General features: G+C 37.0%; 2 protein-coding genes across 4 annotated transcripts; both read right to left on the bottom strand.

The window, feature by feature from the left end:
- Positions 1-336: 336 nt before the first annotated feature.
- LOC149802832 (uncharacterized) lies at positions 337-7,502 on the bottom strand. The gene is made up of 5 exons (XM_089951320.1): positions 7,251-7,502; positions 6,602-6,736; positions 5,116-5,526; positions 3,363-3,606; positions 337-1,367 (listed from the first exon to the last, which is right to left on the bottom strand). The coding sequence occupies exons 1-5, from the start codon at positions 7,362-7,364 to the stop codon at positions 1,003-1,005; spliced, it is 1,269 nt and encodes a 422-aa protein (XP_089807446.1). The 5' UTR covers positions 7,365-7,502; the 3' UTR covers positions 337-1,002.
- A 57,811-nt stretch (positions 7,503-65,313) lies between these two features.
- LOC149802831 (uncharacterized) lies at positions 65,314-140,637 on the bottom strand. 3 transcript variants are annotated; one of them, XM_089952282.1, is made up of 9 exons: positions 140,554-140,637; positions 139,886-140,123; positions 84,196-84,263; positions 82,098-82,286; positions 76,952-77,207; positions 76,234-76,368; positions 74,227-74,637; positions 71,563-71,806; positions 65,314-69,195 (listed from the first exon to the last, which is right to left on the bottom strand). In XM_089952282.1, coding segments are annotated over exons 3-9 (1,587 nt in total). In that variant the 5' UTR covers positions 84,198-84,263; positions 139,886-140,123; positions 140,554-140,637; the 3' UTR covers positions 65,314-68,845. The 3 variants fall into 3 exon arrangements, with proteins under 3 accessions (XP_089808408.1, XP_089808410.1, XP_089808409.1); XM_089952284.1 differs by lacking the exon at positions 76,234-76,368; XM_089952283.1 differs by lacking the exon at positions 139,886-140,123 and having other exon boundaries at positions 140,554-140,618.
- Between the last annotated feature and the right edge of the window lie 3,542 nt (positions 140,638-144,179).

The raw sequence follows: 144,179 nt of genomic DNA, 5'->3' as shown, positions 1-144,179 counted from the left end.
CTTATTTTCTGAAAATGATATTAATTTCAAGAACAAAGTCACCTTTCTTCTGAAAACCTTTTTGGGTGAGAAATCATAACGTTAAAGATAAAAGATGTGAAGTAATATCAAACAATTTACATTCTCCAGGAAGATTGGTGATTAATTTAATTATGAGCGAGAAATAATTGGATCAAATTTCTTGATGAAAAATCACCTTCTATACATCTTCGCTTATAAAGTATACACGTTTTACTTGGAAACCTTTTTCGATATTCTATCTGTTTAAGAAGATTACGAAAATATTATTAACTAGACAAAACGTTCTGAAGGACACACGGTACTAATTATACGCAAGAACTGTGAACCAGTCTAGAAATGGGTGAAGAAATAATAGAGTATTTACGGGTTTGGTCGTCCATAATTGGTTAATAATGATAATTAAAATTTTAGGAAGAATATCTTTTGAGAGCATATCCTATATGTAATGTAAACAAAATATTGACAAATTTCTACTGATGCAATTTTAGCATTTTTACAGGTTTGACTCAGGAGTACTCGGTACTGAAAGTAGCACCTGATTCATTTGGTGCAGAATCAATAACACGTGTTTCATGCACATGTATGTAAACAAAATTCCGCGGGTCATATTGTGTTCTCCACACATAGCCTTGCACCAAGGTTAGATGTGCATGAAGAAATATAGGTCTCATTATCAGCACCCAGAAATTTTAAGTTATTGAATTTTGAATATAATAGTGTTTCCATATGTTTACTATTGGAGTTGAATTAGTGCCGTGAGTCCTGAAAGAGATTCTTTCATTACGAAGAAAGATACTTTTTCCTGAAATTTCAAGAAGAAAAAAAATCACCTTTCTTCAAAAACCGTTTGTTTGATGAATATTCACAACAGTTAATGATTACTACCCATATTCCCATTTTTTTCCAATGAATTTGAATTCTGCATATAAAAAGAAAAATGAAGCGAATGACGATAACAGAATATAAATACATTATTAAAACCTATTTCTCTTCGCTTTGTCGGTCACACGTTACGATTTGTTTGCTTGTGGTCCCTTGTTCAGACCCAACACAGTGGTGGCACGTGAAGAAATTTGTGGGATCCCATTTTGTCTTTATCTCCAACAGACGCTTATAATGATTGCCCCAGAAAGCATCTTGCCAGTTGTCAAGGTCATATGCAGGTTCGTTTATGTACACGCCGTTTCCATGTTGTTGGAGCTCCCGCGAAAACCTCTTTCCGGCAGCAATATTTCTCTTGTCTTTAGTGAAGTCTGACAGTACGACTGCGCATGTCATGCAGACAAGGCCGTTCCGGAAACCAGAATGAATGGGCGCCGAGTCACTTGAGAATTGGCTTACCTTTCCTGCCAAGAAGAAAAGTAAACAGCGCCAGATTTCGATGAAAACGAATTACTATGTTGTTCAAATGTGAAATTAGTAGGAAGTGTTTCCTACGTTACCTTTTAACATCACTGTTTTACATTTTAAAGTGAAGACTGCCATCTTTATTCTTTTCGTGCTAGGATCTGTTTGATACCTACGTTTGGCAATGAAAATGAAAAAAGCACATGAAACAGACAAGAAACATGCAGTTAATTTCATATTTATACAATATTGGATTTTATGTTTTATATAGTAACATCCTAAATGTTTCTATGGAAAATTGTAAAACTGTGTTTGGTTCTGATGTATGATTTTTGTTTCCAGTGCACGTGATCAAATCTAAGAGGAATTGAAAAATGGTATCCAATATAAATTGAGAGGGAAGAACAAAGTTTAGCTGCCACGTTTTTTAAACCCCAAGTCTTCTGCATAGCGGTAAGGCAAACATACCAACCGAGTAATGTGTCCAGACGGACCATGTTAGTTAGCAAGAGGTTTGATATGCCTTGATCACCAGAACATTTCTAGCAATTCTTTGAAATAACATATCGAGGCAGTTTCTGAATATGATTTCAATGTGACGACTTACTCTTTGAACACGATTGACCACTTACAAACCAAATATCATTACAAGCGTGTCTACATGGCAATTATGTCATTGTTTCTGGTCAGTTAGTACAAAAGTGTAAGAAAGAATGGCTTATTATCTTTATTTCACAGCTCATGAAAGGATCATACCCAAGTATTAAAAGTACATACGGATCAAAATTACAAGCACGTTGCGATATTACAATAAAGAAATTTTTCATTTACCTCGAGTGGAAGATTACAAAATAAGAGAAATACTTGGTCACTATATAACAAAAGTTGAACTTTTGTTACACTACTCGATGCCATGGAATTAGGAAACGCTGAACATTGAGATTGTCACTTTGATAAAGAAAATTAGTTATCAAAGCTCTCAATTGGTATTCGGAAAAAACGCTTCAACTTTTCAGAGTTTGCTAAATATTAGATTAAGTTCTTAACGTTGTCACTTCAATGAACGGTGTATCTAACGTCTGAATTATTTTTTATATTAAAGTTCAATGTGTCTGAAGTGAAATGCTTATTTGATACCCACTTGTCCGTTTTATCTTCTGCCACAAGCAGGAGGGGAAATTATTTTGGAGTCTTCCCCTTTTGTTCTAGGGGTGTGTGGTAGCAAAGACCAGTAATGCACAAATTGCAGGGGCAATCACATCCACAGGAAGAGAATGACACGTAATATATGCAACGCATCTTTTTTAAACAACCACTCAGTAACGTTGAAAAATGAAAATGATAAGCCACGGAAGAAGGCTTACGATTTAGTTTAAACTCTTAAACAAGAAGCACTAGACAAATTGTATGTACCGCCTATTACCAAGGGAGACCGCTCCGGTAGCCTAGTGTTTAGAGCGTCCGCCTCGGATGCGAGAGGTCGTGGGTTCAATCCTCAATATCAATAACTTAAAAAATGGCACTAACAGCTGCCTTGCTTAGCGCTCAGCATTAAGAGGTTAGTGTTACGACTGGCCGGCCTGGTGTCAGGATAGTGTGACTGGGTGGGACATCATGCTACATGTCTGCAACATGATTCCCCAGGGCCTGACATCACTATAAACTGCCACAATGCAGACATCGTAGCGATATGACTGAAAAATTGTTAAAGCTACGTTAAAAGTCCAACACACACACACACACACACACTATTACCAAGTGTAACCTATAGTATTTTAAGTAAAAGCAGTTGGAGTAGCCGAAAAAATGAAAAAAAAAGAAGATCGATTTTTGCATATGCCTGCAGGATGGATATAAGTCAAGATATCAGAAATACATGACAAGTGAGATAGCAACAGCGGTTGCAAGGCTGCATCTGCAACGTATTCCTTTTCTAAGACTGATATAGGACTTCAAGATTATGACATAGCCTTTTTAATAAAGGTTTAACCTACCTCCAATGAGCGTGCCAATGCAAATCACTGACACATTCTTGTTCTTGAGTGATAAAAGTTCAGGGAGAACAAAAAAGGGCAAACTTATATCCAGTGCTGCTGGTTGAAGAAATGTCCCAACGGTATAAACTCTGGTGATTGGAATATCAAACATGTCCTTCTCATAATCATAAAAACTCGTTTTGTTTTCAATTTTCAATTCATATCCGTGCTGTGAGATACAGTCTTTAAATGGCTCCAAAACCTAAAGGATAAAGATACAAATATTCAAACAGGCTACACAAACAAATAGAAGAGTCGGGGAAAGAAGCTCAGACAGAAAGATTGTGCCAATTACACTAATTTGCAAAACAATACATTTCTACTTAGAATTAAGATTTCAAAATAACGTAATGAAAAATCGAAGTATTGCAGTTTTAAGTTGTAAAGATTGAATCATGGTATTTTATTATTCATCCAAAGAAAAACCAATTTGTAAACATTTTATCGCTTTGCAATATTTGTGGAAAACATAGATTGTACTGCAAAATGGTTAGGATGAAATAAGTATTTAACTGAAATGAGGCGAAACGTAATATATGTCAAAATCCTTCATCACAGAAAACGTACTAATGTTTTGATTCTCTGAGAAAAACATTGTACTTTTTGTCCACCGTCCATGTCAGTATTTAATAAAATCATTATATAAGTAGGACATGCACTATAATAACAGGACGTCAAATCAAATCTGTATTGCAAGATGATTCGCTGCCTTTATGAAAATTGATACCTAGAGCTATGCAATATTACATTAGAAAAAATCATTTCTGTTATCGAGTGTCAATTTATTTTATCATTAATATCATTGTCTATCAAAGATTCCTGATATTTAGCCAATTTTGTGAATGAAGTATGCAAGATACTTCTTTTTGAATTACACCAGTCACAGTTGATGACATATCTGCACTATGTCGTGGTAAGTATTTCTTTTCAAGCGAAACTTGAAGATCTTTATGCCATTAAGTTTTCTGTCCTATTTTTTATTTTTTATTTTTAGTAATTTCAGCCATATATAATAGCATTTCATTTGCCTACATTGTAAAGATCATTAAGACCAAAAGCTTTTTGGTTTTTTTTGGTTGAATATTGTTTGTAAAGTTTTGAGAAGAAATATTCTAAAGATATATTATTTGTAGTAATGCTGGTCATATTTAAAAGCACACTGGCCTTGCTTGTACAAAATTGAGAAGGCTTTTATGCCAGGATATTTCTGTAAAATCTATCATAATATTGATAGGGAAAAAAGTTGTATAAAAGGGAAAAAGTTGAATAAACATTAATCTTGTTTCAGTAGAGGCTGCTATATTTGCTAGTGAATTTGTATCATTTGAAATACTTAAACATGAATGGTCTCTGCCAAGTCTGGTTGCAATCGATCCGGAATGACTTTTTTGAATACTTTACAAATAGCAATTGTTGATCGATAATGCACAACCCACGAAGTGAACTATGAATCATGGACGCAGACTCAAATTCTAAACTCATATGACTTTACGACCATGCTAGCGAAAGAGAATAAACATTAATTACTGCCACGCAGTCCTTTGCTTTGCATACAAAATTTATTCGAGAGTATAATTCGCTGTCCATCTATTTTGCTAGAGAGCTTCTCGATAAACCAACAACAGGTTTTGTTCTCATCTTTCTCTAACAAACCATCAACTAATTGAGAAGGAACAAGAAAATCTAAGTAATTATGATCTGTATGACTTACATTCTCCGTTTCACTGTCCCAGGGTCCGAATTTAATCAGCAACAATCTATAGGTTCCAAGCGAGTGGTTCGCCTGTGTTCTTGGTGGAAAGTTGTCAAGTATAAGGTAGCCTCCATATTCGTCCGGTAAATTCTGTACAAACTTGTCAAAGGCTTTCAGAAATGTGACACCGCTCAAGAGAGGTTGTGGTAAATAGTTCATAGGGACTGTGACCACCATTTTTACAAGTTGACTCGGCTGATAATGTAATTTATAAGTAAACTTAACAACGATGCCGTAAGTACCACCACCTCCGCCTCTAAGCGCCCAAAATAGATCTGTGTCATCTGTATTTTGTACCGTTCCGTTTGTATGATATATAGTGCTGCCATCTGCCGTGCAGTCTATGATTCTTCCATCAGCAACAACAACCTTCAAATGAAAGACCAAAACCAGTGACCCTTGGAATAACATACGAAACATCTAGAGCAGTATAAAAACCGTATCGAACCTGTTGAAATGTAATAAATTAGGTAATTAATACATAACGAACTTCATTTCTTGTTCTGTTTGAGGCAAATGTATCCAATGGCGGAATGCATAGCGGGTTGCTCGTTCCACATGTGCTTGTTCTGCATCTGCTGGTTCTCTCTGTCCATGTCTGTATTTGTTTCCTCTGTTGCTCTCTCATACTCTGTTTCATTTTTCAAGTAACTTTGCTTTAACTAAAACGTATTGTTGATCGAGAAATATAGTTGCCTATATATAACCTTTTAGCTTTATTCGCAATTGTCAAGACTTCAAGAGACCAAGGCATTATAAATTGACGTGAGTAATAGTAACAGTCATACAGGTCACATGTGCTTGCATTACTGACTGTTTTATTAATGGTGTCGTTTTTTTTAAATTTGATTACAATTACCTTTAAATGGCAATTATTGACTTTTTTGGACCATTATGCGTACATTTTCCTTTGGAAGATAATTATTTATTCGCCATGACAAACACATACACCAAAACAAGATGTTAAAGTGCGTGACCAAATTTGTACTACTCCATATTGCTCCCCCATAATTTCACGCAGGTATATGCCGATGAAAAGTTACTAAAGTTTGCTAGGCCGGCTAGTAAGCAGCTACCCTATGCCGACACCAAATGGTGGCGGCGAATTCCAACTTTTCGATAGGCAGTGGACTCTGACCAGACACCCCAAAATGAATATCCAAATATCAAAAATGGGGTGGAAGGGTCGGAGAAAACTAGGTCTACCTATATTACAACGTTTCGAGCCCACTTGCTCTTTCCGGATAAAGACTGTTTAAAAAATATAATATGTAGAAATACGGTTATATTTAACTCCAGATTATCTATGTCATTCTGATCTTCCCAAATAGTTTGAATAATTGAAATTGTACTTTTCCTAAAAATGAAAAGATAAATAGAGATGATGGACAGTTTAGAGTGCTGGTCAATTATAATCAACAATCTTCATATAGGTTCGACTTACCGTCATTTCAAGGACTTGATCTGAAGCCAAACCGAAGCTTCTGGAGATGGGACTATGACCCCCTCCCAGAGTGTACCCTCCAGGACTGACTGTGTGGGAACTGCCTCCGACTACCACACGGTCGACAGACTGGACCTAAAATATGAAAAAAATATATTAGGACACCATTCTGCCTTATTTAGAGTCTCCAAAATAGTAATACCTGCCACATATTTCTTTGTAACCACGAATGAAAACGATACAAGACAATGTTTTAAGGCAAATTGTCAAACACTGTTATAAATAAGCCAACAATATCTCTAAAAATATCTAAAACGTTTGCATGAAACTCTTTCGTATGGATACATTAATTTATTTTACTTTCGAGTAATGAACGACGGCCTTTGGTGCATCATTAAGGTTAAAACTATTGGTCTAACCACTTGAAACTATCGCTATAGGACGGGTGACTAAGATTTGGATTTAGATTGTAAATACATATTTATATACTGCAACGGCATCCTACTAAGTGTATTTTTCATAACGTATAGCTGTAGAAAATCTACAAAAATAAATAGATGTATGTCTATGTTGGAATGACATAAACATTTGTGTTAGGGTGAATATAATCCAGAGCAGAATAAGCTTGTATATAGACTCATTCACTCACCTTCTCATATATCGCGAGCCAAGTATTGCCAGAGTCTACAGTTACCTCCCCTGCATCATGACGCTCTGAATTCAAATTGATGGTGATGTTTTGCATGGAGGAGAGGTCGATCATCAGGCTACCTTCGGCCGTAGAGCGCCCATTGTAGTCATGGCCTGAGGAATGGACTGTCACATGCAGATTGTATCTTTTCGCGAACAACACTGACTTTTATACGTCCTCTACTGAATTGGCCATTACTATCATACCTGGATGTCTAGAAAAAATATTTTTAAAATTTCAAAATCGATGTTCAACCATATGCTTTTAAACATATCTCCAAAATTTCGCGCAATCCTGCTAACGAGGTTTAGATGCAGAAATGTCCAACTACCATATGCAAAGTGAAACATCTAAGATAAAAAATGGAGAATAAAACGGTCAAATTTCACTGGAAATAAGGGGCATACTGGCTGAAAGTTGAAAACATAATCAAGAAATTAAAAAGAGACAAAGATATCCAGAAGCACATAATTTCCTGGCTGCTTTTGTGAATATGACTTACAAACAAAACGGTAAATTTAACTAACTTTAAAGGATTTCAAATTCCATATAACTTTAAAGGATTCAAAATTCCACATCATTTCAATGATATCTTCCACAATCTCTATCGTTGGTTTTGATTCGGACATATAAACCACCATTTTGTCAGTAGACCCTTTAAGCAGTCCAGTGACATTCAGCAATCATACTTTTAAAAAAAGAATTTTTAGTGGATTAAAATTCAAACATCATACGGAGAAATGAATTTTGGAAAAATATTAGAAAATTAATTACTTGGTGTAAAAGCTGTTTTTCATGGTGGAAACATTCTGATATTGGTTGTCGTCCGGCTTAACAGCGTATCCCGTCAAGCTTTTCGTGAACTTGTCTATTGCTTCCCAATCAGGGTAACATGTTGGACTGTCTGCTACAGTCAACTGGTAGCAGACGACAAAAACAAACAGAAATGTCAACCTGCCAATAATAATAATAATAATGATAATAATAATAATAACAGGATTTCTTCCTGTATCAAAATATTTAACACGCGCCTCAGCTTTGTTAAATTTTATTTTACCTTTTGATCTTAAGCCATCTGCCTCGCCCCATCTTGGTGCTGTATTTTATCTGTTTTAGGATGCATTTAGCATATACTAATCGCCCACATATTGTTAGAAATACATTTGTTTGGCCGGCCAGAATGTACAAGATTGGTATATTAGAAAGACAGACTCAGTCTTCATTTTGAGAAACATTTTCCCCTCATACATAAGATTAACAACAAAGCTATAGAAAAAGCGGTTGGACATGTGCATTCATATTATCATCAATTTGCTTTCAGCGAATAAAAATTTGGTGTAGATCTAATTACCCATAAATTGAGAAGCAAATGTGACTCTAAAGTTACATCAAAGTCTAAAAAAAATAAAGCAGAAAGACCGCTCCGATAAAGAAATTCGACCTTATTGTACGGGAACTGCTTTAATCGGTTTCCAAACATGTTTCGTATCCTTGTCGTTCAACTTAACATTTAAAAACTATGGAATTACAATATTTAGCTTTGTATCAGAAGTAATCCTCAGAACAAATAAAAAATATATGGCTTATTTTGGTGAAAAATGATATGGCTTATGTAGTTTGCATTAATGCATTGTATACTGTCATTTTCTGATGTACATAAAGAATATATTCATCCTTAGTAATGTATTTCGCCTACACTTTGCCAAATGTGTTTACTTTTGTTGTTTGATATATTGATGGACTTTTGGACGGAGACAAAGTCAATGTTTTAGTACATTTTGCATGAAGAGAAATAATCTGCATGTTTGACAATCGCTCGGAAGTCGCATCAAGTTGCATCTACTTGGCTCTATATCTCCTGCCATCGACTAGACAGTGTGTACTCTTACATCATGCTCAATATGGTATTGGAGCACTTGAGTATTTTCTTATTATCTAATTGAGTCTGGAATTAATTTTTTCATCGCACATTAATTTGCTTGCATATCGTGTTAGGCAGCATTTAATATTGACAATATTTTTTATCCATCTATTAAAGTTTATCTATTGAAAAGCCAAAACTGGGATACATGGAATCTAAAATGAGTAATGATTTAATATTAAATTTACGAATCTCACAAATACTGGAAATTATTCAGTAAGTTTCAAAATTAAATGTTAATTTAGTACTCATTTGAAATCCTCAGTGATCGAAAACAGTTCTGCGTGTAATGAACTGAACATTGATTTTCCTACATGCGCCATTCGGAAAGGGCGTGTGACATTATGGGACCACGTAGTGTTGCAAATAGACAAAAGACATAGTGCCATAACGGAAGAACGCGCTAAGCATGTGAGAATTATGCAACAGTTTCGCGACTTGGCTATAATTCTCTTGCCTTTCAATACTGTAGCTGTTCCGAAATGGCGCACAAGATTGGTAAATTAGAAACGAAAAAGAAATGAACACTTAAGGATCATACCATAGACATGCATAGTGAGATAGAGATTATACTTACATAGTGTGATTTGAATCTGAGCCTAATATGTTCACTTGGCTGATTTCGGTTCCGTTATATATGACAAGAAGAAAATCAAGGTATATATGTAGACTAACATCCGTTAACCTTTTCTTCGCTGCCGAGTTCATGGAAATGTCAAAGTAATAATAGGCATGTACGAAAATTAACCTCGCGGATTTAATTAAGAAACCGTAACTAATGTGTTTGTTTGATATACTCAAAGAGTAGAGCATTATAAATCTATATTTAATCTAGAGTTATTTCGAAACTTGTCATGCTGTCATGTTATAATACCTTCAAAATCACTTGATAGATTTTAGTGGTCCTTTACCTGGTGTTTTAACTAGCGAAATTGTATGCGGGTGTTGATAAAGGGTATGAACTTTGGTTTTCAACATTGTTTACAGGTTTCTCAGTTCTGTTACAGGTCAGTTCGTGGTCATATGATTTAGACGTGGATTAAAAATTATACAGATTTGTCTTGCATAAGTACTTGTTTATCTGCCATGAGCAGCAGGCGAGGCGAACAAACATTTTGCTGAAACGTGACTTTCAAAACTAAAAACCTCATGCGAAAAAAAAAAGAAGTCAGTAATTCTAAAACAAAGTCTCTAACTTACCGAGATTTTCTCTAATTGGGTTACTTTATTTTTGTCGAAACTAGTATGTGTTTTTCTTTACCCACCTGACGTCTCATTGAGGTCGCATCCCCTCTGCTGCTATAATTAGATCATTATTATATCAATAATAATACATGGCACGGAATCTTATACAGGTAGATTAGCTCGAGAAAGATTAAAAGCAGTGAATTTTTTTGTGCCATTTCGTGATTTTTTTAGACAAAAACTTCAAGAACGTCAAGAAGCACAAGTTGAATATGCAGAAGGTACAGAAAAATTATTCAAACCCATTACAAAGGTTACTGAAAGGGTTGCAGAAGCAACTGAAGGGCTTATTCCAGCAGTAAAACAAACTGCTGTGCAAACTAAAACGATATCAAGAAGAACTAGACAAACAAGAGATATTTTGGAAAATCTTCCAGACGTTCAACCACTGGTCCAACCTAAAGAAGAAGATGCTGTTGGTGTCAAACCAAAAAAAAAAAAAAAAAAAAAAAAGAAGAAAAGATTAAAGTGATAAATTTCAAGAGGACATTGTTGTTACTGTAAGAAAAACGGAAATGCCAAGATAATTAGCTCAATTTGCTGTTGCGAGTTTTAGTAATAGAGATACATTTTTAAAGCAAGAACATACTGATAAACCGGTTTCAAGAGACACTTGGGAAAAGTGGATATATCGATTATACAGGGGAAGTAAGCAAGCTAGAGGGGATGATATTGATTTTATGGTATATAAATCGGAAATAAATAAAATATTCTTACTTAAACAACAACGAAAACAATAACCTAAACCTGTATCTCCGTCTCTTCAAGATAAATTTACAAAAAAGGACTTTAAAGAAATCGCGAATGCAGATAAGGACAAAGTTGATGATATTGCTAAAAAAATATAGAAGATGGGGTAGATATGTGAGAGTAAAATATACTGATTCTTTTACCGAAGATGATTGGGAGTGAGATATGTATCTCATCTCTACGAAGCAAAGTTTTCTCAAGGCTGATGATTCTGATTTTCAAGGATTTAAAAGAGAATTGAGAACATTAAAACAAGAAATTATAACTGAAGATCAAATAGAACCTTTCCAGCAAGAACCTTCCTATCAACTTCCTCGACCGCAGCAACAAATAGAACGACAGCAAAAACAACCACAGCCTCGCCAGCAAATACCTAGTACTTATAGAAATATATTTAAAAAAAGAAGTCATGCATTATTTAATAATCGATCATAATCAATAATGGTTGCTTCTATTTTAAGAAATAGAGAAAAATATTTAAATGAAAATTTTGTTGAACGGATAGAACCTGAAAAATGCTATAGTATATGCCGCCCATAAAAATCGAGATTCGTTAGATACTACTAGTCAGGATTTTATTGACCCTAAACAAAGAGTAATGAGAAGTAGAGAGACGAGATATAAAAGACTAGCTAAAGAAGCAAATGAGACTCTTGAAGAAGATAGACAGCGACATAATGATCCTGATGAAATTTACGAACTTAAGTCAGGCGCTACTGGAAGTGGTTTTTACTCAACTACGTCAGAAGGAAGTGGTCTTATTGCTTGTCCTGACGGTATTCTTTCAGACGTAGATAGATTAGAAATTGTGATTGGAGGAAAACGTCCTGGAACTAATTCGCCAGAAATCATTAATGAAATATCTGATATTTGTCGAAGATTATTTACTCTCGGTATTATGGATCGCAACATTTATAATTCTCTCAATGACGAAATTGCTGATGATTATTACAGCAACTGAAAGTAATTAATTAATTATCATTTAATTTAAAAAATGATTATACACAATGCACAACGTGGACCTGTAATGGTCAGGGTAGTAAATGCACGATTACCAATTTACAAAGCGATTTACGGAGATGGTCTCGGTGACGTTGTTCAATGTCTATTGAAAAGGATTGCCCCAAAAGCAATACCAATTACAAAACAATTAGGGATGAAGGCTATCGAGGCTTTCGTGATAAAGGCATCGGCGCTATCGGTAATCTTGCCGGTAAAGCGTTCTCGAAAATCAAGGATAGACTAGCACTATTAATTAGACGAAAACTGCAACAAGTAAAATTCCCCAGCACTAAAGCTGTGCCTGCAAAAATCAGTAAAATAATAAATCAAGCTGCGAATGAAGAACTAGCAGAATTGGCTGTTAATGAAGTTGTTCCTGCAAGGTTAACTTATGAAATGATGCCGACAGATACATGTTCTATTTCAGGAAATGGTCTTCTTGTTAGACGAAGATAATCATAATAAGATGTTTAAATGTATATCTGATCCTGCGTTCGACATGGACGCACCAATTCTTAAAGATGAATCTATACGCGATTATCAATTTTATTCTTATGACACACGTGTACCAAATCAGCTTGGACGAATCGAGTTACAAGTTCAGGGTACAATTAGATATTTCTTACCAGCCGAAGCATTTATTGAATTAGAAGGAGAACTTGTAACAGATGTTCCTCTTAATACAGCATACGGAGCTGATGTCATATTTTTTTTTAACAATGGTATTATGGCGTTATTTTATAGCGCTACGGATATGATTGATGAAAAAAACTATTGAATCAATTCAGAAAGACGTCGACGTTGCTACAACGATATTAGGTTTAGCAAGATAGATGATTATTCAAGATCAGCTGGTCCATCAATGATGTTTGCCAAAGATAACACAGATGATCCTCAAAATATTAGGGATGTTGAGGTAAATGTAAGAGCCGCTGGAGGAGCAGCCGATGGGCCAGCAATCGTATCAATCAATGCAGATTACAATTTAGGCTTTGCTACACGTAAATCAATGTTGAAAGATTATCGCAGAAGATTTTCATGCGCGATTCCACTGTCACACATCTTTAGTCAGATTTTGTAGAAATGTTAAAAAGTTATCTTTGGAGCATACAGTTGTACTTGTGAGAAAGGGTAAAGATAAAGCTACTATCATTCCTGCTGGTAAAGTAATAAATAACTTTAACTATGGATGCAAATAACTTTAAATAACTTTCACTATGGATGCAAGTAATAGCTCCATCGCTTGCTAAAGAACAAAAATTAATTTCTTTCATGGACCAAGGTGGTAAATCACTGTTATCATGGTTAACAATGACCACAGATAGCGTTCAAAGTAATATTGCTGGGTTATTCACGTGGCATATAGCATCTCAGCAAGGTGTTTCTGTGCCAAGACATATATTTATTGCTTTACAAAATGCTGATCGATTAAATTCACAAGAACGTAGTCATATGATATTTGACAACCTTGCAGTCAGTGACGTTTCTTTACGGATAAATGGACCATCTGAAGATATAACTTTACACTTTGAAAATAACTACATAGCACGTGCATATCAACTTTTAATGACATTTATGTGACGTGATCAAAATATAGATACCGGTTTACAAATATAGCAGTTAGGTTTTAGAAATCTGCATCCGATCTGTTACTTTTCATTGGAACATCTTGATTTATCTAGACAATCTGTCGTTGATATACATTTTCAAGCTCATGTAAATAAAGCTGGTGGTGTTAATTACAGAGCAATCGCGGTTATACTCAGCGACAAAGCAATGTTACTTGAAGGTGGTGGTGGAAGAATGCGTATTATTGACGCACCCATGGAAAACATGTAATTAAATCACTCATCATATTATAAAGATGTCGTATAGTCACGTTAATGTCACTCTGACTTCCGGTCAGCTTAAAAAATTACAATCAAAACTTGCAAGTAAATGCGGAACAAAAATATCACTAAAAATAGATTACATGTCTAGCGGTGGTCCAAATAAATTATCATTAACCAAGACTCAACTCAACATTTTAATAAGGCTTTGGAATCAAAATCCTGTGTTCAACTTCATCTTTCTCCGGGTTCCATTAAAGACTCAATTAAAACAGGCTGTATATTTCCACTTATTGCGGCTATACCAGCGTTAATAGCCGCTGAAGTCCCAGCTGTAGCAAATGCAGCCGCACTCGGTGCTGTTGGAACCAACGTTGTAAAGGCATTAAAGAAAGCATCAGGAAAAGGATATAAGAAGGGAAGGGGTCTGAGATTATCAGGAATTCCTTATCGCTACAGGAAAGGTCTGAGACTTCCAGGAACACATCGCTAATTCTGCCTATGTTAAATTTTGATTTACTTGATGCTGCTAAAAATTATATATAAAAAATTTCATATGTGTTTTTATGCGTGATCAATTACCAAAAATCCAACAAAATTTGAAACAGGCATTATTAATCTTGATGATAATTCAGGGCCTGATACTCATTGGGTTGCATAAGCATTTAATCCACGTGGTTCTATTTATTTTGATTCATACGGGCTTCCTCCGCCAATAAAATTTTTCAGATACGCCAGAAACATTCCACTTTGGTATTCGTCATTACCAACACAAACACTAATTGATTCGCCAATATGTGGTCGTGAAGTAATTAATGTGCAGAATGCTATATCAAAATCTTCCGATGCACCTCATAAAGTCGTGCATCATTATACAAGTAACCGCGTCGTTTTAAACATATCTTAAAGTATAATGGTTGACATTTACGGAAGATCTTCTCTTAGTGGTACCACTAAGGGCAAAAAAAAGATGATATTGATTTTGACAAATTACGCGACTAAAGATGAACTCGATGATATTATGAACCTCTCTGGAGTTGACCGAGATGAAGTTGTTATTTTGCAGGATAAATACGGTGTTTTAAAGACGAGTAATATCAAATGGAATGACATTCTCGGTGCTTCTGAGGATAACATTTCAATATTTACCAATGACGGTAAAATTAGAGATTCAAGTATATCAATCGCAACTATTAGAAATGAAATTACAAAATGTGTTGCTAATCGTTTACGATCCACCGGTAACACAAAGGCAGGTGAACTCAGCATTAACGGAAATAAGGTAGTTGTTTTAAGATATCCAACATCTGATGAAGATGCTGCAACAAGAAATATATGGACAGAGTAGATGCTAAATTATCCACGCTACGAGCTGAATATGATTCTCACGTAAGCGCTTTTACAAAATTTCGTAGAAATTTTAAAAAAATTTATGAAATCCCAAATAATTTCTTTGGCACGCCATTGACTGTTGATGTAAAACTCTCTCTGATTTTAAAACAACAATATCAGATATTGAAACGATTAGAAAAAACTAGAAGGTGTTATAAGTGAAATTCCTGAGATCGTTAAAAAATTAATCTGATTAAAATTCCCCACAATCAGATTAACAACATGGTATATACAGTATCGTCTGACGAAGCATTATGGTCACCACTCAATAAAACCATTAAATATCGCGCTGAGGTTATCAGTATATACAGGCTCTCAGTATTCGGTGTTGTAACATTTAAAATATCTACCACGATTTCACGGCGTTATTCGTCAGGTGGATCCATGTTAGTGATGTCAGATCAAAAAGAGGAGGTAACATTTACTGTGGAACCTGAAGAAAAAAGAAACTCTGCTTGATTTATTATTAGTGTTTTGAATTAGTAGCTAATTCCCACCTAATTAAAATACAATCAGTATTCCGATCAACGTTCAACGTGATGTTGCAGCGCAACATGATTGATATAATCAAGCACGTGAATGGCAAACAAAATTGAAAAATATCGTTGACGAGAATGTAGTGAAAATAAAGAAATACTGTATCGCAGACGTGTAGTTATTTTTGATATAACTGTTCATTCAGCGTCTGCAGCGTGTTATTATCAACAATAACAATGATGGCACCAGTAGTTGTATCAATTTTTGTTTCAACTACAACAAGGATTGCCGGTACTCTCAATATCATTGCAAAAGAATATGCACGTGCACAAATGCAAAATTACTTGATTATATAATAAAATTACACACAGCGATGTTAGCATACTCCAAATTATCCTCGTTATTATCAGCGAGCCTTAGTGATGGGAAAATATCACATTTTGAGTTCAGGGAGATAATCAAAATCTACAAAGAAGCAACGACCGTGTTCGATTTAGAAAATAAAGATTTAAATAATAATGCCAACTCCAGCTTCTTCAACAAATCGTAACGAATACAACTCCGTCAAAAACTATGATGATATCAGTGAGCTCAACTTATCCAGAATTTAGTGTTAACTTTCCAACTACAGTTCCAGTGATAGAAATCTCACTAGCACAATTACGAGTTTATTACAGTTGGCCAAATATCAGATCAAAATCATTTGGTGGATTACAGGCGAATAATTCGCTTGTATTTGCAAATAAACATAAACCAGATGGAACACCTGATTGGCAGGTTATCGCTATTCTTACCGGAAGTTATGAGATCGAAAAAATCAATGATGAATTTCAAAAAAGAAGCAAAAACAGCTATAACAGTTCACAAAGCAACGTTATCAGCTGTAATTGAATATATTCTCCAGATTACGTTGTAGATATTCATCAGTCATCAATTAGATCTGTTTTCGGTTGGCCAGAATGAAAGACTGCCGGAACATCAACGAGATGATTTTTCTATTAACGAATATTTATATAAATGTACCACAATGTCGATATGGATATCGATGGCGTCATTATGCAGATGATGGTATTGAAACTTTCTGATGGTAGATTATTTCCTCAAACACCGTTTTCAATAATTTACTTTGATAGAAAAACTTCCGATCATATTATTTATGAAAAGAATTTTAGATCATTCGCTGATGAAATTAAAACCGAACATATAATTACATCCACGACATTAGTGCAAGTATTTAAAATTTATATTCTGGAGTGACCTAATAACGATCTAAAAAAACAAATTATTGAAATGATATAATAAATGTTAGTACTTATGATATAGGAAGTAAGAAAACAAAACAAATATCAGACAACTATATATTAATCACTATAAAATAACTGAAACAGATTACTAAAATTGATACTTCCCGGATTTGAAACCGACGGACTAAACAGATCTTATTAATGAAAACTTTCCCAAAATCGTTGAATGACGGAGAAAAATATCGCCACCAGCATCTCTTCTCAAATATAATAACGATCCATACGGTGGCGCCAGACATATTTCACCAGGAATCGTTAATATAACCTTGACGATTGCAATCTTGAGATCTTGAAAAATCAAACCAGGCTCAACAAGGGATATATTCTATATAATTTTAGTCCGCAAGTACCTCCTGGATATTTAATTGTACAAGAATATATTAATCCTGTTGATCTGCGATGTCATAATTCATTATTATCAAGAATACATTTTAAACTTACTAACCAGAGAGGGTACTTTAATTGATTTAAGAAATGAAAATCTGGATTTTAATTTATACGTGAAATCTTAACGATTTTTGCAGAGTGTTTTACAATTAGTTAAATCAAGAGCTATGTTATATCATGTACCAACATGTGAGAGCTTTTATACATAACAAGGGGAGGTACTTGAAAATGCCATCAAAACATTAACGACACAGTCTCCAGTCAACACGGAACAGTTTAGTGTTGGTATAATTATTGATGAATACGGCAACGAAGACTTTTATTGACGCAGGAACAATTAAATCACCTGCGGCGAGAACATATTTCTATGATCACGTGTGGCAGAGATCACATTCTGAATTATGCACATTCCTGTATTAAATATGATCAACTGAAAAAAAATAATCTATACAAATATATTATAACAGAATATTTTATTTTACTGATTCTCGGGCAGAATAAAAGTCAGAGGATAACTAACCACGCCATTGCCGTAACTTTCATTTTCGTGAGTGACGTCATATTGACTGTTTTCACTTTCACTTTCAAAATTCTCCTTACTATTTTCGCTTTCACGATCTGACGTAACGTTTTAAACAGTCTCACGCTCGTGTCAATCATTTTCTTCGTTTCGTATTCGTGAGCTAATTTTGATATAATTTTTTTCTATCACGCTTGAGAGGAATACGAACTTTTTAACTTCCATATCTTTTACAGTAGCCAAAGATATGAACATGGCCTGTTGTATAATTTTCATGAACCTATATACAGCTGGTAGTTAATATTTATTTTCAAATTTACGCGCTTGCAGTGACTCAAAATCAGAAATAATTTTCTCTGGATCACGTTGAATTTTTATGTCGTCTTATTAAAAAAAAATTTTTGCAGAATACATTTAAATTGTATTCCTCAACCAAGACGATATAGTACAATTATGTAATATAGCGCAAGCACAAGATCTAGACTACTGAATAAATGTTTTACTTACCTCTGCTTACTCTTGACTTCAGGTCCAGTCTGACTGGGGATAGCAAAAATCTGGCTTGATTTTATATTCAAACATTTTGGGAAAACCCATCATTCTAGTACATTCTATAGAATCATGTGATTAAGAAAGTTCCGGATTGTTCTAGAACGATGGGTTTTCCCAAAATGTTTGACTATAAAAGCAAGCGAGAATTTCTCCATTTCCAGTCAGACTGTAGGTGAATTCGAGTGAACAGAGGTAAGTGAAACATTTTATTAAATGTCACATAGATGGTCAATTAATTACAATGACAAAAATTAATTACGATTTACAGAGAAACATATACAACAGTTAACTCTTTTCTTCAGGTCATTGACATTAAGAAAGGGAGGTAACTGCTAAGTTACTCTGTCAAGGAGAGGAGAGTTATCCCCCTTAAATAATACTGAACTTTGAGATATGAGAATAATTATTCTATCTCGATATTCTTTTGACTGGAGAAACTACCGGCATTTTATATATATTATATGATTCTGTGAGTTTCTCCACCGATGATAGAAGTCTCAGAATGATGAAATAATTATTCTATCTTGACATTTAGTCCAACACAAAATACCCGTATACTTGCGATTGGGGAAACGGGACAATTATTATAATTCTATACAATATGTCCCGTTTCCCCAGTGACAAAACACACAAAGGATGATCTATTTTTACAATAATGAAGTCACGGAATGATAAAATAATTGTTCTATCTTAATTATTTTAATGATGATTATAATGATACAAAAATATAAAGAAATTAAACAAATAGTTTTAATTATATAATCAAGATAACTACTTAATTACTCTGTCGGAGATAGCTTAGCTTGACAGTTATCTCTCTCAACAATAATGGAAGGTTAATTTTTGTTAATATTTCTCAGAGAGAGCAGATTTGGTTATATTTTTGCGACAAAATATGCTGATTTTATTTGAAAATCGAAATATGTGGCAGAGGCATACATCGACGAGAATGTTATTTTTTCGCCAGTCTCTGTATTTACAGAAATAATCTCCTTCTTTGCAATTGTTTATTTTTCTTCATATTTACCAGTAGAACCACATACAGAATTCTGAAACTGCGTGATAGATCTAAGATTAGATAAATTATTATCGATTTTTGTCCCGTTGATATCATCGATTACATGACCGTCTTCGATCAATCCATGGAAACATTCAAATACGAACGAAGATATCTTTTATTTTTCCGATACTGAATAAGAGATAAACAGTATTAATGACCTTTCCGACCGTTTTTTTTAGTCGACAGTATATGATTACACCATCACGACATGCTTCATGATTTGTTATAACAGGATGTCTTACGAATTATTTTCTCATTTATACATCATATCATTTGTTTAAATAATATTTTGTCTAAAACGTTACTTTGGAAATCTTGTATGTTAATCTTCTACACTTTTTATAACGTGGTCATTATTGTCGTTATTATTATTTTATCATAGTGCTTTTTTCAGTTCTAGTATTTTTTCCATCACATTGCACGCACAACCGCGTTTCATCTATCACTCCAACAGCACATTTCAAACACTGTTTCGTGTCCTAGACTTTCATTACGCACGCTTTGCAAATCATGTCCGCAGTATTCGTTTACCCAAGCTTTGTTACATGGTATCGCTAAACCTATCATTAACATTAACCACTTGCATTTGTCCTTTGCTTGAATCATTATGTGCGTAGATATACATACATACACATACATATATATATACATATATATATATATATATATATATATATATATATATATATATATATATATATATATATATATATATATATATATATATATATATATATATATATATATATATATATATATATATATATATAAATTGTAAATGGATAAATTTGACAGATTATTTAAGATTAAGCATTATAAAGACAAATTTATTCTTGACAGAATATATCCTGACTGACCGATAAAAGCTCTGGTTGATCCGAAGAATAAAACTTTGGTTAGTAAAAGTCACGACGCCAAGAAAGAATTTAGCAAAGATGGTGCATCTCATGTATGGTCAACATTCAAAATCATACGCAATGACAAAGGTGTCGATGCTACGATGAACGACAAACGAGTGACAACAATTATTAGTTATCTCGACAATCTAAAATATCCTTTTAAAGTAAAATTTTTAATGAAGTAGAGCGGTACCTGGATTATCCGTGACAAATATGATCTTGTCCTTCATAATGAACAATTGCCATACTGAGTAAAAATTCCAAACCAGGAATGCTGACTGGTATTGACAAACCATATTATGAAAGAGCGTGTCCTGTAACCGCGGTTATATACGCCTTATATCCCATAAATGATAAACCCAGCGTTGATAATTTAAAACCAACGAAATTTTCAAAAAGAAATTGTGTAGTCGAAAGAGTGACGGAACAATGTACTATGTCGGCTCGTGGAAACAGGCCAACGGATAAAAGACGTAAAATAATAAACGAGTGGGGAGAAATAGTTATGGATACGGAGCGTCAGCCAAAGATGTCGCTGAGCTAGGAAAGAAACAAATTCCCAATAAAAGTAAAAACGATAACCAGAGAAATTTTATACGAATGAAAGTATTAATTAAAAGGAGCTTCGATTAAAATTATTGATCATATTGCGCATGCGTGGACTAATGCAGTAACAATCTATCCACGAAATCGAACTGCTAAATTTTAGCAAGGAAATATATTTGATTTTATTAACGAAATAAGTAAAAGTGACCCTGTATCAGCATGGATTTTTCAGAGTTCAGATAGCGGAAACTATGATCAGTTTTTACGACCTAATGGAGTTATTTATCGTACAAAATCTCAACACGAAGAAATAAAAAATCTTGTGTTAAAATATACCGATGATGCTGAACGATTACTGAGTAATTGTTTTACTGTTTCGTCAGTTGCGGGTTGTTTTGGTAGAGAGAAAAATTCGTGGAAACCAACTCGGTTTGATTTTCTCAATCATATAATATCTAGTTGTGTCGAAGACGGACACTCTGGATTATGGAATGCTAAACGCGATCATAAAGATGTTATCTTGGTTGATATGGTTGCATGTTATCACGGAAGTGTTCTTAGAATGGGAGAATGTTCTGTATATTTTGAAAGATTTGGTCATCCCACACACAAAATGACCAGAGTATCGATAATCGGACCATTACCAGTTATTAACCTGACTGGATTCGCTTGTATCGAATCAGTTAATTTTGCCGAAAATCTTCATCCAATTTCTTATGTTTGGTTTGGCAAACATTTTTAAGAAAAAATGTGGGCACCAACAGTATTATTACGATATATGCTCGATGTAAAAATAATGATATTTCTGACAGTAAGTGAAGCAATTATATCATATCGTCCGCAGAAAGAAGTTTGGTTACCACAACAAAATAAATATGACGATGAAAATCCTGATATAACCGCTTACGAAAATAAATAGCAAAAGATCACGGCAGACAAATAATTGGTAAATTCACCCAAGGAGGGTCATATGATCATAAACGACATTGTACAAGATTGATTATAGATGATGCTGAACTATATGTTATAATTGTAGATACAACAAAAAAAAATACGTTTGTAAGTCAAAGTAATGTTAACTTATCGCATGAGCTAAATTAGGTACAATTGTGGGTTGTATGAACGATGAGTCACCACAGTTTAATCATTTAAGATCTTCAATGCACGCGTACGTTTCGATAAATCTATTATCGATGATAAACAGATTTCCTGATACCGTGGTTAGAATCACCACAGATTCGTTTATATCAATAAAAAATATTCAGGATTCTTGGAAAAATTATATATCGGCAGCTATGCATCATGGGTCGAATGGAGAATAAAACAAGAAAATATACTCGATTATTCTGAATCCGCCGACGTTGAAATCAAAGATATTTATTTTAAAAATAATCTAATATCAAAATTGTCATCTGCTCCGTCAGCTCCGTCAGCGTATGATCCGTCAGCGTATGATCCCGTCGCTAGACATAAAACAATTTATCTTAATTGATCAGATGGGTCTGGTAAAACAACTCGTGTTATTAAACTATTACGGAATTTTGATATGTTCGTTTTAACCCCTACACATAGACTCGCTAGATAAATGAACGAACGAAAAGTAAAATCTTGTACTTATCACAGCTTTCTTCGTTGGAAAGGAGAAGCATGGACTCCTGATCGAATGGGCGAAATATACATTCCAAAGATTATCGTTTGGGATGAAACATGTACAGTGTCGTTATAAACATTAAAAACATTTCTTGATTAACAAAAAAAATACTGCTGTAATAATGTGCGGCGATCATGGTCGACCACCACCTTTTGTTGGATTGTCTCCACATAAATGGCTGAGGAATTGTGTTTATTATTATGCAGAAATAATTGATAATCATAGAGAATTTGGTCCAGAAATAAGAGAGTTAAAAAATTAATCAGACTACAACTGAATAAAGTTCAGTGTGATAGAATGCGTGAAGTAATTTCAGACACTCTATTGACAATTTTTGGAAGTTGTGGAGACCAAATGATTTGATAGTGGCAAGTAGTTCGGGATACACTTCAATAACAATTATTTACGTTACAGAAAGGAACATTTTCAAATGCACCTTTACCAGTATCATATGAATCGGCTGATACGCGACGATAGAATATCGACGTTGATATACCAGGATCGTCAGAAAATCTTCTATTACATGATATTATTTTAGTTCATGTCAATGTTGTTGAAGATGCGCTAAAAATGGACAAATCTCCGTGGACGTTAGGATACGCGATGACAATACACCCATCTCAGGGGTTAAAAATCTCTGATACTCGAGAATGGATCATCGATGATCGTATCAAATGGTCAAATTTAGTTTATCTCATAGTGTCTAGAGTTAGAAAAATATCTCAGTTGCGTAGGGTTATCATAGACTTTACAAAAACCACTGGCGATGTTATTGACAATGATATAGTAAGAAAAAAATTAGTTAGCTATAAACAGTATGACAAAAAAATAAAGGCGACTTTGACCATGATGCTGAATTTATAATGACGCTGAAACAACAGCAAAATAATCATTGTGCGAGCTCTAATACAGCAATGTTGAGGAGAAATATTCTTAATGATCGAAGACAATTTACCGTAGACTGAATTAATAGTAATCTTGGTCATACAGGCAAAAATATAATCCTTACCTGCCTTGAATGTAATCGTCGTCGAGGTGCTAGTTTACAAAAGTGAATGCTGTAGTAATTGCGTGTCTTCAGGAATTACTTGTAATTGCTTGCGTACAAATCCACGTTGAGGGGCAGTTGAATCTAATCTGTAGATTGCAGGTCTACCCGTGGATCTTACCACACTAGATATTGTACGTGTCGTTACACTCCAAATAGGATCAGTCGCTCTTTTTTACCGCCTTCAAGTTCACCGGGTTCATATAAATATCTAACAGTAACATTACCTAATACGGCTTGTTTTGAAAATTCATGTCGTTGTATTGGCATATGTTCTTTTTGTGATTGGATTAATAGGTTTCATAGATATTGCACGAGTGATTGCATTTTTTAATGCAACTATCACACTTGGTAATCTCGCAACCCATTCGCGCGATCTTTTGTCTTTCTGAATTATTTCCTTCATATACTGATATCCAAACAATTTCTCGGCAAGTGTTCGATTAAATCGTTAAACAATTGCCTGATCACGATGAATTGCGTTATGTCCTCGTCTAATTTTGACATTATGTTTTTTCATCAGAGATGATATAAAAACCAAGAAATTCTTTGACAAGATCAAGATGTAATAGTTCTGGACATCGCAAAGGTCCTCGTTGATAAATTCGTTCAAAAGCAGATACAACTTAAGCAGCTGTTTTAATTGATAGTGGTTCTGCTTCTTCATACTTACTTGCAACGTCAACGACAGTCAGCGCGTATTTGAATGTTAATTGACGTCCACCAATTTTGATAGTATCGTGTGGTAAAAATAAAATATCAGCCTGATGAACTTCATAAGGAATGCTGACATCCAAATGTGCATGCTGAATTCATTTAGGTGGAGGAAGATATATTTGCCATATTGCCTGTCGTGCTAACCATTTTTCAGCAGTATAGCGTGTAACATTTTCTGCATCAACGAGTTTACTAATTACTCCTCTACCTTTCCAATATCTTCCTGGGCTGTAATAAATCGATTCCATTATTTCAATAATTGGTTGATTAATTACCGGCTCTGAATAACAATTTACCTTTCATCGCAGATCTTGCCAACCAATTAGCTAATGATTCTCTGATGATTTTATTTTTTATTTAACGAATGAATCAACATCACATTTGCAATATGTCGTTGTTGTTAATCTTTATTTTTATAAGCTACATCATATGCGTGACATGCATTATCAATATCATTTATATGATACTCTCCAGGTTTTGGTTGATCTTGTTTATCAAGTCGGTTATCAAGTCGGGTACCAGGACCGTAATAATTATATCCAGAAAGATGTTTTTCTCCTGGGTATTTAGCCCATGAAGTTTCTGGTAATTTTGCTAATGAAGTAGCGATATCACCACCAATTTTACTGTGAGAAATAAATATATATTTTTTGTGCCACATTTTCTACATTTACCTGCAAGTGCGCGTCTTTTATTTTTTGTTATTATTATTGTCAACATACTAGTAGGAGCATGTGCTCTACATTGAACACAATAAAAATTCATATCATTTATTATATTTCTACAACATGAATGTCATTGATTTCTCAGCAACACGAAAGCAAGAGCCAGTAAAACATATTTAAGCATTACCGAATTCTATCAGAATGATTATAATAGGTCCACCTGTGTCTGCTAAAGCATAGTTATTACTTAATTTGATAATAAGATGGCTCAAATGGGATAAGTTATGTTTAGTTGCACCATCAGTTGATGATCAGAGATGCTACGATGTACTTAAAGATTTGAATGAAAATGCAAAATTGTTAAATGAAGATTTCGACGACATTGCTAATTTTATAACTGATATTGATGAAGCACCGTCCGTAGATGAGTTAGACGGTTTTATTAATAATCTCGTAGTATACGATGATGTGAAGCTGGACAAGCAACCAAATCCAGCTAGAATATTTTCTCGAGGTAGGCATAAAAATACTGGTGTGATTTATGGTACTCAGATATACACAGATACCTAAAGTGATCAGATTTAACTGTAATGTTCAGTTGTGTTTAATGGAACTGATACACATAGTCTGCGAAATATTCATCAGACTTGGTATAGTGGGGATATGGACATGATTCAGTTCCAAAGGTTCTTTTCAAAAGCACAATGATCTCCACACGGATTTACAACAATAAATTTACACGATCCCAGAACAAGATATCGTGTAGGTCTTGACAAACTATTTGGTTGATCTAATTATAGTAGCAGGGAAGGCGCGACCTCAATTAGACGTCAGGCGGGTAAACAAAAACAGATATAAATTTCGACAAAAATAAAGTAACACAGTTAGTGAAAATCTGGGTAAGTCAGAGGCTTTGGTTTAGCGTTATTGACCTTATTTTTTTAATATTAAATTTTCTTATGAGGTTTTTAGTTTTCAAAGTTACATTTCAGCAAAGGTCTGTTTGCCTCCCCTGCTGCTCCATGATACCGAATAAATCCTTTATTCTGCAGTATGATATTTTTCCTTCTGATATAAATAATATATCAACATACCTAATTCTTATTAGTTTAATCATCCTTTAGGGAATGATCTCACTGTCTCCAGTGGTATATACGTTTACATTAATATGTCATATTTTCTTTTTTGATCATCTATATTCTCGACTCTACAGGTATACTTAAAAGCCAATGCTAATATGGACCAACGTATTATGTAGAATTATCTTCCCTAACAAGTGTACATTTATCTATGTGTAGAATAAAACGGTTTATATCTTGGCTTACTATCCTTGCAAATGTGTTATATAGCAAAACAAAAAAGCTTCTATGCAACAGCATACAATTATCTTCTGATATTGTTTACTTTAATCCTACAATTCCCGTGCAAAACTCATTATTATCCTTTCTACTTGTATGACCATAGTTATAGCCTAATCAGATTTAAAATCTCTTCATAACCGATATTCTTTATGTAAGATTCAACATCACCAAAGAATTCATACAATTCATGATAATCCTGCATGCTCATTAAAAGTTCGTTTAATTGAGAGAAAAAACCTCAAAACATGAATTTAACAAATGGAATTTGAAAACAAACGTGAATTCCTATCACCGATCAACAAAATAAAAGTGAACTACACCCCAATATAAAGAGTCTTGAATGTATCGTTCAAATAACGATTTAGTAAAGAATGTAATTATGAATGTATCGTTCAAATAACGATTTAGAAAAGCAGGTAAATTTGAACGTATCGTTCATAAAACGATATTGAAAAGCAGCGTAAATTACGAACCTATCGATCGTTCACATAACGATATAGCAATAGGAATGAATGAAATTACGAAAATATCGATCGTTCATATAACGATAGTAATGAATGAAATGATGAACCTATCAATCGTTCACATAACGATAGGAATGAATGAAATTATGAACCTATCGATCGTTCGTATAACGATATAGCAATAGGGATGAATGAAATTATGAATCTATCGATCGTTCACATAACGATATAGCAATAGGAATGAATGAAATTATGAAATGCAATTGTGGAAATAACATGGAACACTATAACTATCGTGGCGCCCATTTGACGACCAAGATGTTAACTCCGGTTCCACGCGCTCTAGTCAATGGCCAGAGAAGCACCCACGCATGGTCCGTTCCTCTCAGTCTGCTGAAGGATCCCTCACATCACAGACCCGATGGTCGCGAAGACCTGGTCCCTCGCATCGAGAAAACCAGTCCACTCTTCCGATCCAACGGCACCAAAACACAGCTTATACGTCACACGAAACCCCACAGAGTTCTGTGACTCCACATCAAAACGATGTATAAGGCATGGCAGGCATGTATAAAGAAGCTCTACAGCTGGTGACTCCACATCAAACCATATACAAGGCATGGCAGCTCTACAGCTGGAGATTTGTTTCCGTAAAGAGGTAAGCTTTCTGACAAGACTCGGCGTAATGTGATTTGGTTATAGAGAATTTGCTCTATATGTACACTAGCTGTGACAGATATGCGCAGCTAGATACTTAGGTTTCCCGCTGTAGGCAATTTGTTCGTGCAGCATGGTCTGAGTTTCGCTCGGGATTTCGAAATAACTAAGCCGAAAAAATATACCATCCTCGGGTGACGCTGTACGCGGCAACGAAAACCCTAGTACATATTTGAAACTATACATATTGATATAACTCCTACACAATTTCGTGACAATATAACGTTTTCTTTTTCTTTCTGACGAGAGGTGTTATGTATAACTATTTCTTGTAATTGTTTATCCTGCCTGTTGATTGTAGTTATTATCTATAAAGAAGATGCTATATAGTTTTGTACACGGCTGTAGATTATAATTTTAGATACTAAGAGTGTCTGTATATTGCGTAGGATTTATAAAACCTTTTACTAGTTGGGGTCATTTCCCATTGGACCTTTCTATAATGTTGGTTCTTATAAGAATTAAGTTATTTGTTATTGGACAGGTCAGTTAGGCGGCTTCTTTTATGATGTAGGGTATTTGACAAATAAGATGGGGAAATTTGTTTTAGAGCCTTATGCTTGTTATATAACAGAACTGAACAAATTATATTTTTTCTACTGGGTTTTTTATTTCATATGTATTTGTGTCAATCTCAGCCTGCAAATGTATATAATATTGTCTTTAGATAATTTGAGAGGACTCATTTGTTAAGGTAATTGTTGTGAATAAAAAGTGATTGGACTGAAATATTTTTTATTATCTTTATTGTAAATTATTCAAAGTGTTCTGTACAATATCGTTATTTTCCTGGGGACTGTTGGCAAACCAATACATTCGAGGTTTTGAAATTCATCCGGAACGTTAAGTTCTTTTGGAAGTTAATATAAATTTTTAGGCTCATTTTGGATTCAATTCATAGTACTATACTTTCCTCTTACGTTTTCATTTTATAGCTTTGATAACTAAATTATTTTGCTACGTTTTACAAAACGTGCCGGGTTTTGATTCTTTCTGTTACTTTCTTTCATAACACATCTCAAATATCTTTATCTCAAATTGTCTTTATTTGTTTGTTCATCAAACTGTCACTCCTGAACGACACAAACTTCAACGTTGATGTAGTTTATAGGTTATTTCTTTGTCAGACGATCAATAAATGTGTAATCAATCAAGCATGATTCAAAGGTGAGTAGGTCTTGTTTACACGGTTTCTTTGTCAGATAACAAATAAAGGTGCTGTCGACGAAGCTTCTTTTAAAGGTAATTATGTCTTGTTTGCATAGTCCTTTTGTAGAACGATACAAAACTGGTGTGAGCGATTAAGTTTATTTCTGCCCAATTGCCTACAGGCTATACCGCCGACAGTTAAGCTAGTCAAACCGGGTGAGAAAAGGGCTACTTAATCATTTCGTTTATTTGATTCCAAAGGCCGACTGCACAGTAAGATATTTATTTCTTATTCTGAAGGTGAGTCAATCAAAATACTCATCTGTACCAAGAACACTAAGAATGCTTTCAGAAACTTTAAGTTTGTGGATATGACATAGTCAAAAAGTGGCATCATCATGGCTGGTAATTAGAACACTGTGTAAATATATTTTCTAAACAAAGAGAAAGAATTGTTGCAAATCATATATATAAATTATTGCTTGCAGTGTGTGTGTATGTTTGCGCGAACCTGTGAGCAAGGGCGTGGACAAGCGCGTGCGTGTGTGTGTCTTATACGTGATCAGTTTCAGCGACATCTAGCTCTATTGTTCAATACCAAAATATCCCATACTGACGATAGCACTTACAGTAGTACAAGACTGACAGGATAGCAGCCCTTCAATCCTTAATAATACAATTCACGTGTCTCTATCCGAAATGCCGAGTAGAGATGGGCTGAGGTGACATTGTCTTTGACGAAAACATCAACATTAATTGCTGTTATATCCGTCCTATTTTTTGTAAAAGTGCTGAAACGTGTTTCGTATGTATCAGAATCAAGACGCAGAAATTGCTCTGGAAGACTCATCTATCGACACCCATTTATGGTTTTATAGATGCGTTTTCCTGCCAGTAATACAGCAGGCAATTATAAATTATTTTTTTATAATCATGAGTAGTTAATATGTTCAGTCAGACACGGTAATATGGAGGTCAGATATACTATATTTACGATATTGTGACTACTTTTGCTTTTACTTAAAGGTTCAGTAATATTTTCTCATTGAAGATGTAGAAATGGATACATATCCCTCAAATGCATCATTTACCATAAGTTTATGTGCAGAGTCTATCTGCATACATTGATGTTTGTTCACAAAAGAAGCTGTCGCCAATAAATCTTATTACTGCTCAAAGGCTCAATTCCTTTCCTGTGTATTTCGGTCACACCTGAATGTCGTTTATGACTTCAGAATGAAGACCAGTTCTTGATACTTTACAAACCTTTCACAACTTATTTTGAAATCAGAGAGATAGACAGGAAGATTAATCAAATCAAATGAACAACCTAATGCCAATATTTTCGTATGAAAGCTATATGAACGAATCATATAATTCAAGGTTTCGTGACATCTTTCTAAAGCCCCTTTACACTCAAAGTTTTATGCAGAGATTTTAACTATTGGATGCCTAATTGACACATAACTTGTTGGAAAATTCGAGATATAGACTTTCACCCAGAATCAGACTGGAATGATTTGTAATGCAATCATGTAAAATGTTAATTTATCAAAGCCTTTACTATGGTTTTAGTTGTAATATGTCTACAAGGAATCGCAGACATTATGATCAGCAAATATTGGTTGTCAGATTTGGTCTTAAGTAAGGGATCGAACATTGCTCGGCTAAATCGTTCGTCAAATTGAGGAATAGGTTGCACATGAGGCTTAATCATCTTCTGATTGGGTCTTCCTTCCATTTGGACAGGCATAACAAAATTTACACTATTTATAAACATCACGTTTAAGCCTTCGTCAATACTCCGTCAATATAAATGATTCCAAATCATGTGATCAGTTTTTGACTCCTAAACTTGTTAGCTACCTGATCAATCGTCGCCAGCGGGTAACTCCGGTGGCTTACATATTATCATAAAATTGCATTTTTTTTTGTGTGGAGAAAATGGTACTTTTGTCTCTTCATTTCACTAATAACCGTCAGAAGCAAACATGAAATCTCAGGATCTTTTCCTCTCCGACAGGATGTCAATGTCTTTTTTTAACTTATGTTTAGAACAGAGAGAATGAGTAGTAAAATGAGGATCACTGTGATCAATACCTATTGACTTATCAGTACTAGGAGCAAAAGTGATCTCATGTAAAGACTGACGAATACATGTGTCAGAATAATTTCCTGACAAACATAATTCTCAAAGGCTTTTTTGCCATTGCTCTGGTAACTGCACAAGCTGGATACAAATCAAGTGCTACAAGAATTGACATTTAGATGCTTTCATATGAAACTAAGATGATTTTCAAATAAAATAACTGCTGAGATGAAGATTTAATGAGAAATGAAACTTTGTGATTCAAGGAATAACCATCCACTGTGAGACCAACATTTTCGAAATTGTTCAGGTCTTCGCTCGTCAAGATAGGTCTTTACAGGAATATGGATGTAATTCCTTACCTCTTCAACTAATATGAACTGTCTTCGTTGCTGGGCACTCTGTTTCTCTGAGGCAAAATTCGACATACATTGCATGGTCAGGTTAATTTCTACGATTCCTAAACGTTTGTTGCTACACATCAGGTACCAACTCGTAACCCTTCAATATATTATTAGTAACCACATCGCAATCAACACTCTGTTGTACTGACAGTGAAATGTAAACTTAACGAGCTTTGAAATAATAAAGCCCAATGCCCTCTTTGCCATTTCAAGTTTAAAACAGAGAAGAAAGTATTTTTCAATTAATATTTCTTGGAAAGGTATTACTAACTTAAAATTTCCGGTTGCATCAAAAAATGAACTTGTGCGTAAAGTGGGTGTGGCGTGCCATTTCGTATTCTTTTCATCTATATTGGACTCAACTTTCTTCTCTCTGCAACTTTATATGTTGGTCTTCTCTCTGTATCTGCATTTGTATTTCCGTTCTTCTTTCTCTCGTAGCCTCTCCCTGTTCTCTCTCTCTCTCTCTCTCTCTCTCTCTCTTTCTGCATTTGTAATTGCTTCTCTTTTCCCTCTTTCTGCATTTGTATCTCTTTCTGACAATCTGCATTTCCATTTGCCCATCCTTGTCTTCTTTCTCCATTTACATTTCCATACTTTCTTTTTGTAGCTGAATCATTATTAATTCCAATTCCAGCTGGGGTTTTCAAAACTGTAATTTGTTTACTTTCCTATCAAAACTATAGGCAGACTTATAAACTGCCTGTCCCACCAAACCCTGTATCAAAATGATCTTTATTTCTTGCTTTGTTAAAGATTTTTTCGCTTCATAAAGATCATTACGTCTGGTAAGCTTAATCAACTCATGCTTTTTCATAAACCTTTCTGGCTACTATTTGAAATAAAGTTCTCCATATTTGTTGACATTAGGAATATTTACTGATTTCACGATCGATTTTGTAATCGTGTGAATTAAAATCTTTACCAAGGAAAATGAAAATTACAAACAAGGTTAATTTAATTTGAAAGACAAATTTCAACATAGCCGAAATGTTTTAAAGAAATTCAGATCTCGGACGAACCCTATAATTCTCTTACGACTCCTGGTATTAAACTATGTAAAGAAAGAAACGGAAACAACATCTTTAGTCAAATCACCGGGTTATTTATTTTTCTAAGCTACAAGGTGAAAAGTTATGAAAAACTTACAGGATTGACCATTTCCAAAGTCAAGTCTGTGAGTCATATGCTGAATAAAAGTCTTATTTGCATATGACCAAATTCACAACAATACATCAAACAATTAAACATATTTTCATTTAATGTTTAGTATAAATTGATAAATTTGTGAAGAAATAAATACTACTCTGTTTATAATATATGTAAAACATATAGAACTGAACTACTAGCGAACTACACCGCAGATTATGGCACGCGACCTTAACTTTGACTGACTTTTGTCAGATTCTATTAACAATTATTTTTTTCTGGATTAGTTTAGAACTTCCGTACTAACAGACATATTATCATTCATCAAACACTAAATCTGTTTACTATGCTACAGGTTGTTGAATATAGCTATCAAACCTTACCCATGGGTGCAACCCATCCAGATACTTACGCTCCACTTCGCCACTCGAATTCGCGTTGAACGAATTGCCCATAGAGGTTAGACACAATGACACTGTAATCTTGTTCAAGAGTGCTATTAAAACTCACCCTTTCGACTACAAGAACAGACTTAAAGACTAAATAATTGTTATGTATATTTTATTTAATTATATCTGATTTAATGCATATTTATTTCATTTTAATTGTTTGCAGTTTAATTTTTTAAATATTTTTATTACATGCTATTGTAATGTAAATTCATTTACTTATGATGATACTTTATTTTAGAAAATAGCTTGACCTTGACCGTTCGTTTTGTAAACAACCAGGTGTTGATCTAGATCCTGACCTTGATTTAAAATTAGTAGCAACCACGTAAACAAGTTCTATTTTTTTTCTTAAATGATTGGTTTTCGTCAGGGCCACACCGGGTGTACGTGAACTTTAACAAGTACCCAGAACATGATCACGTAACGCCTTTTTACGGTTTAGAAGACGATTCAACCTTTGTTTTGGAGAGACAGATTCTGAGAAATGCAATATGTTTCTGTGTTTTAACTCATATTGTAAATCACTTAAATCTTTTAAACATTAAGCGCCAAGTACTAAGTCTACATTATTACTATTACTATTATTATTGTTATTATTATTATTATTATTATTATTATTATTATTATATTGTACCTCCATCTACCTAGATAATTGGCTGCCTACAACTTTCAAAGGGCCGTATTCATACCGAGCGAATCAAACACCTGAGAAAGTGTGGCTTTTTGTCTATTGTCTTGCATGGTTTCCAAGGATCTCATAACAATATCAACTGAGTTGTTGTTAAACACGCAAATGCTACAATAATTTGCATGTAATTACCTAATGGCCACATATCGTGAAGCTATAGTTTCTGTCCACCATGGTTTTCGTTATGTTTCACATTTGTATGGCTTATTAGCAAGACTTAAGCGGTCGAATATTAACAGGCCTACTGCTCTGCAATAGAAAATGTGACCCAAACACCTAATGAAAAGAAATATTCCTATCCAAAATTTCTAAACTAGTATATCTAAAATTATCCAGAGACTTCCTTGTGTTTAGAAATTAGGAAAGGTCTGTTTTACGAAGCTAGTCCCAACTGTCATAAAGTCTCGCAAACGAGGCACATGATGACGTCTACTCATTGAAACTAGCTGATTACTCAGGTCGAGAAATATCTTCGCAACATCGTCTCCACATAGTCAACAAATAATCATGAAACTCTAACAAAACTATAAACGGAGATCTAAATGCAAAAAACAACAACAACACCCCCACCCCCACATAATCTAGGTATATTACAATACGCTAAACGTTATACAAAACATTATGCATTTCTTAATTTTGTTATGGACGTTAAGAAAACCAAGATAAAAGAAGGTATATATTTTAAACTTCCTATTTATTAAGCTTTCCAGATTTATTTATAATGGTATCCTCAAAATCTATATTCTAATTTGCATTGAAGTGACTAATCCAATTATTTCATTTATTTTCACCGAACCATGTAAACACATATAGTACTGTGTGTGAGTATGTGTGTTTCATAGATGTACCAGATGCGTTTAAATTCGTAAAATTAGAAGCACACAAAAAGTACATGTCATACGGTATGTCCTTGGACAATGCATGCACATGTAAATAAGATCCATAAATCTTCCCTAAATGATGGTTTTATTTACCTCATTTCGCTCTACGTTGTAACTCTTTATAATAGGATTTTCCCTTCTCAAAATTTCCGATTTTATACACTGATGTTAAGAGAGAATGATCCGTTCTATACCATCGTTCAATATATCCTCCAAGTGTATTTGTTTTTGCTCCATAAATTTTTCTCTAGATATCAATGATCTGAAATTCACGTGTGATCTCTATCAGTTATTTCCGTTGATCTTGGGTTGTTCAATCCGTTATGATTATATGTATTATGTTCTTGATTCATAACTATATTAAAATCTCCTGCTATGATTATCAAATTATCAAATTATCACGATAGTCATTTAAGTCAGGATTCAACTGTTGATTACAATTATGATGGTCTTTATTTTGGACCATAACTATTTAATAATGTTATGTTTGTAAAATCTGCTTGCATTGTTATAATAATCTTATTTTCCATTGTCTCTTTTCGTATTTGTTATATTTTTAATTCGAAATTATTGCTAAAAGGAACTGCTATTGCTCTAGATTAACTTAAAAAAATTGCTAGAAAGCATTCATATTCCGCTGACCACGTATATATTACTTTTCTTTTTGTAGGAAATCTGAATCCTGTAGAAATAAATTGAAAGCATTATTCTTTTGAAAATGTATGACATATTTCTCTTGGATTTCTCATCTAACCCCTGACAATTCATGGATGTAATGGTAAATTTATTAGTCATTAAAGTCCCAAATTTACATCTATTAGGAAAAATACTCTGGGCAGAGATATCAGAAAGTTCCGTACATCAAATATTAATATAACCGTACATAAAATCCAAAGATGCAAATACAAATTATTAGTGCCTTGCTTTTAACATAGGAGAGAACACAAATAAAGAGGGAGAAAAGAAACAGAGAAGAGACAGAATAATAAGCACAAATGCACACAATGTTTTTACCTTCCTCTCGGTACAAGATAACCTATTAAGATGTTAGAAATTTAAACATTTCTAATATATGTACATTTACTGCAATACGTCCACAATTGCATTAAATGCTTTTGAAACAAAGAAAGCAAGTAGACGATTATTGACATCGCAAGCAAGAATACTTAAATATATTCGCAACAAAGAAAAATGCTGCCATAAACACCTTTGAAACAAAAGTAGCAAGAACAAAAATATACAGGATGCTAACAATATAAATAGTGTTTTAATAATAAAAATAAAAATAATCAAATGGTTGCAAGTAATGAAAAAGGCATTCTCAGCGAAATAAAGCAGGTAAAAGCCTTATCAGTCACATGATAAAAGCATGAAAATACAATGAGATGGCAATACAACCAAAATATAAAATAGCAACTAGAAATATTAAAGTCACTTAAGCGTTAAAGGAATGTCAAATTCACCTAGTTTTGAATGTAAACAACATCGTCAATATATATTACGATATGTTATAAGGTGAAAGGGGTTAATTCCTAACTATGTACCGTAATTGTCTATCATAGGCGTTCAAGTGATTAAGGCATTATTTATTCACGAGAAAAAGCTTTAAACGTATACGAGTGAATGTACCTACTGGCGTAAAAGTCGCAAAGAAAGAGTTTCTTGACGAAGATGTGTTTAGCAAATGCTGTAACAATGATCATGAAAGCTGACATAGACACGTTTGTCATGAAATGTCATTTTATCAGGAAGGAAGTGTCAGTGACAAAAAGTATCACTTTTGTAACTAAAATCATTTCTTTGTGGCAAAAATTCTTTCCTGTTTCACACGAATTTTCAAAGTAAAAGTGTCATTTCTCGTTAAAATGTGATGTCTTCGCAAGCAAATAACAAACATCAGGACGACTCGTGATTTATTCGTGGAGAACATGTTTCTTGACGAGAAAATAAATACTTTATATACGTTACGAATAAATGTTTTTTCACTTATTTTCTTTTTCTTCATGAAAATTACGAACAGTATTAACTAGGCGACTCGTGCAGAAAATGATATTTTATTCACGTAGAAAGTTAGTTTGTCATGAAAAGGATATATATTTTGTTAAAAATTACCATTTTGTGAAATCATTTTACTGTGAAAAATCACAACGTTAACAATATTAGCAGCTAATGATAATAAATAATAACATTTCCACTATTTTCATGCCCTTCAATTCTAAATGAAGAGTCAGCAAATACTGATAACACAACTAGAAATACCCTATATAAATCTATATTCGTTCCACCTATTGGTCGCAGGTTACAATTTGTTTGCTTGTGGTCCTTTGTTCAGACCCAACACTGTGGTGGCACGTGAAGAAATTGGTAGGATCACATTTTTGCTTTATCTTCAACAGATGCTTATAATGATTGGCCCAGAGAGCATCGTTCTAGTTGTCAAGGTCATATGCTGCTGCATTCATGTACGCGACGTTTCCATACTGCTGGATTTGCCGAGAAAATGTCTTTCCGGCAGCAAGAGTTTCACTGAAATCAAGTTGGTTACTTATTCCTTATTCCTAATTCCCGATTCAATAAGGAAAAAGTAACCAGTTATTAATTTCGAGTCAAATATTTTCACATACACTCTTTAGGGCATGCATTGGTGGAACTTTAACCTGATTGGAGAAATACGAGTGCTATTTAAAGCTGAATATAGACCGATCACGGACTATATGTAGGAATGGTTTTGGATATTGATAGGAATACGTGTTTAGTAATGTGATATAGGATTAATTAGTTGTATTAGGCATTTGGGTCGTGTCGTTTTGATGCATAGCGTGAAGTATTAGTACTCGGGTTCGAAAAGCTTACTAAAGACTCGAGTAAAAGGGAAACCACAAAAAAACATACAAGTGTGAAACTGGAGATTTCTGTTGTGTGGTCGTCATGTCCTTAGAGGAGAATTATGTGGTTTATTTACGAGTTGTAAAAGCCTTCGGATTGAATATTGTCTTGAAGTACTTGTAACTGGGAACTTGGCATACTTGTAACCGATTTCCAGAAATTGGGGTTATCTAAAGGCGAGTGGAGGGCGGGTAAAGCACATGCCACAAGATTATATTTTACTTATACCATTTGGTCGTTACGTATCGTCTTTAAAGAGATTTGACAAGGACCCTAATTGATATGTTATCTCTAAGAGATAGTGTAGTCACAAAAGAAGTCCTGAGAAATTTCGAGAAATCAGCTAGACGACGTAGATCTCGTACAACACTTGCCGTACGAAGATTATAACATAGACCCTTCGTTGACATTTTATCTATAGGGGATAGAGGTCCATCTACGAACAATGTCCTGTCGAATTTCGTCGAGAGAAAACAGCGAAATAATGGACGCCCCATGGGTACCTGGTTTATACCACCCCACCCCACCTCTGCGACTGCCCCCCACCCAAAGAAACACAACAACAACACGCTAATGTTAATAAATTGCATCGAAAGTTTGTACCAATTGAACACCTGCTAAGAGGATTTTGATTTCAACGTGTCTTGCACATTAACTGACTAGGTACACGTTCTAACAGTAGAAAAAGGTTTAACAAAAATTCGTCGAGGTGATTTCGAGAAGTCTACGGCTGGATGGAAGTCGCGTAAGACACATTCCGTAAGAACATTGTAACTTTATACAGTTTTGACATGGAACCTTCTTTGATATTTTATCTCTAGGGAATAGAGTCAACTCACGAAGGAAGTCCGGACGAATTTCGTCGATAGCAAACCTCGATATAAGGGGCGTCCGATGGTTACCGGATATGAAAAACACGCAAATATTAATAGCTTGAATCAAGAGTTTGTACTAATTGAACCTCTAATTAGTGGATTTTAATTTCAACGCTCGTTGGACAGTACCAAATTGTATTTTACGTATATACTTGGGCCATTTAGTCCTTTCTTTATACAGATTGACATACAACCTTATTTGACGTTTTATATATAGCGGGACTGAGTCCATAAACGAAATAAGTCATGACGATTTTCGTCGATAGGAAACACGGAAAATAAGGGATGCTAGATGGGTAGCGAGTATGAACAATACGCAAAAAATGTTAGTAGATTGTATCAATAGGTTGTACTAATTGACCCCTTACTTAGATAATTCTGGTTTAAACGCCTCTCATATAGTATCTAAATTGGGCACCGTTCTAACAGCAGGAAAAGTTTAAGAAACTTCGCCGAGCCGATTTCGAGAAATTCGCTGCTAGAGAAAAGTGGTCGAGTACAACATTTTCCGTTGTACAGTTGGGCCATTAGAGTTTTTATATGGACCCTTCTTTAATATTTTATCTCTAGTGGATAGAGTGCATCCACGAATAAAGTTCTGGCGTCTTGACGAATTTCGTCGTGTTTTAAGAGCGAAATAAAATGCATCCGACGGGTACCGGGTGTGAAAAACACTCAAATATTCATAGATTGTATCAATATTTTGTACTAATGGAACCTCTACATAGAATATTTTGGCTTAAAACGCCTCTTGGACATTATTTAGCTAAGGATCCGTTCTAACGGCAGCAAATTTCATTAAAAAAAAATTGGTTAAGCTAAATTCGAGAAATTCGTGTTAGATAAAGGAGACTGAGTACAATACATACCGTAAGATTATATTATATTATATTTGAGCCACAATGTAACCTTTTCATTGAGTTTTGACAAAGACATTTCTTTGATATTTTAGATCTCGGGGATAGAAACCACCCACAAAGGAAGTTCTGATGAATTTCGTCAAAAGGAAACAGCGACATAAGGGGAGAACTATTGGGACTGGGTATGAAAAGCACGCAAATGTTAATAGATCGTATCACAAGTTTGTACTGATTGTACTCCAACTTAGAGGATTTTGATTTCAACAGCTCCTGGACAGTAACTTGATATGGACCCGTTCTTACTATAGGAAAGGTGTAAAGAAACTTCTCCGTGTCAATTTCGAGAAATTCACAATTGGATAAAATGGTCGAGTACAACACACGCCGTCAGAAGATGACATCATATCTTATCAGTTGGGCCATTAAGTCCAATCCTAAGAGATCTGACATGGACCAGTCTTTGATGGTTTATCTCAAGGGGGTAGATCCATCGACGATGGAGGTCCTGACGAATTTCGCCAAGAGATAACGACCAAACAAGGGGTGTCCGATGGGTATCGGGTATAAAAACCACGCAAATGTTAATATATTGAATCACTAGTACTAATTTGTACTGATTGTTCACCAAATTAGAGGATATTTATTTCAAAATCTCTCAGACAGTATCTAATTAGGGACTCGTTCTAACAGTAATCAAGGTTTGAAGAAAATTCGTGGAGCCAATTTCGATAAACTATCGGCTAGATATAGGATGTCGAGAAGAACATATGCTGTAAGATTATATCTTACGTTTACATTTGAGCCATTTCGTCACCTTTTCATTGAGTTTTGACATGGACCCTTCTTTGATATTTTACTTCTAGGGGATAGCGACCACCAACGACGGAAATCCTTATGTATTTCGTTGAGAGGAAACAGCGCGATAAGGGGAACCCTATATGTCCCATGTATGAAATAAACGTAAATGTTAATAGAGTGTGTCACTAGTTTGTACTAAGAGTACTTCAACTTAGATGATTGGTTGGTATTTAAACGGTGACCCGCTCCAGCAGTAGAAAAAGTTTAAAGAAAATTCGTAAAGCCGGTTTTGAGAAATGTTCGGCTAGATAGGGGAAGTCGAGTACAACGCTTGCCATCAAAAGATGAGATCATACATATATTGCTGAGTCATTACGTCCCTCCTTAAGAGCTTTGACATGGACAGGGGATAGAGTCCATCCACGAAAGGAGTCCTGACGAATTCGTAAAGAGATAGGAACGAAAAAAGGGATGAACGGTGAGTACTGGGTTCGAAAAACAACCAAATGTTAATAGATTGTATTACTAGTTTGTAATGATCGTACTTAGAGGATTTTCATTTCAACATCTCTTGGACAGTATCAAGTTGGAAAATTTTGAAGAAAATTCGTCGAGCCGATTTCGAGAAAGTAGCGGCTAGATAAAAGAAGTCGAGTGGAACACATGCCTTAAGATTATATCTTACGTTTACTATTGGACCATTACATCAACTCTTTGTACTGAAAATTCGTCGAGCGCATTTATAGAAATTCGCGGCTAGATGAAGGAGATCGGGAACAACATATACAGTAATAAGATTATATCTTATGAACCCATTTGGGCCATTACTCCCCTCTATAGAGTTCTGACATGGACCCTTCTATAATATTCTATCTCAAAGGAACAGAGTACATCTACGAAGGAAGTCTTGACGAATTTCGTCGAGAGGTGTCAGCGGTATAAAGGGGAGTAAGCTATACGAACTGGGTATGAACAAACGTAAACGTTAAATGACTGTATCAGTAGTCTAATAATTGTAATCCAATTTGGAGGACTTTGATTTCAACGTCTCGTAGAGAGTATCTAAATATGTATCCGTCCTAGCAATACGAAAACTTTCATAAAGAATCCTCGAGCCGATTTTGAGATATAAGCGGATAGGTGAAGAAGGTCTGGTTCAATACATGACGTAAGACTATGATACATTACGTTTACATTTTGGCCACCCAACATATACATACATACATATATATATATATATATATATATATATATATATATATATATATATATATATATATATATATATATATATATATATATATATATATATATATATATATATATATATATATATATATAAGTGCCAACTTTAGCTGCGATAGTGGTGTGTTTTGAAGCGTTGTTGTGTTAAGACGACTCCTTGCAAGTAAAGCAGGATAACCAGCCACCGGGGCAAGCATATTAAGTCGTAGTTCCCGAACAGGAAAGGGCCAGTCCGGTGAATGTAAAAGGTGGAGGAACAAGGACTTTCGTCCAAAAGGATAAATACGCTACAAGGTTCGTCCAAGAAATGCGGAAATTTTAACTGATGATATCTCTTATCATCATTTCGCACTATTCATCTCACTGTCTGTCGATCTTGATCGAGTAACGACGCGCGACCACGACCTTGCCAGCGACACAGTCATCTACACAATCGGTGAATCCGCGACTGACTCGGGGACCCAGTCGGCGACTATGGCACCAAGTTAGCGACATAGTCGATGATTCTGCGACTGACTCAGGGACCCAGTCGGCGACTCTGCGACCAAATCATCGACACAATTGTCGACTCTGCGACCCAGTCGGCGACTCTGCGACGTAGTCGGCTACTCTGCGACCAAGTCCTTAGACCCAGTCGGATACTCTGCGACCAAGCTGGAGAACCTGTGGGTGACTCTGCGACAGTCGGCGACTATGCCACACATTTAGCGACTCGACGACCAAATCGTCGACCCAGCCTGCGACTCTACAACACAGCCAGCAACACAGTCGACGCCTCTGCGACCCAGTCTGCGTCTCTGAGACCCTGTCGGCGACCCGGCGACCACAGGACACCCAGTCGACAACTCTGCGACTCACTTACGACCCAGTCCGCAAGTCTGCGACTAACTTAACGACCCAGTCGGCGATTCAGAAGCCCGGTCTGTGACTCTGCGACACTGTCTACAACCCAGTTGACAATTCTGCGACTCACTCAGAGACCCAGCTGGATCAGGCAATTGTTAAACGATTTAATCGAAAACTTGCTAAGCGGTTATTTGGATATCAATACGCGAAGGAATTCATTCAAGACAAGAGATCTCGCGAATGGGTTGCAAGATTACCAAGCGTGATAACTGCATTGAATAATGAAATTACTCGAACAACCAACATGAAACCTATTAACGCAATTACCAAAAAAGAATATACACGTACAATGACGTGATATTTCAACACATCCAGTGCTGGGCAATGACACTGTAAGATATTTATATGAATCCGGTGAACTTGAAGGCGGTAAAAAAAGAGCGACTGATCCTATCTGGAGCATCACGACACACAAAATATCTAACATAACTAGATCTACTGGTAGACCCGCGATCTACAGACTGGATTCAACTGCTCCTCAACGTGGATTTACGCGTGAACAATTACAAGCAATAACCAAAGACACACAATTACCGCCCAGATCACTTAACTAGCACCCCGACGTCGATTACATTCAAGACAGGTCAGCATCACATTTTCTCGTGTATGACCAAGATGGTTATCTTTATTATATACGGTAAATTGTCTTGGGTGTTTACTCGAGTATTGCCACAACATTACACAATTACAGCTCGCACAGTGATTATTGTGCTGTTGTTTCAGCGCGCTGATGAAATCAGTGTCAAGATCAAAATCGCGATTATTTTTTCTGTCGCTTTGTTTATAACCGGCTAATTTTTTTCTTATTATATCGACTTGACATTTATCGTTGTCATCTATCACTGACTCGTCCAAGACAATTCTCCGCAGCCAAGTAAACTAAGTTTGATCACTTGATACGATCATCAATGATCCAAACAACTATATCAGAGATAGTCCTTGAGATGACTGTATCGTCATTGCAACATTGACATCAACTGCGACAATATCATTTAATACGAGATTTTGTTTTTCGGTCTGTCCTGGTATATCATCGTCAATATTTTGTAGTCGTGTATCAGCTGGTCTATAACACAACGGCACTGGCAACGTTGAAAACTTCTCCCGTTGTAACTGAAACAACCGCTGATGAAGTGTGTCTCTGACTATCTTTCTACTTGCCACTATCAAGTCGTTTGGTCTCCACGCTTGCAGAAAGTAGCTCATTGAAGTCTCTGAAATTATTTTGCGCATTATTTCGCATTGAATTTTATTCGGTTGTAGTCTGATTAATTTCTTGAACTCGTTTAATTCTGCATCAAGCGCTCTGTAATCATCATTTATTTCTTCATAATAATCAACAAAATCTTTTAACCACAAATGTGGAGATGGTCCAACAAAGGGCGGTGGTTGACCATGATCGCCACACATTATCACAGCTGTATTTTTTTGTTAATAACCAATCGAAAACTATTTTTAATGTTTCTAACGGTACCGTACATATTTCATCCCAAATTATAATCCTTGGAATATATTTCTCTCCCATTCGATCAGGAGTCCATGCGTCGCCCTTGCATCTGAAAAAGCTGTGATAAGTGCACGAGTTAACCCCTCGTTGTTTCATCTCTCGCGCGAGTCTGTGTGTAGGTGTTAACATGATCATATCTGAATTCCGAAATAATTCAATCGCTTGAGTCGTCTTACCAGACCCTCCCGGCCCATTGAGATAAACAGTATTGTGACTGGATACTGGATCGTACACAGATGGCGCACTCGACGTTTCCGATAATTCTGATTTATAATAACTGTCTTTGATCTCAACATCTGCGGATTCGGAATAAACATATACCATTTCTTCTTTTATTCTCCACGGACCCCATAATGCATCATCAGTTGTAAAACGAGTTACCAAATTCAGGTATTTCTTGTTAATGTTAAAACGAATCCGTTGCAACTCTAACTGCAGTGTCAGGGAATCTATTTATCATCGATAGCAAATTGATGAAAACATAAGCTTGCATCGAAGATCTTAAATGACTATACTGAGGTGACTCGCTATCAGTATAACTTACAATTGTACCCAGCCGAGTTTCGTCAGAAAAGTAAGCATTTTCTCGACTTACAAATATATCTCTCGCAGTTGCAGCAGCGATTATACAATAGTTTCAGGATTGTCCATAATGAGTTGTGCATAATGTTTATGACCATATGCACCGCCTTGAGCAAACGTGCCAATTATTCTTCTACCGAGATCCTTCGCGGTTCTTTTCTCTTCGAGGTTGGCGATTAATGTACTGTAATCATCTCTTTCGCAATCAACCAGTTCAGGCGTTGGTAACCAAACTTTAGTCTGTGCCCGATATGATATAATTGCCTCTCTGACCGTCAGCGATATCAGTATTTTACAATCAAGCATATATCGTAACAACACTATTGGCGCCCAGCGCTTTTCACTAAAATGTCGACCAAACCAAACATAACAAATAGCATGAAGACCCTTAGCCATTTCGAATGACACTACACGAGCGAATCCTGTCAGGTCAAAATCGGGTAATGGTCCATTAATGGTCACTCGCGTCATCGAGTTCGTGGGGTGTCCAAATCCTTTAAAGTATCCAGAGCATTCTCCCATCCCGAGAAAACTTCCTGGATAACACGCAACCATATCAACTGATATCATTTCCTTGTAATTATACTTGGTATTCCACAATCCGCCGTGTCCGTATTCACAACAACTTAATTGTACATCTTCGAGAAACTCACTTCGGGTTGGCTTCCACGAATTTTTTTCTCTGGCAGCGTGGCCTGCAACTGATGGAACAGTGAAACAATTAGTTAGTAATCGGTCAGTATCTTTTAAGTATCTCTACGCAAGTTTTCTCATTGTTTCATGAAGAGATTCTTTACGGTATATTTCACCGTTAACGCGTACAAATTGATCATATTTTTCATCATCTGAACTTTTAAATAGCCACATTGACACAGGATCGTTTTCACCTATCTCATTAATAAAATCAAACATGTTTCTCCCAGAGTTCTCCGGGTAAAATCTTACAGTTCGATCTCGTGGAAATATTGTGACTGCGCTGGTCCACGCGTGAGTATTATGATCAGTGATATTTATTGGAGCTCCGTTCCGATTATATTTCGATTCGTATAATACTTCCCCTGTTATTGGTTTTACGGTTATTGTGAATCTTAGTGTTTTTCTAACTCGGCAACATCGTTCATTGTAGCTCCAGTATCCTTGACCCGTTCAGCCCATTTGTTTATTTTTTCACTTCGTAACGCCGTTTGACCGTTTCCACGCATCGCATTTGTAAAATGTTCTGTTACTCGTTCAGCTACACAATTTATTTTTGATAATTTCATCGGCGCCAGTTTATCAACACTGGATTTTTCTATCGGATAGATTCCATAAATGACTGCTGTTACAGGATAGGCTCGCTCATAATATGGTTTATCAATCCCAGTCAGCCCTCCTGGTTTGGAATTTTTACTTAGTATGACAGTTTTTCCATTAGCAAGGACAGGGTCACGTTTGTCACGGGTAATCCAATCATCTGTTTCTGCTAGCACGATAAATTTTACTCTGAAAAGATATTTTTGATCAAGGTGGTAATCGATAATCGTTTTCGCTCGTGTATCGCTCATTGTAGCGTCCTTGACTTCGTCAGCGTCGCGTATAATTTTAAATGTAGACCACACGTGAGATGCTCCATCATCACGAAATTCTTTTTTGGCATCTCTGATAACATCAATCAGATCAGTGAGGGGTTAGTCTGTCAAGGTCAAATCTAGAAGCCTTCCAGGGCTTGATTCTGAATAATCTCTCAAACTCATCCATATGTAATTCAGACAAACATTTAAATAAAAAATATTATATATACAATGTCTCAAACAAGAAATCGGTGCAAGTGGCTTAAGGTAGGATCTGTGACTCCATGTGGCAAATCCTGCTTAAACGAATTCTGCGGGCAACATTCACAATGTGTTCGTAATGGAAGCTTGGGACCAATACCCTGCTTACGATGTGGCGTCGGAGTCCGGAGCAAGACACAGTTGTGTGCGAGTCGCAGAGGTAAGCGATACAGGGAACTCAAAAGATATTATGATAAAAAGAAACCCGACTCTGTCCCTGACAAAATCAGGGGTGCATTTATAGCGTGTGAAGAGGATTATTTAAATAAGTTTTCAGACAAATTATAATTTAAACAATTACATAATCGTATAAATGAATCAAGCATTTGTTAGACATCCCATCATCAAGGATTATGAAGCGTCTCGTGATGGAATAGTTAGACATTGTCTGCTGAAGGAACCAGTTGGTACAGTTAATAATTCTGGTTATTTTAAATTTACCGCTGGGAAGAAAAGTTATTACTGTCATCGTTTCATATTCGAATGTTTCTTTGGGAAGATTAATGATGGTCTTGTGATCAATCATATTGACAGAGATCAAGTTAATAATAGTTTATCTAACCTTCGGGCCATCACTAGAGAGAAAATTCTGCACGAGGAAATTCTGGTCGGTTTAAGAGCATTACAAGGATAGGTGTCAGATCTTTAAATATAGCGACCGGTGAAGAGAGAATTTTTCAGTCAATGAACGCAGCTGGCAAGTATTTCGATATTCACCCGATGTCAGTCCAACGTGTTGCAGAAAATATAATCAAATCAACGTTTTCATACCAAGCTGGAAGCTGGATTTCATTTCATTATACAGATAAGGGAGACAATTCTGCAGCGATTCTGTAAAAGTCAAAGATGCAATTACCTCGCTGAGATTACGCAATGCTCCTTGAGATTGTGCAACACACATTATTACCTATTTTACAGATAATCCAACGCGGCAGAACTGTATACAGTTATTTTGTTTACAGCCATATAGTTTCGTGGCGTAACCGTCTTATTGTATACACACTGCACCAGTAAGGTTAACACTTCCCTGTTGATAAAGTCAAGAATTGTACAGGTAGGCTTTTTTTACGGGTAATGTTTAGAATTTAGAATTAAAATCCAGTTTAGAAATAAAATTCAGCTGCAAATTGTTAACTGTCTGTAAACGGTTAACTATATAATAATTTTAAAATCCTATAACAGTAGAATAGAGCCATTGGCGCAAGTGGTAGAGCGGCTGACTTTCGTTCCGGGGATCTGCGGTTCGAGTCTCGTAACGTGCATATTGTTGCCGGTACCGATTTATAGGCTTTTTCCAATATAAGTGGGGAGCCAGCAGCAGCAGCCCCATGTACACACCCCTCTCACCAAGTCAAACTGTGGTCAGTACGTTTTATTCGCTCGGGATTTGATCTTGGGGGTGTATGTACATGCACAGACAGACATTTCGTTTCGCTGGCGCCCCAAAATAAACAGTAGCGTGGATGCATAAGCTCTAAATCACATGGGTACCCCACAGAAAGAATGTTTGGCTAAAAGAAACGGCCATGGGAGCCGAAAAGATAAAAAAAGATCTCAAACAAAGACAAAAGTCTCAAACAAAGGACTCCCATGAAAGGCACACATGCCAGTGCAGGGATAACCGCTCATCATAGCTACTGTTTATTTTTGGTCTAAAATATTTTTCTTTTAAATATATAATCTACTAAATAATGAATTACGAAAATATCAATGATATAATTGTTGTATTAAAAATTAGAACATTACGGTATAAATTTATCCGATGAACTAAATCCTGAAAAAATCATTTCTGATTTTCAAACAGTGCAAGAGGATAAACAACAAGGAAGATATATTCTGCCGGCTCAGTATAGATTTATAAAAAAAATTCAGACGCCTATGTATCAATCACTAGCCACAGTAGAGGAAACACGAATAAAGGATTTTGTTTCGCTATCTCGTGCAATTGAAAAAATTAGGTCGGAATTGTCTCTTGAATACGAATCAAAAAAGATAATTAATTCTCGCGTAAGGCAACTAAGAAAAATTATGTCAGATCGTGAAGCGATTGAAAATGAAAGTTAGACTCCCTTGATTTACTTGGAAATCAAGTACGTGGAAATGAAATCGAAAGTAGTATGTCAGCCACCTTGTTAATACAAGGGACGGATAATATTTTTTTATTCGCCGTTGACAGATTTCAATATTATTTTTTGTTTTTCACTGACAATATTATATTTTTTTTGTTTTTCACTGAAAAATGCTGGATTTGCACGATTTTTACCAGTAAATACCCTATCAGAATTAGCAAATCCGACGATTGTCATGATTTTTACTAGTAAATACCTATCATAACTAACAAATCGGTCGATGTGCATGATTTTGACTAGTAAATACCCTATCCGAATTAGCAAATCAGTCGATGTACACAAAATATATATATGCATATATATATATATACATATATATATATATATATATATATATATATATATATATATATATATATATATATATATATATATATATATATATATATATATATATATATATATATATATATATATATATATATATATATATATATATATATATATATATATATATATATATATATATATATATATATATATATATATATATATAAATTCTTTACTGTTGCCCGCGCACGAATAATCAAATTATTATACACGCCTGTGAAATCAGTCGATGCACACGCTTTTTTACTAGTAATTACCTCTTCAGAATTAGCAAATCGGTCGATTTCCATGATACTTACTAGTAAATACCCGTTCAGAATTAGCAAATCAGTCGATGCGTATGATTTTGCCTAGTAAATACCCCTTAAGAATTAGCAAATCAGTCGATACTTATGATTTTGACTAGTAATCACTCCTATGAAATTAACAAAATCGTGTAAAATATATAATATTTTTTGTGCACTTGCAGATTTCAATATTTACTTGTATCAATTTGATGAGTTAGATAATATTTGCTTAAGTCGATCAAATTTAGTGCAAGAGTGAGCATAATTTAGAATCTGATCTTTATCACACGTGACCATAGAAATATGTTCTCGCTGTAGTTTATCCAACTGCGATTGTGTCATTAAAAATCTTCGTTACCGTATACATCAATAGCCAGATCAACTGGGCCGACTAGAAACTATGTAAATACTTTTTTGATATAGTTTTCAAGTACTTGCTTGTCGTGTATGAAAACCTTCACGTGTTGGTACATTATATGATACTCGGTTGATTAATTTAAGTTAGAAATCAAGGTCTGTCAATAAAAAATAAATTTCTCATGATGCACTAGCAGATTTGAATATATTTCTTTTTGTTGCTTTTTACTGAGAAACGTTGAATTCGCACGGTTTTGACGACCTTATTACTTTCCGAATCGTGCAAAATGTAACATCCGCCTGAGAAAATCTAAGATGAGATCCTTAGGATTTCATAAGTAAATTAATATGCATAGTTTCACCTCGAATATCCAATAAGCGGCCTAATTGGTCTGTTAGTTTGAAATTTATTCTTGATAACAGTGGACTATGGCATCGTAGATAGACTGGATTGATCGGCTCTTGCACAATCAGAAATCCAGGTGGTGTTTCTTTCGGGGTGAATTAATAAAGAACAGATCCTTGCTGGGCTTGATTTGATACTGTCGTGTCTGTGCTGTAGCTGCCATCGATTACATCACACACAAGATTGACCGCGACCACAGGGGTTATATTTACGATCCGGGGATACATATCGTCCTTGCCCCGTTGGGTCATTGTTGTGCCGGAGAATAGTTGCCGGTGGTAGTATTTTTCTCCACTCGGCAAGTATATCAGGAAAGAACTCATCGATGATATCGTTGTTGGACTTTCTTAACTTAGGTGCGTTATACCCGGGAAATTTATAATTCGGTAAATCTGCTTCTTTTATCGAATATGCAGTTAAAATTTTTTGCATGTCTGGTATGTTTACCGCTTTAACATTAATTATTGCCTCTATAACTCGCCGGTTAATATATTCCATATCGGATACAAGCTGATTTAATATTTCAATCCGCGTGACGATTTCGCTGCGTTAACTTGTTATATCAAAAAGATGTTCTTGGAAACTTTGCCGTAGTCGCTGTAGTTGTTGTTTATGTTTTCGAATAAATATTGTAAAATATTCAACAATTTCATTTAGTTGAATAATAGTCATACTATGAGGTGCTCCCCCACCGCTAACATATTTATGAATAAAATGCCAAGATGCATTATCAATCCTATCGTCGAGTATTAAATCAACACCTGCCGTTGCATTTTTTATGTCAAGTAAACCATCTTTATATGACAGGATAATATCGTGATATGATTGTTTATCCGTAGCATAATCAGGTTTATTTGGTTCAGATGGATGCGGTGGCGCCTCGGGTGGAATCTCAGGCCGTCCTAACACTGTTCTGATCGAACTCTGATATATATTCATGGCGTTGTCCAGAGAGTTTATCTCAATTGCAGAAGACAGTGTTGGTTCAGGAACGGTTATTGCTATTTTAGATTCCTTCCCGGTGATATTTTTTATTCGACGTTGTAATTCCTCATTGATTTCTTCGATTTGATAAGACCCGGTTGGTATTCCAACAGGGTCGTTCCAGTCGGGAGTGTCATCTTGTTTATTTATATTTGCAAACACAAAAGAATTATTTGCTGGTAATCCACCAAATGATTCTGCTCTGATATTGGGCCAAGTGTAATATACTCTCAACTGTGCCAGCGCGATCTCGCTTACCGGAATCACAGTTGGAAAATTAATACTGAATTCAGGTTTGGTCGAGCTTACTTTTATCATTGAGGTTTTCACGGGGCTTGTATTTGCTGCTATCTGCTGAAGTAATTCTGTCATTATTCATTTTCGTTGTTTACAAATGTGGACTTGTTTGTAGTCTTCGTATATCTTTGCCATGTTCGTGAATTCGGAATCTGATAGTTTCATCGTTGAGGCTTGATGATATCAACGACGACAATTTTGAGTATGCTGCTGTTGCTGTGTTTAGCCGCGTGACAGCGTCGTGCAATTTTGTGTTCGTGCACGTGGATATCTTTTTCGCGATTATATTAAAAACACCAGCCGCGGCCGCCGATGATGAAACGCATATTGTTACTGCAATTGCAGTTGTTACTGGCGTTAGCGCTGATAATATTACTCCAGTGGATGCAACTAACGCGGATACTGATTATACTAACGCATGGAGGATAATTACACGTCGCTAGTATTTTTTTTACTGTTGTTGTATATTTGTCGACGATGGATTTTAACTCTGACTGCCATTCGCGTACTTGATCGTATCTATATTATTGCTCATCTAATGTTGCTGTTGATGCTGTCAACGCCATTTATTATTTTACGCAGTAACCAATTGAAGTGTTTCAGATACAAATTCCAAACACCACCAGTAAGATGTTGCGGTTAATTTCTTATCGCCGGCTTCCAGTATAAATGTTTCTTCGGTTCCCTTATTTAATATGATAGTCACAACATCGGAAAACTTGTTGGTGGAATGTCGCCAGGGACATGTTGTAAATATCTCAAATTTTGCAGCACTGAACACAGTCAGTCTGTACACGCCAGGAACTGTTTGGGTATATTAGATAGTGTTATTTTGTTTTGACCATGTTGCGAATCTAGATGATACCGTGTATACGATATTGGTAATGTGCCCGGGAGTAACTCCAGGTGGGATTTTAATCAGATTAATTTTGTTAACAATCTCAGGAATTCCACTTACAACATCTTTTTGTGTTCGTTTGATCGTGTCGATGTTCGTCTTGATATCAGAAAGTTTCATATTAGCAGTGGGCGGAGTACCAAAGAATTCCACTGCGGTTTCATTAATTTTTCTAAAGTTTCTACGGAGATTTGCAAACGCGTTTACGTGAACGTCATACTCGGCCCGCAACGTGGATAATTTATTGTCTACGGTGTCAGCATATTTTTTTTATTGGCGCGTCCTCGTCGGATGTTGGATCCGCTAACACCAGTATTTTGTTCCCGTTCATGTTGAGTTCACCTGTCATTGTGTCACCGGGTATTTTTAAACGACTTGATAATAACACTCCCAGGGTTGCGAAATGCGCGTCAACATATTGTTTCTTTGAGGCATCTTCCGGGGATGTTGGATCACTTAACACTGTTATTTTATTTCCGTTCATGTTGAGTTCACCCGTCATTGTGCCACAGGTAGTTTTTAAGCGATCGCCGACACCTTTTGTGATCTCACCTCCGATGGTTAACAACGATATATTTGAATCTCTGATTCTGCCGCCGTCGGTAAACACAGGGATGTTGCCCGCGGTAGCTCCAAGAACTCTGCAAATTATATCAGTGTATCTGATAGTGCTGGTTTTGAGTTTACCGTATCGATCCTGAAAAATAACAACCTCATCTGGTTCTATCCCGGATAACGCTAAAAGATTGTCGATTTCATCTTTGGTCGCATATTTTGATAAATCTACATCGCCGCGTATTTTTGTCTTTGCTTCGATTAGAGATCTTCTGTAAATATCAACCATTATTCTTTAGGGATTGTTTAAAATGTTAAATCGGTCCACGGTATACTCGTGCACGACTTTGTGAGGCGGTTTGGTTGATTTTGATAACGCTGCAAGCACATTAATTACTTCACGGCCGCATATTGGTGGATCGGTTAATGTTTGTGTTGGTAGCGTTGAATACCAAACTTTAATGGGAGTACTTTGCATGTATTTTAGGAATTCAACTGGCGGTGCTAACCCATACGAATTGAAATAAACAATTCCACGTGGATGTACCGCGTAAGTAACCCAGTGAGTTCCTGGACCATCGCTGTTATCGAGATTAATAATTCCAGTTTCTGGATTATTCGGTTGTCTCGGTAACTGATTTTGCATAAAAACACCTCTGAAATTTTTTATATTTAATTGTTTAGCGGCATGGAGTAAATCAAAATTTGACATCGGTGTCAACGGCACTGGGGATACCATGAGGGCGGAGTTCCTGGAAGTCTTAGACCCTTTCCGTACCATTAGGGCGGAGTCCCTGGAAGTCTTAGACCCGCTCATCTTTTTTGTATCCTTTTCCGGTTGCTTTCTTTAATGCCATTCCAGCAGCGGTTCCAACAGCTCCTAAAGCGGATGCTTTTGCGACAGCTAGGGCAGCAGGAGCTATTATCGCTGGCAACGCTGCAAGAAGTGGAAATATACTACCGGTTTTAATCATGTTGCTGATGGCTTTTGGAGCGAAACTAAGTTGAACTCCAGTTTTTGCTTTCTTTGCTTTGTTGAGGTGATTTAGTTGAGTTTTAGTCAACGATAACTTGTTTGGGCCACCATTAGCAACTTGATCCCGCCTTAGTGTTATCGTTGTCGCACACGCGCTCGCGTTTTTCGATTGTAATTTTTTTTACCTGACCAGGAGTCAGAGTGACATTAACGTGATTGCATGACATTTTTATAATTAACGCGATTGATCTAATTGTCTACATGTTTTCCACGGGAGCGTCAACGACTCTCATTCGACCACTAATGCCTTCAAGTAACATTGCCTTGTCGCTCAGTATGACCGCGATTGCTCTGTAACTGTCATCGGCACCACCTGGCGGGTTACCAACCTTAGCTCGAAAGTGTATATCAACGACAGTTTGCTTGGACAAATCAAGATGCTCCAGAGGAAAGTAATAAATCGGGTACAGATTTGTAAAATCAAACTGTGATATTTGCTTCCCAGTATCTATATTTATATTACGCGCCAGAAACGTCAGCCAGCGATTGTGTACGCGTGCCACATGATTATGCGCGAATTTTAATGATATATCTTCGGATGGTTCTTGTTGTCCGTTTATTCTCAACGAAACCTCGGTAACGTCGAATTGGTCAAATATCATATGGGAGCGTTCCTGATTATTTAACCGATTATTATTTTGCAGCGCAATAAAAATATGTCGTGGCGCAGAAACACCCTGCTGTGATGCTATATGCCAAGTAAATAAGCCTTTGACTTTACTTTGGATGGCGTCTGTGGTTACTGTTAACCACGATAGCAATGATTTGCCACCTTGATTCACAAAAGATAGTAATCGCTGTTCTTCCGTAGCCGACGGAGTTAATACCGGCATCCACAGTGAAAGTTTTTTTATATTTACCACACCAGCATAGCGACACCATTTCCTCGCTAGATCGCATCATTATCATCACCTTTTCTATAAAGCACAACTGTGTGTTTACCTCCAAAGATGACCCTTCTAACATCTCTGCAAAATCCAATTATGTGAGAGAGTGAAATCGCGCACGAAAAACTGTTTTTATCGTCTGACTTTAACATTGCTCGGCGTGTTAAAAATCCCGAGTTGTAAGACGCGCTAATACCTATTATAACATCAAAAACATCGCCTGGTCTAGCTTCGTATCCAGGGTCAGCTGGCTGTGGATTAGATGCAGTATCTCCTGGTGTTCGTAACTTAATATACTGAATATGATCGGCGTTGTCAGTAATATCTTTGACAAACATCATCGATGGGTCAGCTGATCTTGCGTAATCATCAGAATATCTTGCCAGACCAATTATTGTTGTAGCAACATCGACATCACTTTGAATCGATTCGATATTTTTTCCATCAATCATATATGTGGCGCTACTAAACAGTGCCATAATCCCATTATTGACAAAACCAACTCGGTCATTGGCGCCGTAGTTAGTACCACCCGCCTTTACAAGTTCACCTTCTACTTCAATAAACGCCTCATCGGGCAAGAAATATCTACTTGTATCATGAACTTGAAGTTCGATACGCCCCCGTTGATCTGGCTTGACTGCATCATAGGAATAAAATTGATAATCACGCACTGAGTTATCTCGCTGAACCGGCTCATCTATGTTAAATGCTGGGTCGGATATGCGTTTGAACATTTTATACAATTGCCTATTTTCCAAATGGTGATTATCGTTGTCGCACACGAAGTCCACTTCCTACTATCAAATTCGCTATTATATTTCTTTCTGAGTCAACCCCTTGATCTATCAACGCTGCTAGTTTCCGATTTGCAGCTTGATTTTTATCACCTTACTGACATCCGCGGGCATAATTTCAGTACTTGCCAGTTTCACCGGTGGTGATTTTCTTCTTATTAATCGTGCTAGTCTTTCTTTGATTGCCGAGAACGCCTTACTAGCAACGTCGACGATTGCACCTGGAGCTTTTTCACCAACAACATTAATGGCTTTCATTGATAATTGTTTTGCATGAGGACCCACTTTTGGTGCTAACCCCGCAAATAACCCCTGAACAACATCACCGAGTCCATCTCCGTAAGTTGCTCTATAGATTGGTAATCGTGAGTTTACTGCTCTGACCTGTACGGGTGTATAGTGTCTATTGTATATGACCATGTTATGCTATTTGCTATTGTTTATCTAATCGCTGTAATCATCAACGAGTTCATCAATGAGCTCTCGGTAAATACTAGCGTCCATGACACCACCTTGGAATAATCGCCGACAGATATCAGCTGCTTCATTAATTATTTCCGGTGAATTATTTCCAGCTCGTTTAACTCCTATGAGAACTTCTAACCGCTGCACGTCATTGAAATTATTATCAGGACTAACAAAATTATCTCCCAAACCTTCGCCAGTAGCACCGGATACTTTTTCCAAATTGTATTTGTTGTTCCACTTTTTTCACGTCTGCTCTAAATTTCATATACTCAGCATTCATTGAATTAGAGGGTTTTTGTTTAGAAGCAGAATATAATAAAGTAGGCCATTCGCCGGGGGGGGGGGTATTTTTTCAACATATTCAGATTTCATATATATTTCTCTAAAGTTATAATTACGCGCAGCAATGTCGACTAATTTATTCCAACTAGCAGCGGTAAAAGTATTAATACCCATATTAATAAGAACGAATGTAGAGTGCGATGGTATTCTGAAATCAAATCTGAGCGGAGGTTCGGGTTGAGGCTTGGGCTGAGACTCGATTTGAGGTTGTTGTTGTTGAGGTGGCGAAGACTTCTGCGTAGTTTGTGAGGGCGATTGTAGTCGTTTAAAAAAAAAACGATCTATTGCGGAATCAAATTCAGTAAATCTAATATCACCGGCTTTAACCCGATTAATATCATAGTCTACACGAAATATCCGCTTGACCAGTTTTCACGACTTACAGCATCATCAGCATGCTCGGGTTTTAAAAGTATGTTTCGGTCATGATAACTTCGCACAGCAAGCTCACCTAAATCATCTACGTTTGTAGCCGACCTTATGAGTTTAATACTTTGTTCGGTAAATCTATCGATTATATTAACCTTAACCCTGGCCTGTGCTGTTGGTATATCACCAGCGTCGGCGCTAGCTTCACCTTCAGGCATTCCTTCGTCGACAGGTAGAGGTTGAGCTGCAGCTATGTCAGTTGGAAGATCTCGTAAAATCTTTTGTTTTTTAGTTCTTGCTGATATTTTTTCAGTCTGCTCAACGGTTTGTTTTAATGCTGGAATAATACCCAGCTTTTTTCTCTCCTCCTCATCCTTAATATTTCCCCATATAGCTCTTTCAGTAATCTCTGCAGCTTTCTCAGTAGCTGTTGTTACGGGTTTAAATAACTGTTCTGTGCCGGCCGCGAATTCAACTTGTGCTTGCTGTTGCAACTGAACGTTTTTTTTTGAACTCATCTTGTACGGGGATATATTTTTTAAGTGCCTCTTCTCGCTCTCGTGCTAATCTAGCTGTGTAAGATTCCGGATTCACCATATTATGATATAACAATTTTTAATTGATAGCAGCAGGGAGGGCGCGACAACGAGTTGGGTTAGTCGCGTAAACTAAAGCCTCCATCGAATCGAAAAAAGATCGTTTAGAAAGCAGTGATAGCGACATCGGGGTCTTCCCGGGTAAGTATCGTTACCCTCTAATTGACTTTTTTTCTCGATTCGATGGGGGCTTTAGTTTGCGATTTGGAACCCTCTATATTTTGTAGGGTTCGCCCTTCCTGCTGCTGAAGAGGCAGTCTCCAAGTGGTCATCGTTATAACGACCGTGTATTGAGCTCCGGATTTATCAAAAACGGCTCGAAAATTCTCCTTAACATTTTTCTACTGTTAAAACGGGCCCCAACCTAGATACTGTTCAAGAGTGGCCGAAATCAATATACTCTAAGTCGGGGTACAATTAAAACAAAGTATTGAGATAATCTATGCTCAGGTTGTGTTTTGCATATCTACTACCAAAAAGGAGGCTAATTACTCTCGATGAAATTCGTTAGGACATATAAAATGTCAAAGAAGGGCCCATGTCAAAGATGCTTAAAGAGGGCACGTAAGAGGCCAACTGTTCACATAAAATATAATATTCTCATGGCATGTGCTGAACCCGGCCACATGCAGATCTTACTAATGCTTTGATTCTCTAAACATATCTAAACTGTACTCTTTTGGTCACCATCGACTGCGATTGTTTATACAACCACTCTATTAATAGGACAAGTGCTATAACAATAGGAAGTCAAATCAAATCTTTGTTTCAGTACATTTAGAAGATGAGACGCAGGCTTTATGCAAACTGATGGGTAGACTTTAGCAACATTTAATAGGAAAAAAGAATATCTAAACCACGCCGTGTTATTGTGTCTCAGTTTATTTTATAATTAACAGCATTGCCTATCAAAGACCTCTGATATTCAGTAAATTTGTGAGTGAAATATGCGTTTGCCCTCGAAAGCAGAGGTTAAATTCTGATGCTATGAAAACATGTGGAAATGGATAGACGAAATAGTAATTATGTCCATAAAATAAGGTAGAAATTGGAATGGTCCACATGGCAAATGTTTATCTAACATTCAAATAAAGAGAATGTGGAAGAGAAATTTCAATTAGGATAGTGTTTTCAGGCAATTAAAGTTTAATTTTCTTTCTATTTGTAAGCGAAGTAAGCCGTACATGTTACGTTTGAAAACTTACTCATACATAATGAAAACAAGAGCTTCGACGAGATTCGAATTTAATATCTCTGATATATTATTGAATCGCTCTAACCAGTGAGAAAATATGAACAGATCTTACATTGTGGAATATTTCTGATATTATCATAAAAGCACAATCAAGTTTAAATATTGGAATGTGTCAAAGTCGTCTTCAAGTAATGTAGCTTTGTTTCAAAATTTGTAGAATTCTATTCAGCGGAATGATTTAAGGAAAGATGATCGTGTGATCTGTGTTCATGTGATCGTGGATCGTCATCGTCATATGAACTGATTTGATGACTGATGCTTTCATACAAGGTTGCTCATGTATGTACACGTGCTTTTGACAAGAAGTCATTGTAAAGTACATCATGTTTCAGATCCAGCAATGCTAACATTCATGCAAACTTTAAAGATGTTAACACCGTCTGTCCTTTTTGATACAAATCGTTTTAATATTTAGTATTTGCAGCTCGAATGATCTTTGTCAAGTTTATTTTACGTCAAACCCAGAATGTATTTTTACCTGAAGTTGCAAATAGCAGAATCCACGGACGATGAATCAAGGATGCCGAACCATACACTAAGCTCAAATGACCTTATGGTCATGTGATCATGAAGAGCACAAGTACTACAATTACTGTTACTCAATGGTGCTTTGCTTTGCATACCTAATTTAATTGTTAGTATATTATGCCGTCCTTAACTTTTGCTAGAGAGTTCTTTCATAAAACCAACAATACAAGTTTCGTTCTCATCTACCTCTAATGCACCGTCAAATAATAAAGAACAAGAAAAATCAATTCCAGAATCGAATTTTCTGACTAAAGATACATTTCCAGGATGGACAAAGAGATAAGTAAATGCTTTAGAACGATATCATTACTTCATCCAGTTCTCTAAAAGTACGCTGTATCTTCTCAAATTATATATAAGAAGTATACCGATTGTAATGGGACGGGTAGACTTTTTGTAGAACAGACTTAAAAACATGAGAAGAAATTGTAGACAAATACAAATAAAATCATTGTTGGCTGCTTGTGTGTACATGACTGACAGAAAAGTTAATTTCAACTAACTTTAAAGCCTTTCAAAGTGCACTTCACTTCACGAATATCTTCCACAAGCTCGTTCGTTGGTTTTGGTTCAGACAGATAAACTACCGGTATGTCAATAGACTCTTTTAGCCGTCCGCTAAAGTTTATTACTCTTTTACACGAAGAAAACGATGCGTTGAAATTTAAACATTATGTGATGTGATCATTATCAACAATAGGTTGAATCTGTTCCATTACATATTTCATGTATCATTTCCAATTCAGAGATAATGGACGATGAGCACTATCATCTTCCGTTATCTTCCAAGTATACCATTTCTAGGGCAGTACCTATCAACATATCAGCAAAGATTATATGGGATTGTTTGTGTATACACAGAATAGTTACAATATCCAAAATATCTTCGTATCAAATTCCTTTTAATTTGTGTGTCTATTAAAACGTAACTTCTGAGCGAAAATTCAAAGGCTATGTAGTTTAAAGGTTATTTCTTTTGAGTTGGTCAATTAAGGTGTCACCGAACAAGCTTGATTCAACTCTGATTCACAGGTGAGTAGGTCTTGTTTACACGGTGGCTTTCTCGAATGATAAATAAACGTGTTGCTGTCTAAGCTTCAGTTCAATGTGGTATGTTTTGTTTACATATTCTCCTTGTGTAACGATCAAAAGTGGTGTCACCGATTACACCGAAATAAAGAATGTTTTCACCCTGCTTTAGTTAAATGGATTTGCCATAGTCAAATGTGGCAACATCACAAAAGTTAACCCAGAGTTCACCGTAGGTTAGAAGTCGTCCTGAAGAAAATGTTTAGTTAAGTTTTGTTTAAAAACATTCATCAATTATTTAATTATTAATGGCTTTGGAAATATCTGTGTTAGTTTATATATTTTGCAAATATGTATCTACATAGTGAACCCATATCCACGCACATAGAAAATCAATTACACACAAATTCCAGTCTTGCTTTGACCATCTAGGTGGCAAGGGAACAGTCTAACAAGTGCGTCGTTCCGAGTGATGCATCCTTGTATATAGACATGCACTTTGAACGTATTACTGTATCACACATCTTGACATATTCAATGATAAATAGCGATACGTTAACATTCGGTTTAGAAATAATTGTTTTTTCAAATAAATTTGCTATTTTGAACTAAATTGTCCCGATGTGATTTTATGTATGCAAAGTACATTTGCCACAGAATGTGAAATTTTAATTCTTTTCTAAAATTAGATATAATTGGTAAATCTTTTACTACATCTACATTTATAGCTACATATATCCAAGAAGAAACATAGTTTGAGACTATACGATTGTGATTACTTTGTGAAGCAAGATAAAAGCTTGTTCAGTCCAGTCTCGCTGTCGATTCGTCTGTTCCGTGCTACAACTGACACGGGTCCACAATAATTGAGTCTTTATTGTAAGATAGCGAGAGATGGGTGGATAACTGGGCATTGCATATTATAACAGCTAGACGTAATCAGATTTACTTCTGAAGATTTGTATTGCACGTAAAACCTGATAGAATACGGGGAGAATGTACGTTGCATCCAAATTATGACGATCAAGATTGATAAACGAACTATATTCAATTACAAATTCGTACACATAGAATATTAATTCTAAAATCATATATAATATGCTTGTTAGATTACACTTTTGAAAATGTTTACTTTCTTCACAATCCATGTTGTAGTGTACTATGTTTTAAATGAAACATTTACATAAGGTCAACTCTCTCTATTCTTAAGTCAGGTTTAGTAAATTCATTATAGAAATAAACTACCTGTACATTTATGAACTGTTCTAGAGGAGAGTCCAATTCGTCATAAGATAAATTATTGGTATATCAGGAATTAATTTAAACATTTAAACATCAGTGCTATCGACATCATAGGCATTATGCCTTATGTCATATGACATTTTCAACACTGGATTCAAATTATATTCCACCAAAGTTTAACCATTCTCTAACTATTTAGTTAGACCTGAAAACGACTTTAAAAACAAACCTTTAATTACAAAGGATTTATTTAATAATGTATGGAAAACAAACAGAAAGGCCAAAAACATTCTAAGCTTTTGCAAATCTTATATAAAACGTCGTTGTCAGATATAATTATACTAGGGTAACTTCTCTGATTTGTTAATGTATTCCACTTTCATTTAAGACTGGTTGAAACACACAAAACGTGTTCAGTTCACAAGACTTGCTGAAAAGGTTGTAATGTATTGTTTTGTGCTATACAGACATTATAAATATTAAGACAAAGAGCAGATGAGAGCAAAGGTATGTTAAATATTCAATAATTCATATAAACTACAGAACAAAAACTAAACTGAAAGAAAGGTGCATTAAAAACTGACGTGGAGTCCATGAAAAGTCCCTTTTTGAAATGTTTTAGTTAGTATTGCAGTTAGAAAAGTTGCAAATAGTGATATACAAGAGAATGTTCAAGAAATAAAAGCTAGGATAATGATTCTAAAGGTGCTATCGTTGTGTCTGTCTGTAAGGACGACTAATTATGTCTGTCTACATGTTTGTTCACCGATGTTAAATGGTCCCGTGTTATCAAAGAGTTTCATCCATGTTAAATTTCCCTCTGCTCTCGTACAGCTCCATCAATGTTATATTTTTGTTTTACCTACATAATGTCCCATCCAAGCTAATTTTCTCTTCCCCCATAGAGTCGCATCTGTGTTAAATTTATTAAGTCCCATCCATGTTATATATCATTTCCCCAGAGTCGCATCCACCCAAACGTTTCTTTTCCCCAATATCATCTCACGCTGGTTAAATGTCTTTGCCCCATACAGTCAAGGCCATGTTATATTTTCCAACTTCCCATGAGTTGCAATTTTACAATCTTCTCGTGTTTCCAAAAGATTTTAGACTTCATTTAATTTAGCACTCATATATGTGTAATGAATGTAAGGACTATTATAAATTCCTTTAAGTGCCTTCACAACATCGAATCCCAATCCAGCCTTATCCTGTTATATTCATGTTACTATAAATCTTACTAACAGTTTCATCGCTATATATTGATAAGAATTGATTATTCAGCGGCCTTAAGCTTGGGAGTTTTGCTTTTATTTCTTGTTCACACAGCTTCTGTATCAAACCATAAATAAGGTATTGTATACTAAGCTTTTTTGAGATGTGGTTATGTCTTGTTCACACAGTTTCTTTGTGGTACAATTAAAACCGGTGCCTCTGATGAAGATTGTATCTTCCCAATTGCATGGCGTTTGTGACGCCCACAGTTAAGCTGGTCAGACGAAGTCAGATATTGGCTACTTATTCATTTAGTTAATTAGATTTCACTGTAAGATACTTGTTTTTTATTTCTAAGGTGTGAACTAATCGAAACAGAGCGAATATTTTCACCAACTATATGTGTGCATGTATGTGTGCTATACCTGATCAGTTCCTGCGACATCTTCCTCTATACTTTATTGCACAGATATACAAAACTGATGATAACACCTACCTTATTACACGACGGACAGGATATCAATCCTATAGTCCTTAATAAGGCAATTCACGTCCTATCAGTAATGTCGATATAATGAAAACTAGATAGAGTAATGGTCTGATATGACATTGCCTTTTAAGAAAACATCTACATTATTTTGCCACTGTTGATGACAGTCACCCAGTTAAATCTATAAAAATATTGTAACTGCTGTTTCATCCGCAATATTTATATGAAATTGTTAAGACTGGTTTCTTTTGTAACATGATCAAGATGCAGAAGTTACTCTTACTCTTGAAGACTGGCCTATCGACAACCATGTATGGCTTGAAAGATGCATTTCGGTTCTTTGTCATTAATGAAGAGGACATTACTAACGTTATCACACACATGAGTAGCTGACATTTTCAACCAATTACATTAAGATAAATGTCTGTACTACGGCATTCTCAAAACATTTACTTTTGTACAATGCTTCAAGGTCTTGATACTGTTTTCGCATTACAATGTCAGAATTCGATAAATATCCTTTAAATTTATCATTTTCCGAAATTGTATGAGCAATATCGTACCTCATATATGGCTATTTGGCCATAAATCGCTCAACTGCTTAGCTCAGTTCCTGTATATATATGTCATGCATTAAATTCCTTTTTGACTGACTAGAGTGAATATTAGAACTTGCTTGCAGATGAGCCTTAGCTATCATCTCACTGAGTTCTCCTACCATTTGACAAATGCTACAAGATATACACTATTTTGAAATATGACTTTTAAGTCTTGACCAATACAATTGCTTCAAGGTCTTGTGATAAGTATTATTGACAACAAAATGACCATCCAATGGTTTGTCATGGGCTAAACTGACCATTTCCTTATGATATGACCTCGAAGACGACAACTTAATACCTACTGACTGATAAATACTAGTTTCAATCGTGATATCATCAAAAGACAGACGAATAAATGTGTCAGCTAAAGGAATAATTTTCTGATCAACATCATTCTCAAGAGCCGTGTGTGGATATGTCTGTCTGTGTGTGTCTATGTGATTTGGATTTATAACGTAGATTTTTCTATGCCTCTGTCATTTCTTTATGATATTGGCATCTCAAGACCTCTTTCTGCCATATTATAGGTGCCTGAACAAGCAGGATACAACCCAAAGATTTCAATTATTGATATTTGGAAGTTTTCATAAGAGGCTGTTACGAATTTTTAACAAATGAAACTATGACTCAACGAATACTTAATATATGTGTGAGCAACATTTTCCAAAGTTAAAAATAATTATCGTCTGTGCGAGAATTTTCCAAAGTTATCACTTTTTTGTTCATCATGATAGGCATTCACATCACTATGGATCCAATTTTTGGACTCTTCAGTTAATATGAGCTGCCTGAGCTATCGTAATCTTGATCAAATGTGTTGGTTGTAGATCAAATGCTCTCATGCTCTATCGTAATCTTTATCAAATGTGTTGGTTGTGGATCAAATGCTGATTCATGTTCTCTCCAACGTTTGACATGGCTTGGAAAGTTTCTTTTCTACAATTCCCAAAATTTGCCATCAGGTAACAACTCATAACCCTTCACGATATATTCCTTAAAGCTATATTAATCCGCGCTCTTTTGTTCTGACAGCGAAGTGTCGACTTCACGAGGTTTGCGAATAAGTGAACTCTTTCCTGAAAAGTGGTACTATCATAATTAATCAGGTAGCATGAAACACTGAACAGATGTGTAAAAATGAATCGGAGGCTGCTCTGCCAGTCTTTCCTATTATCTATATTAAATTTCCATTTCGTCTCTCTGCACTTGTATGTCGATTGATCGATACTTGGATCAAACGTAATCTCTTATTTTCCGAGGTTAGTACTCTGTTGCTCAGTATAATAGGTCTTAACAGCACTATGGATGCAATTTCCAAATATGGAAATGCCAGATAGTATCATTGTTTCATTTCAGTCGATAAGAGAGAGATTTGTAAATATTCAAATGTCAGATAGGATTCCTTGTATAAGAACAAGATCTAGCGGTGCAATTAGTTTATCCCACGTTAAACGTTGTTGTTAGTGACGCTGGTTTAGATGAATTTGGAAGTGTTGGAGTTTAATTGTAGCCATCTTGGAGAATGTGGATTTTTTTAAAAAAAAAGTCTTTATAACTCACCTGGTCATAATTATCGTTTATTCAATACCTCCAAACTTTTTCTCGGGTTAGTCACATTACGCGTGTATGGCAAAAAAAAAAATATTCAATGACACAAGAGGCCAGGATATATAGAAAATAAAATTCCTCATTGATTGAAAGGTATGAAACTATTCTTATATGCAACATGCGTCGTGTCGCTGCCTCTCAGTCAAACAGTATATAAACAAAAGTACTATTGCCATCAATGACTACTCTGAAAAAAAACTAGTAAGCCATTACATGGTGGACACTTATTTCGGGAGGGAGGTAAACCTGGATAGAACTGACACCTATCTAACAAACTTGTCAGAATCAGTTTCATTGCAAAGCTTATAAGCATGAGTTGAGCGACTCTGATACAAAATACTGGAGTATATTAAAATCAAATTAAAGTATATTCAATTTTGTCCAAATAATTATATATATATTATATTACCATTGTTAAAAGTTGTGCATTACATAAACAACACCAATGGAATGATATAACTATGTCTGAAGGAAGGGAATCCATTTCAATTAGTATACGTAGCAAGCATAACCACAAATATTGAAATCAGTATGTTTCGTCTTTATTGAAGCTAATTCGCTCCATAGCACCTATTGTTAATACAATATGTTTTACAAGAATCAGTCATATATACCAAGAAAATGTAAGTACGAGCTATAAATGACAAGTTGATGCGACAGAACAAAATGTCATAAATTGCTTATGAAGGACTCGTTCGTCAGAGACGTATTTTAGAAATTCAGATGATGTATTTAGATACGAAAGAGATGTAGTCCTACTTTTTAAAAAAAATATTTTTAACATTGAACATAGTAATTATTTTTCTTTAATGTAGAATACAAATAACATATTATAGAAGATATAATTAATGTTCAAAACAAGCAAGACGTTTAGATGTCTGTACATTGAAATGAGTCAAAGGCGGAACAAACATTGCTTGCGCATAGGTGTTTTAAGTATTAATAACAGAGTTCTTAAAGGAACGCATGTACGGATGTTGGGAATGTTTAGACTGACATAGAGAAAAATATATAATCCTCTGCATCATGAAAATGAGTTCATTGTGACGTACGTTTGGTACGGCATGGTTCCTCTAGTTGATATTCAGTCACGAATCCACAACATACGTGTGATTTAGAGCAAAGGCTAAAGATTAAGGGCATAACGATATATATATATATAGCGTGCATCAATACAAATGCTGAAAATACAAAAGTCACTCAAGTATGAATATTAGGTCAAACTAAATTAGTTTGATAAGTTTAAATTGTTCTCTTCAGATAGATCTACATAGCAATTTTCATGAATTTAATAAAATGGAACGATTTTCAGAGCGAAACCAACAGACAGCAAAACTATTAAATACACTCAAGCGTTAAAGGTAAGCCAAATTCACCTAGTTTTGAATCAGATCAGGTACATTTGATGAGATATACCAACATGCCAGTTTTTGAACAGTGAAAGAGAAATAAGGTCCAGTTTATTGGGAATGTAATGAAATAGCATCTGAGAATACATAATTTACCCTAGCATGGAAATGAAGTTACATTAGCTTTCCTTTTGGAGGTGGCCATGACAAACTGTGCTGCGACAAAACGTCTGCACAATTTTTACACAATTTCAAATAGGTTTAACAATACGTTTTAAAGGTGAATCCAGAAACCAGGTTTTTGAAGTGTAAATGAAATATAATTCTAGTTTTTGGGGCTACAATTAACGATCAAATGAATATACAAGCTATTGAATAGGTAGCAGTTTTCTGATATCTGATTTTGTCTCCTTGAGATTCATTATGTATCGATTTGGATGAGCTGACGTGAAATAGCATCTGAAGTATTGAGGGCATAATGAAAAAATATATGAACAAATGCGGAAACAGTTATATCCCTTTGATGAGGGTATAGTATGCATAATAAATCACACGTGAATTGTAATAATAATGTATCAACATCCAAATTTTCTATCAACAGGAAGTATTTTCAATTTAAAGGTTCATCTCAGCTATGTTTTGACCAGTTTGAAGATTCATATTTTGATGCACGTAATCGAAAGCAGTCTTCGATTTGGCATTACGTCGTAATATGACTGATACACTGTACTATATGAATGTAAACAACATATACAATACATGTTAAGACTTGTTATAAGGTGACGGGTTAGTTCCTACACATATGCCGTAACTGTCAATCATAGGCCGTACCATTCATTACCACAGTTGTTATTTATGAGATAAAGCAATGGCAGTTTATGAGCGATAATTCCCCCATTTGCAAAATGTTATAATTTTCGTAGCAAAAGTGCTTACATTCGAGGATTGCTTTAACTAATATTGTAAGAATGGTCACGAAAATTTACATGGACACATTTGTCATGAAATGTCAATTTTATCAGGAAAGTTGTGTCAGTGACAAGAAAGGTTTTATTTTTAAGAAAAACATCATTTTTTGGAGACTAAATGTCTTTCCTGTTTAATGCAAAATTTTGAAGATAAAAATAACGTTTTTGATGAAAATGTGAAGTCTTCGCTCACATGTAGCAATTTTCAGCGACATTCGTGTATTGTTTATATAAAAAGATAACGCGCTGAAACTTCTTGATGTAAATCTTCTTTTGTACAAGTTCAGCTGTAAGGTATACATATTGTAAGAATAAACTGTTTTCCACGTATTATTTTAAGATTACGACAGTATTAACCAGAGGAATCGTGCTGAAAATGATATTTTCTTCAAGAAGGAAGTTACATTTTTCTGGGAATGATATATTTCAAGAAACGAATTATCCTTTTCGTGGAAAGAATTTGTGTAAAAGATCGCAACGTGAATGATATTAACAGCTAATTATAATACCTATTAACATTTCCACTTTTTCCATGCATTTCAATTACACCTACCAAATGAAAAATCCACAAAATGCTGATAACTTAAATAGGAATACGTTATCAAAATATATTTTCTTTAAGGGGTTAAAGGTCGCAGGTTACGATTTGTTTGCTTGTGGTCTCTCGTTCGGATGCTAACAATATAAATAGTGATTTAATAATAAAAATAAAAATAATCAAATGGTTGCAAGTAATGAAAAAGGCATTCTCAGCGAAATAAAGCATTTAAAAGCCTTATCAGTCTCATGATAAAAGCATGACAATACAATGACATGGCAATACAACCAAAATATAAAATAGCAACTAGAAATATTAAAGTCACTTAAGGGTTAAAGGAATGTCAAATTCACGTAGTTTTGAAAGTAGACAACATGGTCAATATAAATTACGATCTGTTATAAGGTGAAAGGGGTTAATTCCTAACCATATACCGTAATTGTCTATCATACGCGTTCAAGTGATTAAAACAGTATTTATTCACAATAAAAAGCTTTTAACGTGTACGAGAGAAAAGACCTACTGGCGAAAAAGTCTACTTTTTTCGCAAAGAAAGAGTTTATTGACGAAGATTTGTTTAGCAAATGTTGTAAGAATGATCATGAAAGTTTACATAGAAACGTTTGTCATGAAATATCACTTTTATCAGGAAGGTTGTGTCAATGACAAAAAAGTATCACTTTTGTAACTAATATCATTTCTTTGAGACAACATATCTTTCCTGTTTCACAATAATTTTGAAAGTAAAAGTGTCATTTCTCGTCAAAATGTGATGTCTTTGCAAGCAAATAACAAACATCAGGACGACTCGTGATTTATTCGTGAAGAACATATTTCTTGATGAGAAAACACTTTATATATACACTTTCGGATACAAAATATACAGTTTTACGAATAAACGTTTTTTCATTTATTATTTTTCATAAAAATTACGAACAGTATTAACTAGGCGACTCGTGCAGAAAATTATATTTTATTCACGAAGAAAGTTAGTTTCTCATGAAAATGATACATATTTTGTTAAAAATTACCATTTTGTGAAATCACTTTTCTTTGAACAATCACAACGTTAATAATATTAACAGCTAATGATGATAGGTACTAACATTTCCACTCTCCATGCATTTCAATTCTAAATGATGAGTCAGCAAATACTGATAACAGAACTAGAAATACCCTATATAAATCTATAGTCGTTCCACTTATTGGTCGGAGGTTACAATTTGTTTGCTTGTGGTCGCTTGTTCGGACCCAACACAGTGGTGACACGTGAAAAAATTGGTGGGATCCCATTTTTTCTTGATCTCCAGCAGACGGTTATAATGATCGCCCCAGAAAGCATCTTGCCAGTTTTCAAGGTCATATGCTGCTTCGTTCATGTACACCCCGTTTCCATGTTGTTGGAGCTGCTTCGAAAACATCTTTCCGGCAGCACTATTTTCTTCGTCTTTACTAGTATCTAACATTACGACCACACATGTCATGCAGACAAGTCCGTTGCGGAAACCAGGATGTATGGGCGTAGAGTCCTTTGGGTATTGACTTATTTTTCCTGTCAAGAAGAAAAGTCAAAAGTGTCAGTTTTCCATTAAAATGCATTATTGTGTGGTTCAAATGCGAAATGTTTTCGAGGTCGTGTCCTTCATTTCCTAATAAGATCACTTCATTATCATTTTCATTGTGAAGGCATCAGTCTGTATTCCTTTCGTGTTAGAATGGGTTTGATCCAGACATTTGGTAATGAAAATCAAAGAGGTCATGGCACAGACAAGAAATGTGCTGTCCATTTCTATACAATATTAGATGGTTAGTAAATGCAGTAACATCCTACAAGTTTCGTCTACATAATATTATTGAGAATTGTAGAATGTTGAATCCTGTTTTGGTGTATGTTTTATTTTCGTGTGTACGTGAGGAAATCATAGAGGAATATATAAATGGTAACCAATAGAAATGGGAAGAAAGGGGCTAAGAATGACAGGCATAGTGATTTGAATTCAGGTATTTTACAGCGAAGTAATACAAAGATACCAGAGAAAATGGTCCCAAGCGTTCAGGTTATTTAGTAAGAAGTTTCATATGTCTCGAACTGGGACAGAATTTCATCCAGGTCCTTGAAGTAACATATGAAGGATGAAGGTAGTTGATCAATTGGATATCAATGTGAGTAGCCAACTGGCAGAACATGATTGACCACAAAACTCCTATATACTTATCAATGTGTCAACATGGTAAGCATGCGATTCCGTGGAGAGTTGGTACAATTGGAAGAAAAAATAGCTTACATCTTGATCCCACAGCTCATGAAACGATTAAGTGGCCTGTCTCCCATACCACATCATTTTGAATCTATACAAGAGAGTATTACCTAGCAGGTTTCTGACAAACAGCAGCCTTGACTTTAAAATCACATCCGACTTTTATTTTCACAGCTGACTACTCTAAGCTATATGAAAAACTGTATTAAAAATACATACGGTTCACAATTACAGGGAAGCTGAGAAAATAAAAGAACAAAATGCTACATTTATTTTAAGTCTACACATTAAAAAAAGCAAATATTTACTCAATTTGGAACTCTTTAGTTACGGTAAGCCATGTCCGTGAGATAATAAAGTTTGAACATTGAGATTGACACTTTGAATGAAAATAGTTACAAAAGATCTCAGCAAGTATTCGATGATTTTTCAACATTTCAGCTGTTGCTAAATAGTATAATAGTTTCTTAAAATTGTCACTTTAATGAACTATGTCTCTAACGACTGAACATTTTATTAACATTGAAAGTCTCTGAAAGAAAATGTTTCAGGCCTGTCCATGAGGCTAAGAAATATTCTCATGCTCAAATGCGGACTATTCCCACGTGTGATTGGTCAGTGATGTTTGCATTTGCCCATCAGAGGTAATAACTTTGAGTTGGATTTGAACATGGGAATATTTGTGTAACGTCGGGGCCAGGCTCTGCTGCCAAGATCCCCGGCACAAAAGCTAAAATGGAAATTCACATTCAGTGTCTTCATACATGAAGGAGATGTCACTTATCTAGAGTTAAATAATATAAAATAACTCAAGAGTCGTAGACTGTATAACCCTGCTCAAAGCACGTGTAATGAGATTAAAAGTGCAAAACGAGTGCAAATCTTTGATCAGACAGTTTTTCGATTAATGGGCCTGGTCTTCATCTTGAGAGGAAGAGACAATTCCCGTATTTCTTCCATAGTCTACTTCTGTTTTTGGAGCATAATATTTCTTAAAGTTGATATTTACTTATAGTATGTAGATAGAAATACTTAATTTATCAAATTAGTACTTTAGTTTGTCATACAATTTCGTGAATTTAGCTTTATCTACACGATTAATCGGATGCTTATTTTGCTATCCTCTGTCCATCTGATATTCTGCCATAAGAAGAAGAGGACATATATTTGGTCTTTTCCAGTAAGTTTTGGGGGTTTTAATGTAGATGCGGTGGCATGTCAAAAGCCACATGTGCACAAATTGCAGTAACATTCACATTCATTGGAGGAGAATGACACATGATATATGTAACGGAATTTTGTTTACAACCCTTGGATCACGGTTAAGAGATAGAAATATAAAACAAGCCGTGGGATTTGCTGTAATAATACATGGTAGAAGGCGTCGATTTACCTTAAACTGTTACAAGAGGGTCTCTAAGAACTGTAGGTACCCGCTATTGCTCGAGTAACGAAATAGTCTTTTACCAAAGAGTAACCGGAGAAAATGAGAAAATGATTGACTCTTGGATTTACCCTTAGGATGGATTGAACCCAGGGTAGCATAAATACATGACATGTGAGATAACCACTGCGGTTTCTAGGTTTCATCTGTAACTTATTCCTTTTCTAAGACTGATAAAAGATTGGAACAGATTATTATTAATAACAGAGTAACCTACCTCCGATTAATATGCCTCCACAAGCCAGGGACACATTCTTCCTCCTGAGTAGCACAAGTTCAGGGATGATAAAAGAGATAAAATTGGTATTCAATGTTGCTGGCTGAAGAAATGTTCCAACTATGTACACTCGGTTGATTGTAGTTTCAAACACTTCCTTCTCATAATCATAAAAACTCGTTTTGTTTTCAATTGTCAATTGACATCCATGCTGTGAGATACAATCTTTAAATGGCTCTAAAACCTAAAGGATTAAAAGAAACGTATTCAACGGATGTATGCAAGCAAACGGGGCGGAGTGGGTGAGAAATTTAGTGATAAAAGATGGTTCCTATTATACAATTTTTTTAATTAAAAAAAATCTGCTTGAAATTAGGATTTCAAAACAGAATAATGAAAAATCGAAGATTTGATTTTAAGTTGTAAAGACTGAATCATATTTATTATTTATTCAAAGAAAATTAAATTTATAAACCTTGAATGGCTTTGCAATATTTATGTAGACCTTAGACTGTATTGCAAAATGGTTTAGATAAAATAAGGATACAACTGAAATATGGCAAACAATGATACCTGGAAAAAATTCTTTAGCAAAGAAAACTAAAAGAAAATTAACCAAAGTGTAATTTATTGTTCACTGTCGATTACAATCGTTAATACAACAACTCTGTTAATATGACATGTGCTATAACAACAGGAAGTCAAATTAATCATGTGTATCAGTACATTGAGAAGATGATCAGCAGACTTAGACGTCGGCAATATTAAATAAGCAAATAGAATTTCTAAACCATGTTGTGTTGTCGTGTCTCAACATTTTTTATTAGCATCATTGACCATGAAATATCTCTGATACTGAGTAAATTTGTGAGTGATATTTGCAAATTTCCTTGAAAGAAGAGGTTAAATTACAATACAAAGAAAATAATGTCGGAAAGGAAAGACGGTATGTCTGTAGAAAAAGGACAGACATTGGTATGGTTCATGGCTAATTTCTACCTAAATTAAAAATGGAAAAAAGTTTGGAAAAAGAATTACATCTCGGTTAGTGTTTTCTGGCAATTAAAATTGTATTCTCGTTCTGTATTTAAGCAATGGAAGACATCCATATTAAAATACATAAAGAAAACAAGACCTTCGACGACATCACACTTTAACATCTCTGATATATGATTGGTTCGCTCTCTCCAGTGAGTGAATATGAACACCCCTTATATTGAGGAAGGTTGTTGATATGAAAGCGCAATCAATTTTAAACCTATATTTGAATTTCAGAATCGTATTAAAGTAATTTTGCTTTCTTTCAAAGTTTGTCAGATTCTGTTCAGCGGAATGTTTTAAAAAATGATCATTTGATCGTGGATCGGTATCACATAGAAACATTTCTAAAGACTCGGGGATTATTACCTTGCATCAAACTTCTTCATATTATGTACACGTGATTTTGACCAGACGATATTTTAAAGTACTTCATTATTCTGTTTCACAAATGCTAACCTTGATGCAAAACGTAAAGATGTTAATGTCATGATGCTTTCTGTCCATTTTGATCAAAGTCAGTTTAGTAGAGATTATTCACAAGGATTGGTTGAAAGGTTTTTATTTTTTTATTGTATGTACGCCATATATGATAACGGGTCTTTATCATTACCCCAAACTTGAGTGATCTTTATGTCCGAATGTTTTCAATCTATTTTGGTTGAATCATGTTTCGCAAGTTTCAAGAAGAAGTCTTTAAAGATATTTTATTTGAAGTAACGGTGGCTATATTTACACGCACATTGGATTCACTTGTACTATTAAGCAGTATATTGTTTTCAATTTATCAGAATAGTGATTGGCACAAAGCTGTATATCTTTCTTGGTTTAGTAAGCGCTGATATAATTCCTAACGTATATTTATCCACGAATGGTCTCTGCCAAATTTATTTTAAATAGGACCCAGAATGTATTTTTACAAGATGTTGCCAATATCAATTGCTGATCGTTGATGCACAATCCACGGACGATGAATCTAGGACTCATAACATACACTATGTTCACATGACTTTATGATAAAGTGATTTAAAAGAGAACAAGTACTGCTATTACTAGCACACAGTGCTTTGCTTTGCATACTAAATTTAACTGTGAGTATGTTATGCCCTCCATCACTTTTGCAAGAGAGCTCCTCGATAAACCAACAAATTTCGTTCTCATGTACCTCTGATAGAGAACGAACAAGAACATCCAGTTCTTGAATAGAATTGACTGGCTAAAGAAATATTTTCAGGATGGACGAAGAGATAAGTAAATGCTTTAGGACGAGACCATTACTTCATCCAATGCTTAACACATATTATGTATCTGATTGAACTGAGAAATCCCAAGATACATTGAAATTAAACAAATAGTACTATATATGACATTCCTACATATTCATGATATAAGAAATGCGTTTGTCTTTGTGACTCATGATTTTTCAATCAGGAAATATTGTCTGCCTTAGGAGGAGATGTCAAGTCAAATTAATTAGAATTTTGTATTTGCAAGTCTTGTTCAACATACAGTATTCGAAATGTTAGTGTCAAGGAAGATCGAAATCGAAGAACACAGATAACAATGGGAGCTCCATTGAAGAAGTACTTATGGTTGAAGGTAATACTTATGAACTGCATGACTTACATTTTCTGTTTCACTGTCCCAAGGTCCAAATTTAATCAGCAACAAACTATATGATCCGATCTGGTGGGTCGCCTGTGTTTCTGATGGAAAGTTTTCCAGTATAATATAGCCTCCATATTCGTCCGGTAGTGTCTTCATGAACTGGTTGAAAGCTTCCAGAAATGTGAAACCACTCAAAAAATGTTGTGGTAAAGAGTTCATAGGGACGGTGAGCACAATTTTTACCAGTTGGCTCGGCTGATAATGTAATTTATACGTAAACTTAACAACGATGCCGAAAGTACCACCACCTCCGCCTCTAAGCGCCCAAAACAGATCAGTGTCACTTGTGTTTTGTACGCTTCCGTTCGTATGGTATATAGTGCTTCCATCTGCTGTGCAGTCTACAATACTCCCATCAGCAACCACAACCTTTAAAAGAAACACCAAAATATGTGACCTACTGAGGCGTATACGAAACATCTAGTGTTTTGAAAGAAACCATATCGTGTGATGTGTATTTAATTTAATTGTTTGTTTGTTAGTTTTAATTTTTATTCCATTACATACTAATGTAATGTAACATTGTTTACTTGATTTGACATTGTCCAGATTTGTTTTTTAAAATTCTTTTTGTTGTTCTTTAATTTCATTGATGTGAACATCTAATAAATAAAACATTGTATCTGTTGATGGCCTTGTTCCGAAATCAGTGACTGTTTTGGTAAGCAACTTTTTAAATAAAAATTAATTATCTTTCTCAGCGTAATAATCAGTAAGCTGAGTCAAGGTTATACCTGGAATACGTGTCATTAAGCATGTTTCAATTGATAAACAAACTTCTATTTTTACCCCGAAGGATGAATTTTTGACCACCATCTGGGAATCTGTTTTTCGTCTTTATTAGGTGTATAACTGATGTTCAGATAAAAATTCTATCAGTCGTGCTTTAACATCTGAAAAGGTAAGCTGTATTATGTTGTGACCAGTTTGGGCTGAATTTTATTTTTCTTCAAATTATTGAATTCAAGTGATTGTTTTTCCCTAGAAATACAAAAGTGTTCTCAAATTTCTTGGATAAAGACATTTCCTGGACTTATACTGAATTCAAACCTAGAATAATATTTTCTTTGATTCAAAAGAGTGTTGACACATCAGTACAATGGTAACTATTTCTGACGCCATTATTTTTAGATTTAATTCGTAAGTTCATTTTTCTCATTTTCAGTTTGTTGTCGTTGGAAATAAATTATGTGTTAAATTTATAAATCTTTTTGTCTCCGCTCTTTTATGTTACATCTTTTAAGAGCATAGACTCGTAACAATTGGACCTATTCAAATGCAATGAATTGCTGGTTGCTGGTTCGACATATGCTGGGTTTTTCTCCGCTAGTTCGCGTTTATTTTTCCATTATTTACTCGATCATACTCTCTGTTTTTTTTTGCAAGTAACTTTGCTTAAGCTTGAGTTTTTGATTGCTATATAACTATATTTGACTATATATAGATTTTCAGCTTTGTTCTTACTTCTCAAGACTTCAACCGAAAAAAGCATTGCAAATTGACTTGATATATAGTAAAAGTCATACAAGCCACGTATGCGTCCAGTACCCACTATTTCAGTAACGCGTGATGTTTTAAGAATTTGAGTGCACATACCTTCAGCTGGCGATTATTCACTTTATGTTGGATCCTCAAAGATCCATATTCCTTTGGATGGTTATTATTTTCATGACCCCAAAACATATAGCAAAAACATCTACATCATTATACTATACCTGTCCGCTTTGGAGGTGACTCAGACATTTAGAGTGGGCGAAAGACCGTCCACATGGATCAACCATGTTCCATAAAATTATATAATGTCAAAATACGGACTCCATATTATGTGCCCCAATGTTATCTTTCGTACTACTCAGAATAAATGGAATTCTTCTCATCTTAAAATTGGAAATGTACATTGAGATGATGAACAGTGGAGCGTTAGCATGGATTCTAACCAGCGTTATTGATATAACTTCGACTTACCTTCATTTCAAGAACTTGATCCACAGCCAACCCGAAGCGTCTAGAAATGGGACTATGACCCCCTCCCAGAGTATAACCTCCTGGACTGACTGTGTGGGAACTGCCCCCGACTACTACACGGTTAACAGCATGGACCTAAATAATAAAATCAATATGCTAGGCCGCCGTTCCGCCTTATTTTGAGTCTTCAAAATAACTATCCTGCAATTTTTTTATATATATCCATTAATGAACACTCAGTTCGATAATTATTTAATGCCAATTTTCAAAGATTGTCATACATATGCCAGTAACATCATTTGAAGCCTGATAAAGCTTGTGTGGATCTGTCCCATGAAGATTCATGCTTTAGTTTACCTGAATATTTACTTTAGAGCAGTTAACAATTGCCTTTGAGAAAGAATTTGAGGTTAAAACCACCGATCTAACGAAAAATAATTATCGACATATGGCGGATGATGGATAATTCGCTCCATAGGACGGATGATGAAGAATTCGTGAGCACGATTCCATGAGAAAGTTGCATGGATTTAGAAGGATAATACAAAGAAATGCATTACATCGTTATCCAAGTAAGTTCGTTTTTCATCACTTAAAAGCTATTTGACATCTACAAATAAATCTGATGAATATATATGTCGGCATCAACATAAACATATATATCTGGATGAATATAATTTAGAGCAGAACAAACTTGTAAATAGACCAGTACACTTACCTTTTCATATATTCTGAGCCAAGAATTGCCAGAGTCTACAGTTACCTCCCCTGCATCATGACGCTCTGAGTTCAAATTGATGATGATCTCTTTCATGGAGGAGAGGTCTATCATCAGGCTACCATCTGCCGTAGAGCGCCCATTGAAGTCATGTCCCGTAGAGTGGACTGTCACGTGCAGATTATACTTTTTTGCGAACAAAACCGACTTCTGTACGTCCTCTACTGAACTGGCCATTACTACCATACCTGGGTGTCTAAAAATAAATCTGATATCAGCATAAGAAGAATACCAACTGCACTTGGATTGATAGATTTTTACAGAACAAACGTGAAAACTGTAGTGTAAGCCTTAATCTAATTAGCTTTGAAACATCACTTGACAGTAAAAGTAATCAGACATTCCACACTGCACTAGAACTGATACACACCAACAGCTGGTTTATGTTATACATTCACTAGGGTTTAAGTTCCATGGGAAATAGACACTCAGGGCAGACTTTACTCCCCTTCCAAGCTGTATTGATGTCTTGTATATAATAAATACTATAGAACGCCTTCTGCAGTTATTCTTCAATAACAAATAACATTACATGGTGGCAGCGGTAAAAACACAGGATCGAAATTATCAGAGTTGAAAATGGCTTCATTTCAATTTACAAATCCGGACAAATTTGACTTTTCGAGACCTGAAACTTGGGAAAAGTGGTTTCAGCGCTTTGAACGCTTTCGGCAAGCGTCTGGACTTAGTGAAAAAGAGGAAGAAATTCAAGTGACTACCTTGATTTATTCCATGGGAAGTGAGGCTGATGACATTTTGTCTTCGTTCAACCTGACAGAGGAAAATCAAAAGAAGTGGAAGCCCGTGACAGATAGATTCATGCTATATTTCATTCCAAAGAGGAATGTAATTTTTGAAAGGGCAAAATTTAATCAAAGAGAACAGGAAGAGGGAGAAACAGTGGACAGTTTTGTTACAACTATCTATGTGTTAGCAGATAATTGTAATTTCGGGCCACTACATGATGAAATGATCAGAGATCGAGTTGTAGTTGGACTGCGAGATTCAAAGCTGTCAGAAAAATTGCAGTTAGATGCAAATCTAACTCTAGAGTCAGCCGTTAGTCAAGCTCGACAAAATGAAGCTGTGAAAAAGCAACAAACAACGATACGAGCAAGTGGAGAACGAATGTCTGAAATGGATGCAGTAAAATCGTCTTCACTGAAATATGGGAAATAGAAACATAAAATCCCAAATGTTCAGCAAAATAATGTCAGCAGAAAAGGATGCATGAGATGTGGAAAGAAATTTAATCATTCTCGAGACCAATGTCCAGCAAAAGAAGCAGAATGCTACAAGTGTAAGAAAAGAGGACACTATGCAAAATGCTGTTTGTCAAAGTCAACAGTTCGCACAATAGAATCTAGAGAGGAATCTGGATTTCTAGGGATTATTAGCACGAAGAAGGGTCAGCCGTGGATAACGCGTGTGAGATTAAACAACACTTCACTTGTATTCAAGATTGATACTGGAGCTGATGTGACTGTAATTCCTGAGAGAGATTTAAGAAAAATTGGAGACCAAAAACTATCAAAGTCTGATCGAAAACTGTATGGACCTGGAAACTTTGAACTTAAAGTGCTTGGAAAATTCACATGTGGACTTGAATCAAACGATGCATTCAGTGTACAAGACATATTTGTTGTAAAGGGACTGAATCAGGCACTCTTGGGCAGGCCCGCGATTCAGGCTCTCAAGATAATTGAACAGGTAAATATATCCTCAGTAAATGCCTCAGATAAAAACTCACAAAATGCAAGCAAAATTCACGATAAATCCATACATTTAGATAGGGATTATCGCGAGAAATTTCCAAATTTGTTTAAAGGTCTAGGGAAAACAAAATGGTTCTATAACATAACTCTGGACAAAAATGCCAAACCTTATGCCTTATCTACCCCAAGAAAGGTTCCTATCCCTTTATTGAATAAAGTTCAAGAGGAGTTGGATAGAATGGAAAAAATAGGTGTTATTTCAAAAGTAGATGAGCCCACTGAATGGTGCGCGGCAATGGTTGTTGTTCCGAAACCAAACGGTACGGTACGAATTTGCGTGGATCTAACAAAACTGAATGAATCGGTTAAAAGAGAAAACAACCCACTACCATCAGTTGAAGAATCCCTTGCAAAACTAGCAGGTGCAAAGTTTTTCACCAAACTTGATGCAAACTCAGGCTTTTGGCAGATAAACCTGTCAGAAGATTCACGCCGCCTTACAACTTTCATTACTCCTTTTGGAAGGTTTTATTTTAATCGCCTTCCATTCGGAATCAGTTCTGCGCCTGAATTTTTTCAGAAAAGGATGTCAGAAACGCTGGAGCGACTTGACGGAACACTCTGTCACATGGACGATGTTCTTGTCTTTGGGGAAACGCAGAAACAGCATGACGAAAGACTAGAAATGGTAATGAAATCAATTCAAAAGGCCGGCGTCACTTTGAACGCTGAAAAGTGTGAATTTTCGAGAGCATCAATAAGGTTTCTTGGGCATGTTGTTGACGAAAATGGTTGCCGACCTGATCCAGAAAAAGCCAAAGCTATAACGGAAATGGAAACACCGAAATGCGTAACAGATATACGACGATTTCTCGGTATGGCAAATCAGCTTGGCAAATTTAGTCCAAATTTGGCAGAAAAATCAAAACCATTACGTGAGCTTTTGAAAGGTAAAAACTCGTGGACTTGGGGTCCAGATCAAGAACAAGCTTTTAGAGATATCAAGCAAGAAATGATATCTTCACCAACTTTAGCACACTATGATCCAAATAGAGAAATAGTTGTATCTGCAGATGCATCTTCATCTGGACTAGGTGCTGTGCTACGGCAGAAGCACGGAAGCACTCTGAGACCGGTGGTGTTCGCATCACGAGGTATGTCAGAAACTGAGCAACGCTATGCTCAAATAGAAAAAGAGGCCCTTGCAATCACTTGGGCTTGTGAACGCTTCAGTAGCTATTTAATTGGGTCACAATTCAAACTTGAAACTGACCATAAGCCATTAGTACCACTAATGAGCACAAAAATCTTGGGAGATTTACCCCCTAGAATTCAACGCTTTAGAATGCGTTTGATGAGATTCAACTTTTGTATAGTTCATGTTGCTGGCAAAAATCTATTAATTGCTGATGCTCTATCCAGAGCACCTTTAAGTTATCACTCTGAGAGTGACAGAGAATTTCAGGCTGAAACTAACGCCTATGTTGATTTCGTAGTTAGCAATTTGCCTGCATCAAATACCCGACTTGAACAAATAAAGTCTGAATATCGAAATGATTCGATTTGCAAACAACTTGTACAATTCTGTGAAACGGGGTGGCCAGAGAAATCCGCTATTGACGGAAAACTTCAATCGTACTGGGCAGATAGAGGTGAATTTACAGTTCAAAATGGTCTTTTAATGAAAGGTACACGCCTTGTCGTACCAGAATCACTTCAAAGAGAAATCCTAGAGAGAATTCACGATGGTCACCAAGGCATAGTTAAATGCCGAGAACGCGCCAAAACGTCAGTTTGGTGGAAAGGGTTAAGTACTCAGCTAGAACACTTGGTAAAGTCTTGCCAAAATTGCATCGAAAACTCACGAGATCAAGCTGAACCAATGATACCAAATGAATTTCCAAGTCGACCTTGGCAAAGAGTCGCTTCAGACTTGTTTGAACTGAATGGTCAAACATATCTCTTGGTGATTGATTATTTCTCACGATACATCGAAATAGCAAAATTGCAAGGCACAGGTTCGAAAGCAATTGTCAATCATCTCAAATCAATCTTTGCGCGACACGGTATACCAGAAGTTTTAGTTTCAGATAATGGTCCACAATACACATCCGCAATACTCAAAGATTTTGCAAAAAGTTATGGATTCAGGCATATTACAAGCAGTCCAAAATATCCACAGAGCAATGGTCTCGCCGAAAGGGCTGTTCAGACAATTAAAAGAATGCTTAAAAAAGCAAACGATCCTTACATAGCTCTTTTGACATATCGCGCAACACCATTACCAAATGGATACAGCCCTGCTGAATTACTGATGGGAAGAAAATTACAAACTACTTTGCCAATGGCACCAAACAACTTAGAGCCGAAACGGCCAGATTTAATGAAACTGAAGAAATCGGAAAACTATCAAAAGCAAACTCAAAAGAGAAATTATGATCGTCGACATCGCGTCCGAAATATGAAAAAACTTCAGGTAGGGAATAAAGTATGGATTAAAGATCATTTTTCTTCAGGGATAATTAAATCTGAGGCATATACACCTCGTTCATACATGGTAGTAACTGACGAGGGAGAGATACGGCGTAATAGGAGAAATTTAGTTCCCATGCCTACCACATTATCGGAGCCTCTAAAAGTGACTGCTTCAGACCCTGATACTTTGACTGACTCAGATGAAAGCAAAGCAGTGCCAACCAGTCAAAACGGATATTTCACACGTTCGGGAAGATTGTCGAAACCACCTGAGAGACTGAACTTGTAAAATAAATTAAGCTGATGTAGCTTGTTTAGAAATGCGGTCATCAGATCACGTTTCGTTTTAATGTAAACTTCTCAGGAAGGGAGATGTAGTGTAAGCCTTAATCTAATTAGCTTTGAAACATCACTTGACAGTAAAAGTAATCAGACATTCCACACTGCACTAGAACTGATACACACCAACAGCTGGTTTATGTTATACATTCACTAGGGTTTAAGTTCCATGGGAAATAGACACTCAGGGCAGACTTTACTCCCCTTCCAAGCTGTATTGATGTCTTGTATATAATAAATACTATAGAACGCCTTCTGCAGTTGTTCTTCAGTAACAAATAACATTACAAAAACATAAACAAGAAATTCCAAAAAGATACAAATACATCAAGAAATACCTCATTTCTTTGCTGCTTATGTGTATAAGATTGGCAAAATGGAAATTATCACTAAATTTGAACGAATTTGAAATGCACTTCATTTCAAGAATATCTTTCACAAGATCTTTCGCAAACCATTAGTATGTCAACAGACTCTTTCAGCCGTTCGCTAACATGGAGCACTCTTTTTCAAAATGATGTGCAGAAGTGACCTTTCAAAATATAAAAAAGAAGTACCTGGTGTACAAGCTGTTTTTCATGGTGGAAGCATTCTGATATTGGCTGTCTCCCGGCTTAAGAGCATATCCCGTCAGGCTTTTCGTGAAATCGTCTATTTCGTCCCTATCAGGGTAACAGGTATGACAGGTTTGACTATGTGCTACAGTCAACTGGTAGCGGACGACAAAAACAAACAGTATTGTCAACCTGCGAAATAATAATAATAATAATAATAATAGTAATAATAATAATATAAATGATAATAATAATATTAATATTATGATTATTATTAGTGTGATTATCATTATTATTATTATTATTATTATTATTATTATTATTATTATTATTTGTATATGTTATCAACTGGAACAATATTTTGTATCAAGCTACCTTGTATATTTCTAGTTTAAAGATAACTGAAGACAAACGCTATCATTTTCCGTTTTCTTCTGAGTGTACAGTTTCTAGGTCACATATCAGCAAAGATTATGTGGGATTGTTTGTGTATAAATAGAATAGTAATAAAATGGCAGTATAGTTTGAAATAAGTCTTTCCAAAAAAACAATTACACGTATTTTTCTAGCAGGGAACAAAAAGTTGTTAAATCTTTGTTTTCAATCTATCTTTTAATGTCATCTGTTTGGTAAATTTATTGCTAGAGCCCCTATTCAGTCATCAGTTCATGTTTTCGAATATAATCAAGAACACAAATAACGTACATCTTGGGATATTATATAGTTGACAAAAAGAGAGTGGCGTGATATTTAGAAGGGCAATATATTTACTCCTAGAAGGGAGTTACATTGCTAGCGAAAAAGCAATCTATGAAGTTTCGTCAAGATATTCAACAAACAGATAACATTTTAAGAAATGAGAATTTAGATTGAAAAGGCTTCTTCATGTATCATGAATTGATATCAGAAAAGGGCCACAACTGGACCTCTTACGCTGATGGCCTCATCCCAGATCTATGCTTTGTTTTATATGTTCTAATACTTACGTGTAATGATGTATACAACGTACATCATTTGCAACGATATTGTTTGAAATCCATTTTATTTAGCCTACATGGGCTTAAAAGATTCGCAGAGAGACAGAAAGAATCTTCATTTTCATAAAACAAATTGTTCTCTCAACTCGAAGATTAACAACATCAACAATTTCCACAAACAATCTTCACGACATAAAACTACCAATATCACATCTGCAACACGTAAGTAGCAAATACATTCATGTCGTGGATAATTAATGTCTGCATTAAATATTCACATATCCAGTATTATATGCAATGAATCAGTCATTTTAGAGTTCGACTACAGCACTATTTGCCACAGTTGAGTTCGACTTCAGTACTGTGTGCCACATATTTGTTTGACTATAGAATTGCATACCAAATATACTCATCTAGTTACATATCTATGACTCTAAAATTAATGCCAAACACTGGACAGTGTACACTCTTTTAAATCACTGTTTAAAATGGTAATTAATACGTTAAATTTTCATTGCGCAGTATTTACATGCACATCGGATGGGACAGAATTTAAGATTGTCGAGAGTTATTTTTCTTCCGTCTAACGCGAATCTATTGAAAAGCCAAATTTATGATACAAATAATCTCAGGTGAGCAATGATTTAATACTGAATTTACGAAACTCATTAAAAATTCCACATTTTGTTGAATCTCACTAAAGCTGGAAATTATTGAGCAAGTTTCATACATTCAGTAGCAAAGTATTACTCATCTGAGATCATCAGTTGTCTGAAAAAAAGTATTACTGGTAATGACGTGAAACGCTATTTTGCCACATAGGCAACTTGAAAAAGGCACTATGCCATTATGGAACCAAGTAGTATCTCTAAAAGAACAAAGATATTGTGCCATGTCATAACTAGACGCAAAGCTTATGCAATTGTGTTTCGATGTCGCGACATGGCCATCATTGCGAAAGGGATGTTTCTGGCGTCTCAAAAAGATCTGACACAATAGTAGCTAGGATGCAAAAGAATGGGCACTCAAAGTTTATACTAGCAACATGCATACAGAAAAGAGAGAGAGAGAGAAACATAAATAGAGAGAAAGACAGAGACAGAGACAGAGGGTGGGATACTTACATTGTGTGATTTGAGCTAGCGCCTAAACGTTCACACGGCTGAATGCAGCTTCACCCAATATGACTCGACTAAAACAGAGGTATATATATATAGCTTAACATCCCTTAGCGTGCTCACATGATATTTAAGCTGCTGAGTTCATCGAAATGTCAAAATAGTAATAGTTCATCTACTAAACTGGATTCGGGGATTACGTTAGGACCGTAACCCATGTGTGTGTTTATTTCACGTATAGATTTGTTTCTAGGAAGTCGTTTTATAACAAGAATAGAGTGCTCTCGAACTGTGTACATTGTCATATTTGTTTTCAAAAGACTGACACGTGTCTATGTCATATAAAGATGCTTTCTTTCAGGTTCGCTAATGATCAGTTAAACTTGTATGTATTTAGCTTTCTTAGGTGTTCATGACGTATCTGGTTGTTGATTTCCAATGCTGTCTGGGTTTCGTGATACATTGAAAATCACACTATCGATCAGAGGAACTACTTTGTTGATGTTACATAGCCATTTTTACCTGGTGTTGAAAATGTATGAATTGTATATTTATACAATCATTAAATCGCTCTCATCTCTGTTACATATCAATTCATGGTCAAATAATTTACTTGTGGTGTAAACATTATACAGATACGTCATAAATGTGTGCTTGTTTATCTCCCATGAAACAAAGTAAATTCTTTATTCTGCAGTATGATCCGTCTGATATAAATATTATATCAACATGCCTAATTCTTTATTGTTCAATCACACGTTATGGAACGATCTAATTGTCTCCAATTCCATACGCATTTACTGACAAGTTAAACTCGTTTATAAATCCTCCGTATTATAGTGGGACATTTAATAAACATATGCTAATATGGGCCCAGGTAAGATATGGAAGTTATTAACCTCCTCTAAAAGATGAACATTTATAATGTGTAGCAGAAGCCAATTTCTAGCCCTGCTTGCTATCTATGCAAATTTAATACAATTTCATAACACAAATCTTCAATGCCACACTAGACATTAATCTTCTGAACATTTATTTTGTATTTTTAATCATATGGTACTATGTAAAGTTCAGGATTCAGTCTTCTAATATTATGACTACAGTAATATCCAAATTAAGTACTTTCACAGATCCAAAATCACTTTAAAAATGATCTCATATATGTGAGGTCCAACATAACAGAATTTATTAGAAAACTAAACAAACATGACAATAGCACCATGGTATAAGACAAGACAGAATAGTAATTCATCATTCCTTTTCAATTGAATTCACGTGCCCCTATCCGTAATGCCAATATCAGTCTGTACTCTTTTACTGTTGTGTTCAGATATAATTTGAGAGGAATATTTATTAAAATATTCATTGGAACTACAAAGTGCTTATGGACATTTGGACTTAAAACTATTTTGGGTTTATTGAGGACTTACTCTAAGACACTCTGGATTACATCAATGAAATACACCAAGATCATTGAAAAATCGGTCCATTTATGACGGCTGATAAATCAGCACATTCAAGATTGGAATTTATTGGTAACACCACTGGGGATAGTTTGAAACAGTATATACATTTTGACTTGTGATAGAACATTTAGGGATATTTGCGATTTAATTCAAAGTAGCGTAGGTTCCATTAAAATGTTCACTTTGTATTCTAGGGAAATCAAATGTGTATGGAATGTCACTAAACGTGTGGTTTCTGCTATTTATTTTAGTTTAATACTACGGATTCGTAATAATATCCAGGTACATACATGCATACATATATACATACATACATACATGCATGCATGCATGCATGCATACATACATACATACATACATACATACATACATACATACATACATACATACATACATACATAGAACGTTTATCAACTTCAATATTTTGTCGTCGCGTATCTGCTGGTCGATAACACAATGGTACAAGTAGATTTGAAATTTTTTCTTCATGTAGCAAAAATAATTAGTTTTGAAGTGTATCACGAGCTATATTTCTACTTGCAACTATCAAATCACTTGGTTTCCACAGCTGCATAAAATCGTTCATAAGAGTTTCTAAAATTATCTCACGCATTATTTCACATTAAATTTTATTTGATTGGAGTTTGATTAATTTCTTAAACTCTCTTAATTCTGGATCAAGTGCTCTATGATCATCAGTTATTTCTTCATAATAGTCAACAAAACTCCTTAACCATTCATGCGGAGACAATCCAACAACAGGTGGTGATTGACCATGATCGCCGCAAACTATTACTGCAGTATTCTTCAACAATAGCAAATCAAGAAATATTTTTAATGTCTCCAGTGGTACTGTACATATCGCATCAAAATGACAATCCTTGGAATATATTTTTTACCCATTCATTCAGGAGTCCATGCGTCTCCTTTCCATCGATAAAAGCTGTGATAAGTACACGATTTTACACCTCGTTCGTTCATTTCTCTGGAGAGTCTGTGTGTGGGTGTTAAAACAATCATATCATCTCAATACAAATTATTGCGACGAAATAATTCGGTCACACGTGTTTTTTACCACTACCGTTTGGTTCGTTGAGATAAACAGTTTTATGTCAAGTCACAGGATCCCATACAGATGGTGCTGATGACAATTTTCATATTTTATTACTTTTGCAATAAATGGGTTTAATCGAAACATCAGCGGATTCAGGATAACACAGTATCTTTTCTTGTTTTGTTATCCATTCGCCACATGATGCATTAGCACATATATGTAGCTGTTCTAGCAATCCAGGTTTCTTGCTTCATCTAGATTTTGTCAACGATAATAATTAATAAAAAAATAAAAATACAAACAGCAAATAAGCCACGCCCATTGCGTGAGCTATTTCTCGATTTCTAAGTATCAGTTACCGTATATAGTATACGACCCGTTTTACCATTGGGGTTCGCCCATTAGTTGCTCGAAATTCAACAGAGAAGAACACACTCCCACTCACCACGTGGGTCTCTTTACACTCTCCCGTGTTGATTTTGGGGGAGGGTGTGCATCTGTTGAGCTTAGAGACGACCCTGTATATGTATTGTGCCGTCCATAGAATTAGGTTAGACATTAGTGTATGTTGCTCAGTCTATATAATTAAGTTAGTGTTTAGGCATTGAATTAATTTACATAGAATTAAGTTAGTATTGTGCAGTCTATAGAATTAAGTTAATGGTATGCAGTCCATAGAATTAAGTTAGATAAAATATTATGTTATGCAGTCTATAGAATTCAGTTAATTAAGTTAATGTTGTGCCTAATTAAGTTAATTAAGCTAATGATGTGTCGTCCATAAAATAAAGTTAATTAAGTTAATGGTGTGTAGTCCATAAAACAAAAATTATATGTTGTGCCGTTCAAAACAAAAAACGGTCGATGTTGGCTAAATAAACAGCCAACGATAACCTTATATATTTTATTTTAAATACATATTTTATTTTAAAAACTTTGATTTTAAATATATTTTTATTATATAATCAACTACAAAATAATAATGTTATTATTTCTGAAATTAAAAAGTTAAAACAGGATGGCATAAAAATAATGTCTAAGTTCGTGATACATTTCCATATTTTGTATTTTCAGTTCAGGAAAAAGTAAAATAAAAGAACCTTTCAACACAATTAGGGCATCTTCCACTGGTGGTTAGAAGGTTTTGATTTTACCGTTATATTCGCCATTTAATCGCTTTTTTACAAGGGTTTATTTCAATGTTTGGACCCTTCAAAAAAGTAGTCTGTTCACCCTCTCTGCTGTTTGTTGTATGAGAAGCAATAAAGTATGGGTATATCACTGGCTATTATATGTTGCATGGATTTAATTCAGCGCGCGTACAACCAGAACGACAGAACAGAATGCGATGGAATCGTCTTAATAGGTTCCATTAAAATATGCACAACTGGTTTTCTTTTTATCTGGTCATATTTAAAAGTTTGTAGATTTCATACAAAGATTCCATGTGTTGTTTCTGGAAGAACGTATATTGTTATCTGTGACTGCCCGTGGTTCGTACTGTGCTCATCTATAATCCTGATTCTCGATTTTAAATTGATCACGTTATCTTTCATCGATATTGATTATGAAAATTAGCGAAGGTGTCCTTTTAAAAATTATAGCTTGCTTATCTGGTTTTTTCTTTCAATTTTGTCTTCTTTTTTCGCATAAAGATATCAAAAGAGAGACGTAAGTTATTATACAGAATTTGTATCGTATTTAACAGTTTACCTTCTCTATGCAAACTTCAAAGTCTAACATACGGTGAAGGGTAATAGTGTCGGGTGATTAAATTTGAATGAATAATTACAATCATAGTTCGCCTGCCAAAGGAAATGAAGACATAATTGTTGTTTTCATGTCATTTTACAGTTGAGGTATAAGTGTATAATCAGATTTGTTCACAAACGTGATTCTGGTCCTAGTGGATACGAGCTCGGATCTTGTTCCTGAAGGATCAACTATTAGCAGTCAATCAAATGCAAATGCAGCAGAAAATGAAACTTCTAAAATTGTAGTACAATCTGAAAGGGGGAAAATGACAAGATTCTTACAAGAATAGTCAATGACTCAAGAGGAATTGGGTATTGAAAGTAAAACGTGTAGTGTGAAATGACTTGTTCGAGATGTTGGTGTCAACTTTCTCTTTACATAATATTAAAATCAGCGATAGCATTAGAAAAGAAATATGTATCTTTCGTCAACAGGACATCACCTAGGTTTGCGAAACAGCAACATCTCCGTTGCATAGCAGCTAAAAGTGTCAATGCATGAGAGTTCTGCTATGTGCATTGAGTTCTACTCCATGTTCTTCTAAATCCTAAACCCTTAAACAGTGCGCTGCACGCACATACACTATATATATATATATATATATATATATATATATATATATATATATATATATATATATATATATATATATATATATATATATATGTTCTGTAAATCTTCGAAGAAGACCTACATTGGTCACAGAATATTCCAATATATTTATGTCAAATTGTTTCTGATCTCCTCCTCTATTAAACTGACACTCATGAACCAAGTAAAATCCCAAGGTTATGCAAAGTTTATGTAGTTTATAGATTATGTCTTTGTCAGTCGATCAATAGACGTGTCCTGAACAAAGCATGATTCAAAGGTAAATATGTCTTGTTTACATAGTTATTTTGTGGAACAAAAGAGGTCTTTGTCGACAACGGTTCATTCAAAGGTGGCTACGTCTTGTATACAGATGGCTACGTCGAACAATCAAAATGGTGTCGCCGAATAAGCTCAGTACTGCTCAAGTGCCTGAAGGGTACACTGCTCACAGTTAAACTGGTTAAATGTGGTTAGAGAAGGGCAACTGAATCATTTAGTGAATATGATTCGGTTTCACAGTAACATAAATATTTTTATGATGAAAGTGAGATCCAGTAGAAACTGACATCTATTTGAAGAAAGCAAAGAGAATTGTTTCTCCATTTGTAGTGCATATGCTGGAACATCATGATTGGTCAAAAGAAAACTGCGCAAGTACGTATTGTTAACCACTAAAGTATGATGCACTGCAGCAAATAATAAATATAACTTATTGATTACAGTGAATATTTGTGCGTCTATCTCTATTTCTGTCTCTCTCTTTCCATATATCTGTATCTCTGGGTGTGTGCGATATAGGTGATCAGTTTTAGCACATTTTCCCCTACATTTCCGTATACTGGGATTAAATACTGATGTAAATACTGACGTTGTGAAGCTTGTAATGCTAGTAATTGCTGTTCAGTTTGCACACAGTAGAAAATAGAATGGAAAAAATGTTACACAAATTACAATAATACTGTACGAGAGGAATGTGAAAGAACAGAGAGAACAACTGCACAAGTCTGACGAAGTAAACGCTATGCATAAAGACAGATATCTAAATTCTAGCTTTTCTAATAATACAAAATAAACGAGTAAACGAGCTTTTATAATAATGTTTATGACTGTAGGATCTGTATAATTTACTTTCCTAAGTAGGATCAGAACGTACCACCATTCTTCCTTCACTATCGAGATGGTTATGTCATATTCTATATTGTTGTTTCTGTATCATGTATTATAATTTCAAACAAGAAACATATAATTGTAACATCAAGTTATAGAACATATCAGGTGTCACTGAAATAATTTGTTCAGCTGATTTTAAGGCGTATCTATTACCTTGCCAACAGTACCAGTCAATAGTGTTGTTGCGTTATAAGTTAACTCAAGGAAATATATTGTAATTTCAGTACAATAGTTTTAAGCCTCTTTTAGGAATATATCTATTCTCTTTCCACTTTGTACATCACCAATACTACATTATTCACTAATTTGTTTTGCACTCCTTGATAATCGTATTACATTGCTTGCTATGGACAAAACAAGAGTAGTTGGAGTAACAGGTATAGCTACTAAAATAGTTGCAATTATTACACATTTTCCCGGAAATAATTATTTCAGACGTCCTTCTATGAGTAACTCGAGGTCTTGAAACAATGATTAAATGGGATGTTTTTCTTTTCTTTTTAAAACCCCAAGTCACATTAAGGTTGGGTGACATTTATGAGGGGATCCAAATAATAACCATTCCTACTAATGGTGCGAAATTACCAGACTAAACGTTAGGTAGCTTATACAGAACCTTAAACAATAGGACTTGTGTTAGAAATTCTAAGATTATTTGGGATTTGATTCGCAATGCCGTAAGTTTAGTTTTTACAAGTTCACTTTGTATTCTAGGGAAATAAATTATTTGTCAAATCTTACAATTTTTAAATTTATGTTCATATATGTGTGTGTGTGTGTGTCTATATACACATATGTTTCTACATGCAAACACCTATATCCACGCAACAATAAAATACTTACATACAAACTCCAGTCTTGCTGGATAATCTATTGGCATAGGAGCCAATCTAATCGGCGGGATGTAAAATTATATATAGACAGGCTCGTTGAAACTTTCTGTATTCACAGACGTCTACATACATCATGCGATAAATTCAATAGTAAAGAGGGAAACATTAATATTCACTTTAGAAACAACTTTTTGTAATGTTGCCATATTATTCACAAAATTTCCAATTTGGAGTTCTTGTCTGCAGAATAGATTTCTGACAGAGATGGTAATTTCAGTTCTTTCCTAAAAATAGGAAATTACTTTAACACAATTGGTTAAATTCAAACAGTGAAATTTATCAAAGTACTTTAATTGCTGTTACATCCACAATATATCTATTAAAGAGCTTTAAATTTGTTTCATTGGTAACAGAAACAATATGAAGAAGTTCACTCGACGATTCGTCACTCATTTATGGCTTTAAAGATGTGTTTCCTGCCAGTATTACAGCAGGCAATAATAACGTTTTCATAATCATGAGTATTTAATATTTTCAGGCGGTCACGTTAATGTAGGTATCTGTACTGCAGCATTTTCAATTAATTTACTTTTATTTGTTTGAAAGTGTCAATAATGTGTTTGAATTGCAATTTTAAAATTTGATCAATATAAATCAAATTAATCATTCACATAATTTTTCGAGCAGTCCCTATCGGCATATATCACTAATTGCTCACAATAAATAGACCGCATTAATGGAGCTCAGATATCAAATACAGATAAACGGAAGAGAAAATAAACAACGGGTACGTATAAGAAAAATAAAGTATATAAAGTATGACATTGCAGTTAGATTATCAAAGAGTACTTAGTAGCTGAAATTTCCATGAGTTTTGATCTTTCCTAATAAAATATTTTCAAATATCTTTTTTGAAAGAAAACTTATGGCTAATTAACATATACGTTCTTATAATATTGTCATCATAATGAAATCGTCCGTTAAGTCCTCCAGCAAATAAACAGAGCGTTTATTTATCAAGAATCAATTATGCGAAAGATGCCCGTAGGTTCTAAAAGAGAAAAATAAAATAATACAATGCCATGTTTATTATTAAAATATTCATAAAGAGTTCACCAGATCTCCGAATAGTTTTATCTCCTTCGAAAAATACATGGAATGAAAAAACTCGACACACAAGCCTCTAGGACGTAAACACAGATTTGGATGGTGACATCATTTATACAAAACAATCTTGGTGGATGAGACGGTATTGTATCACTTATACCATTTACCGCACGGTTCACTGGTTTGTTAGAAATTGCCTTGAAGTTGTAACAGGTGACTGTTGTTTAAAACAATATACATCAATGAAGTACGTATACATATTTGTTGAAACGTCTGGCGGTCTGGTGAGGTGCGAAAAGTCACTCAGTGGTCACAGGGGGTTGAAGACGGCAGGGGTGAATACACCTCATAAGACCATCACACTTACTGCAGCAAAAATATAGACGGGCATAGAATACTGATGTAAATACTGACATTGTGAAGCTTATAATGCTAGTAATTGCTGTTCAGTTTGCAAACAGTAGGAAATAAATGAAAAAAGTTACACAAATTACAATAATACTGTACGAGAGGAATGTGAAAGAACAGAGAACAACTGCACAAGTTTGACGAAGTAAACGCTATGCATAAAGACAACTATCTAAATTCTAGCTCTTCTAATAATACAAAATAAACGAGTAAACGAGCTTTTATAATAATGTTTATGACTGTAGGATCTGTATAATTTACTTTCCTAAGTTGGATCAGAACGTAGCACCATTCTTCCTTCACTATCGAGATGGTTATGTCATATTCTATATTGTTGTTTCTGTATCATGTATTATAATTTCAAACAAGAAACATATCATTGTAACATCAAGTTATATAACATATCAGGTGTCACAGAAATAATTTGTTCAGATGATTTTAAGGCTTGTCTATTACCCTGCCAACAATATCACACAATAGTGTTGTTGCTTTCTAAGTTAACTCAAGCAAAATATTTTGCAATTTCAATACAATAGTTGTACACCTCTTTTAGGAATTTTCTATTCTCCTTCCACTCTGTACACCACCAATGCTACCTTATTCACTAATCTGTTTTGCACTCCTTGATAATCGTATAGCTTGCTATGAACAAAACAAGAGTTGTTGGAGTAACAGGTATAGCTACTAAAATAATTGCAAGTATTATACCTTTTCCCTCAAATACATATTTCAGACTTCCACCTATGGGGAACTCACGGTCTTGAAACAATTATTAAATGGGGTGATTTTTTTGTTTTTTTAAAAACCAAGTCACATAAATATGCAAAAGTTGGGTGACAGTTATGAGGGGATCCAAATAATAACCATTTATACAAATGGTGCGAAAGTACCAGACTAAACTTTAGGTAGCTTATACAGAATCTTAAACATTAGGACTTGTGTTAGACATTGTAGGTTATTTGGGGGATTCAGTTCGCAATGCCGATAGTTTAGTTTTTACATGTTCACTTTTGTATTCTAGGGAAATAAATTATGTGCAAAATCTTACCAAACTTTTATATATTTACATATCTGAGAATGTGTGTGTGCATTTATACACATATGTATCTACATGAAACCACATATATCCACGCAACAACAAAATATTTGCCTGCAAACTCCAGTCTTGCTGCATAATCTGTTTGCACAGGAACCAATATAATCGGTGGGATGTATCGTTGCATATAGACAGGCTTACTGAAACTTACTGTATTCACAGACCTCTACATATATCATGCGATGGATTCAATAGTAAATAAGAATAAATTAATATTCAGTTTAGAAACAACGTTTTGTAATGTTCCCATTTTGTTTCACAAGTTTCCAATATGGAGTTCGTGTATGTAGAATAGATTTCTGACAGAGTGTAATTTCAGTTATTTCCAAAAATTATATATTTTAGTAATTTCGTTATAAAGCTACAGTTATAAAATACATAATTTGAACGGTAACATAGATACGTTAATCGCATCATCAAGTTTATTTCATCAGTTTCGCCAAACATAAATACTCTCAAGCCAAAATATAGAGACGATTCCACTCACTGTTTATCAAACTCTATGTTTCTAGTCAAGATTAATTTTGTCTTGGATACTTGCATAGAAGATGAGATGTAATTATCTGCAAGTGTTTTCAGAGAGAGCATATATTATTTGAAATATCTCAATCCTTTAATAAGAAATTATTCATTGATACAAATCTACGTATAAGATCTTAGGTTGAAACCGTGTAGATCTAGGATTCTGATTACCTTTTCAGGCAAGAAAAGCTTATTCCATTCGCTGTTTCTTAGATTGTCACGAAAATACTATATTGCATGCAATGTTTATGTGTATGTGTTTGTGCATGCGAGTGCGCTTGATCAGTTTCAGCGACATTTTCTGCTGCATTAGAATGAATATAGAAAACTGCCGTTAGCACTTAATAATGCAATGCACGTGTTCCTATCCATAATGCAAACAGCTTCTGAATATTATGCGTTGTACTAAGTTCACATTATTATTATTATTATTATTATTATTATTATATTTCACCTCCATCCACCAAGATAATTGACAGCGTACCTTCGCCTTATATATATATATATATATATATATATATATATATATATATATATATATATATATATATATATATATGATATTTTATTCTATTTTGTCTCCAATATTCATTCATTTCTTCGTAGAGTGATAGAATTTCCAAGGCTTGTATAATAATGAGTTAATCAGATAAATGAGCAGAGGCGTAGCTGGGGGGGGGGGGCAGGGGGGTACATATGTCCCCGGGCGCCAAGGTACAGGGGCGCCAAAATGAGGCTTACAACGTTACATTATAATAAGTAAACAAGGGTAATATTCAAAAATGTGATTAAACGGGGAGGGGGCTGGGGCGCCAATTTTATAGTTCGTCCTCAGGCGCAAAATATTATAGCTACGCCTCTGTAAATGAGAGAGGGTTATTTAAGGTGCAAATACTACAATAATTTGCCAGTAATTATCTATTGACCACACATCGCAAAAATCAAATATCAGACCATCACGGGTTTTCTCGTGTTGAACATTTGTTTGAATTATTAATAAGCCTTATGAAAAGGACTATCAATAGGCCTACTTCACTCTGTACAATGGAAAGTACGACCCAATTACCTGATGCAAAGAATTGTTCGTATCCCAAAGTAGTGAAGGGGGTAGGATTAGCCTCAATGGGAATTAGCATTAAAAACACCCTTGGGTCAGATTATCCTCAATGGAAATTTAACATGGAGAAAAATCGTGGGTAGGATTAGCCTCAAGGGAAATTAACATGGAGAAAATTGTGGGTCAGATTAGCCTCAAGGGAAATTTAACATGAAGAAAAATCGTGGGTCAGATTAGCCTCAAGGGAAATTTAACATGGGAATAAATTGTGGGTTAATATACGTACAAGGGGAATTGAACATGGGATTTTTTTTTTAAAAAAAAAGGGGTAGGCAATGGAAAGGCTATCTCTTTTCGAGATATATGGCTGGCCCTGAAAAGGGCCTTTGGGTTTATGTTAATGTATTCATTAACATAAATGGCACCGCATTGGTCTTCTTCTTGTCCTTAGGCTACGTCTCACTGTTGGTCCGTAAATCAGCACTCTTTTCAGGCATCCTTGTCTTTCAACGTAGATCCTACGTATCCACAGGCTGGTGTTTGTCCTGTGGACAACGGTCCACTTCGATCGGACATACATGAGCAAGTCTGTCCGAAACATGGAAGACACAAGGGTGGATGACTCAACTGTGGTCCACATCTTGAAGCGACGAGAACAGGTGAATCAATGCAGTGAACGGCGCTTATTTATAGGCAGAGGTAGGATTGAAACGGATTGAGTTCATTCACCAATCAGAACACGCGTTACGAAATTCAATTATCCCGCATCCAATCCGAAAAGAGCAGTCTGTGACGTCACGTAGTCAATATAGATTCGCTAGCGCTTGTGTGCAGTCAATCTATGCGACAGTGATTCAACATGACGGAAACTCAGAAAACGGTCCAATGGGGTGCACCAGTAGGGGAGACCGCCCAAGGGAACCCGGACTTACTTTCAGAAGAGGTGAATTGGGATTTTGTGGATTTTCTCTCCTCGCAAGAATTTGTTCCGGAACCTTCGTTACCTTCTTCATTACCGCAAGTGGAGAATTTTAGACAGAGACAGAAAGAAGAATTGGAGAAATTTATACAACGACAAAAGGAAGCGGAACAGGCTTTTCTCCTACAGCAACAGCAAGAAGAAGAGGTAAGAAAAAAACAACAGCAGCAACAGCAAGAAGAAGAAGTAGCAGCAAAGAAACAAGAGGGTGAAAATCAAACGGTCACGGTACTGTTGGACATTTTAGCGGAGTTAAGAAGTCTGAAACAAATGTATCAGACTTCTTTATTACGACCGAAGAGAATACGACCTTCCCGAGCTAAACACGTCAACCCTGTGACTAAGCCTACCGTACCACCCTTAGTGATTTCAACCCAATCATTATCATCATCATCAACATTACCCAGTCCAGAAGTAGGCCTTGGCCGTGGCAAAGGCTTAAGGCAGTTAAAGTTGATTGCTTAAACTCACCCCTTCACCATGAAGAAAAAGGCCCTTTTCAGGGCCACCCACATTTCTCGAAAAGAAATACAATTTCAATTTGCCAATAATTCAAAAAAAAAAAAACCCACCCATTTTACCCTTATAGTACGTGTCTGTGTATGAGTGCATGAGTTTACGTTCTTATTTTAAAATCAAAACTCAAAGACACTTACCTTATATCATTACATTATTCTTTTATCCATTTTTTTACAATCCAATTCACAATTCACAACACAACACTTTAATAAAAAGTTCATTGACTTCTTCTTCTTTCTCCTTGTTTAGTCTCTCTGTTTTTTGAATTTTTTCACCGTCACACTCTTTTCCTCTTCTTCTTCCTCCTCGCTTACTTCCCTTTTTCTTTTTTTCTCCTGTTTCTTTTTCTTCACCTGTCTTCTTTCTTCCTCAGAAGAATCCCTCTCTTCCTCTGAAGAATCCCTCTCTTCTTCTGAAGAATTCCTCTTTTCTTCTGATTCCTCTTGTTTCTTTTCTGGGCAATCTGGAGACCAATGTCCTTTTTCTTTACAATAATAACAGGTATCTTGACTTTTGTCTTTTTTTGTCCCTGTTTTTGTTCTTTTTTGACGGTCTGGACACTCTGAAGACCAATGCCCTTTCTTCTGACAGATATAGCAAGTATCTTGACTTTTATCTCGAAAAGAAGGAGAGTAGTCCGTAGGCTGGTCTGAAGAGAATTTTCTAATGACCCCTCGCAAAGCTCTGACGAAACGTTCGATTTGGTTAGTCTCTTCCATCGTTGTGCTCAGCTTGAGAGTGAAATCAATAGTGAAAGAACAAGACACACACCCTTTTATATATGCTGGTCTGCCATGACTATAAATTAGTCTATGGTGTTTGAACTTGAGTCATTTGACGTTTTTCACTCAAGATGAAACGATCCTATTCATTTGAGAAGAAAGAAGAAGAAAGTAAGAGGCAGAAACGTGATCTATCGCCTCGTACCAGGGCTGAAATCTTGGCACAAATTCATGCCAGTGATTTTGAAGAGGACATGAGTGAACCAGAATTTGAAACCTCTCAACCAATTTCACCACCCTTAGTCAACCCTGAAAAGTACTATTCCATTCGAGAGACGGAAAAGCGCTCCTCTAGGAAATTTAGAACCACGGCTTACAAATACACGGTGAAGTTTAAAGATTTCAAGGCTGAAGTGCCGTTAGAGAAAGCAGAAGTGTTTATCACTGGGGTGTGGGATTCTTTGCTCACTGCACTCAAGCGACAATGTCAACCCAAAGAAGACGATCGCTTGAGACTTTCCATACAACACGACGGTTTGAAATCCCCTGTTTGGATCGAGTTTAGCACCCCTGCAGAATTGACCGCTTCCAAAGTCATGGACAAGATTCAACACGTACAACAATCTAATGACCAGTTTGACATCACCGATGGAAAAGCCACACTGGACATGACCCACGTCTCTCCTCCTCAAGGGACCGGACAACGCAATAAGGTGTTATTGGTGAACGAACTTCGCAGTACCAAAAAGAGCCTCGTCCAAATTCACAACCCTCAAGACCAGATGTGTTTAGCCCGTGCCATCGTGGTGGGACGAACCTATGCCAACAAGAACGACACGACAGAATGGAAAAGAGCCTGGAAAACTATTCGACAATCGGACCGAGCCAAACAACGAAATGAAGCAGAACTCCTGTTGCAACAAGCTGGCCTGTCTAAAGACACACCCTGTGGCATTCCTGAGATGCAAAAATTGCAAGATGTCCTAGCTCCACGATACACCTTGAAAGTGCACCCTCAAGAAGTGCGCGGACCTCTGTTGTTTCGAGGGCAAGATTTTAAGGACGGAAAATACATTCACCTTTATCATCACGATGAACATTTCGATACCATTACCAGTATCACTGGATTCCTGGGATATGTTTATTATTATGAGAAATGTGACCATGGTTATAACAATCGAGAGCAACACAAGCATTGTGGATTGAAATGCTCAGGATGTTTGGCTTCTTCACCCTGTCTGAGCGAAGAACCAGTGCCTTGTTCAACTTGTCTGCGCACGTTTGTCAGCCCTACCTGTTACCAACAACATCTGAAAACGCAAGGTTCACAGAAGAAATGCGCTTGTCAACTGCTGAGATTGTGCCCTACGTGTGAACAAGTCATACGTACCAATAATACCAAGGCACACGTATGTTCAGGAAAGAAAAAATGTCACATTTGTCACCACATCGTGGACTTGGAACACCAATGTTACGTGCAAAAATACCAACCCCCACCAGAGAAAGAGGACGGCCACAAGAAGAAAGGCAATTTCATCTTTTTCGATTTCGAATGCATGCAAGAGACCGGCATTCACATTCCTAATTTCTGCGTGGCTCATCGAGCGTGCGAGAAGTGCATTCAAGAACCTATCTTCAGTCATTGTCCTCACTGCAGCAAGATTCCCGGAGGGCGTGAAAAAATCTTTCGAGGACCGAACACGTTAGCCGATTTTGCCCAATGCGTCTTAGACCCCGTCGACAAGACGTGGAGCCAAGAGGACATCGAACGTTACGGAGATTGTCATCGTCATGCCACGGTGATGGCTCACAATTTCTCCGGATACGATGGACAGTTTCTTTTGAGGTACTATACGGAACAAGGCACCGAGCGTCCTAAAGTGACTTTGAACGGAGCCAAAATCATTTTCATGCAAGTGGGACAAGTGCAGTTTAAAGATTCGATGAGTTACTTGGCCATGCCTTTGAGTCGAATCCCTAAAACGTTTGGAATGACAGAAATGGCTAAAGGGTACTTTCCACACTTTTTCAATACGGAAGCCAATCAACACGCCGTTCTACCCCATTTACCTGAGGCTCACTATTACGACCCCGACAACATGCGTACCGAACAACGAGAAGCTTTCTACGCCTGGTACCAGGCTCATGCTTCGGACCCTTTCGACTTTCAGGAAGAAATGCTCAAGTATTGTCGTTCCGACGTGGACATTTTACGGCGTTGCTGTGGAAAATTTCGAGAACTGTTCATGCAACACGGAGGGGTCGATCCTTTGAAAGAAGCTTGCACCATTGCCAAAGCGTGTTCCTTAGTGTATCGACAACGATTCATGCCTGAAAAGACCGTGGCTGTCATCAGTCCTCAAACGACCCACTATGTCAAGCGTCAATACTCGGTCAAAGCCCTACGCTGGTTACATTACTTGTGCGACAAGGAAGACAAGTGGATTCAGCATGCCCGCAACGAAGGGGGCGAAAAGACCATCGGAACGTATTCGGTCGATGGCTGGGACTTAGAAAACCCCAAGATCGTGTACGAGTTTAACGGTTGCTTATTTCACGGATGTCCCGTCTGTTACCCTGACCGTGGCACTAAAAATCAGTTTTTGCAACGAACCATGGAAGACTTGTACCAGGACACTTGTCAGCGGCGCCTAAAGTTAGAACAGCAAGGATACCAAGTGGTGGAAATGTGGGAACACGAGTACGATCACCGTATGAAAACCGATCCCGAGTTTAAACGCCTCGTGGAAAGTTACCAGTTCATGGACCCGCTGAACCCGAGGGATAGTTTGTACGGAGGAAGGACCAATGCCACCTGTTTGCTGTACCAAGCCGACGAAGAGAAAGGAGAAGAAATCAAATACTTGGAAGTGTGTTCGCTGTATCCCTACGTGTGCAAATATTGTCGCTTTCCTGTAGGGCACCCGCAATTGCTGACGGAACACATCGACCTGAAAAACATTCGACAATACGAAGGCTTGATCAAGTGTAAAGTTTTGCCTCCCACGAACCTATACCATCCCGTCTTACCTCACCATTGTCAAGGCAAACTGATGTTTCCCTTGTGCCGTACTTGTGCCGAAACGTGCAACCAAGACCAACCTTGCCATCACAGCCAGGAAGAACGGGCCTTGACGGGAACCTGGGTCAGCGTAGAATTGTTCAAAGCTCTGGACATGGGATACCAACTGTTAGAAGTGTACGAAATTTGTCACTTTCCCAAGACACAACAATACCGCAAGGGTGACCCCACGCAGAAAGGCATTTTCGCAGACTACGTGGATGCCTTTTTGAAACTGAAGCAAGAAGCCAGCGGCTATCCTTCCTGGTGTCACACTCCCGAAGACCAAATAAAATTCAAAGAGAAATACTACGAACAAGAAGGCATCACTTTAGACCACATCGAGAAAAACGAAGGCAGGCGATCGTTTGCCAAAGTGATGTTAAATTGCTTGTGGGGTAAAATGGCACAACGACCGTGTTTACCCAAGACGGAATATTTGACAGAACCTTCCCGCTACTTCCAGATGATTCACGACAAAACCAAATACATGAAACACGTGGACGTCGTTCGAGAGAATTTGATCTTGGTCAATTACGAAGAAGATCTGGACTTTGTACAAGACGACCCTTTTGGAAATGTCATCATTGCGGCTTACGTGACAGCCCATGCTCGCTTAAAATTGTACGAAGCTTTAGAACTGTTAGAAGAACGCGTCCTGTACTTTGACACGGACAGTTGCATTTACGTCCATCACCCGAGTCAACAGCACCCTGACATCGAAGGAGACCGTTTAGGAGCCTGGACAGACGAGCATCCCGACGACAAGATTCTAAGTTTCGTCAGTGGTGGTCCCAAAAATTACGGCTTCGAATACCGGGACAAACAAGGAGAAGTGCACACGACGTGCAAATTGAAAGGACTGACTCTGAATTATCGTACCAGTCGAGTGGTCAACTTTGGGATATTGAAAGAAGCCTTGCAATCGGGAGAGGATGGAAACTTTAAAGTGACCACCTATCAACCGAACAAGATTGTACGTTTACCCACTCACCACATCGTCAGTCGGCCCTTGGAAAAAGTCTATCAAATCGTGTACCAGAAGCGAGTTCGACTTCCCAATCATTTCACCTTACCGTATGGACACGTTGGTATAAAACATTGGTTGTAAGAGGATAGTTACCCCACCAGAAAGATGACTTCGCCACAGCAAGAATCGAGTGAGAAACCCGATGAGAACTCCAAGTTCAAACCCTACCATTTTCCAGTCTTCTTACCTGACTATTGTGATTGTGCCCGTCGATTGGACACGTTTCAGAAATGGCCTACGGATAGGGAAGGATTACCTTCTTCGCATGTTTTAGCTAGAACAGGATTTGTCTACTTGGGACCTGATTCAGGATTGACATACGAGGTACAGTGTTTTGCTTGCGGCCTGAAGTTACGAATGGATCTATGTATCTATAAAGATTCAGCTATTCTGGAACATACTCGATGGTGTCCGCATTGCCCTTACCTTTCTTTGGCCTTTCCACCCATCACACTACGGTACAATGTTGACGGTACCTTAGAGACGGTACCTTCCGAAACAAGACATAAAAAACGTAAAAAAGGAAAGATGTACAAGCTGGAGACTGCATTGCGACTAGTATAAAAAGGGGGCTATGGTCAAGATCGATAGTTCATTGTGACTACCAAGACCGAGCAAACAAGATGAATACTTTCAGAGAAACACAGAACAAGTTGTTTAGAAAGGCACAATTGAAGTGTGAGGCTTCGGAAGTGGAATGCGATTGTGAGCCTTGCGATGGATACGATGCTGTACCTTGTGACCTGAGCGATGGCGTAAAGCATCATGGGAACTTTAGTGTCACTACCCCTATCATGGAAAGTGATGATGTGCGTGTCAAACCTGTGGGATGCGAAAGTGATGCCGCTCGTCCTCTTGGACATTTTACTGGGTTTCGTTTTAAAGGGGAATGTTCACCTTCACGTCTACCCCCCTACGGATGTCATCTAGCCCTGAGCAAACTCCTACCCATGTCACTCAACCCTCATCGAAACGAACCTGTGAAAGACGAATATTCGTTCCCTGTGCGTTTGTCGGAATACTGCGACTTTGAAAATCGTCTTCAATCGTTCAAAGGAAAATGGCCAAAGTATCTGGGAGGACCGACCCCCGAAGAATTAGCCAGAGCCGGATTTTTCAACTTGGGCGAAGGAGATAAAGTCAAGTGCTTCAGTTGCGGTGTGTCACTTCACCACTGGGAACCGTAAGATTCGGCCTACGTAGAACATGCTCGATGGTCACCGAATTGTCATTACTTACCCTTAGTGGGACCGAGACATTGAAGTAACTTCTTACCATAATAATCTGTTCATGGATACTTTACAAGAGAACATTCGTGCTTTGCCTGTGGAGTTGAGAGAACGCATTTATCGAGAACTGGTTAAAATACAAGTGAAACGTAAAGAACAATTGCATCCGTTACGTCACCGGTGTTTGAAACACTGGTACCTGAAGGCTATACAAGGATTGATTCAATTGAAAGTGTTCCATCGGACAGACATTGATCAACGATCCTCTAGTTTTAAAAAGGATTGGTTTGGTATGGACGATTCTACCTACATCATTGTAAACGTACTGCATCGAATTCCAGAGGAAGAGTTAACGAATTACCAACATCTTGAACGCAGTGTCAACTTGGTGAAAGAGGAAACTTCTGAACGAATTGTAATATGTAGATTAGTGACTCAACGATTTAAATTCGACACTGAAGTAAAACCATGTTTGTGCAAAGAGTACATTTCTTGTGTCAGACCAAAGAGGATTTAGTATGACCTATTCATGGATACTTTGCTAGAGAACATTCGTGCTTTGCCTGTGGAGTTGAGAGAACGCATTTACCGAGAACTGATCAAAATACAAGTGAAACGCAAACTCAAAGTGATTCGTCCGTTTTTAAATTATGCTATGTTCCAAAGTACAAGAAGACTGATTATGAGTGGATATTACATTAGGCACAAAGGTAAACGAGGCTATTGGCCACCACCCAACGATTCCAAAAACAGTGTATATACTTATGGATACTTTACAAGAGAACATTTTGGGCTTGCCTGAGGAGTTGAGAGAAAGGATTTACCGAGAGCTGGTGAAAATACAAGTGAAACGTAAAGAACAATTGCATCCGTTACGTCACCAGATCTTTAACCACTGGTACCTGAATGGTATAAGAGAACTGATTCGTCAGAAATTGTTTCAATGGTCAGACCTTGTTCAATACTTCCAGGCCCCCGATGATTCACGTGTTGATCATTTTGGTTACTTCGAGATTCACCTAGAGCAACCCCTTGAGGAAGACGAGGTAAAGGATTACCAACATTTGTTACGTGGAATCTACTTAGCGGAAGAGGAAACTTCTAATCGAACTCTGACGTTTCGGTTACAGTATGCAAGATTTACATTCCCAACTGGAGAACGAAGATCACTGGCTAGAAAGTACGTGTATTCTTTTCGAAACAAAGAGACTATAAAAACAGGCTGCTATGCCACGACTTATGTCGTATGTAATCCAACAGATTCAGTGGAAGGAACTCAATGACCATATTCAAACTGTGGATCATTACCATCGATTATTACAAGAACTTTATCCATTCAATTTGGAACGACAAGTGGTGTGTGTCTTAGTGACTTGTTTTCTGGGATTTCGTTTACCAGCCGATTCTTTGTGGACTCTTTACGATCAGTACTTACCACCTCAATGGCCTTAAATGGTCACGAAAAACTCCTTTTGCTCAAAGCCTTGCGGTTTCATCTGGATACTTCTCTACCTCAACAGGAAAAAAAGATTCGTCAACTTTTAGCTACCCAAGACGTGTATGACGATGTGTGTGTAGCTTGTGACTTACATCCCCATTGGACAGATGTCCGTGCCTGGAAAGAATGGGGTTTTGAGGCTTGGACCCAAGAAGTGGCCCAGTATGCACGAGAGTTGTTCAAGGAAAAAAGTTACTTTTCAACCCGTGTTAGTGACGGTGCCAGAAGAACCCGTCACCCAGGACAGGACTGTCGTGGACAGGCCTGAAAGACCCTTTCGGGAGGACACTTGTGTGACCTTACCCCCTACTATAGAACTGGTTAGAACATTACCCAAAACATCTTGTTGTACAGACACTTGTGTTTATTCCACGTTCATAGTTATCATGTGCCTTTTATCCTTGTACTTAAGCCTTTGGCTTTTATGTATTTTTGTCTTTCGTATTCATGTTTGAAAAAAAAACATTCAATAAACGTGTTCTGAAAAAAGTATATAAACTCTTGTCTTGTTTGTTTTTCGTGTCACAAGTGACATTTCTCACACCATGGCTACCTCTGCTGTCTCTGCTCCCTCTTCCTCTACTGTCAAAGTTATCGACGAACACTTAGATCGTGCCAGTTGGGAGGCTTTGTATCTTCGCCATCCCTTTAACATTCTCATTGCTGGACCTAGCGGTTCAGGCAAAACCGAATTCGTCAAACGTTTGATCGAACATAAACATCATTTGATCGATCGGCCACCTCAACGGATCGTGTGGTGTTACAAAGAGTGGCAATCGGCGTACAGCCTCTTGCGAGAAAGTCAAGGCGATTCCATCGTGTTTGTGGAAGGCATTCCTAAAGAAGACGACGGCATCGTCTCTGACTCCCGTCAAACCCATTTGGTCATTTTCGACGACATGTTAGGAGAAGACGAAGAAGAAATTAAATTGTGGTTCACGCGTAAAGGGCATCACCGTAATGCCAGTGTCATTTACATCACCCTAAATTTGTTTCAACAAAGTAAAGCCCATCGCACCATCAGTCTCAATGCGCATTACGTGGTCTTGTTTAAAAGCCCTCGAGATAAATCGCAAGTGCAAGTCTTAGCCAAACAGTTAGGAACACCTTGGCTGACTCAGGCGTACGACGATGCCACTCAAACGCCACACGCCTATTTACTCGTCGATTTGAAACCTACCACCCCCGAGGATTTGCGATTTCGTACCCACTTGTTTCACCACTGGTGCCAAGACGGAGGGCCTGTCCTGTACACGTCTCCGTCCTCGACTTCATTTCACTCCCCATAAAAAAAATCTATAAAAACCTCATACCCTTTTTCGTCTGTCTCACTCTCAGTGCGAACATGACGTCCCTTCAGTCACATCTCCCCGTCAAATTGATTCGTGCCTTGTATGGCATCAGTCGAGAAAAAGATCCACAAATACGAGCTCGTGTCTTAGAAGCTAGTCTCAAAGAAGTCTTACGATGGTTCACGGTGACAGCACGTCAATTACTCCAAGGAATCATTCAGATTCCTCATCAAACCCAACGCTTTTTCGATCGAAACAAAGTTGCTTTGGTCCAACTGGCCGATCCCCGCATCGACACTCAAACCAAAAAACAAATCATTTTGAAACCTGGAGGGAGCGGTACTCTAGGAGGGGTCATCATTCGCTCACTCTTAAGATGGGATCCTAATGCCCCCAAAGTTATCCCCAAGACAAAAGTCCAACGAAGCCCCAAGAAGAAAAACACCAGGTCCCCAAGAAGAATAACTTCTCCAGTGGCAGGACCCTCCTCTTACCAGACACCACCCCGGAAAAAGAAAAGAAGCCCCCAGAAAAAGAAACAGAGAAAAAGTCCTCAGAAAAAGAAAAGTCCACAGAAGAAAACTAGTCGCAAGAGAGGCACTTCGGCCAGGACGCAACCTTACACTCGCAAACCACGACCTGCCAGAGCGGTGACTGCGTCTCCGGCAGCCTCACGTTTATCCACTTCTCCGTTGATGTCACCAGGAACTGAAGAGTACTTGGAGACGTTGATCACACCAAGAACTTCTCCGTTGATGACCCCCAAAAGAACATCCCCAGTGGCAGGACCTTCCAATTTAGCGGCAGTGGCTGCTGGTCACAAAGTACCTTCTCCCAAAATCAAAGTCCATGAAAGATCGGGCATGTTACAAAGTTTACTGGATTTGTCCAAGCAAGAACTGACTCGATTTAGTCCGTTACGTACCCCTGCACGACGTGTCATGCCTGTCCTCAAACTAATACGCCGTAAAGACAATCAGTGGCGACGCGTTCCAGTATAAAAAAGGCCTGTGACCGAGTAGGGTATCAGTGTTTTTAGGTGCTCCTAAAGACTCAAAGATGTCACCCTCCAGAAAACCCCAAGGAAAGAAAAGGAAAGGACTGCCACCACGTTTAGCCAAACATGGGGACCTGTTATCTGTCCTGTCCAAAGCTTCTCCACCCCTACGAAAAAAAACTCATTCAAACGGCCTCCAAAGAGGTCATCGATACCGTGTGCGAATGTTGTTTGAACGTTTTGAAAGGCACGATTCCTTTGTCCAAACACCAGAAACAATGCTTAAGCAAACATCGTCACGTTCTTCGGAAAATGGTTCAAAAGAAAATTCCCATTCGTCAAAAAAAGAAGATGTTGGTCCAACGTGGAGGCATTTTGCCTCTCTTGTTAGGCCCCATACTGAAAGGAGTCTTGGGAACCATGTTGGGAGGACTAGTGGGAGCAAGATAAAAAGGCCTTCGAAAGTCCCAAGATCTCAGAATCGACCCCTGACAACCCCATGGAAGGACGAAAACTAGCTTTAGTGCCTTACAAACGATGGATGGAATACCATCGGTGGGAAGAACAACGCACCCCGCATTTACCTCCCAATCCCAATTTGAGCGAGATGTCCCAGTTACAACACGAATTGCAGTCGTTGAAGGATCGCCAAGATTTGTCCGAAACAGAAAAATCGCAAAAGTACGGTCAACTCTTGCAACGACTGCAACTCTTTCACCAGAAAGCTTTAGACGAAACAGCTCTACCCACTCTGAAAGATTTTAAGACCTTGATGAAAAGTCCAGCTCCATCATCACTACCACCACCACCACTACTACCATCCCCAGGGGTCACCAGAGATGCTACCCCACGAAGACCTGAGGAAGAAGAGATGCGAGAAGTGTTTCAAACACCGTCAGCAGCTCCCATTTCGAGTAAGATTGCAGCATCCTTGTTGACCACGTCCCCCACACCTCAACGAGAAGAAATGAAAGCTTGGGTTAAAAAGATGATGTCCACACCTCCTTCGACAGAAGTGAAAAAGAAAGAAGGGAAACCAGAAGTGAAAAAAGAAAAGAAGACCAAAGCCATTCCATTACCACCTCCACCTCCACCACTACCTTCGACTTCTACTCATGTAGCCCATCGGACACGTAAATCCGTTTCCAAACCACCCTTTCGTCCCACCCAAAGTAGCATCACCGAAGAGTGGGTGACTTATTAACACACCAAAAAAAAAAATGGAAAAAGTCTTAGCCAGCATTTACTACGATCCCTCCCATCCTGCAGGTTACGCAGGAGTTCAAAAATTGTATCGTGCTGCCAAAACTCGACTGAAAAGTCTCCGTTTACCTCAAGTGCAACGATGGTTACAAGAACAAGCTACCTACACTTTACACAAACCCATTCGACGCAAGTTTGCCAGAAGTCGCACCCGAGTGGAAGGCATCGATCATCAATGGCAAGCCGATTTAGCCGATGTCTCTCATTTGGCCAGCTACAATCGTGGCTACAAATATTTGTTTTGTGTCATCGACGTCTTTTCCAAATTTGCCTGGGTCGTGCCCTTGACTTCCAAATCGAGCAGCGAGTTAGTGCGAGCCCTGCAACGGGTGTTGAAACAAAGCGGTCGTCACCCTCTTCGATGGCAAACGGAAAAAGGCACCGAATTTCTGAACCAAGCTTTCCAAAAAGAATTAAAGAAACGTGACATTCATTTTTTTACCACCGAGAATCCCAAAGCCAGCATCGTGGAACGTTTTCAACGTACTTTGAAAGAACGCATGTGGAAATATTTTACGCATCACCACACTCTGAAGTACATCGACATCTTACCGCACCTGGTGCAAGCGTACAACCAATCTTACCATCGAAGCATCGGACGTGCCCCGCAAGACGTGACTCCCGACAACGAAGTGTTGGTGTTCGAGCGCCTGTTTGGTACGTCCCCGACGAGGGCTGTCCCCAAGAAAAGTGGAGAGTTGGCCGTAGGAGATTGGGTGCGCATTGGCAAAACCAAACGCACTTTCGACAAAGGTTACTTACCTAACTGGACGACCGAATTGTTTCGCGTCAATGGACGAGTGCATGGCCGTCATCCTACCGTCTATAAATTGGAAGACATGAACGGAGAAGTGCTCAAAGGAACGTTTTATTTGCCCGAGTTACAACGTGTCACCAAAAAAGAAGACGACGTTTTCGACATCGAAAGCATTCTCGAACGCAGAACCCGTAAAGTGGGCAAACGACGTGTCAAAGAAGTCAAAGTACGTTGGAAAGGATATCCGCCCAGTTTTGATTCTTGGATCGACGCTTCGCAAGTCATCGACTATAAAAAGAAGAAGTGACCATTATGCCCTTTCACACAACAGACGCAGCTACGTCGAACACTCCTTCTTCCCCTAGTTCTTCTGTGCAAGATTTACAAAAACAACCCTTGTGGGTGTGGTGTGGAGAACGTGTGCCTAAAACGCAAATCGTCTTTTTCTGTCAAATCTTCGTGGTGTATTGTGTCATCGGGGCAGCCATCGCCAATTTGAGTTTGTAACAAGGAGACAAACAATTGTGGACCATTTTATTGAGCAGCTGCATCGGTTACCTGCTTCCCAATCGCTCCCTGAAATTCTCCTCGAACGGGAACCTTGTGTCCAGTGCCAGTGTCAGTGCCAGTCACCAGTCCAACCACAACCCCATTTTGGGCGGAGACACGCCTTTGACGTCCAGTAATAACCCCTCGGACAGCCACAGAACTCTGGAATTATGAGTCACCAAAACCAATTTTACTTAACCTTACCCAGTGACAGTTCCATGGAGGTGTTTCCCCACAACACGTTGTGCTGTTACACGGCCAAATTACCTCAGGCCATCCCCTTAGATCACTAAGCCCATTGGGAAGTGGCTTTAGTAGAAATGATTCACCCGACCCAAGTCCTCAATGTCCTTCCCAATCAAAATAAATTTGATGTGGAAGTTTATGACGAGCAAATACAACAGTGGATGGATACCCATAGCAAATATGACAAGAAAACCCGTAGCACACAAAATCTAAAGTACACCACCTATCACTTGTTCATTCCCCCAGGCTATTATTTTAGTGGTCAACATTTGGTCAACACCATAGTCACCAGGTTTAATGGTGTGTTTGGGGAAGCTTTAAAGAATGTCAAGAACAAAAGTGTCACCCTGGAGTACCACAAAACAGCTCGTCGCTTCCTGATAAAATTTCCTGAGGGGGATAAAATCAAGGGTTTCTATTTTTGTGATGAATTGTTTGACATGTTGGGCGGTAACATGGAGCTGAGGAAGAAAGTAGAACAACAAAAAAAACCCCCGAATTATCAATCATTTACAACAACGAGTCTTTTGGTCAGTATTTTTGTACCCCGGTAGAACTGAACCAAGGACTGAATTTGATGTTCGTGTACTCCGATGTGGTGGAATATAACGTGGTGGGACACACCTCCGTGCCGTTACTGCGTGTCATTCCTTTCAAAGTGGATTCTGCCACGAACGCTGACGAAGAAGGTGGAAACACTTACCACGTTCACCGCGAATTTGTCCATCCTCACTATTTACCGGTCAGCAAGTCGTATTTGGACACGGTCAACATTACTATAAAAGGAGATTTGGGACAAAATATTCCATTCACCAAAGGAAAGGTCACGGTGAAACTCCATTTTCGAAAACGGTTCTCTCACGACTCGGAAGTAAGTCATGTATCCAGTGTACCGAGGGGTTGCACGACAGCGAGGACACGGTTTAGGAGACATGTTAAAATCGGCCTTTCGTTCGGTGGCCCCGGTGTTGAAACCGATGGTGACACGCGGATTGCACGCCTTGAAAGATGCGGCACTGACGCAAGGCAAAGAATTTCTCCAAAATGTCATCATCGACAAACAAAACCCTAAAGAAGCCTTCATGAGGGCTAGCAAAAATGTCTTGCTGCAAACGGGTAAAGACATTTTGGGCCGACGAGACACACTTATAAATGCCCTGCACGCTACCGAGTCAGGCATTCAGCAAGGACAAGGCAGAAAGAGACGACGAAGAAAACACCCTTTCACTAGACTTCAAGCTAGAAGGGCCAAGAAAAGAAGAACCGTTCGAGACTTAGACGTTTTCGATTATTGAGACACAGAAAAAATGATGCACCGGGAGTCTTGCGCTTGTTCCAAGACGGAACTGGATCTGTTTGCCATGCCCCCCACCATGATGACCATGCAAGAATCCCAGTGGGTGGAATTTCTTCCTATCTCCTCTTTGACGGATTCCGCTCCCATCGAGTTTGAAATCAAAGGACAGCCCGAAGATTACATCGATCTGAATAGCAGTTACTTGTACTTGAAAGTGAAAGTGATCGAACCACCCAACACTATCCTAGACAATAATGATGCAGTAGCTCCCGTCAACAATTTCATGCATTCTTTGTTTAAGCAGCAGCATGGATACTTACCATTACCGTGCCTACCTGGAAAATCTCTTGACGTACGGAATAAATGCCAAGAACACTCATCTGGATGCTTACGTGGTATGGAAACCTGACCAAGCGACTAGGTTCAACAAAGTTACACGTGTTGCTGGGGAGGATCCAAATACAACGGGATTTATAGAACGACGAAAGAAAATTCATCTAAGTCGTAGTTTAGAACTGATGGATCGCTTGCATTTGGACATGTGGTTACATGAAAAGTATTTGTTGAACGGGGTGGATATCCGCTTGAGACTGAATCGCAGCAGTGCCGCTTTCCATTTGATGGCTCCTATTGCTCCTGATTCCCCTTCTTACAAAACTGTCATTCAAGAAGCCAGACTCTACGTGCGACGTGTGGAAGTGTTACCCAAAGTGGGAAACGACATCAGTCAGACGTTGAGCAGAACGACCGCCAAGTATCCGATACGACGCGTAAAAGTGAAAACCTTCACCATTCCTGTTGGACAGCGATCCCTGATCCAAGATCATCTGTTCCAAGGACAGTTACCCAAGCGTTTGATTGTTGGTATCGTCAAGAATTCAGCCTTCAACGGAGCCTACAACGAAAATCCTTTTGAGTTTAAGCATTACAATGTGTCCAAGATCGAAGTCAGTCGCGATGGCAAAACCTTGTGTACCCGACCTTTCGAACCTGACTTTGCCAACAAAAATTACTTGAGATCGTACTTGTCCCTGTACGAAGCCACCGGTCAGTTAGGAACCAACACCAGTCACGGCATTGAGTACAACGATTATGCAGGAGGTTATGCTTTGTGGGCTTTCGATTTCACTCCAGACCAAGGCAGCGACGAGGGACATTTCCACCCTATAAAATCTGGCCAGATTCGTGTGGAAATTCAGTTTGCGAGTGCACTGGAAGCAGAAAACACAGTGAACGTCATCCTGTATGCAGAATTCGACAATACGATAGAAATCAACAGTTTGAGAGAAGTCATTCTAGATTACTAGAAGCCATGGAAGACTGTTATCCCTCTTTACCTAGTGGAGAAACTTTAGACATGGAATGTGAGGAGACCGTGGAAAAAGAAGAAGTGATCATGATGAAGTCGAGATGGCCAGAACAAGAAGCCCATTTAGTCTCCTGTTTTGCCAAACACTTGGTGGAAAAAATAACGGAATTGATCAAGAAAAATTGTTATGGATGTCAAAACGATCATCCCAGTCAAATTCAACACGATAAATGCCTAATGTTAAGTCAAGAAGAAAAATTGGACGAGTATCTGGACGAAGCTTGGAGTCTCATCTCGGACAAAGACGTGCTGCACCAGTGGTATAAAGACTTGCGTGAACATTCTTGTCCACCATTAACCACTCAAGAGATCCATCGTATCGAAGCTCTCCTGAATCAGAGTGAGGAAACAGAACGAATAACCGTTTATTCGTCAGACATTTTCAAGCAAAAAGTCAGGATCGAATTGACAACGTATTATTACCTGTGAAGAAGAAGAAAAACACACACAAATCAATGGATACCTGGGAACTTTATTACCTTTTGAACCACAGTTCGTATACGGCTTCTTGGAATCCTGTCGTCTGTGCTAAAGATGAACTCCCTCATCGCAAACCTAAAGACCATCAAGCTTACGTGATCAACACGGACGACAGTCATCTCCCAGGAACCCACTGGGTAGCCGTCTACTTTCCTCAAGAAGGATGTGTGGAATATTTCGATTCGTACGGATTGCCCCCTTTGGAAGACGATATCATCAACTTTATGAGAAGAAATGCTCAAACTACCCGATTCAATAACGTGAAATTACAAGGCACAGATTCCTTGGTGTGTGGACAGTAATGTGTGTATTTTCTGCATCATCGCAGCCTGGGCTATTCCTTAGAACATTTAGTGACTCATTTTGATCCTCGTTCTTCTGCTAGAAACGATGTGAAAGTAGATCGATGGTTTTGTGACCATTATGCTTATCTTTTGTCTCAAGCTAGGAAACGTAGTGTCCATCAATGGCCTAATGATTTCCAACAATGGAAATCACAATTTCATTCACAACGTTGTCAACCCTGTTCAAAGTAGATTGTATTTGAAGAAAAAATGTTTTGAAGAAAATTGTTTGATGTTATTATTATTATTATTGTTAAAAATGTTAGAGTTGTTGTTTAGTGTTAAGTGATTTTTGAATAAAAATGTTGTGTTTTGAAAAAAATGCCTTTGTGGTTTGTTTAGCTATAAGAATGTTGGATTGATGCTCTTTCATTTCTTACTATCCCTCTCATGACACTCACTGAACGTTGCGACTCGAAAACCGTGTGGGGGATGTTTTCCTTCACGTCCGCGCTTTCACTATAAGAACCGGGGTTGTTTCCAGTCTAACCATCCATTGTCGACTCATCCTCCTACGAAGATGTGCTCCAAACTAGCTAAGCTCAACGAAGCCTACGTGAATTTGCATAGGGTCAGACACAGTCTGATACCGAAGCCAGAAGAAATAGAGAATGTGAGAATGTTAAAAATCACTGAAGACCTGATAGAAGAGCTCTTCAGAGAAGAAATGAACAGGGAAAAAGAAGAATGGACAGAGAAGTACAGACTTCAGAGACAGCAGCAACAGCAGCAACAACCTGAAGCTGACAGAGGCTTTGTCGATTGTCGTATCGACACCAAAGAGTTCTTCTCTTTCAGAAGAAGCAGACCTATCGCCAGAAAGTCTATCCTCAGAGGACATCGCATTCTTAGAAACTAAAAAAAGAATGCCATAGCAAACAAAAAAACAGCCCTTTTCAGGGCTACCCAATACTCTAGAAAAGAAATAACCATCGATTTGCCAATGTGTGTAGGTAGAGTAGTGTGAAAATAAACACTAACTCTTTTTTTTTAAAAAATGTGAGGGTATGTGTTTGTGTGTTTGTGTTTGTAAGTGCTCACGTACGTTGGTATGGATAGTAGATTAAAATGATGTTTGGTTTTTTTGGCTGTTAGAGGTGTATATTTGGGGTTAGATTGGATTGCTTTGCGTATGTAAATAGTCAATTGAAGTGATTTATAAAAAATTTTAAAATAGTGATGGGTAGCATAAAAAAGTGAGTGTTTCTTTTAGGTCTGCGCGTTGCTGTTTCTTTGGTCATGATCTAGGTAAGATGAATTTAATGTTATTAGGGGGATGTTTTCCTTCACGTCCGCGCTTTCACTATAAATTAAAAACTAATCGTCAGTTGGGCCCATCGTCGACCTGTTAACAGCAAGAGAATGAATACAAGGATTGTGAAGCTGCTAGAACTCCAGATGCACCTGGAATATGCCAGGCGCATAGTAAACGAACTATCAGCGGAGGCTATAGTAGAAGAAGCAAGAATAAAGAAGGAAGAGGAGGAGAGAAGAGAGAGGGAAGAAGAGGAAAAGAAAAGAGAAGAGATGATGTCGTTCAATATTCCCGAGACAGAGGATTGGGGTGCTAAAGCGAATCATCCCGCCTCTGCACTCTCAAGACAAAAAGTAAAAAGAGACTGGAGTCAAAGATGTGTGTGTGGCGCCAGGCCAGGAAGGTGCAACCATTAGATAGGTGCATCTGGAGTTGAAAAAAACAGCCCTTTTCAGGGCTACCCAATACTCTAGAAAAGAAATAACTATTAATTTGCCAATGTGTAGGTAGAGTAGTGTGAATATAAACACTAATTCTTTTTTAAGATCGTGTGAGGGTATGTGTTGGTGTGTTTGTCTTTGTAAGAGCTCAGGTATGTTTGTGTGAATAGTAGATTATGGGTTTCTTAGCGTATGTGAAGAGTATAGTTAGGGTTATATTATATGAAATGAGAAAGTAGGGGGATGTTTTCCTTCACGTCCGCGCGTTGTTGGGTCATGATCTAGGTAAGATCAATTTTATGTTTTTAGGGGGATGTTTTCCATCACGTCCGCACTTTCAGTATAAAACTAACAGTGTTGGCCATTGGAGCTCATTCTACGGAATAAGCAAACAAGAAGATGCCAGCAGCTTCAGCTTTATACAACGATCTTATGGGAAGTTGGTATTGGATGGTAGATGGATTGAGTGTAGCAGAAAGGGTTGAACAGGAATGGAGGTATGAAGTGACAAAAGACTTCGTCTCAAGACAAGTAAACAGCCTGCACTTAGCCGTAAACATCGTGAAAGAAATGATAGAGGATGAGGAGAAGAGAATCAGAGGTTTAATTAACCCACCGTATGTCAAAGTGGGTAAGTTAAAAGAAGCAATAGATCATGTGAAGAGTGTAAGGTGCTTTTTAGAAGACATTGTAGAATGGACAGATTGGTGTTTCGCGAAGTGGGGGTTAGAAAAACTTAAGAAAGCTGAAGAACTAATGAGGAATGTGCTGACCAAAGAGGTCAAGAAAATCAAAGAAAAGTGGTCCAATGAAAGAAAAGACGAAGAAAATAGAAGAAAAAAGGATGAACTAGAAAAACTGAACACAAACTGGATGAAAATCCAAGAGAAGTTCCGGGCCATGGGCCACCCGGACTGGCTGCCGGAAAAAGAAAAGAAGAAGAAGAAAGGAATGATGGACAAAATAAGAGGATGGTGGAAAAAGTTAAGAGGATAAAAGAAGAAGAAGAAAAAACCCAAAGGCCCTTTTCAGGGCCAGCCATATATCTCGAAAAGAGATAGCCTTTCCATTGCCTACCCCTTTTTCTTAAAAAAAAAAATCCCATGTTCAATTCCCCTTGTACGTATATTAACCCACAATTTATTCCCATGTTAAATTTCCCTTGAGGCTAATCTGACCCACGATTTTTCTTCATGTTAAATTTCCCTTGAGGCTAATCTGACCCACAATTTTCTCCATGTTAATTTCCCTTGAGGCTAATCCTACCCACGATTTTTCTCCATGTTAAATTTCCATTGAGGATAATCTGACCCAAGGGTGTTTTTAATGCTAATTCCCATTGAGGCTAATCCTACCCCCTTCACTACTTCCCAAGTTCTATAAATTAGGAAGGGTCCATTTTACGTACCTAATCCCACCTGTCATAAAGTCTCGCAAACGAGGCACATGATGACGTCATCTCCTTCAAACTAGCTAATGACTCGAGCTGAGGAATATCTTGACAACACCGATTCCACAAAGTCAACAAAAAATCATTGAAACCTAACAAAGCCATAAACGGAGACGCACATACCAAGCTATGTTTATTACAAGACTTTGGACGTTATACAAAACATTATGAAATTCTGAATTTTGTTTTAGAGATTAAGAAAACTATGACAAACGAAGGTATACATTTATACATACATTATCATATGAATTCTTAAGCTATATTAATTTATTTATGATGGTATTCGTGTTCTACCATGACCATCGTTCACGCTGTCTTAAAGATAGAATTTAACCAACAAATATCTGTATGATAGAAAGTCGTTTAATATTCAACATTAAAACAAAATTTAAACAACCCACCAGATTAAGTTGTTTCGTTTCAATTTTGACAGTTGTTGTCAAACATAGGAGCCTCACTTTTTTCCGAGACAGGTTACACCACGAGTTCAACTTTAGATTAAGCAATATTGAATTTGATTAGATAATAAGGTGTTGTTAATTCAACGGAGAAACAAAGGCTGATTGCAGAAATGATCCAAACTGACTTTCGAAAATATTTTTTCTCTGTTACATTCAACAGATGGAAGTAGTTTATAACACTTAGTGCAAATTCGTCGGCAAGAGGTTTTATCTGTGATTTGCAGGACCATTTATTAAAACAACACGCAATTTGCATCAACATACATACTCTCCCTCTCACTAAATCGACGATATGGGTCAGTAGTTAGCGCCAATTTACAACACTGGACATATACCTGTTTTGGGAAAATAATATTTAAAGGTTGATAACTAGTGAATATATGCATATTTGTATGCTATAGAAGAGTTTTAAGGAAGTTCATTTGTGACTGATTTTTTACATTCAGTCCTAAGTCACCAGCTCTTTTTGTTAAAGTTGTGATGAATTCAGATTTCAGAAATCTCAGGTATTTTTAGTGTGTAGAAGCCGATGCATTGCTAGATCAATGAGGTCACATCATCGGATTAAACATACATGATAAATAACCATTACTGCTTATGGAAGGGATATAATTGTGAACAAGAGACCAAAGTTGGCCAAATATTACTCATTAAGTTAGAGTGATTGGCCACAAAATTTGGGCTTACATCGGAATTTCTGTAAAGGGAAGAAAACACCCATTATATACTATCCACATAGTGTAGGGAAAAGGGTTTTTAGTTAAGGAAATAAAACCACACATACACACAAACGTGCGAGTGCACACACACACGCACAAATGTACGCGCGCACAGCAACACATAAACAAACACACAAACAAATGTTCAAACACACACACACAAACGTACGCGAGCGCATAAAAACAAACACATACACACAAACACACACTAACTTACACGAAAGCATGCAAACACAAACACACACAAGCACACACAAAAGAGATACTATTCAAAGTGCCAAAATCAATTTAAGACTCAAAATCCCTTTTTTCCTATGATGTACGTGAGTGTGTGTGTAGGTCCTTATTCTAAAAAATAATCCAAGAGACACCTAGGTTTTTCTTTCTGGTCTATTCAGGCACAAATCTGCAATCCAATGTCACAACACATTACTATGAAAAGTTCATTAGCTTCCTTTTTGTCTTTTATTCACATTTTTTCATCCTCTTTTTCCTCACTTTCTTCTCGTCTTCTTTTCTTCTCTTTCTGAATGTGTCTAGGTTCTTCCTGTTGGAAGGTACCTCTTCTTCTTCCTGTTTGGAATCTAGCTCTGCCTCCTGCGCCTGTTGTTTCTTAGGGCAGTCTGAAAATCAATGTCTTTTCTCTTGACAACGATAACATTTATCTTGAATTTTGTCTCTTTAATACCTGTTTTGCTTATTTGACGGCCTGGACATTCTGAAGACCAATGTCCTTTCTTCTGACAGATATAGCAGGTATATATAATTTTTATCTCGAAATGAGGGGTAGTAGTCCGCCGGCTTGTATGAAGAAAACCTTCGCATGATACCTCACAAAGCTCCATCCGTGTGGTCTCTTCCATCTTTCTGGTAGACTTGAGAGTGAAATGAATGCTGGAAGGGAAGACAACGGTCCTTTATATAGACAAGACACTGGTCTGACATGGATATAAAGGGGTCCATAGCGTTTAAAATGTTGCCATTTGAGTTTTTTGCAATCAAGATGAAATGATTGCAACATTTCCTAGAGAAAAGAGAAGAAAGCAAGAGGCTGAAACGCGACTTATCGGCTCGCACAGCAGTCTTGGCTCAAATTCATGCCAGCAATTTTGAAGATGACATGAGTGAGCGAGAATCCAGACCCAGGGAGTCTACACCAAACAAAAGTCCACTACCATTAAACCCTTAAAAGTACTATCACATTCGAGAGACGAACAAATGCTTCTCCAGAAAATTTAGAACCACGGCCAACACATACACGGTGAAGTTTAAAGATTTCAAGTTCAACGTACCGCTGGAAAATGCAGAAGAGGTTATCACCGATATGTGCGATTCTTTGTTAACCACACTGAAACGACAATGTCAGGTCAAAGAAGACAATCGCTTGACACTTTCCATTGATCACGACAGTCTGAAGTCCTCCGTTTTGATAGAGTTTAACAGACCAATAGAAATGACACCTTCCAAAGTCATCGACACGATTCACCATGTGCAGAAGTTCAACGACAAGTTTCGCCTCACCGATGGAAAAGCGACGCTGCACATGGCCCACGTGTCTCTTCCCCAGGAGACCGGACGCAAACATTTGTAATTGGTGGATGACCTTCGCAGCACCAAAACGAGCCTCGTCCGAGTTAAGAACCCTCAAGCAAGTTGTGTTTATCTCGTGCTATCTTGGTGGAACAAACGTATGCCGACAAAAACGACACAGTACAATGGAAAAGAGCCTGGAAAACTATTCAACAATTGGACCGAGCCAAGCAACGAAGAGAAGCAGAACTCCTGTTACAGCAAGCGGGCCAATCTGAAGACACACCAAATGGCATTTCTGAAATGCAAAAATTTCAAGACGTTTTAGCTCCACGCTTCACCTTGAAAGTGCACCCTCAAGAAGTGCGCGGACCTCTATTGTTTCGAGGCAAATTTTAAAAGACGGAAATTACATTCACGTCTATCATCACGATGAACATTTCGATGCCATGGCCAGTATCGCCGCTTTCGTGGGATACAGTTATTATTGTGGGGAATTTGACTATGACTTTGACCCTCATTTGCCAACGTATCCCGATTGTAATGTGAGGGATGTTTGGCCTCTAAACCCTGTCTTGTTGACGAAAAAGAATGAGTGCATTGCCTTGCTTGTCAGCGCACTTCTGTGAGCTCTATCTATTACCAACACCATTTGAAGACGCAATGTTCACAGCGAAAAAGTGTTTGTCAACTCCTGAGATTGTGCTCTACTTGAGAACAAGTTAAACCTACCAATGCATGGATATATTCAGGAAAGAACCAATGTCGCATTTATCACCAAATCGTGGAGCTGGAACACGAATGCTACATTAAAAAATACGAACCCCTGGGCTACAGGAAGAAGATGACCATAAAAAATGCAATTTCATCTTTTCGATTTCGAATGGATGCAACAAACTGGCATTCACATTCCCAATTTATGCGTGGCTCATCGAGCGTGCGTGAAGTGCATCCAAGAATCTATCTTTAGTCATTGTCCTCACTGCAGCGAGATTGAAGTAGGACGTGAAAAAAATCTTTCGGGGGACAGAACACTCTGCTGACTTCGAGTAATGGATCTTACACCCTATCGACGAGACGTGGAGCGAAGAGGACATCGATCGTTACAGAGATTGCCATCGTCATGCCACTGTGATGGCTCGCAATTTTTCGTGATACGTTGGCAAATTTATTTTCAGATACTATACGGAACAAAGTACCGAACGTCCTAAAGTGACTTTGAACGGAGCCAAACAAATTTTCACGTAAGTGGGACAGGTGCATTTTAAAGATTCGATGAGTTACATGGCCATGCCTTTGACCCAAATGTCTAAAATGTCTGGAATGACAGACATGGCCAAATATTATTTCCCGTACTTTTTCAATACCGAAGTCTATCAACAAGCCATTATATCCATTTCGATGAGGCTCACTACTACGACCCCGACAAGATGCACCCCGAACAACGACAAGCTTTCTACGCTTGGTATCACTCTCGTGTCAGACACCTTAGACTTTCAGGTAGAAATGTTAAATTATTGTGGTTAAGACGTAGACATATATCAACGTTTGATGTTGCAAATTGCGATAACTGTTCACTTAACATGGATAGATCGTTCCCTTGAAACAAGCCTGCACCATTGCCAAAGCGTGTTCTTTAGTGTACCGCCAACGATTCATGCCCGACAATACCCTGGCTATCATAAGCCTTCAAACGATCAAATTTGTCGAACGTCAATACACAGTCAAAGCTCTACGCTTCCTGCATTACTTGTGCAGCAAGGAAGACAAATGGATCCAACACGCCCGTTACGGAGGAGGCGAAAATACCACCGGAACGTTTTCGGTGGATGGCTGGGACTTAGAAAACCCCCAGATAGTGTACGAGTTTAACGAGTGCTTATTTCACGGGTGTCCCATCTGCTACCTCAACGTGGCACTAAAAATCAGTTTTGTCAACGTACCACGGAAGCCTTGTATCAGGCCACTTGTCAACTGCGCTTGAAGTTAGAACAGCAAGGATATTAAATGGTGGAAATGTGGTAACACTAGTACGATCACCGTTTGAAAATCGATCCCGAGTTTAAACGTATCGTGGAAAGTTACAAGCTGGTGGAACAGTTTGTACGGAGGGCGGACGATTGACACCTCTTTCCTCTACCACGCCGACGAGGAGAAAGTAGAAAAAATCAAATACTTGGACGTGTGTTCGCTGTATCATTACATGTGCAAACATCGTCACTTTGCCGCAGGGCACACCCAATTGCTGACGGAGAACATAGACCTGGAAATAACCGTTTCCCTCACCATTTTCAAGGAAAACTGATGTTTCCTTTGTGTCGTACATGAACCAAAATTTGCAACCAAAACCAGCCTTGTCAGCACAAACAGGAAGAACGCACATTGACAGGAACGTATGTCAGCGTGGAATTGTTTAAAGCTCTTGACCTGGGATACCAACTGTTAGAAGTGTACGAAATTTACCAGTTTCCCAAAAGAAAAAAATACTACAAGGGAAGGGGACAGAGAAAGGCATTTTTGCAGACTACGTGGAAGCCTTTTCAAAACTAAATTAAGAAGCCAAAGTCATGTTAAGTTGCTTTTGGGGTAAAATGGCACAACGACCGTGTTTACCCAAGACAGAGTACTTGACAGAAACTAACCGCTACTTCCAGATAATTCATGACAAACCTAAAGCCATGAAACACGTAAACGAGCATTGAGTTAGTGAGAGCCCTATAACTGGTGTTGAAACAATGTGGTAGTCACAATGCACGATGGAAAACCAACAAAGGCACCGACTTTCTGAACCAACCTTTCCAAAAAGAATTAAAGACGCGAAACATTCATTTTCCCACCACCGAGAATCTCAAAACCAAAGCCAGCATCGTGGAACCTTGAAAGAACGCATCTTTAAATACTTTACGCATCAACACACTCTCAAGTACATCATCATCTTACCGCACCTGGTCAAAGCGTACAACTAATCGAACCATCAGAACATTGTATATGCCGCCCACCCCCCAGAAATGATTCCCGTCAACTAAGTGGCCGTCTTTGAGCGCCAGTTTGGTACGTTCCCAACTGTTGCTGTCCCAAAGAAAGTTGGAGTGTTGACGGCGAGAGATTGGATGCTCATTGCAAAAACAAAACTGGACCACCGAAGCAGCAGGGAGGGCAGACAGACCTAGGGTTCCCTACAGAGAATGAACCTTCCACATAAAACTCTCTCGTAGAAAGGTTCTATTTACCGAATAAAGGCTTCCTGGGGAAGTTTACTCGTTACTGAACCCTGTTCCATCAATAAAACCCTAGTCTGAAGATTTTAGCTGAAAAAAAGTATTCTACGTGAATTTTAATTTTTTTTTGTTTATTGCCATACGACCGACCATAGGTAGGGCCCTCCCTGCTGCTCTTGTCATTTGCACAAAGATTATGCCAATCAGCGTTAAAAGATTTTATCCAAACCTATTCGATATCTTGACCTGGGATCACATAGATTTACCGTTACAAATCCATGAGGTGTAGCTTGATCTCGTGAGAAGAAATTTTTAAATTTATTTATATCCATGTCGCCACCGCACCAGGTCTGATGAATATTTCTTAATGTATGAGTATCGACGCCATTAAAAATAACCAAAATATTACAATTATCTCTGATCACTTTAGGTATCTGAGTATACCTCTGAGTTACATAAATGACATCAGTGTTTTTGTGTCGACCACGGGAGAATATTCTAGCAGGATTAGTTTGTTTATCCAGCATCACGTCGTCGTAGACAACTAAATTATTGATCGACCCATCTAGATCATCAACAGAGGGAGCCTCCTCGATGTCGGTGATAAATTCAATTATATTTTCACCGTCATTTAGCAACGCTGCATTTTCATTAAATTCTTTCAATACCTGATAACAACGTTGATCATCCACAGATGTTGCAACCGAATACAATTTATCCCATTTTAGCCATCTCATTATCAGATTCAACAATAATTGTGTTTTTCCACTCCCTGATGGACCTATTACTATCATTCTAATTGAATTGGGCAATGCAGCATGATGCTTGACAGGAGCGGAATTTTTTGTAGCTGAAAAATCAATTACATTCATGATATAATAAATATTATGGATCTATATTGTGTCAAATGTAAAACACGCACACCAACGGTAGAGCTAACTACGGTTGTTACTCGCAACAAGAGATCAGCAGCTACCGGTAAATGTGAAAAATGCGACACAAAAAAATTTAGATTTATCTCATCAACTAAAAAAAAAATTCCACGGAGGTGACATCACCTCAAAGTTATCCTCGCTACCAGGATTCCCCTGGGCTAAATACTCAGGAGAAAAACACCTACCAGGATACAGCTACTGCGGACCAGGTACCAGACTCGATATCAGATTAAATAATCAGGATCAACCAAATTCAGGTGAGGAACCGATTAATGCGATTGATCGGGCCTGTTTGATTCATGACATAGCATATCGAAATAAAGATATTCAACAACGACATCTTGCTGATATAAATTTAATTCACGCAATAAATTCCATAAAAAATAAATCTATCAAAGAGAGGTTAGATTCGTGGTTAATTAAAAACGCGATGAAGGGTAAATTAATCTTCGGTGCCGCTAATTAATATGGAAGCGATTTATTATTCTCTAGCAGGATTTTGGCGGGGTAAAGCAGCTATCAAGAAGCTTGCAAAGGCTGCTCGAGTAAAACCGTCAACAGCTGCTGCCTGGCTATCTAAACAAGCTATATGGCAAATTTACCTACCACCACATAAGCGTATCGAATATGCGCACTTTGATGTTAGCGTACCAAATGAGGTTCATCAGGCTGATATAATGTTTCTGCCACACGATACTGTTGATGGTAAAATCTACAAATACATCCTAACCGTAGTAGATATTGCTAGCAGATACAAAGAAGCTGAGCCATTAACCAAGAAAACAGCCGCTGAGGTAGCTGATGCATTTGAGCAAATATATCAGCGAGGACCACTAACCTGGCCAATTTTACTTCAGGTTGATCCCGGACGGGAATTTCTTGGCGCGGTGACCTCATTAATGAAACAAAAAAATACAAAAATAAGACACGGTAAAGTTAATATTCACAATGATCAGGCAATTGTGGAGAGATTCAACAAAACATTAGCTGAGCGGTTATTTGGTTATCAGTATGCGATGGAATTTATTCAGGATAAACGATCTAATGATTGGGTTGTCAGGCTACCCAGTGTTATTTCTGCGATAAATAATGAAACAACGAGACCTATATCAATGAAACCAGCAATTGCCATACAGAAAGATTTTATACCGATAAAACGACGTGACTTTTCAGCTCAACCTGTTCTTGGTAGTGTCATCGTCAGATATTTATACAAACTAGGTGAGTCTGAGGGTGGCAGAAGAAGAGCAACAGATCCAATCTGGAGCACGACGACACATAAGATAGTATCAGTGACGAAATCATCAGGTAGACCAGCAATTTACATGCTCGATTCTTTAGCACCTCAGCGAGGTTTTACTCGCGAGGAATTACAAGTAATACCAGCTGATACTCAATTACCGCCTGAGTCACTTAGATAATCAACCCCACGCCGATTACACTCTAAACACGTCAGCGTAACATTATCACGATTGTGACCTAAATCATCATTTATTCTATCTACGGTAAACTGTCTGGAATCATTTTTTTGATAACTCCACGTCATTATGCAATTACAACCGACACAATGATTTTTTTCTCTTTCAGCGATAAAATAAATTCGACATCTAAATCGAATTCACGATTACTTTTTTTATCGGTTTGTTTATAGCTGATCAATTTTTTTTAATCACATACTCGTCAAATTCATCGTTAATATTTATTCTATCTAAAACAATCCGTCCTAGTTGATTTATTTTTCTGACTCTAGATACGACTAAATACACCAGATTAGACTATTCTATGTAATCTTCAACAATCCAAACTTGAATATCGGTTATGGTTAATCCCTGTGAAGAATGAATTGTCATGGCGTATCCTAACATCCACGGAGATTTTTCTGCATTCAACATATCATTGACAAAATCAATATCAACAGTGACAATATCATTCAATACAAGATTCTGCTTTCCTTGTCCTGGTATATTAACGTCAATATTCTGCAATCTGGTATCGGCTGGTCTGTAACATAACGGTACTGGCATCAGCGGAAATTTTTCTTAATGTAATTTAAATAATCTTTGCTGAAGTACGTCACGTATTATTTTTCTGCTAGCCACAATCAAATCATTTGGAGTCCACGTTGATAAGAAATCTTCCATGGATGTTTTTGGAATTATTTCTCGCATCACACTGCATTGAATTTTATTTGGTTGTAATCGAATTAATCTTTTGAATTCGCTCAACCGACCATCAAGAGATCTGTAGTCGGTGTTAACTTCCTCATAATAATCAACAAAATTCTTTAGCCATTCATGAGGTGATTCTCCATCAATAGGATTGGGTTGGCCGTGATCGCCGCACATAATTACCGCTGTTTTTTGTTAGCAACCAATCCAAAAACATTTTCAACGTTTTAACGAACACAGTGCAGATCTCATCCCATATAATTACTCTGTTCACGTATTTCTCTCCCATTCGCGACGGAGTCCATGTACCACCATTGTATTTGAAAAAACTGTGGTACGTGCATGAGTTGACGCCGCGTTGTCTCATCTCTCGTGCTAATCTGTGTGTTGGCGTCAGAACAATTACGTCAGAATTCTTAAATAATTCTATAATTCTGGTCGTTTTACCTGATCCACCCGGTCCATTCACGTAGACTGTCTTGTATCTCGATACAGGATCATATACTGATGGTGCTGTCGAAATTTCTGATATACTATCAGAATAATAATTATCCTCAACAGGTACATCGGCGTTTTTACAATACCATAAAATACGTTCGTCTTTTACTCGCCATGTACCCCATGATCCATTGCCGGTTAATTTTTCCAACTCTGGTAGAAATTTTTCATCAACATAGAATGAATCAGTAGCTACTCTGACAGCGTCATTAGGGAATCTGTTTATCATCGATAGCAGATTTATGCTCGCGTACGCCAACATTGACGATCTTAAATGAGTATACTGCGGTGACTCTCCCTCGAGATAGCTAACTACAGTACCTAATTTTGTTCCGTTTGATAAATAAACATTTTCTCTGTTACAAAATAGACCTCGCTCAGCGGTATCAGCGATTATAAAATCTAATTCAGCTTCGTCCATGATCAATCTACAATTATGTCGCTGATGATCACACGAACCACCCTGAGTAAATTTTCCGATTATTTTTCTGCCTAAATCCTTCGCGTCCTCATGTTCAGTTGGTAGCCAAACGTCATTTTGTTTTTATATGATACAATAGCATCACTGACCGTCAACGATGTCAACATTGCAGAATCTAGCATATATCGCAAAAAAACAATTGGAACCCATTTTTGTTCTGAGAAATGTTTACCAAACCAAACGTAACAGATTTTATGCAAACTATCATTAAATTTAAAAGATACAACACGCGTAAATCCTGTCAGGGGAAAATCTGGTAATGGTCCATTAATAGATATTCTGGTCATCTCATCGCGGGGATGGCCAAATTGAGTAAAATATTTACTGCACTCTCCTAATCGGAGAAAACTACCAGGATAACACGATATCATGTCAAATGAAAACATCTTCATAAGATTATACTCAGTATTCCATAATCCACCATGACCGTATTCGATACAGCTCTGCTGAATATCTTTAAGAAACTCACGTCAAGTTGGCTTCCATGAATTTTTCTCTTTCGCTGCGTGAGCAACAACAGATGGAATCGTGAAACAATTAACCAACAAATTTTCATCCGCAGAATATTTTTTTACCATTGCTGTCATTGAATCATGTAAAGATTTCCTTCAGTATAATTCTCCGTTAGGCCGTACGAATTGATCGTATTTCTGATCACTAGAAAACAACCAAATAGATACCAGGTCAGATTTACTTATTTCATGAATAAAATCAAAAATATATCCGCTGTAAAATTTAACAACGCGCTCTCGAGGAAAGATTGTTACCGCGCTGCTCCATGCATGTGAATTATGATCAATTATTTCTATGGGTTCTCCTCTTGATTTATACGCGGATGAATATAAAATCACGCCTGATATTGTTTTTACCGTGATGGGAAATTTCAATTTTGCCGATAACACAGCAACATCGTCAATTGATGAACCATCAGCAACAGATTCTGACCAAGCATTAATCTTTTCTCGCCGTAGATCGGTTAGCCCATTCCCGCGTTTCGCGTTTGTAAAATGCTCTATTATTCGCTCAGCCACACAATTTATCTTCGTGGACATCTTCATCTTAGCAAGATTCTCAACGGTGGGTTTATTTAATTTATATACGCCATAAACAACCGCTGTGACAGGATAAGCTCGCATGTAGTATGGTTTTTCTATGCCGGTCAATAATCCTGGTTTAGATCTTTTACTCACCGTTCCAGATTTTTTCCCGCTAATTACAGGATCGCGCTTGTCTCGAGTAATCCACACGTCATTTTCGTTGCATACGATAAATTTGAATCTGAGTATGTATTTGTCATCACCGAGTAAATCAATTAATTTTTCAGCTCTTGTATCGTTCATGGTATGGTCTATGTCGTTTGTTCTCCATGTGGACCACACATGAGCCGCTCCATCATCGTAGAATTCTTTCTTGGCGAGATCTACCTCAGGAACAACATATTCAATATCATCGAGGTCGAATATCTTCATATTATGTTCTAGACAAATGTTTAATAAATAAAATGAACAATTGCAAATGGTTGATGGTCGGCTCGTTAAATTGTTGCAACAGGTCATGCAGAAAAGAATACTGTGGAATACATTCAGCTTACATGCGACGAGGTGGAGTTGGTCCAACCAGATGTATCAGATGTCATGTCGGAATACGAGGGAAAACGCGTATTTTTTCAGACTGCGGTGGGAAAAAATATAGAGAACTCAAACGATATTATGATAAAAAATCTTCCGATAGTGATCTCGCTATCAAGTGCGAGGAAGATTATCTAGATAGATTTTCGGACAAACTTTGATCTAGACAAATGGAATATTATATAATGAATCCTATATTCAAGAAGCATCCAACCATTGATGATTATGAAGCATCACGCGATGGTGTTGTTAGACATGTTAAAATAAAGAAACCAGTCGGTAACATTGATAAATTTGGTTACCTGAGATTTAATGCCGGAGGTCAAAGAAATCATCATTTTAACCATAGGTTTATTTACGAATGTTTTCATGGACCAATAAGAGATGGTCTTGTAGTTGACCATATTGATGGAGATAAACTCAATAATTCTATAAATAACCTTCAGGCGATAACGCCAAGCGAAAATTTACAAAAAGGTGATGTAGGTGGAAGCAAAGTTTCTAAGGCAGTCAAATCAGTTAATATGGAGACTGGTGAGGAAATATATTTTCAATCAATGAACTCTGCTGGCAAATATTTTGGCATTCATTCTGCATCAGTACGTATGGTTGCAGAAAGAATAACCAAATCAACCTTCTCGTATCGATTTGGAGTATGGGTCAAATTTAGTTATTTTCCTCTGATATTAGATTTCGATGAATATTAGATTCTGAATAAAGATCTTATGTATATGACTGAGACGAATATTATTTGAAATAATTTTTTTCCCACATTTATAATTAAGCCAATATAAATATGAACCAAGAAAATATTAATGAAATAATCAAAGCTATTGAGGTACTTCGAATCAAAGAAATTTCTTTATCGGATGATTTAGACGCCGACAAAATTACAATGGATTTTGAAACGTTGATTCAAAACAAACAAGAAGGCCGATACACGCTGTCTTCCGAATACAGATTCATAAAGAAAATTCAATGTGCGATGCACAAATCGCTGATTAATATCGATGATGCACAAATATCAGATTTTACCCCGTTGGCGCGTGCCGTTGAGAAAATTCGATCAGCATTGTCTGACGCGTATGAATCTAAAAATTGATTGATACACGTGCGAGGCAGCTGCGAAAATTAATTTCTGAATAATTTATTTCTGAATAATTTTTTTTCTGAATAATTTTAAGAAAATCAACCATTTTGGTGAAAAAATCAACCATTTTATCCGATTTTGTCAAAGAAAAATTATCAAATTACAGATTTTCGTCGGGTCAAACCTCAAGCGATTCTCTAATTGATTTATCGAAAAAATGCGAAAAACGTCAAAATTAACCCCAAACCACCAGGAATTTATCAAAAAACCATCAGTAATTGTTGATTTTTGAGCTAATTTTGTTGATTTTTGATGATTTATCGATAAATCAATTCGAGATTCGCTTGAGGCTTGACCTGACAAAATTAGCAAAATTGTGGATTTTTCTTTGACAAAATCATGTAAAATGGTCGATTTTTCATCAAAAACGGCCGAATTTTTCAAATCTTCAGAAAAAAACACAAATATAAAATAAAAATTTTTGTTGTTGCTATCATGACAAAATTAAGATTTTATTAATAAATTTATATTGAGAGTCTCGCCACGGACATCTAACAAACCCCAGATTGGTCAGTTAGTGAAAAATTCACTCTCGACAGTAGATTATTGTGACACCTTAAGTAAACAGGATTGATCGGTTCTTGCACAAGTAAAAATCCAGGTGGAGATGCTGGTGAAAACGAATATAAAACAAACCCCTGTTTTGCCTGATCAGACACAGATGCATCTGCGTTGTAGCTGTTCTCGACTATATCACAATTAAGATTAACTGCGACAACATTTGTCATATTTACCACATCAGGCGAAATATGCCGTCCGGTACCATCTGGTGCATTATCACGCTTAAGAATAGATGGTGGTGGTAATTTTTTTCTCCACGCAGCGTGTAGTTTGGGTAACAGCTCATTAATGGTACCCTCGATGGATTTTTTTAATCTATCTGCGTTGTATCCTGGAAATTTAAAATTTTCTAACTGATCCTCAGTGATCGAGTACGCGTCTAAAAATTTTTGTTTATTATTTGCTTCTTTTATTGCCCGAATTAATTTTTATTAAATCTTTTCATAGATGATACAAATCCTATCATAATTTCTATTCGTTCAATAATTTTATCGCATGAACTTGTTATATCAAAAATACACTCCTGAAAATAATTTCGCAATTTTTGCAAAGATTCTTCAGTATGAACTCGCTCATATTCATTAAATATTTTGATAACATCACTCAATTCAAAATTAATACCATTATCAAACATCCATAACATATCATCTTTTTTTCTAATGATAAAATTTGATACATAATATCTGCGAAGATCATATTTAATTAATTCTGCGATCATATCTTTTTTGACATTAATAAAATCTTCTCTCTTAGGTTCTGGTGGTGCTGGTGGTGCTGGCGGCGCAATCTCAGGCCAAACTAGTACGGTTCTTATTGAACTTGAATAAATATCGACCATATAATTTGAGCTCACTTCGATAACCGATGTTAGTGTTGGCTCGTGTCCAGATATCTTTATTCCAGGATCCTCTCCGGTTATAGTTTTATTCTCCATGTTAATTCGTTGCTCAATCTGATACCTGCCTGTTGGTAATCCAACTACGTTCCAATCAGGTGTTCCATCGGGTTTATTTTTATTAGCAAAAACAATAGAATTATTCGACTGTAAATTTCCAAGTGATTTAGATCTGATATTAGGCCAGCTGTAATAAATTCTCAACTGCGCTAGTGCTATTTCACTAATAGAAATAGGTGTTGGAAAATTAATACTGAACTCAGGCTTAGTCGAGCTCGCTGATATCATTGTTGTCTTTTGCGGATTTGTGTTCGTCGCTATCTGCGTCAGTAATTCTGTCATTTATATTGACATCTTTAATCGTTTGATTGTAAATCTTAGTCATCAGTGCGAACTCTGTATCAGATACAATACCGTCATTGAGGCTTTCTGATAACATCGAGGATAATCTTGAATACGCCGCCGTCGCTGTGTTTAATTTATCTTTATATTCGGTTAATTTTGCGCTGGTACATGAAGATATTTTTTTGGCTATTATACCGAATACACCGGATAGCGTGGTGGTCACAGAAACAACGATGGTTATCGCTGCCGGCGCTATCATTGTTAATGTGGATAATATTATTCCGGTACCGACAACAATGGCAGATACAGAGTGAACAGTAACATCGATTATGACTAATCTGTGCTGGTATTTTTTTATTTTTGTTTGATAAATCTCGATTATACCCTTCAGAGACTCCTGCCACGCACGAGCCTGATCGTATCGGTATTTTGATGCACTCATTTTATATTAATTAGGATGTTTTAAATACAAACTCCAACACGTACGAATAATTTGTTCTAGATAAAGCACCATCAATTGACTGTAATTCAAATACTGCTTCAGTATCTTTTTGTAATTCAACTGTTACCGGGTGAGGCGATTCAATTGATAGTCCAGCTATAATTACTCTAAATTTCATTGGACTAATCACTGTTAATCTGTATATGCCGGTAACAGCTGGAGTATATTTTATTTTATTATCTGTTCTTGTCCACGTTACAGATGTAGATGATGATACCACACGAACCACTTCATCGAATAATTTTTTAATTTCTGAGTATTTTATACTGACTGCATGTGATTTACTACCAAAAAATTCGAGAGTTATTTTGTTTAGGTCTAGAGTATTTCTTCTAAAATTTGTAAAAGCTGCGAATGCACTTAAATGTTGATCATACTCTTCACGTAAAATACCTAATTTTAAATTTATATCATCGACGTATTTTTTTTGTTACAGCATCCTCACCTGCTGTTGAATCTCCTAGTGAAGATATTTTGTTTTTGCCCATGTTAAGTTCTCCTAACATTGTATCGCCTGTGATTTTTACATAATTATCGAATTTTGCATTAATATCGCGAACATTTTCATTAACTTTTTTGATGGAGTCATCAATTTTTTTAATATCTTCTTTAGCAGTATTAAAATCACCTACGTGAGTACTGTATTCATCTCGTTTGATTATATCGCCTTTCTTAACGTTGCTGGTTTTTAATTTTCCATGCTGATCCTGAAAAATAAAACAACCTCGTCAGGATCTGCTCCTGCCATCGACAAAAGATTTTTTATGTAATCTTTTGTTGCATATTTAGATAAATCAACATCGACGGGTGTTTATTTTATTGATCGCGATGAGAGAGATCTACCAAAAATATCAACCATTATTTATACCTGATTGATCTAATTTATTTGACGTGTACTCGTGGACTGTTTTATGGTATGGTTTGTTAGATTTAGATATCGCATCGAGTATATTAATCGCCTCATCACCGCAGATCGGAGGATCGGTTAGTGCTTGTGTTGGTAACGCAGAATACCATGCTGGTATATTTGAGATATGTAATTAAGAAACTCACGAGGCGGGGCTAATCCATATGAGTCGGCGTATATAACCTCGTGTGGATTTATCGCGTAAGCAACCCAGTGAGTACCTGGTCCGGTGTTTTTATCAATTCCCGTTTCATATTTATTGGGACGAGCTGGTAATTGATCTCGCATGAATACCCCTCTGAAAAATTTTATTTTTTGTTTTTTAGCGGCGTCAATTAAATCAAAATTTGATATCGGTGTTATTTTACTAATCGAAGACCTTTCCCGTACCATGAAGGGGGTGTTTCCGGTAGACGATAACCTCGACCTTTTTTTTTGCCGTATTTTCCACCGACTATCTTATTTACGGCTAATCCTCCTAGTAATCCAACAGCGCCTAATGCAACGGCTTTTGCTATAGCTGGTGCAGCCGCGGCGGCTATCGCGGGTAACGCAGCGGCCTTTGCTGCGATTAGCGCTGGTATCGCAGCTAACAGTGGGAAAAATCCACCTGTTTTTACCATATCTTTAATGGCACCAGCAGATAAGTTAACCTGAATTCCTTTGTTACCTGATTTAGATTTACTGAAACGTGCTAGCTGCTTTTTGGTTAGAGATAGCTTATTTGGTCCACCTTGAATTTGATCATGTTTCAACGTTAATTTGTCCCGCAGGTTTTTGTGATACTCGATTGTAATTTTTTTATCTGACCCGAAGTCAGAGTTACGCTAACGTGCTCATACATTTTATAAATAAACCGGTTGATTTAAATTACATTTTCTCCACAGGAGCGTTCATGATTCTCATGCGACCACCAATGCCCTCAAGAATCATGGTTCTATCACTGAGTATAATCGCGATTGCTCTAAACTGAACAGCACCTGCGTTGTTTATTCTTGCTTTAAAATGTATATCAACAAGAGACTGTTTTATCAAATCCATATGCTCTAATGAAAAATAATAGATGGGGTAAAATGATTTAAAATCCAATTTAGATATCTGCAGACCGGTATCTATATTTTGATCTCGCCCCATAAAGCTCCATAATCGATGATAACCACGCGCCACAGAATTACCTGTGTAATCTAATGAAATTTCCTCGATTGGTTCTTGATGTCCGTTTATTCGCAGTGAGATCTCGCTGGCATTAAAATGATCAAAAATCATGTGAGTTCGTTCTTGACTACCTAACCGATTAGCCGCTTGAAAAGCCACAAAGATATGTCTCGGCGCAGAAACACCTTGTTGTGATGCTATATGCCAAGTAAAATTACCGTTGATGTTACTTTGAATACTATCCGTGAATGTTGTCAACCAAGACATCACTGATTTACCACCCTGATTCATAAATGATAGTAATTTTCCTTCTTCGCTTGCTGATGGTGTCATCGATGGCATCCACAGGGTTAGTTTGGAAGTACAACCTTACCGGCGTCAACACCACCACCCCTCCAGATAGCATCATTGCTGTCACCTTTTCGATAAAAGAAAATTGTGTGTTTAGCTCCAAAAACAACCTTTCTGAAGTATCTGCAAAAACCAAAAATGTGAGATAATGGAATCGCGCATGAAAATCTTCGACGATCACCATCTAGCATAGATTTACGCGCAGCATATCCGAGTTTGTAAGTGTTAACAGTATTATGAAGATTTGTAAAAGCAGCACCTGGTCGTGGTACTGTTCCATCCACAGCATCAACCGCAGCATTTTGAGCCATTTGTATCTTATCCTTGGTAAACATCATACTAGGACCAGCCGATCTGGTAAAATCGTCTGAATATCTTGCTAAACCAATAATTGTTGTTGCCACATCAACATTATCATTGATTGACTCAATTTCTCTTTCATCGATCATATATGCGGCGCTCTTGAATAAAGCCATGATACCGTTGTTAACAAATCCAATATTGTCACCCGCGGAATACGCGGTACCATCAGCTAATTTGACGATCTCACCAACAACCTCAATATAAGCTTCGCAAGGAAGAAAATAACGCGTTGTATCTTGTACTTGCAATTCAATTCTGCTGCTGCTATTTGGTGTCACCGCGTCATATGAGTAAAATTGATAATCCTCAACAGAGAAATCTTTTCTCACTGGCTCATCCATGTTGAAAGCATCATTGGATGTCGGTGAAAACATTTTATTAATAAAAATATTCATCGTCTAAAACGAATATTACCTCCGTATGCGCTGGTGCTAATTACATTTTGAGGTTGTCTTAATGATTGTATCAGAGCCTCTTGTTGCGCTAACTCTGCTAATTTTTGATTAGCTGCATCATTTACTACCTTACTAACCTCGGCGGGCATCTCAGCGGTAATAGGTAATTTTGCCGGTGGTTTTTTTCGCACCAAATTTGATAATTTTTCCTTGATGGCGTCAAACCTTTGCTAGCGGCATCACCAACAGCACTGAAGACCTTGTCACGAATGACGCCTATTGCTTTCGCTGATAACTGTTTAGCAATAGATCCAACCTTAGGAGCTATCCTGGTGAAGAGATCACCCAATCCTGACCCGTAGTTGTATTTGTATACGGGTAACCGTGAGTTGACCACGTGAATCTGTACCGGTCGCTGATTATATTTATGGATAATCATTTTTATTTATTATTTGATTTGTTTAATCGCTGTAATAATCAACGATCTCATCGATGAAATCGCGGTAAATAGATGCATCAATGATACCACCCTGAAATAACCTTCTGCAGATATCGATTGCTTCATTGATTGTTTCATGAGAATTATTTCCGGCTCTCATTCCTCCAATTAAAACCTCCAACCGAGATGCATCGTTAACAACGCTATCGGGACAAATAGTATTGTATCCACTACCTGCTACAGGCTTTCGCGTTCGTATTTTATACACATATTCTCTGAAAGATTTATACTCCGGATCATTTAAATCAACATTAGATTCTTGTGAGCAAAATACACAGCAGGAATCCAATTATCCTCAGTAATCTCAGAAAATCTTGGTTGCATATATTTTTCTCGATTTTTATACTCAAATGCGGCTATTTCGGTAGCTCTTTCTTCATCTTCAAGCTCTTTGAGGGCATCTTTATTAAACATCCTACTAATATTTCCCCCTGCTAAGTTAGATTTTTCCGGTGGGGCGACAAATTTTTCAGCTTCTTCATATATTTCTCCCTCCGGTGTTAATTTTTCCTTATTGACCTCCTTGATGAAAAGTCGATAATCCGGACCGTCATTCTTAAAATCTTTATTATAATATTTGAAATATAATGCGGCAGACCAATCTTCTGGATCCATATTGATATACTCTGGCAGTAGATATTTATCTCTTTTATCATAATCATGTGCAGCAAGCTCAATTATTCTATCACGATTTTTGAGAAATTTAGAAACATCCGCTTTGAATACATCAGCGGGCTCTGGTTGTTGCATAGGTCGAACCTGCTGCACAGGTTGAGATTGTTTTAATCTTGCAGTATACTTGTTTACTGCATCGATGTAATTAACAAACTTTGGATTGGTTGTCATGGCCTTATTGGTATTGTGATGCACATTAAATACTCATCTAAACCAAAGTTTACGAGCTGCTGGTTTATAATCGGGTTTTAATATCGTTTTTTGTTTTTTAAGATTTTCCACAGCAAACCTAGCAAGATCATCGTCATTTCTGATCGATCTTATTTTATTGACATTTTCTTCGGTAAACTTTTCAATAAAAGGAACTCTAGTAGAAGTTTGTTCTGTTTCATCCTCCTCATATACATCCTCTTCTTCGTCTGCGGTTGGAATTTCCTGTTCAGGTTTTTTTCTAATTCCACTAGGTCCTGCTTCGACAGGTACAGGCCGAGGTCGTGTTTGTTCTTCAATTTTTTTCAATATAGGAAGAATACCATGTTTCTTATCCTCAATATCTTTTGTATCACCCAAAATAATCTGCTCGGTGGTCTCGGTAATTGGTTTAAATAATAATTCGGTTGACTCAGTAAATCCTTGTTTTGCATCTTCGACGGCACGTATTTTCTGCTTAACCGCTTCTTTTATTGGTATATATTTCTTCAGAGTTTCCTGTCGCTCTCTTGATATTCTTGTCCTCAATGATTCTCCAACATCCATGATTATGTCATTATTGATGTAAACTCTAATATAATCTTTGTGCAAATGACAAGAGCAGCAGGGAGGGCCCTACCTATGGTCGGTCGTATGGCAATAAACAAAAAAAAATTAAAATTCACGTAGAATACTTTTTTTCAGCTAAAATCTTCAGACTAGGGTTTTATTGATGGAACAGGGTTCAGTAACGAGTAAACTTCCCCAGGAAGCCTTTATTCGGTAAATAGACCCTTTCTACGAGAGAGTTTTATGTGGAAGGTTTATTCTCTGTCGGGAACCCTAGGTCTGTCTGCCCTCCCTGCTGCTCCACCGAACTGTTTCGTGGCACTGGACGAGTGCGTGCCCATCATCCTGCCTTCTATAAATTGGAATACATGAACGGAGACTTGTTAAAAGGAAAGTTTAACTTGCCCGAGTTACAACTCGTGACCAAAAAAGAAGGCGAAGTCTACGACATCGAAAGCATTGTCGATCGAATAAACATAAGATGGTAAAACGTCGTGTCAAAATAGTCAAAATACGTTGGAAAGGATATCCCCAGTTCTGATTCTTTGATCGACGCTTCGCAGTTTATCGACTATAAAAACAAGTAACCATCCTGCCCTTGAACACAGCCTCAATCACCACAGTGACCAATGCTTGTCCGAGTTCTTCTCTGCAAGATCTGCAAAAGCAACCCTTGTTGGTGTGGTGTGGAGAACGTGTGCCTAATATGCAAATCGTCTTTTTGTGCCAAATCTTCGTAGTGTATTGTGTCATCGGCGCTGACATTGCCAATTTGAGTTTTCATCAAGGAGACAAAAAATTGTGGAACATATTAATGAGCAGTTGCTTCGGTCACCTTCTCCATGACCTTTCAATAAAAAAACTCAAACGGCAGCCTTGCAACCAAGACCAGTCGCCCTTCCAACTGTCACAACCGCAACAACCACCACAGTACCCCTTTTCTGGACACTTCTCTAACCCCGACCGACTCCTCGGGCAGCAGAGCTCTGGAATTATGAATAACCAACTTTACTTAACTTTATCCAGTGACAGTTCCATTGATGTGTTTCCCCACAATACTGTGTGCTGTTTTACAGCCAAATATATCAGGCCATTGAATCCATGAAGCCTATTGGAAAGTGGATTTGGTCGAAATGATTCACCCTAAAAGAAATCCTAAACCTCGCCGAAAATCAAACGAAGTGTTTGGTTGAAAACCTGAATATACAAGTTCAAGAAAACTTGGATACCAATGATCATGGCTTTTACCAATCAAAAATAAAAGGTCACAAGCCAATTCTACCCTGAGCATGCATGACATGAACATTCCTGCAGGCTATTATTTTAATTGTCAACCTTTGGTGGAAACGATTGCCACTAATTTAGACATTTAGTTTGGCAAAGCCCTGACCAAAGAGAACAAACCTGTCATGATCGAGTACTATAAAACGGATCCTCGCCTATTGATGAAATTTACGGATGGTCAAACGTTGTCCATCACTTTTAATCCCAGTTTATTTGGCATGTTGAGTGGAGAGAAGATCACATTATTTAATGGTCTGGTTTCTCCTGATATCGGCATTTTCAGCAACAGCCATTTTTCAAAGATATTTCGACAGCCGGTAGTATTGAACGAAGGATTGATTTTGATCTTTGTGTACTCCGATGTGGTGGAGTTCAATGTGGGGGACACACTTCCTCACCGTTACTGCCAGTCATTCTTTTCAAGGTGGATTCTGCCGTGACTGCTGACGAGGAAAGTGGAAACATCTATCGCGTTCTCCGCTAACTTTTACATCCTTATTATTTTTCTGCCAGTTAGTCGTATTTCGACACTGTCAACATTGATATTAAAGGAGATCTGGAACAAAATATTCCATTCACCATAGTTTAAGTCCATTTTCAAAAAAGATTATCCAACTACTTGCAAGTTATGTATCCAGTGTACCGAGGAATCGCTCGACAGCGAAGACATGATTTAGAAGATATGTTGAAATCGGCGTTCAGTTCGGTGGCCCCCGTTTTGAAACCGATGGTACCACGCCTTGAAAGATGCCGTTTTGACGCACGACAAAGGGATTCTCCAAAATGTCATCATTGAAAAACAAAGTCCTAAGGAAGCTTTCTTAAGAGCAAGGAAAATGCCTTGTTTCAAACTGGCAAAGAGATTTTGGGCCGACGAGAAACTCCTATAAATGCCCTGGACGCTGCTGAGCCAGAAATCTTCTCTTACCGGACGCCACAGCAAGGACAATGCATAAAGAGACGACGAAGACACCCGTACAAAAGACTTCACACACTCAGACCTAGACAGACCAGGGAAAGAAGAACCGTCCGAGAATTATAAGTATTTGATTATTAAATCAAAGAGAAGGCATGATGCAACGAGATTCTTGCAAATGTTCCAAGTCGGAAATAGATCTGTTTGCCATGCCAACAAACATGGCTGACGATGCAAAATCACAAAGGGTAGAATTTAATCCAGTCGCCTCTTTGACGACTTCAGCCCCCATCGAATTGAAAATCATAGGACATCCCGAATATTACATTGATCTGAATAGCAGTTACTTGTACCTGAAAACCAAAGTGATCAAAACGGACGAAACTGCTCCGGGACACGATGCTCCTGTCAACGGTTTCGTGCGTTCCTTGTTCATTACCTTTACCTAGCGTTACTCGAAAGTCTCTTGACGTACGGAAAAGAGGCAAAGAACACTCATCTAAATGATGGCGTGGTATGGAAATCTGACACAGAAGGCATGGAGAAGTTAAACGTCACAGTCCTGACAGCAGATGGTGATCTTCACAATGTGGGTTTCATTTCATGATTCATGCCAACGAGTACAAAACCATCATCGAAGAAGCAAGTCTCTAGGTGTGACGCGTGGAAGTGTTACCTAAAGTGGGAAAGACATTAGTCACACTTTCAACAGAACGACCGCCAAGTATCTGATACGACGTGTGGAAGTGAATACTTTCACCATTGGCCGCTGAACTCTAATCCAAGAGCGAAATCATCTATTCCAAAGACAGTTACCCAAAGGTTTTCTCAATGGTATTGTCAATAATGAAGCCCTCAAAGAAGCTGTCACTGCCAATACATTCGAGTTTAAGCACTACAAAGTTTTCAAGAGCATAGTCCGTCGCAATAGCAAAACCTTGTGTACCAGACCTTTTGAACCTAAGTTTGCCGAGTGTAACGTAATCGAGCTAACACCCTTTGAGACGGAACTGGTATTTAAGAAATAACAAACACGTATGTAAATGACAATAAAAAGATGTATTATTCTCTCACACTAATGATGAAGTAACATGACAACAAAATAAATGCAAAGGTACATAATATGGATCCAATGGAAACCTATGATGAAGAACAGATATGCTTATTTGAAATATTCAATAATTATAAAGTTGTCTCAGATAATTAAACACTACCATGCATTCTTATAGTCAAACACTATAATGAAATTCTCTTAGTCAAACACTATGACCTTATAGTCAAACACGATAATGAAATTCTTATAGTCAAACACTATAATGATATTTCTCATAGTCAAACACTATGACCTTCTTATAGTCAAACACTATAATGAAATTCTTATAGTCAAACACTATAATGAAATTCCTCTTAGTCAAACACTATGACCTTCTTATAGTCAAACACTAAAATGAAATTCTCTTACATGTCCAATGTTTACTTGACATTTCATATGCCCTTTGACCCGCTCCCCGGCTTGGTCACTTCAACCATCCAGACTTCTCATGCACATGTACGTTGGCACTTTCATGGCGGTTTTGCATCACTATTGCTGCGGCCTCTGGCTACACCTAGTCAGTCTGCACACAGTTATCCACACCTAGATACTCATATCTAGTTATCCACAACTAGTAATCCGCACCTAGTTATCCACACCTAGTTGGCTGAATATGAAAAGAAGCAACTTTCCAAATAGTCTGCTTTCTGTGTATCTAGATTAAAATATCTGAGCATTTCAAATGGATTAATACTAACACACTTGAAATATTCCTTATGTACGACTATGACGTACAAATGGCCTACAAAAATAGAAATATGATAAACTAAAACTCTTAATACATACATAATACGTCTTCAATATTAGTTATAATAGCGACAAGATGACTTACCAACAGGAGTATTGCATATATGTTCAAATCCCTGTTAATAATCCAAATCGTACCATCTCTCGCTACCAAATTACATAAGCCATACACTCTTAATGAATTAAACTACAAGTACGATAAAACAACGCAAACGTATAATACAACATTGAACGTGTTTTGCGAAACTGAACATTAATTAAAAAGAGTTGATAAAAAAAATATAACTCACCCAACTCGTTGGCTCAAACTAAGACATAATGACGATCCCGCCCCGACAGCTAAATACATAAAGAGCTTCCCTCTAATGGCTGTGAAAGTCAAGATTCCTAAGTAATATATATAGTCGCGCGCATTAACATATATTACGCACGTGCCGCGCAAGCAAAGTATATTTACAAGAAACTATGGCGCGCGAAACACGTCAAATACTAGAATTGATGGTGGTCTAAACAAGCCATATCAAGTATTTCGTAACACCGAGTAGAATTACTTGAGATCGTAAATGTATTTGTACGTAACCACGGGAGAGTTAGTAACCAATACCAGACATGGTATGTTGTACGATGATTATGCAGGATGGTACGCTTTGTGGGTCTTTGATTTGACTCCAGACCAAGGCAGCAAAGAGGGACATTTCCACCGTATAAATCCTGGCCAACTGCGTGTGGAATTTCAGTTTGCTGAAGCTCTGCCCAACACGGTGAACGTTATCTTGTATGCCAAATTTGACAACTCTCTAGAGGTCAGCTCGAGGGAAGTCATTCTTGTCTATTAGAAGTTATGGACTCTTACCCCTCTTCGAATGGTGAATGTGAGAATGTATATTGTCTTTAGGTAGGAAATTTAGTGCACATCAAGGGCCAATTGACCTCCATCAGTGGAAGTCTAACATGGTTCGTGCTTGAGCCATAAAAAAAATTACCCATTGAGACAAACGCTCTTAGTCATGGGATTAGGAGAAGCGCTGTAGTGTACAAAAAAGGCATTTAATTTCATCAATGCTGTCAAATATCTGGCCTGGAGAATACTAGAAACCAGGAAGCTAAGACCCAAGCAATGGCAGTATGGAGTCAGAATCCTCACCCAGTTCTAACATCAGGCGTGGGAACAACATCCCCTTTCCAGTCTGGTGGAAACTGGTGACTATTTGTGAGAATTACACGGATACGAAGCGTCCCCTGTACAGACCAGCGAAGAAACACGAAGCGCGGCAGAATGCAGAAAAGAAGACCACCGTGGAACTTTCAACCTGCCTTTATAAAAATAGCCTCATTATTTCCCGGATTCCATTTTGGCTTGGAATCCCAATTCAACTGAGCCACAAATACTGGTATGACCCTTTAAATTGAAACCGATACCTGATATTGACGAAACTTTTATTTTAGACAATTTTATATACGTAAGAGTAGGGTACTACAATATGTACACTACGTACTAGTTAAGTCGGTTAGTTTGGCGATAGGAAATTTTTATTCTACCTAATATTGCATGACTCTAATTACAACTGTGGCTAACACATAATTGTTTATAGGGAATCTCAAAAATTATAAAACTTGTAAGAATTTGACGTAAAATATGCCATGGCGTTTCAGGTAAGTTCCGGCGACGTTTGTTCCTCCTTTGCGAGTTTCTCCCCTTTCTTCCTGCGCGGACATTTGAAGACGAGTGTGTTGGCCGATTTCCACATGTCTTTAAATCAGGTGTTCGGAAGAGCGTGTACGCAATTAACCGGTGTTAAGTCATAAGATCAGTTCCCAATCACGCGAGACGTGTTATCCTGCAGTAATACAGACACACACACACATTTATTTACCTTGAGTGCGTGGTGGATCCAATCCCACTCGAGATAGCCTACATGTCGAAAGGGACATATTGTCCCACAACCTGTCAGCTAATCAAACAGCACTCTACGTGTGCATTAATGCGTTGGGGGAAGTAGCAGTATCCCTCCCTCCTCGAAAAATTCAATCATCCCAAAAGGATCATTAATCAGTCGTGCATGCCCGTATGAGCGAATACGACTTTTTTAACTGACCCACCGACCATTCTAGCCATCCATTGTTAATGCGTCAACCTATGAAGACGACTTCAAGACTAGCAAACTGTACAAAGCACATGTCCATTTTGCATCGTGTCAGACAAAACCATATACTTAAACCTGATGAGATAGAGAAAGTCAGGAGGCTGAAAGTAGCCCAAGACCTGATCGAAGTGGTCCTTGAAAGATGAAATCAAAATAGAGCAAGAAGAATGGACCGAGAAGTACAGACTTCAGAAGCAGAGAGCAGCATGATACCAGAACACCAAGACAAACTAATATTTTGGCAATTGATTAGTATTTATTTTCTAGATTGTTGGGGTAGCACTGAAAAAGGCTATGTTGTTAAGAGTTTTGGCAATCTCTCTTAAAGCTCTGGCAGTAGACTTTCCAACAGGATAGGGTCTACTTCTCTGGAAGGAGAAGGGTACCTCCTTTGTATTGAAGACGTGGCGAAAGAATAATCGAGATATGTATGTAGGTAAAGTAGGATAAAAGAGTATTTATGATGTAAAAATGAGCATTCTAATAATACTTAAAGTCACTAAGATGTAATTGAGTTCATTGGTGTAAGTGAACATGTATATATGGAAATGCGCGTGAAACAATATGATACGTGAAAATACAAAGTCACTCAAGTATGAAAATTATCTCAAAATAATTAGTTTAGATATGTTTAAATTGTTATCGTATGATAGATCCTTGTGCAAATGTTTATGAATTAAATACAGTAAAACAATATCCAGAGTGAAACGAACAGTCAGCTAAAATATTTAATTTACTCAAGCGTTAAAGGTACGCCAAATTCACCTAGGATTGTATCAGTTCAGGTACCTTCCATGAGATATGTCTACACATCAATATTAGTAAGTCGAGGTGATATAGAGTCCAGTAGATTGGGAGTGTAAGAACATAACGTCTGAGTCTCTCCAGCTTTAAAATGAAGTGACATTAATTTAGCTTAATAGGATTTGAATTTTATTTTTGGAGATGATTGCAACAAATTTTGAGGCGACAAAATATTCCATTCAAAACAACAAATCATCTGCAACGATTTTTACACTATTACAAATAAGTTTGAATATCATTTTTGGAGGTGAATTATTAATTGTTTTAAATCTACGTGAAATACGGTTCAACTTGTTGAGGCTGCAATTAACGAGCAGATGAATATACAATAGTTATTTAAGTGTTAAGAATAGGTAGCAGAGACCTAAGGTTTTGGTATGGTTGATATACTCACTCTGATATTCATCTACGTATCAATTTTGATGAGCATAGGTGAAATAGGGTCTTAGGTATCGAGGGCGTAACGAAGAGACACATGAACAAATGCGGAAAACGCTATATCCCTTTCGACCCTTGTTGGTGAGGGGATACAAAGCGTAATAAATTTCTCGTGGAATTGTAACAATACGTAATGGTTCATTTCAGCTATGTTTTGATCAGTTTAAAGATTCATATTTCGATCTACGTAGTCCAAAGCAGTCTTCGGTTTGACATTAAATTGTAACGTGACAGATCGACTTTACTATATGAATGTAAACAACATATACATTATCCGTTGAGACTTGTTTTTAAGGTGACAATGGTTAATTACTCAACATATAGAAATGCAGATTTTGAAAGTAAAAGTGACGTTTCTCGTTAAAATGGGAAGTCTCATCAGACAACTCGCAATATTCAGGAACAATCGTGATTTTGTTCGTATCAAAATAGAACTCGATGGAACAAATGCCTTGATGAAAAATCACTTTTTATACAAGTTCAGCTGTATCTCATTCACATTCTAAGAATAAGCTTATTTTCACATTTTA

Source organism: Sinohyriopsis cumingii, chromosome 3 (assembly GCF_028554795.1).
Source record: "Sinohyriopsis cumingii isolate HCF-2022 chromosome 3, ASM2855479v2, whole genome shotgun sequence".
Taxonomy (NCBI): domain Eukaryota; kingdom Metazoa; phylum Mollusca; class Bivalvia; order Unionida; family Unionidae; genus Sinohyriopsis; species Sinohyriopsis cumingii.
This window is presented reverse-complemented; position numbering and strand designations above follow the sequence as displayed.

Coding starts and splice junctions, on each gene's coding strand:
- LOC149802832 (XM_089951320.1), bottom strand. CDS start 7,364: ATGATCGACCTCTCCTCCATGCAAAACATCACCATCAATTTGAATTCA. Junction 6,737..7,250: donor GGCTCGCGATATATGAGAAG/GTGAGTGAATGA, acceptor TTCATATTTTAG/GTCCAGTCTGTCGACCGTGT. Junction 5,527..6,601: donor ATCAAGTCCTTGAAATGACG/GTAAGTCGAACC, acceptor TTTCATTTGAAG/GTTGTTGTTGCTGATGGAAG.
- LOC149802831 (XM_089952282.1), bottom strand. Junction 74,638..76,233: donor ATCAAGTTCTTGAAATGAAG/GTAAGTCGAAGT, acceptor TTTCTTTTAAAG/GTTGTGGTTGCTGATGGGAG. Junction 71,807..74,226: donor GGGACAGTGAAACAGAAAAT/GTAAGTCATGCA, acceptor TTAATCCTTTAG/GTTTTAGAGCCATTTAAAGA.